This window comes from Leuciscus leuciscus (genome assembly GCF_965113295.1).
Source record: "Leuciscus leuciscus genome assembly, chromosome: 6".
In the NCBI taxonomy this organism is placed as follows: domain Eukaryota; kingdom Metazoa; phylum Chordata; class Actinopteri; order Cypriniformes; family Leuciscidae; genus Leuciscus; species Leuciscus leuciscus.
Window position 1 is genome coordinate 2,480,979 of NC_138730.1, and position 101,858 is coordinate 2,582,836.

The 101,858-nt window shown below is 40.6% G+C and overlaps 2 protein-coding genes and 1 long non-coding RNA gene across 4 annotated transcripts; all 3 read right to left on the reverse strand.

Annotated features, from left to right (window-relative positions):
- Nucleotides 1-18,227: 18,227 nt before the first annotated feature.
- igfbp1b (insulin-like growth factor binding protein 1b) lies at nt 18,228-20,406 on the reverse strand. Its single transcript, XM_082171917.1, has 4 exons — nt 19,993-20,406; nt 19,751-19,893; nt 18,939-19,067; nt 18,228-18,853 (listed from the first exon to the last, which is right to left on the reverse strand). The coding sequence occupies exons 1-4, from the start codon at nt 20,327-20,329 to the stop codon at nt 18,728-18,730; spliced, it is 735 nt and encodes a 244-aa protein (XP_082028043.1). The 5' UTR covers nt 20,330-20,406; the 3' UTR covers nt 18,228-18,727.
- Nucleotides 20,407-27,989: 7,583 nt separating this feature from the next.
- Nucleotides 27,990-29,068, reverse strand: LOC309500339. Of its 2 annotated transcripts, XR_014206553.1 has the most exons (5): nt 29,048-29,068; nt 28,575-28,763; nt 28,441-28,503; nt 28,194-28,341; nt 27,991-28,112 (listed from the first exon to the last, which is right to left on the reverse strand). It is a non-coding gene; the product is annotated as an uncharacterized lncRNA (long non-coding RNA). The 2 variants fall into 2 exon arrangements; XR_014206552.1 differs by having other exon boundaries at nt 27,990-28,341.
- A 13,500-nt stretch (nt 29,069-42,568) lies between these two features.
- Nucleotides 42,569-100,166, reverse strand: adcy1b (adenylate cyclase 1b). The gene is made up of 20 exons (XM_082174202.1): nt 99,461-100,166; nt 94,408-94,557; nt 94,203-94,321; nt 84,026-84,137; nt 64,286-64,413; nt 61,310-61,468; nt 61,070-61,211; nt 60,218-60,373; nt 57,699-57,893; nt 56,272-56,369; nt 53,882-53,966; nt 53,424-53,513; nt 53,032-53,291; nt 50,542-50,668; nt 48,510-48,626; nt 48,283-48,429; nt 48,090-48,188; nt 47,894-48,008; nt 46,976-47,100; nt 42,569-45,316 (listed from the first exon to the last, which is right to left on the reverse strand). Exons 1-20 carry the CDS (start codon nt 100,040-100,042, stop codon nt 44,978-44,980), a joined length of 3,345 nt encoding a protein of 1,114 aa, XP_082030328.1. The 5' UTR covers nt 100,043-100,166; the 3' UTR covers nt 42,569-44,977.
- Between the last annotated feature and the right edge of the window lie 1,692 nt (nt 100,167-101,858).

Genomic DNA, 101,858 nt, shown 5'->3' on the forward strand with positions numbered 1-101,858 from the left:
TGTATTATCAGATGTGTATTATCAGAGCCCGTCAAAATGAATGGGAGTCAATGGGGCTAGACGGCTAAATTTGTCTCTTTCACCCGATTGCCGTTGGAGTAGATTGTCAGCATTCTGACGTCATTGACATTTTGAAAGACTTTTTTAAATCAAATAAGTGACTCTAAAAAATCTAACACCCAGCAATGTGTAATTTCTTTGCATCTCCTTTCGAATACAACATTCAAATTACTAGACAAAAAATTATATCCTGAGAAAAGTGGATTTTGAGGGGTATACCGCCATTGACCTCCATTCATTCTGCACTCGTCCTGTGAGCGCCCTCATATGGAATCAGAGTGGAACTGCAACCAGTTCAGAAGCCGGAAGTGTAGTGAGAGTGAAACTTCTCGCCATATTAGACATTCTCTGTTATTATTCATCTAAAAAATTTAGTCCTATGTTTTTTGACCACTTGACACTCTCTGGCGTTTCTAAACTATACAAAGACAGTTGGTAAATCATTATAATAAAGGTTCAAATTAACTGATTTGTATAGCCTTCACATTTAAATTACACATAAGTTACAATAATGTTAAAATAATATTTTTTAATGACATAATTATGTTTTAATCACATAACAATGTAAAAAAAAAAAAAAAAAATGTAAATGAAAATGTCAACAAAAATGAAAAAAAAAAAAAACAATGAAAAAAAATAAACCTTAAAATGGTGTGTGGCGAGCAAGACGAGGCTGTGGGCCGTGAGAGAACGGCGTGAGGACGGTGGCGTGATTGATAATGAGCGACAGCTGCGTGCGCACCGGTCTCGTATCTCTCACGGAGGAGCGGAAGCATAAAAGGAGGATCGACCACAGTGCAGAAAGAGAGCCCAGGTATCAAACAGTCCTTGAAACTATGTTAAATCAACATTCTGCTGTCAACATTAAAGCATCATTTTTCTAAAAAAAAAAACATTCCAAATTTGTTTAAACTGTCTTTATATACCAATACATAATTAAAATGTAAGTACTCTGAAAAAGAAAATTTAAAAATCGAGTGACTGTAGACCTTTTAATCTGCAATAAACACAGCTCATTATTTCCATTCACTCCACCCCCTCCCTTCTGAGCTCCTTCCAAAGCCACGCCCCCAAAACACATGAACGCGCGACGCCAAACGCTCAGGCTGGAACAAGACGCATTTATTACCTGAGACGAGTGGAGAGGAAGGAGCGCAGTACATACAGTGACATCATGTCAGAATCACATGTAATAAAATACCTAACTTTATCACTATGAATATAAACAAATAAGATTTCTTTTAGTACTCACTATCAAGCTAGCATATCGATAATGGTAAAGTTTCATTCGGTAACGAGCTATATTTATAAGGCAAAACTAAAAACAGGTTGCATTGATACACGTTTTTCCATTACCATCAGTTACACTGTGATGAAGATGAATTTCGTGTAAGATTCATAACATATACGGTGTTTTGCATGTAAGAGTTTCCATGATGAAAACATTGTTGACTCTAATGAAGACTAACGTACACTCGAGGACAGGTCCGGGGTTGAGGGCGAAGCAGAGGAGGTCGTTCAAGAGCGCGGGCAGGGTCCGAGGAAGTAGTTTTTGCCTTGTTTGCCTTCGCTGACTGCATATGCAGGTGCTTTGAGCTGAATATTTCCGGGAACGGTGACATGTGATGAGTGCACGCAGGGCAGCGCGCGCAGTGGGGCTCGGGGCGGGCACGAGACATGAAGGCATCTGATTGGTTCTTTACATTCGCACCGAATGGCAGTGATTGGTCAGAGTTTTTACTGTCCTGCAGCTGCTACAGAGGTCTGATTTTTTTCATTCCTTTTTCTAAACACATAATGTATTGACTACTATCAGGATGGAAGGACCATTTCACCCAGTATAAAAAAAAGTGTTTCTGAACAGGATTACCTACCCTACCTTTAAGTCATTGAATCAACATCGAACTCTGATGTTGATTCTACATAATTTTGCACCCTGTTTTAATATTGAAACAACATTGAAATCCTGTCCATAGATCAACGGAATTTCAATGGTACTTCAATTATCAGGAATATTGAAACAATGTTAAAATTTCAACTAAACTATGGATCAACGTGATTCCAATGGAATTCCAATCATTATTTAAGGGCCCCTATTATGGATTTTTGAAAATGACCTTTCACGTAGTTCTAAGTGAATGAAAACATCCTGCAAAGTTTTAAATCTGAAAGTACACCGTATATAAAGTTATTGTCTTTCAAAAGTAAGAGTCGACTCTGAGTCAGTGAAATTAATCGTTTTTCAAACGAGTCCTTTTCATTGTGACGTCAAGACGAAACATTAGTATATCGCCCACCCACTTATAGCGCGCGCAGGGAAAACTTGAACCCCCTCAAACCTGCAGCTGATTCCTGTATGACACTGGAGAGCATCATGTCCAGAAGACGCTGTGCTCTATAATGTGAAGATAAAGCCAGGACGAGCATGTGGAGAATCAGTGGTTAAAGTTAATCTTTACCATGATACCACAGCAGTATAATCCTAAACTTTTGCGGTGTTCCCTTTATTTCACTGACGACTGCTTCTCAAATCTCGGAGTTCAATTCATGATTCGCAAACCGCTTGCTCTTGAAAGATGGTGTTCAAAATACTTAGTTTTGAGTTTTATATTGTGTAGGTCTCCTGCTAACTGGCTAACTCACGCTATCACTGTCTTACTGAAATACTTCTGCTAATCAGTTGTGGGCCACTATTAACTGTGTCTATTAAAGCTGATTGTCTGTCGTTCTCACTACTTTGAGGAAATATTTGTTTTACCAACGTTTATGTTACATCAGATCATTCACTCTAGAGCTCGGCTAATGTATACATAATTGCATACATGCACTGTTATTGATACAGTTTCCACATGTTCAACGCAATAAATTAGAAAAATACTCGGTAAATAAATTAGTACAAGTAAAATAATCGGTTTGTTGATGGACATGCACTTGTTAATGCTGATGGTGAGGAATTATAGCCTGGAAATCTAAAAGATTAATGGTCTGGCGTCGACTAATGAAGCTCGGCCAGCTCGAGGGGCGGCACCAAGCATGCATTTGAAAATCTCACTGCACGCAATTGGATAACACTACAACCAATCACAACAATAAACCCCATACGCTTAGCTACCAGCGGAGCTAAGTTAGTAAGACTCTTACCGTGTCCGGTCTGCAAAACAGCAAAAACGTCCTTCTTGCAAAGGAACGATTCGAGCGGCGTCTTCTGTTCCTGTTTTAGATAAAAAGCCAAGTCGAACTTGTTCATTGTAGCGGCCAAAGCCGTTTCAAAGAACTGGTGTTCATCCATAGCCATCTTGCAATGTTTACTAATGATTTCGACGTCATAGCGATGTCGTCATCTCGCCTCTGGCCCGCCTATATCAGATAACCCGCTGTGATTGGTGCAGCTCGCCTCTGGCCCACCTATATCAGATAACCCGATGTGATTGGTGCAGCTCAGATAGAGGGGCATATTTAATGAGCATCATTACTCAACACCAGAGTAACTCGCTGAGCAAATTCAACTTGTGCTCTCGCAAGAACTCTGGATTACCAGGGTAGAGGAATTACAGTTGCAACATCTCATATAATGTAAGTTACCTCAAACTGAGTAGTGTATCACTGAGAAACACTGAGTCCTGTTCGAGTCGTCCTTGCGATGGAAGTTCGGGTTGAATGACTAGATCTTTCAATGTTTCATCATCGGACTCGCGCGCATTGATATGGTCAAATCGACGTCATTGTTTGTTACTGTCTTTAGTTTACAGTGTAGGAAGCCTCAGGACACGCAGAGCTGACGTTGTTATGGCCATAGCTGTCAACCCTCCCGTTTTTTCCGGGTTTCTCACGTATTTTAGCTCTTTTCCCGCTGTCTTCCCGTTTTAGTATTTTCCCGTAAAATATCCCGTATTTTTACGCTCTGATTGTGTTAACTCAGAACACGCAACTATCTGTGTCTGTGAAGTGGCTTGCACTTGGGTTGCTAGACCTCCAGTAAAGCAGGTGGCAGTATACAGACAGTAGCTTAGGCTACTATCGAAGAAGAAGAAGACAGTCGCGGCAGCGGCGCGGGCGCGAGGAAGAGGGAAAAAGTATCGGGAAGTGAATTTCGAATGATCAAGGAGAGTAGAGTAGATGAGTGTGATGTCCGATGATGGATCAGGACGCCGACGGCCAAAATCACAGAATTAACCACCAATTCTTTGACTTCTTTCTCACTCTGTCTCCCAACATTAAGCTAAAACACGTTGTAGCAAATGAAAATGTGTAAGTAATGTTTACTTTGTTCATAAATAAAGCACTTTAAACATATCCATTGGTCTGTAATTCTTTAATATACAGGGTGGGCCATTTATATGGATACACCGTGGTGGCATGGGAGTGGTTGGTGATATTGAGGTCCTGTTTGTGGCACATTAGTATATGTCATGGTCACCACCCATCTTGAGGAGATTGCCCCCTCACATGTACTGGTGTGCCACAAACGGGACTTTGGTGTCACCAGCCATTCCCATGTTGTTGCGGTGTATCCATATAAATGGCCCACCCTGTATATTGTGTAGTTATAAACTCTTTAGACTGTTAATGATTAGTGCTTTTTTTTTTTAAAGTTTGTGGGTAAGAATCGTGTAAAAAAAAAATCCCTTATTTTGGGGATGGATTCCGGGAAATCTTCCTTATTTTCAATGTTCAATGTTGACAGCTATGGTTATGGCAATGGGAGTTTTTGTTTTTGACGCGTGCTGTATACGGTAGGCCAATCACAACAGACTGAGCTGTCTGGCCAATCAGAGCAGAGTAGCTCGCGGAAAGGAGGGATTTAGAGAGATTGATTCATCTGACGAGTCGTTTGAGAATCATTGAAAATGTGATGATGTGCTAATGTATATTATGAGAAAATGAAACAGTTTTTTTTTACCTTTGATGCATGTAAACATGTTGTAGGAGACTCCACAACAACATTAGGAAACCTTAAAATAGCATAATAGGGGCCCTTTAAGCCATAGAAAATGATTGCTAGGCATACGAAAAAGTAATGCCCTAAATTAAATAGCCTATAATGAATATCCTGCTTTATCTACAGCCAAGATGTTAAAAAGTGATGGAACATTTGAAAGCTTGTATGCCTATAGCCTAGCCTAAACCACTGACCACACCACACTATTTAAGGTAAAACAAATTCATTTTATTAGCCTCTTATTTCATTATTTGTCCACTTTTGCCTATTTACAGTTCATGGTCCTCTGACGTCTGAATGGTTTGTCGTCCAGTCCCTCCTGCCCGGTCTGGCGCATAGCGCAGCCACTTTAGCACAGCCTGGGCAAAAGTAAATTGGGTGACGGTGGCTGTCCCCATCTGCTATGTAAGAGCATCTAAAACAGAAAATACAAGCACAATGCAAAAAAATTGCCTTTAAGTTAAACAGAACACCCACATATTTGCACACTTGGAAACAAATTCAGTAGCCTAGGCCTAGGATTTTTCAATGATCGGATAAGGCAATTTGTCCAGTGTTGTAGGCTAGCCTATGATGTTTTCCCTACATTCAAAGCATTTTTTTAAATTGCCCAATATGTGCATGGGTTAATTCAAATTAAAGGGAGGCAAAAAGGATCAGCTTGCAGTGACACCTTTCATAAGGAAAATTTCCGAGGCCAAGTGACTCGAAAAAACGTTTTTTTCTGGCCGAGGGGTGGGGCGATAATGTCACGGTGACGGCAATGTAGACTAACAATGCAGCCTGGACTACAGCTGTTAACATAATGCTGACCTAGCGCTGGGTGGTATATGGTATTATGAGAACTCATAACCTTGTTATATACTGTAGGGAACTTTTTCCTTCTTCAAAGCAGAGACCAGGAGATGTTGGGATCGCGTTAAAACAGAAGTTATTCTTTATTGAGCGTTGCTGCAGTTCGTCCAACAATCTAAATCTAATACAGTATGCATTGTAGTTATATACATTCCAAGGGGGAGGGATTACATAGAAGCGGTGTCACATGCCTGTCCTGTCTTGTGTAGCACATGTGGTGTTTGTGTTCCTGTCTCTGTTTTGACCCCACCCTCCTTGTTATCTCATTATTGGTTTCATTTGTCCCACCTGTTCCCTCATTATCTGCCTGATTTGTCCCTTTTATAAGCTCCTTTGTGTTTGCAGTCTTTGTCGGATTGTTGTCTTGTATACGTCTCCTGTTCTCCTGCGACCCTTTGGTATGTTCGTTTTTGAAGTTTTTGTATTGTATTATGTTTTTCCCCCTTGTGGGTTTTTGTTTTACTTTGTTTCTTTTGTTAAATAAATCATTATTCTTTTGCATTTGAGTCCTCCCTTAGTTTTCTTTAGTTAACGTGACATAACGATCCGACCATGTCGAGGACTCAGCAAAGGGTTTCACGTCACCCACCAGCCCCCTCTGTCTCATGCCCCCAATACGAACATATTCTTCGTTTTCAGACACTAAGTTCCCTCCGCCAACAAGGGGCTGATTTGAGGAAGTTCGCAGCCGAATTCCTTAGAGCGGCAGAGGGATTACAACTGAATGAAGGGCCTCTTAAGGACCTTTTCTTTTATGCTCTCGACGAGCCCATGGACTGGTTACTCAGGAGGGCGTATGAAAGGAGTACCTTTGAGGCAATGGTGGAGGGTCTCGCTCGCTTGCAGGAGCGAGAGGCCAGGAAGATGGTCCCAGTTCCGGTGGTCCCAGTTCCGGCGGTCCCAGTTCCGGTGGTCCCGAAACGGAGGAGGAGAAGGAAGACTCCCTCCGTGACTGTTCCGGTGGCCTCAGTTCAGGTGGTCCGGTGTTCCCCGGTCCGGTGGTCCCAGTTCCGGTGGTCCCGAAACGGAGGAGGAGAAGGAAGACTCCCTCCGTGACTGTTCCGGTGGCCTCAGTTCCGGTGGTCCCCGTTCTGGTGGTCCCCAGTCCGGTGGTCCCAGTTCCGGTGGTCCCAGTTCCGGTGGTCCCGGGTTCGGTGGTCTCGACTCCGGTGGTCCCGGGTTGCTCGCCCTGCCGGCCCCGCCCAAGCGGCTCGCCCTGCCGGCCCCGCCCAAGCGGCTCGCCCTGCCGGCACCGCCCCAGCGACCGTTCACGTCACGTCTGCCGATCCAGAGACCGTTCACGTCACGTCTGCCGATCCAGAGACCGTTCACGTCACGTCTGCTGATCCAGTTCCGGTGCAATTAAAGCCGGTGCAATTAAAAACATTTCAAACACATTTTCATTATTAAAAATTCAATAATCCATATTCACCTTTCATATTTCACTTCCAAAATATTCAAACTGTTTTAAAATACAACCTATAATATTCAACAGGCAATTTTCGGTCCATTATTTCGCTTTGCAAATTCGCTTCGACAAATTCAGTGGTTCAAATTCGACAGTAAATTCAACATTGACATCCAGGAACTGCAGGAAAAGCAGTAGATTGCCGAGCATACTCTCCATCTGCTGTTAGTCGACCTCTCCAGCAGGAGGTGCAAAAGCGCGTGTTGTTGACGAAGACCAGAGCAACAGTTAGAACAAGTAGTTCATTCATAAAACTCATTTATAGCAATGCAAGTGTATTTGTGATTATGATGACGGCTGTTTTATGTTAAATTCAGTGTCTTCACGGTTACTTTTCCTGTTATTCTACTCCTGTCAGTATTCCTTATCTTGCTGTGGAATTATCTAATCACCCTGACAACCACTTTACTAACTATTTGCTATCTGGTCTCAAATACGTTTTTGACCCCAGACTAGAGTGCTTGCACTCCTCAAGCATTATTTGCAATAAGTACAGTCCTAATAGTATGCTTGTCCTCTCCGTGTCAATCTTCAAACAGTACATCCATGATTATTATACGTAGAATTCTACAAATGTATGTGTGCGTTTTGCACAAGGATACAGTGGGCTCAAGGGCTTGTTTCTTCCTTGCAAACTGGGGGTGGAGGTGTGGAAAGACACTGGAATTTGTGAAAATGTCAACTGTCTAAAGCCTTTCTTTAAAGTGAATTTCGTTTTGTATAAATTGTATCTTAATTTTAATCAATTTTTCATCAACCAATTGCCTGGATTTAATAAATAAGAAGCAAATAGGCTCTAACAGACAATATAATCATGGAGGCGCCGGCGCGGTCACTTGCATTGCACGTTAACGAGCGCATCTCATCCTAACTTAACGAAACTCAGTGTATGCCTCACACAGACATGAGAAATACATCAAATACACAAAGCTTGGAATGTCTTTAAACTAAATAATTCAAAACGAAAAAAGAAAAAGGCTCCTCTCTGATTATGTAATCCATGATTTGCATTTCTCTCTATAGGCGCGTTCACTACGGGGGTGGCGATCGTCAACTTCATCTTTGCAGCCGAGTCCACACTGTCAGAAAACACTAGTTTATTAATAAAAATTAATCCACGCGTCACCGGATTTACACATTTTTATCAAGATAGATTTATCTTGAAATAAAAACATTTTAGTACATAAATGTCTTACTATCACTTTTGATCAATGTAATGTGGTAGTGTATACTGTATGATTGAGATTCAGCATTATTTCTTGGTCAATAATTTTATACAATACTAATAATTTGTAAAATAAGGTATGACGTTCTTGCTTCCATTCAAGCAAGATGCTCTTTGAGTCTTTCTCAAATCATGCTGGAGATCAAGTTTTACGCAAACTTGTTGTGTGGAGTACGTGCGGCTCAGGTGCTGCTGCTGCTGCCATCAACACAATGCGCTTTGAGTATCGAGAAAAGTGCTATATAAATGTAACAACTTATTATTATTTTAAGTTTTTAAATCAACTTTTGGACGGTTGCCTCCGCCGAAGTCCATTAATACCTGACAATGGACACCTCGGGCATTAACCCGCTTATACCATGGTCACTTGCCAAATAACACATTTTTAAAACATTAGTTTATATTTTAATTAGTTTTACAATCGAAATCTAAAGTTTTTACAAACAATAACTTGGTTTCCCTGGTTACGCCTGACGGTTTATTTAGCAACCGGAGATATTTATAGTCCGCTCGATTTATAGTCCGTATAGATACTTTGACTGCCTGTTGCTATGGTTACTCACAGCTGATGTAGCCAGCGCATTTATTTATTAATTTCGAACGGTAAACAGTCAGTTTCACCAGAACTCCTTTACTAGGTGTCCTCTATCACTTTTTAATGGACACCCTGCAGCCAATCAGAATCGAGTATTCACCCAGGCCATGGTATAATAATACTTATTTTATTCAAATAATCTGATCTATTATTGACTTGTGTGGAATGGGAATCTTGTGATGTTAGAGAGCGCTGCCACCTAGAGCTGAAATAGCTTTTGTTACAATTAAAAAGATATCTGTCTGGGTTTAGCTTTGCAAAATGCATGGGTACTGAAAGCAAGTGTTCACTCACAGGATACAGAAGTGGAGAAGATGCCCAAATTTCTCGGCAAAGTACTCAAAATGAAATCTAAGGTTCGAGATGTCTTCAGAAGTCCACTGGGGGTATTTCTCCTTCAACTTCTCAACCACTTCATTCCAGTTGCGTCTATACACTGAAAAACATGTGAATCATCGACATTATGCCTGTACCTATGGACACTGACAGGGGATTCTAGACGTACTTCTGCTCTTTCTGCATTGGCTGCAAAACAGAAAGTGTTAGGCAAACTTCTAAATGTCTCATGTTTCAGAAATTGTGATAGGCCAACTCATACCATTAAACTTGTCCTCTTCCATTTTGGAGCGAGCATTCTGCCGATACATGTTTTCACAATTGGCCAAATTAGCTGCATGAAATTCTGCAAAAAGATTATCTTCTTCTTCTTCTTCTTCTTCTTCTTCTTCAGCTGCAATACACAGATCGAAAACATCAACGTACAAGTCATGAAATGCCATAGGCTATTCCTCCGGGCTGCAGTATCCTGCCCAAAACAGCAAAACCACACAAGTCCCCCAGCTTAAACAGAGGGATAGTTCATCCAAAATGAAAATTATCCCATGATATACTCACCCTCAAGCCATCCTAGGTGTATGACTTTCCTAGGCGTATGACTTTCCTAGGCTTATGACTTTCCTAGGCGTATGTCTTTCCTAGGCGTATGACTTTCCTAGGCGTATGACTTTCCTAGGCGTATGTCTTTCCTAGGCGTATGACTTTCCTAGGCGTATGACTTTCCTAGGCGTATGTCTTTCCTAGGCGTATGACTTTCCTAGGAAGGCTTGAGGGTGAGTAAATCATGGGTTAATTTTTATTTTTGGTGAACTAACGTTATACATTTAAATAATGTGCCATCCTACCTAGCTTGATTTAGCAAGTCAGTTTAAATCAAATAAACAAAATAAATATCTGTTACTCACTTCCTCAACAGTTCTGCTCTAGCTTTACACTAAACTGGTGTAGGCTAACCTTAACTGGCAACTGCAGGGCAGTTATTAAGTTATTAATTATTAAGCCTATGTTGGAGAGAGAGATGTTTATAATGTGACAATATGTCAGTCATTTTGTGATAACGAAAATATGACTAGGCCTAGACTACTTGTTCTGAGCAGGTGTTGTCAGTGAACAGGCTGTACAACTGTAGGCTAAGTTACAGACACTCATGAAAAACTGATGAGCTGGGAAACATTCTCTAACAGCAGTCAAGTTGTCACTGTTTGTGTCAAACAAGTTGTGAATTTGTTGTAACATTAAAACAGGAGATCATGACTTACTGTGTGCTCAGTAATGCTCGGAGCTCGGAGTGGTTTCCAGTCTGTGGGTGAACGAAACTTTCGGAAGACGTTGTCGCAGAATCAAGTGAACAATTCCAGCATAAGCTTTTTTTTTCCATTGGTTGTTGTGTTAAATCTTACCCAGATACAATAGTGCTATTTTCTGATTGGCTATTGTGTAGCCCCTTTCTTTTTTTTGATTGGCTGATAAGACGCACTTGATTCCTGCCGGTTCCATAGTGAGAGCGGCGCGGCGGTATATTAAATATATTTATAAATAGTTTTTCCGCGTGAGAAATACAATGTGTGGCGGGAGTGGGTGACAAAAGACTGAAAAGAGTGACTGTCACGCTCAATGCGTGACACTTGAGAGCCCTGCAACTGTAACGTTAACGTTGTCTGTTGAGATTAGCTATGATGATCAATTTCATGTAATTTACAAATAAGAACAACACGTTGGGAAAACCTGCCAGCTGAAAATAATGAATAAACATAAGAAATCTTTACAACACTTGGAAAAAAAAGTGACAACCAGCCCTGGTCTCCTCAAAAGGATTTTGAACTCAACTGTTAATTCAGTCACTGACCTTCTTTGAGCTTAGACTCGGGAAGATCGAATATGAAAGGCGGTCGAGCCAAAGGAATCGAAAACAATGAGCCCATTTCTAACTGTTTGTGGACAGTCTGTCATAAATGAAGTGTTGTTTGTTTGATTAGACAAAATGAAAGAGTGAAAGAAGACGATCAACGTGTCTGGAGTCGAATAACTGCTTGCGCAATTCAAATACGTGACCACTGCCCACGTGACGCGAAGGACGTTATATGTACGCATAGATTCGCCTTTGGGGTTCTAAGCATGCGTCAAAACCGCCGCCATCTTGGAACGGTGGTCTTGTCATAGGAAGTAGCTAGGTAACGCTGCTATCTCCGCCTGTAGGCTACTCGAATTCATGGATGATGCCGTTTTTTTGTGCTGCGTATGGATGTTCACACGAACGAAATCTAAAAACCAGACGGCAAGGGATTACATTTACTCTGTGGATGGTAATAGTCAAGTTGTTTTTTTATAAGTGTACATTTCTCTGCATGGAGGAAGAAAATGAACTGTGATTCTCGCACAGAAAATGAACTGTGGATGTGCGGTACTTTTTAGATATTATTTGAAATAACTTTGAAATTGGCTCAAGGGCTTGTTTCTTCCTTGCAAACTGGTGGTGGAGGTGTGGAAGGACACTGGAAATTGTGAAAATGTCAACTGTTTAAAGCCTTTCTTTAAAGTGAATTTCGTTTTGTATAAATTGTATCTTAATTTTAATAAATTTTTCATCAACCAATTGCCTGGATTTAATAAATAAGAAGCAAATAGGCTCTAACAGACAATATAATCATGGAGGCGCCGGCGCAGTCACTTGCATAATAACGCAGGTATATATGCTCCGCCTTTAGCCGTAATAGGCTTAATAATTAGACCCGAAGCAACCAATAATAGCCCGAAGCCAAACATCTACACTGCCACACTAACTTGTTTTGTTCAAACCACACTGAACGTCACCATCAGAGCCGTCGCATAGACTGTGCGAACTGTGCAACCGCACAGGGACCACGCCAATATGAGACCTCTCAATCCTGCTGGTTTTTTTTAGTTTTTTTTTATGTTTTTTTTTTTTCACCACTTTTTAAAACATCTCGCGGCACAAATGTAACAATTCTACAAATAAATAAAACATCTCCAGTTAACTGGCAGAGCATTCATTTCGTAAATTTTTTTTAAATAAGAGGCGATCTAGCGCTGAAATGTGTTTTTTAAATCAAGTGATCAAAGTGCTCGTTGCCGCTGCGATCAGTGGCGCGGATACTGTGTTTTCTCGTGTGGCTCGCGCACACGCCGCACTGTCTTCACTCGGACGCGCTATTTTAACATAATGCACACAAATGTGTCCCTGCTTGATATACAACCACTGATGAACATAATCGGTTTTGATGAGAAATAAAAAACTAACATTATACGAGAAAAATAAAACCATCCGAGAGCAGCTTTGAACCCAGAACCTCTGACTCACTTGGCGAAAGTTCTACCACTGGACCATGAAGATACATGTTGTTTAAGTAGGCGGAATCTCGATGAAAATTCTCGAGCTGACTTGATGTAAAGCCACTCGTCGTTGCACAGTTGATTTTTTTCCCTCTAAAATAAATAGCAAAAAGTCATAGCTGGGACTATGTGCATGATTATGCTGTATTATTCTACTTGATAAAAACGTATTGCAGCGAGATTATGCGTGCAATAGAACTAGAACAGCTACGTCCGTGTGACTGTTATTCATGCACAATTGAGCATCCACATCAAAGAGCAGGGCCTCGCATTTCAAGTTCACACAAGGCCTCGCACCCCACCTCTAACTCCCCCTCATTGTTCACTGTGTGAAGTGTGATTCAGTGAACATTAAAGCATCTGCTGATGTGGAGTGTTAACAGCCTCGTTATGACCCGGCGACTCCATCCTGCTCAAGAGGAAACTGAATTGGATTGTGTGACATTAACATCTAACCTATTGATCAAGCGGTACTGACTCGTGTAGAGGTGTGGACACACACACACACTGTTCTACAGACTTTTACACTGAAAGAATCTGCACAGACACAACAGCCTTTTTTCTCCGAAAGTCAGGAAGAGACGGATGAAGGAAGGAAGATTTCAGCCTAGATCACACAATAATGAACCTTGAGAGGCGTCATTTCCATCCTGATTATCATCTGAGTCTCAGTTAGGTAATTCCTGAGAACATTTAGCATCCTGACTAACTTTTTAATGCATGTGTGGTGGGACGTACAGAGTTTCATTTTTAATTAATTTAATGCTCGTGGGTAATGTAGTGTCCAATTATATTCCGCGAGGGAGCGTATAAAAAGGGATTCGAATGCACCGTGTGTGTGGTCACCGCCTGTGCGTCATTGCCGGGGACCGCCCGGTTTGTTTCATTCCTTCCGCTTGAGCATTATGGCGGATGGTTTGTTGCTGGGGGTTGTTAGTGGCGGCTATTCATATGCCCCTCCTGCATTCCTATGCTTTTGTTGGCATGGCGATAGTCTTCTGTGTGCGTGACTTGGATTTGCGACCCGCTATGAAATGAAGGAATAATCTGTTCTCGGATACCGGCGTTAAGTGAGGCCTGAGGGGCAACACTATTTGATGCTGCTGCTTTGTCGAACCTGGTTTCTCCTGGACAACTCTATGGAAGTAAAATAATGTCAAATGTTTTTGAAATAAAAAAGCCTGTTGAATTGCACTACTTGGAAAAAAAATAGGCATTGCATTAACCATGCTTGCATTTTAATGCATTGTATTTTTTTAGGGCTTGCATTTTTATGGGCTGAAATTTGACGTGGTTGAATATTTAAGCTGTGAACATTTCAAACACATTTTCATTATTAAAAATTCAATAATCCATATTCACCTTTCATATTTCTCTTCCAAAATATTCAAACTGTTTTAAAATACAACCTATAATATTCAACAGGCAATTTTCGGTCCATTTTATTTCGCTTTGCAAATTCGCTTCGACAAATTCAGTGGTTCAAATTCGACAGTAAATTCAACATTGACATCCAGGAACTGCAGGAAAAGCAGTAGATTGCCGAGCATACTCTCCATCTGCTGTTAGTCGACCTCACCAGCAGGGGGTGCAAAAGCGCGTGTTGTTGACGAAGACCAGAGCAACAGTTAGAACAAGTAGTTCATTCATAAAACTCATTTATAGCAATGCAAGTGTATTTGTGATTATTATGACGGCTGTTTTATGTTAAATTCAGTGTCTTCACGGTTACTTTTCCTGTTATTCTACTCCTGTCAGTATTCCTTATCTTGCTGTGGAATTATCTAATCACCCTGACAACCACTTTACTAACTATTTGCTATCTGGTCTCAAATACGTTTTTGACCCCAGACCCCAGCTTGCACTCCTCAAGCATTATTTGCAATAACCTACAAACCACACTCGCCAAACCTGCTACAGAAGTGAAATCATGCATAATAAACAGCAGGATGATTTTCAAGGTGAGCAGGATTCTCAAAAGTCTTGTGAACACGTCAACTATGTGTTATACGGCCTTATTTCAGTGACTTAAAAATTTTGTTTTTTCAATTACCACGCATAAACATTATTTTCTCAAAAAATAAAAACATGTAAATACATTTTGCTCACATATTATTGTTGCAGAGTTTGTGATGAATACAGTGTAATTAGACTTAAGACATTAATGTGTTTACAAGTAACTGAAAAAAGCAAAAAAAATTCAGGGCATATCAAAAATTCTCCAGGGCCCAAAAACACCCTCAGACCCCAGATGGTTAATAAACAAAAAAAAAAATCTGCGTCATTACACCATTTTAATCATCTAAATCCTGCTAACACAACACTTCAGTTCATTGTCTAGATGCCATAGATCATCATATAGCCTAATGTGTTTCCTACATTTTTTTGTTGGTGGAGCTTGGTACCTCTATTTCATATTCTACCTCATATTCAACCTGTATATGCTCCCAATGAGCCAAATAATGAGAAATAACCAAATTGCTTACCACAGCTATGCAGACGACACACAGCTGTACTTAGCCCTATCGCCTAACGATTACAGCCCCATTGACTCCCTGTGCCGATGCATTGACGAAGTCAACAGTTGGATGTGTCAAAACTTTCTTCAATTAAACAAAGACAAAACTGAAGTTATTGCGTTTGGAAACAAAGATGAAGTTCTCAAAGTGAACACATACCTTCACTCTAGGGGTAAAACAACTAAACATCAAGTCAGGAATCTTGGTGTGACACTAGAGTCAGAACTTAGTTTCAGTAGTCATGTCAAAGCAATAACTAAATCAGCATACTATCATCTGAAAAATATTGCAAGAATTAGATGCTTTGTTTCCAGACAAGACTTAGAGAAACTTGTGCATGCTTTCATCACCAGCAGGGTGGATTATTGTAATGGACTCCTCACTGGCCTTCCCAAAAAGACCATAAGACAGTTGCAGCTCATACAGAACGCTGCCGCTAGGATTCTGAGCAGAACCAGAAAATATGAACATATCACACCAGTCCTCAGGTCTTTACACTGGCTCCCAGTTAGATTTAGGATTGATTTCAAAGTATTATTACTGGTATATAAATCATTCAATGGCCTAGGACCTCAATACATTGCAGATATGCTCACTGAATATAAACCCAACAGATCACTCAGATCATTAGGATCATATCAGCTAGAAATACCAAGGGTTCACTCTAAGCATGGTGAGTCTGCTTTTAGCTATTATGCCAGCCGCAGCTGGAACCAGCTTCCAGAAGAGATCAGATGTGCTCCTACAGTGGTCACATTCAAATCCAGACTCAAAACACTTCTGTTTAGCTGTGCATTTACTGAATGAGCACTGTGCCGCTGTTCGTCCGACTGTTTGTACTGTACTGTATTTTACTCTATTTTTCTAAACTGTTTTAATTATTCTTATTTCTTTTAATTATTTTAATTTCTCCTATGTCAGCAGGGCATTTAGCCCGAAACTGTAAATGCCCACTCAGAAAGTGATAATGTGAAAGTGATTAATGTGGGTTTGAAAGTAGAACAGTATTTAAATGACGATATTAAAGTTTTCGTCTGAGAAAGAATGTGAACGCAGTGCTAAAGTGCTAAAGAAAGTGAAAAGAACGTGTGAGTAAATGAGGGAGAAAAGAAAGTTAAAGGAAAGTTGATAGATGGAAGTCGTAAGAAGATTGAAGGTTAAAAGAAGGTTGAAAGATTTAAGTCTTAAGGGAATCCTTTGAAAGAAAGATCTATAATAAATATTCTTTTTTTATTTTTTAAAAGTACTGTATTTTATTTTATTTTTCTAAACTGTTTTAATTATTCTTATTTCTTTTCATTATTTTAATTTCTTCTATGTAAAGCACTTTGAATTGCCATTGTGTATGAAATGTGCTATATAAATAAACTTGCCTTGCCTTGCCTTGCCTCTAGGGGGGTCGGGGGGCATGCCCCCCCAGAAGAAAATTTTGTACATTTTAAAGATAAATGCATTAATCTGGTGCACTTTGAGTCACCCGAATCCACTATTAAAAATAAATAATCCACCCGCAAACCGCCTATATTTAGATATCTGCATCTGATCATCACATTACAGTTATTCAAATTCTTAGTGTTAAGCATGATAATATGGTAACATATCACACTGAAGTAGGCTGATTTAAAATGAACATTTATTTAAAATAAAAGTTCTTCTTTTGGCAAAATTACATTTCCTTAATAGCCTAAACAGAGGCTTTACTCCCTTCAAGCTTAAATTGTCAATGTTTCATTACATCACTGTTTGAAAACACTCAGAATAATTTTTTGTACCTTTATAAAGGGCATTTTCCCCTAATTTTATTAAATGTATGCTCCATCTTTCATTTGAAATTCTTAAATTTGATAAATATATTCAATTAAAATAATTAGACACTAGGCTGTTACCAATACAATTAAATAATTAACATTGAACAATTATAACTGTATTAAATTAGATTATTTTAAATATTTTTGAATATACAAATAAGGAATGTTGAAAAGAATGATAGGATACTTTATGAAACTAGCGTTTTGTCATTCAACGTTGACATTTGCTTGAGAAGTTGAAGTCGTTCTCTATCTCCGTTGCTTCTAGCCACGGTGGTTAAAAATGGTACGGTCCACAATAGGGGTGTCTGAAATCGCTTTACATTAAAATGTTCATACAGTGAAAATAGGAGTTGACTTGTATTGTAACTTTATATTTTTTCACAATATCAGAAAAATTATCTGACCCCCCCAAAACTGATATTTCTGTCCCTTTGGGGGGTACTGGGTCTTCATTGGGGGGTATAGTACCCCCTGTAATTCGAACTATGTTCTCGTGGCTTTCGCTGAGGATCTGTGCTGATGGCTGAATGCTGCTAAATGATCAGTGTTGCTTTCAATCAGAATTGCAACTTCAGTTTCTACTCTAAAGCAGATTATCAATGTGTTCATATTTTTACTCACGTCTGACCTCGACGAACTGAAGAAATGAGACAAAGAAAATGTTGACCTCAAAGAAGGTGGAGCCTCAGAGCCACGCTCACCTATTACATCATCACCACAGACCAGTGATCGAAGGGGAACTTTGCATCAGTAAACTCTTCTGAACTCAAGAAACTCCAAATTAACTTAGTTTTGGCCTGGTTTTGTTCAAAATTACGTCACACGAGTTTGTTCTTTGATTTCACCTGAAGTAAATCGGGGTATTGCATATTTAATCAGATCATCTTGGCTTAAATTCAGAGTGGGAATGTTTATATTTTAAAAACTATTTGCAGGTAAATAAGGTTTTTTGTCCTGCATCTTAATAATCAGTGTTATTCAGATTATACAACAACAATAAACTATATAGAAATAACACTAAACATTCTCAGCCCAAAGTGTTTTTACAGAACGGTCCTGTGCAATCTGTACAATCTCTAACATTTTATTGAACGAAACTTTTGAGGAAATATACAGTATATTACATGTATATACAATAAAACAATAGTTTCAGAATAAATACAGCAGCACATTAAATATTCAGGGAGTCCATAAAGACGTTGTGTCTAATGTGAGGTAGACATCTGTTTTAAATACATAGTGAAATGAAATAAAACAATTAAAATGTAGCTTACATAACATAAACAGTCTTACGGGCTAAAGCGGTTTACAGACTACATGTTTACAGTGTCCAAACAAGATAATCCTGGATACTTGCTGTGCAAACATGGTTATAATGAATTAAACCATAGTGAACAAAGACTGAGGCAGAATTACAGACTTGTTATATGACCAACTTATAATACTAGTTAATATAAAACTAGGTAATAAATATTAAGACCATGTAAGAGCTATACATAAGAATAAATAGGTGTTGATATGGTATGGAAGGAAACATAAGTTAAGGGTACGGTCCTCTAGTGAAGGCTTCAGTGCATGAGCTCCTGATGACACTGGGAATCAGCCAATAAACCATCAGTGCCTGAGATTCTCTTTCCACTCCAGGACGACACACACCAGCAGTGTGGAGGCTGGCCGACGAGAGACGTGTCACACTGACAGAGAGAGAAAACAAGAGCACTTTAGGGCTAGCGTGCCTCTGTAGGGTCAGATGTCATTAGGATCGAGAAGAAAAGAAACCTGTTTGGCCTTGTAGAATCCGTGCTTATCACAGTTGGGGAGGTAAAAGCTTGTGAACTTCTCTCCTAACGTCTGCTGTGATTGTGCGATGACGTCCAGAGAGGCGTGAAGCTCAGTGTGACACGGACCCTAGACCAGTGAAAGAAGCATCACAGAAACATTCAACAGTAAACGGGGTGGCTCATCCAAAAATACAAGCTTGGCAACGACAGACCAAATCAGGCCTAAATGTAAGATTTGAGGATTTAAATTGCATGTGAAATTTCTACTTATTTGGATTACAAAGTTTTAACAAACTAATACAATTAATTTGATGAATATTTGTCCGTCATAAATGAAACGGGTAAGATTTCTGGTAACCAGGTTTATACATTTATCATCAATAAATCAAATTTGTTTCAATCTCATACATTTTAAATGACTAAATATGGCTTGGTCCACAGCTAGTCATATTTAATCCATGTTCATACCTTTTAACTGAATAATTTTGTTTAGTCAATGAAGAGAATGATCTGATTCAAAGCCATTTGAACAAATGCATTTTGAAAATATGATTACTTAATTTAAAAAAAAGATGCAAATTCTTACCCATTAAATTGTTTTATGACTAACAAATATGTAACATTTTATTAGTTGGTTTATGTTAAAATGGTGTAATCCAAGTGGATGGAAATTTTATATGCAATCAAATAAATATTTTGGTCGGAATGTTCTCTCAAATACAAAGCAATCTGTTTTAAATGTGTAGAAACTCAATGGCTTCAGCCAGTAAAACGGCTTGTAAATGTAATGGTTGGCGCTCGGTTCAGTACCTGTTGGATCAGTTTCTTTCGGATGGCGTTGACTTTGGCCTTGATGCTCTCCTGCGCCTCGGCCGCGTCCTGCGGGTCGAGTGGCCTGTTGAGTCCCAGCAGGTACTGCAGCGAGCCCTGGTCAGACGTGATGTCCGTGTCCTCTAGAAAGGCAATTTAGACACAAACATGAGTTGTTTCTCTCCAGTGAAAACTGACCTCTGGAAAGCAGATGTTCACTGATCACCTGTACTGAAACGTACCTTCCGTCTGCTCGTACTCTGTGCAGACGGCTTGGCCGCGGGTCAAAGCGTGGAGCGGCCGCGGGTCGCCGGGCCTCGGGACGCAACGCAAGCCAGTGCCGCAGTGAGCCGTGTAGACGCCACAGGAGTCTCCCCTCTTCAGCGCGCAGGACGAACAGCATCCACAGCCCGGCTCTCGCAGGACCTCGGGACAGTCCGGGGACACGGCGGGACAGGCGGCGAGCTGCTCCGGTGAGCATGGAGCGCAGCGGATGGGTTCAGGCCCGACCACGGGGGAAAGATCCGCCGGACGGACCAGGACACTCACCAACATTACAAACACACACGGACCTCTCATAGCAAAACAACAAGCTGTGTGCCGCACTGAAACTAATATCTGCTGCTGTGTGTGTCAGATCTGGTTCTCTGGGGATGTGCACCGTGTTTTTATGCTGTGACATGATGACCTAAGAGCGGTTAATCATTGACACACCTGTCATCTGTATTAATGCTGCTGTTTTTTTCAGCGCATAGGTTTACTCCGGTTGCGTAGATGTCAATATTTACTCCAGAACGAAGTGTGCTGAACCCATTCCTTCGCAATACGGATTGACACAATTTGTTTCCCGCTCCACCAATTACAGGCTCATTATGCTGCTGTTTACTATACATTACTCATATAACAGATTCAATCCACTACTTGCACAATAACACTTATGTGAGCATATCTCAAAGATGTGTTTTTGACCGACACACTTTGAGTTAGGTCACAAAAACAAGGTCATGAGGCCGTTGCATAACAGGACGGGTTACTATGAGCTCTTCAGCAATCATAACATGTTTGTCATGAGGCGCCGCACAGTAATTAACAGATCCTAGTGTAGTATTAGTCCAACTTTGGACACATCACAAGATCTCTTGCAGGAGGTCAACCAATAGGTCAAACTAGTTTGAAGACAACAGACAACATGGCTTGAACATTTGAGCTTATTCCAGTATATTCCAGTAAGCCTTAAAATGACGAGCACATGAGTTCAAGCGTTGTTTGTCAGGTTGATGTTCTTCAGGATCACTGTAGGCTCATGGGTGCCTATACGCACACACACACACACACCATGAGCAAATCATTTACATCCCACCCACACACACACGCACACACATTTCACCCATAGATTGTGCAAGAAGAACGAAAACAGTGGACCGGAGAAGGAAAATTAAACTTCTGCCTTCATCTTTTCTAACTAGCAAGAAAAATACCCAAAGAATGACAAATACAAACGATGAGCTCCATTCCCCCATTGTAAAGCAGGGCGTCTCTTTATTCGACGGTGAGCTCATGTGTCGTGGCCTCCTCGATGTCACGCATCAGATTCACCAGCCACTGCGGCAGATTCCCCTGCAGAAACACACCTCAGTTTGAGCACTTCCATGTTCTTCATGCTCAACAGAATCTGCAATATTCCCTCAATAGGATTTATGTTTTCACTTATTAATTGGCTGATTTCAGATATCTTAGATTACATCTCTCTGAAATACTTAATCTCATGGCAATTTGCTAATATTTTATGTTGTGCCTAAAGTAGGGCTGATGGTGCATGTCCAGCACAACTTCGGTTTCATGCCAACTATGGCAATTTAAATATCAAGGACATTTTGGTTTACCATGACCGTTTTAACCTGTTGCAGAAAGAAAGAAAGAAAGAAAGAAAGAAAGAAAGAAAGAAAGAAAGAAAGAAAGAAAGAAAGAAAGAAAGAAAGAAAGAAAGAAAGAAAGAAAGAAAGAAAGAAAGAAAGACACCTTAGACGTGTGTCGGGCCGGATGATCTGCGGGGTCACACGGTGACAGGCTCGTTGGGTCTTGAGCAGTCGGTGCAGTCGTCAGTCTTGTCTGCGCCTGCCGCTCTTTACCGGTCGGATGTTTGCGCTGAACTCCAGAGTCGAGCTCCAGAGACTCGTCCGGCTCCGCATGCTCTGAGATGGTGTGCAGGGAACTCATGATCTCCAGTGAGAAGCGACTGTCCTTAGATCATAACGAAGAAAAAAGAAAAAATGAATTTCCTGAAAATAATGTTTCCCAGCTAACAGGGAATGTTCTCAGAACTTTGTATAACGTTGTGGCAAGGTTCTCTCAATGTTATTAACAAACATTCTTCCCGTAAAATTGATAGAGTAATCTTTAGTAGCCTAATGTTCTCAAAACGTTAGCACAAAAACATTATTATACATGGTTCATGGAATGTTTTTTTCTCCTGAAACATTTTAGGTCCCGTAACATTTTTTTAAATGTCTGCGACATGATGAAATGGAACGTTTCCTTAACGTTCGGATAACTAAGAATAAAAAAATAAATGGATGTTTTGAACATTCAGAAATACCTTTTTCAGAATTGAATGGCAAAGTTAGCAAAAAGCTCTTGAAACATTTTTATCAGCTGGGATGACATAATCCTACATTATTATGTCACACATTTACATTTATGCATTTCTTCAGAACTTCAGAAACACAGAAAAGAACACATGAACTGCTATCATAGAGAATTGTGTGAGACTTGTATTATCAGATCATTTGAGCTTCATGCCTGGGCAATGTTAGTTCGCTTCAGATTGTGAAATGTCTTGTGGTGCAACTCTTCAAAAAGTCACTAATGATAATAAATCAAAACTTTTCTTGAAAATAAAATATTTTGAAAACACATGAAACTATCATGAACACAAACAATGCATAAATGAACTTGGCACAGTAAAAAGAAAATATTTTCCTATGTCGTCTTACAAGTCATTGACCCATTTGCTCTTTTAATCTTAGTTCTGTCTAGGAGAAGTGGAGAAATAACAGATAATATACAGAGAGACTTTTCTTTCCAACAGCAACAGTGCTTTAGCCTAACCTCAGTTTTACCATGGTAAAGCAGCATAAGCTTGTGATGTTTGTGAAAACGATTAACCCTGACATACACTTCTCAATTACTCTTACTGTAACTGTGTGTGATCCGCACAGATCCTCTGTGTCCCGTCGGTTACCGATCTCACCTGCCACAAACACACGGTTGAGCTCACCTGTGCAGGTTAACAAGCTATTCTCCAATGACAGAAGAAACTGCACAGTATTAAGGCCTGTTCACACCAACTATGATAAATGTAAAGATAACTGTATCGAAAACTATATTGGCGCCCATACCAGCAGACGATATCTTTCAGTTTATTCTAAGCACATGTCTGTTTATCACTTTAAATGCTGGCGCTCTTTAAAGAAGGATGGGTTCTGATTGGTTGTCATTGTTTTCATCGTTCATCAGCTGGATAAAATCTGAAAGTGATTGCAACAGTATCATTTCTCTGTGCCGTTATCCTTATAGCTGTGGTGTGAACTCTGCAATTCTTTAAAGTGTCATGAAACCCCCTGTTTTATCCATAGACTTTAAAAAATATGGACAAAGCGTCTGTGACGTCACCCATAGACTTTCTGAAGAACGGGTTTGAAGCCGTTTATGGGGGGTATGGGCGGCGCCATCTTGGAAAATCTTGGGAAACCCTAACCCCGCCCACCTTCTGACGCAGCGCGCGTCACTCAGCTCGCTCTGCTACTCCGGTTATCTCTGTGTATATTTTAGGCAACGAAATATGTTATAAAACACCATACTAACTCTTTTCGTTTTCATTTAAAGAAATCTTAAACATTATAGCCACACAAATGTGGTTCAGGCAACGCGTATTGATTATATTCACTGCACATAACGTTTGCCTATTTATCAGAATCAGAATCAGAATCAGAAAGAGCTTTATTGCCAAGTGTGCTTGCACCCACAAGGAATTTTTCTTGGTACTGAAGCTTCCAGTGCACATATACAAATACAAATACAAATACAACAAGAAACATAGTAATACAAATTCTAAGAATAAAATATATAAAAAAATAAAATAAAATAAGATAGTATAAAAAGTAAAAAAAAGGGGTCACAGTTGGGTTTAGTCTGAATAAACATTTACAGATTATGAACATATTTACAGTATTTTGAGAAGTATGAATAATATAAATATAAATATCACCTGAGTTAGAGAATATTACACTAGACAGTGGGAGTCTAGTGCATGTTACAGATTATGAACATATTTACAGTATTTTGAGTAGTATGAATAATATAAATATAAATATCAACAAAACGAAATATAAAACACAAACCTGCCTCTTTTCGTTTTAAATATAATATAAAAATATTAAACATTTTAATATGGTCCAGGCAATATGTGCATTTGTATTAAACAACAGATGTTGCAGTAAACAACATTACAGATCATCTTCGTTGTATTAAAATTTAAAATGACAAAACTCAACCCAGTCTCTTTTTGTTAAATTTCAGTTTTATCAATATTAGCTATTATAAAAGTATAAGTAAAAGGTAAAGTTACAATAAGCTATACAAATAAAGCAAACAATTCAGTCAAACATAAAAAGTCATGCGCTCGATCTAGTCTAACCATACAACGGTACAAGTTAAATATAGCTTATAAAGTTATGAAACTTCCCCTCAGCCAAAACGATTGCCCACGAGACCAAAAATCGCCCGTTAGATATAGACAAGACGAATTATATCTCATGTTTAACCACTACAGAGACGCCAGAGTCAGCGGCAAACCTCAAAACGTCTAGCCGATGAAAGGCTGCTCCAGGCGGGGTACATCGCGCTGAGCGCCCGGTCATCGCTGGATCTCACAACTGGATACAATTTTCATAAATCTTTATAAATAAACCACAGATTTGAGCTTTAAACAACTACATTCTCGCCTGAAAAACTCTTAAAACTACATTTCATGATACAGAAACAGTAGTATTATATGTCAACTGTATTAAAAAATGGCGCTTCTTATGTTGTCATTCTGCCTTTCAGCTGTCAATCAAGCTGTCAATCAAAGTTAACCACGCCCTTATTGTCATACATTTTATATCTAAATACTATCTAAACTAACGAGTTAGAAAAAAATTCACTACCCTCGCCGTTGTCAGGCACTCGGAACCTATCGAAAAATCCAATAAAAGTCCATGGGACCAACCTGTAAAAACATGATTTTATGCTGTGAAAACGGACATTTTAACATGGGGGCTATGGACATTTGCTCCCTTTTGGGACCTTCCCCTAGCGGATTTTCGATGTATTGCAGTTTTTCGCACTTCCGGGTAGGCTTCATTTTTCAGATCAGAATGTTGCCCCTTGGTTTTATCGTGGTCGTTCACATCTCAAAGCTGGAAAAGTCTGAGGAAATGTGCGTGTAAAGCTGTGGAAAAGTGGGAGTGAGGGCAGGAAAAGAGGAGACGACCCAGGGGGGAAAACAAATGACGGATTTGAGGACACCTTGATGTATTTTACAAATATAACCTTAAATAACACACTCACAAGAATGAGGGAGAAACGCGGAAGAACAATTAAAAGGTCTAATGATATACATTTACGAGCACTACAGTCACTGAACAAATGATGTGTCAGTTTGTTTAACAGAAAGAATAAAGGCATATTTTGTCCATTGTTCTTTGAATTGTTTATCTATATCATTGTGTTCTGTGTATCAAAATAATTCTTCGTGTCGTCGCGTTCATGATCATGCCTACGGCTGTATGTGTAAGTGTCCTTATATATTTCATTTGAAGAAGACATGTGCATACACGGTGCTGGTTCATCTTTAGAGCACTAGAGTAGCTATATGAAATATGAAACGCACTCGCTCCGGTCTGTATCTGATCCACGTGGTAAGCGTCATTAAACTCTTTACGGCTTCCGCGCAGAAACCACTCTCACGGCATGTTGTTTGAATTCTCCGCTGTGATGCGATGATCTCATGTGTAATCCAGCGCAGTGATTGGATTGAACGAGCTCTTTCTCATGAATAAATGCAGAGAGTAGCCTACCTCGGGGCCAGCGTGCCATTAGCCAGTCACACACTCCCAAGAGGCGCTTCTACATCACATTCCCTGACATTGCCTTGACTTTGCTTTTCAAACCAGAAAAACGAAATTGCACGGGAAAACGCAAAAAAAAAAAAAATTCACTCATTGATTAAATGTTTAAGTTTTCAGTGATGTGCAACCTGTACATCTGTTCATATCTCAAAAAATGTGTTTTGGGGTTACATGACCCTTTAATATTGAGAACGATTTTTAGAACTAGGGGAGAGCGGGGCACAACCTAACGCTTTTTGACTTTCTCAGTTGGTGTAAATCTACTTATGGTTCAGAGTATTTATTTTTCCCCACATTAATTTCCCACATGTCTAGTACAATTATGTGGTTTTGTTTTATTAATACAGTATATACTTTTTTCTTGATATACCCCGAAAGAATGGAAGTGAAATGTGACAACATGCCCCATAGGTGGGGTACATTGTAACATGTGTGGGGCACATTGAAACATAACATATGACAGCTTAAAATGTTATCCGGGGCCTGTTTCAGAAAGGAGGTTAAGTGAAAACTCTGAGTATGTTAACCCTGAAATGAGGGAAACTCTGAGTTTTCTGTTTCAGAATGGGAGGTATGTTAAACCTGAGAAAGCAGAGTAAGTCAAGCCCGTTTCTGAAAGAGAGGTAACTTATACTCAGAGTCAGTTACCATGGTAACTTACTCTGTGAACCTAACCTGGTCGGGAGCTGGGGGGTATTCCAGAAAGCAGGTTATGTGACATACCCGGGTAAGTTTAAGGGTAAGTTAGTGGATAACCTCAACTTTCGGTTCCAAAAACGGAGGTAACTTTCTGGGTATGTATGTAACCATAGGAACTTACTCTCTGAAGATAACCTGCTCGGTAGCAGGTTATGTTCCAGGGTTAGTTTGTTTCAGAAGGTTACTGAGCATGGCGTGCCCTTTTGAAGACGATCCAGTGGATGTGGAAGCACAGATGATACGAAATCTTTTCCGCCGTGAGAAGGTGATACAACTACGTATCAATGTGTTTTCGTATCCAAATGAATATTTGCGGGAGCGTTACCGTTTTTCAAAAGAATCGTTAATTTATTAAACGAAGATAATGGAGTTAAATATTTAACTCCATTTATTAAACTTTTTTTGCGACGGTGAGTTTTTTGTATACAATAGTCGATGCAGAGCATGTGGGAAAGGCAACTGTGTGTAGGGCTGTTCGTACAGTATGCATTGCACTCAAACGGTTCCTACACACTTTTGTGCAGTTCCCTGGCCATAAACCACTGAGGGTCATTAAAGAGGAATTCCACAGAGTGGCGGGTTTGTCCATTCTATGGTATTCTATGAAAGACCATTTTAGTTAGCACTATACTTAATCTATTCATACTGTATACAGTGACAGTCACAATCATTTTAAAAGTTTCTAATTATATAACTTTCAATTTCAGGGTTCCCAAATGTAATTGGGTGCCTTGATGGAACCCACATTCCCATTAAAGCTCCTTCAGTCAATGAAGGAGACTATGTTAATAGGAAGTCAATCCATAGCATCAATGTGCAGGTGACAATAGATTTTTTGGGTGCTAAATGTTTGGGTGTTTAAACCATTAAATCACCCTCATTACTGGTCCCCACTAACTAGGTAATATGTGATGCAACCCACCTCATCACTAATGTTGAAGCCAAATGGCCAGGGTCTGTACATGATGCCAGAATGTTTAGGGAGGCATCATTGTGCAACAAATTTTGCCTTACACAATGTTTTTTTTTATTTTAATTTTTTATGGTTTTTTTTATGCAATTATACACTTTAACTACCTTTATGACACTTCAATGGTTACTTGCTGGGGGACAGAGGGTACCCCTGTCTGCCCTATATGATGACACCCTACCCTGAACCTGAGCCTGGACCACAGGCACAATTCAACCTGGCCCACAGCAGAACATGGACCATAGGCATCCTGAAGGCAAGGTTTCAGTGCCTGCTTGAGCTCAGGGTCAACCCAGAAAGGTCATGTGACATCACAGCTGCTTGTGTTGTTCTTCACAACATTGCCACACTGAGAGGTGAGAGGGCCCCCCCACCCCCTTCTCTTGATGAAGATGGCCAAGAGGAACCCCCAGTGAACCCAGTAGACCAAAGAGATGGCAGGGTGGTACGAGACATGATTTGCCAAAATCACTTTAATTAAAACCAGTTAACAGTCAAGTGTTGTTCATGGTTTCTTTATTTCCTGTAACAAAAGACATTTGTATTTATTGCTTTAGATTTCATTCAACAAATGACAGATTAATGTTCACACACTGTTTCCCACCTTAAGCTGGTGCTCCAGCAATTCAAGTCTGGCCTTTTTTTAGGTTAAGCCTTTTCTCCTCCATTTGAAGCTGTATAAGGTCCATCTCCATGTCACTTTTTCTGATTTGCTTTTGAAGGTGGACCTTATACAGCTCTTTGGCAGGCAACTAGAAAGACAGAATAATTAAACATGACTGATAAAGTCTGTAATACAAACACAGACCAAATATTTAAATGAGGAAGGAGAACTGCAGAACATTTCTTACAATGCTAAGATTCTGTGTGGAGGTAGATGGACCCTCATCTGTATTCAAATCTCCTGCCATATTCTGTAAAATGACAATGACAATTTATTTATTCTCTTATGCAAAAAAGGGGGAATTCATTCTATGCATCATACCTCTAATGGGCCTCCCCACATTTTCTGTTTCTGTCACAGCAGAAGTGGTCTCTTCATTGTCATCCTACAGTGAAAATAAGGAAGGATGCTTGGTCTAGCAAACAGAAACCTAAAGACAATAATCACTTACAACTGTGACAGAGTGTGGTGTTGCAGGAGGATCCAATAATACAATGTGGCCATCAGCAACTGCAAGATAATTAAACCAATAAGATAATCATGCATATTCAATACTCAATGTATATTCTTAAACAAATACAACTAATAAAGAAGGACATTAGGAACATCTAAGAGTACTAGTAATAAGATTACAGTACACAGCATATGCAGTCAAAGCAGCATGCATACTGCACAAGTGAATCAATGACTGTAAAATGCATTCAAAATGCCTTTTTAAAATGGTGCTTTATTAAAACACTGACAAAAACAGTGAAAACATAAATAAATCATAAGTATTAATATGATACACCTACATTTTACTAAGCCACTTGTCTTTCTATTGGCTACATAGAAAACTAAATTAGGCTACATTAAATACTAAATTACATTGTTGGAGAATGTTTTTGTGTTTCAATTTGACTTAGCTCACACTTCTTCTGGCTCCAGAAGGATTACACCTGATAAAACAAGAGGCCAACATATTACTAGACAATTATGTGCATTACTACTGTAATATTAAGAAATGTATGGAGGCCAACAAGTAAATTCTTGTCTATTTTTACTACATGCCCCAAATAATTTTTTGCGTCACAATGAAAGAGGAAAATAGCCCATTTATAATTTATAAACTCGTGCATTTACTCTGTCCGTTATTTTTTGCCAAGCCAACTCTCTTTCTTTTGCTGATGCAGCAGTATTGCTTTTTATTTTTTTATTTTTTTATAATGGGCTTATAGTCTTCATAAGCAAGCATTAAAACCTCCAACTCAGTTTCACCTAAGTAGCCTATGTAGCTCGCTTTTTTTCTCCCTGGGTTTCCATGGTGACTCCTGAAATCGGCGATCCATTGAAAATGTCTTTATGTACTCACCGTGCGCGCGCATTAACTCTGGGTAACCAGTAGGAGGTTGATTAAACTAACTCTTCTCAGGTGTTTTGGAACCGAAATACTCATGGTATGCGGGTTTGGGGTAAATCAACCCAGAGGTTATGATTTACCAAATGGTAAGTTAACCAAGCTTTCTGGAATACCCCCCAGGTTTTCTTCGGTAAACCCAGAGTTTATTTTGGTCTCCTCCCCTTTTTTAAAGAGGAAGTGGTGTTTAAACACCTCATTCATTCTTTCATTACATTTTTATTAATAAAAATAATAAATAAAATATTGCTATTTTTACTGCTGTTTTTTAAATATTTTTTTATAAGATAAGTATAACTATATAACTCCTTAACTTGCAAATGAAAATACAGTAGTAGATTAGAGTTACATAATGTAGTTCTAAACAAATTCTACAGAATTAAACTGTGGCATTTACTGAAAATCACTGAACTGTGTTCATCTGTGCACCAGAAGTGGGGGGAAGGGGGTATAAGAATACCCATTTATACTTGGATATAAACTTATATTCTATAGGCTACTCCACATAAATATGTGAAAGAAATCTGAATGTGTAGATTGTGTGATGTGTAGACACATAATATTAACATTACCTCTCTGTGGCAGCAGAAACTCTTTATCCTCATTGTCATGTGAAGATGAGCATTTGGTTGAGTATAACTTTATAACACTATTTATCATCATTTCTGGTGTATTGAGTAGGCTACTTACAACTGCCTGGGGTTCTGTTGGGACAGGAGGCTCCATAAGACAGATATTACCATCAGAATCTGTTGGGACCAACAAAAAACCCAACCCAAAGTAAAATAAATGGAAATATCAAAAATAGCCTATATAAAAAATGACACATGTAAACCTCTTACATTTTATGAAGGCCCTTGGATCTTCGGGAGTGACTGGCTCTGAAGTCCGTCCAGGAATTCCCTCAGCCGTAAATGCTGCTGCACTGCTAGACACTGGATGCTATTTAGTTATTTATGTCAAATGTAAAGTCAGGTAGCCTACACCCATGATATGCTTAAGCCTTACCTAATTGAATTATGTTTTTATATTTCATTTTCAGCTGCTGCCATGTTCTTCTAATGCCTGCAGGATTGTACCTACATGAACATTAAAATTAGGTTGAATAACATACTGTTCTTTCACCTCTGATATTATAACAGTTGGGTAAGTTACTTGTATTACTAACTACAAATGACATCTTCAACAGTGTAATTAGATTAATGTAATAATGACAATCTTTAGAAAGCATTGGTCTACTTATTACTAATTACTAAATCCCATATCAACCTCAACCACTTGAACAATACAAGGAGAGACAAGAAACTGCACTTTTAATGCTTTCAAATAAACAATATACAATTGCATGAATTATTCTTGAATTGACCAAAGTGTGTAGAGAGAGAAGGTTACATTAAAAATATACCTTTTAAAAATGTATGTTAAATATACAGAATTGTTCTATAGTCTAATGCAATTACATCAGATTTTACTTTAAATTACAGAAGAATTAAGAGTAATCCCTTTAATTAAATTACAGTATTTAGATTACTTGGTAATTAATTACACCCAACACTGTATAACTAATTAAAATGTAAAGGTGAGAAACGTGCAGACCTCTTTTTGTCTGGCGCTGTTGCCATGGTGACTCATAATATCTGTGCTCCATTGATAATGGCTTTTTATAGTTGTGGTGCACGCGCTTAACTCAGAGTCAGTCAACTCAGAGTTGATTGAACTAACTCATTTCAGCTGTTCTGTAACCGAAAACTCAGAGTTTCCCATCTCAGGGTAAGTCAACTCAGAGTTCAAGTTTTAACTCAGAGTTGGTTGAACCTCCTTTCTGAAACAGGCCCCTGATCTAATAAAAAATATATACAAAACAAACTAAAATATTTTCTAAATAAAATACAATTAAAAAACGTTTTCATATAAAATAATGGCAATTTTTAATAATTAAATATATATATTTTTTTGAGTTTTGACTACGAACACATGAAAACACAGCTATACAACAGTTCAAAACAAATAAATAATTAGTCATTTCTGAACATTGACTCTCAGTCTTTATTCACCTTTTTCTCACGTTTTCCCAATAAAATTAATAAAAGTATAGAATATAATAGCATATTTCTAATAGGGGCTCATTGTAACGCAGTGTGACAACATGCCCCCGCCTACACAACTGGGGTTTAAACCCTGCTAGTGTTTTCTGCTAGTTAGCGAAGCATTAAATAACTATCTCAACTGTTAAATAACATCTTGGAGATTAAAATAATATCAGATTTGTCTTATTTTAAATAAACACAAAAAATAGAGATGAAAAATTAACTTAAGTAAGAAATTTACTTTTGCTATGGTTTAATAAATGTCTATGGATATCTTCCCAAAAAAATAATCATTTTGGCGGAATTTTTTTTTTCTATATAGTGTTGATATGGCAACTAGTAAATACACCAAGTTTCGTCATCCATGCATGTGCGGAAGTATTTAAAACAAGCTTGTTACAACTAGCCCCGCGTTAGGTTGTGCCCCGCGCTCCCCTATATCTTTATCGTTATCGTCCTTGGTGTGAACGGTTCTTTAGAATTATTTATTTTTTTGATACATGATAGATTCACAAACAGCCTTTTCCTCTGTTTAATTAAGTCAAGTCATCTTCATTTATAAAGCGCTTTTTGCAGATTGTTTCAAAGCAGCTTTACAGTGATAATAATAGGAAATTGATGGAACAGAGATTGTTTTGGCTTTACAGCAGCTCTAGAATAAAGTTATTGTCCAGTTTAAGTAAGTTTTTGATTTATTCATTTCCATTGTAAAAATAATTTGTTATTAACTTAGGGGCTGTTTTCAGCTGAAAATAGAAAACGTACTCGGTTACTAACGTAACCTCGGTTCTCTCTAGAAGAGGGAACGAGTACTGCGTTTTTGTAAAAACGCTACGGGAAAAGTCTCTTTTCACGAAATACTGAAGCAAAAAATTATCCTTAATTTTCATACATGTAAAGCGCGTTGCGGCAGTGCTTAGCTATGGCGAGACGGCTCGCTCGCTCATTGGCTGCTCTGCAGCAACTGCATAAGCCTATCGAGCGAGGCCTGAGGTGACGTCAGGCCAATGAGGACGCTTCGCGCCCTCCTAGCCATTTCCCGCCGAGATGGGTGTGGCTAGCCTCTATATAAGGAGCTCGAGAAGGCTGATTCACTTGATTTTCATCGCCGAAGCGAACCAGAGTGAACCGTATGCACGGCAGAGAACGCAGTACTCGTTCCCTCTTCTAGAGAGAACCGAGGTTACGTTAGTAACCGAGTACGTTCTCTTACGAGAGTCCTCTCGTACTGCGTTTTTGTAAAAACGCTACGGGAACCCCTTGTAAAGCGCCGTGCGTGCTGGGATAAAGACACCAATCACTGGAGCAAACCAGGTGTACAGTGCATAATCACCAGATAGACTCACAAAGAGTCTGATTACATAATTCCCCATATTGCAACGTCCACGGACGTAAAACATGACCTCACAGAGAGAGTCTAGAGACAAGAGGGGATTCCTCTGTCCTTATAAGGTTGCGTCAGCAGACGCGAATATGACATAGCATAGACAGGGTGGGGAAACCTGAGCTAAATGCGGGAAATGTGGGTCTTACACAATTCTGCCCATAAGACAGTCGGCAGCGCATTGCGCATGCGATTTCAGTGTTCTAGTTAGACAGCTGAATCGGCTACACCGATAGTAGCTTAGCCTGCAAGGCGGGAACCTCTAGGTTGTAAAACCTAATAAATGTAGACGGCGAGGCCCAGCCCGCCGCCGTACATATATCCTGTAGGGAAATCCCGCTGGACCAAGCCCACGAGGAGGCAACACCCCTCGTGGAGTGCGCTCTAACTCCCAACGGGCACTGGAGGCCCTTGGCAGTATAAGCCAGCGCTATGGCGTCAACTATCCATCTGGATAGGCTCTGTTTCGAAACAGCCATTCCCTTGGAACGTCCACTGAACGAGACAAAGAGCTGCTCAGTCTGTCTGAAGACAGCAGAGCGGGACACGTAAGCTCTTAAAGCCCTAATGGGGCAGAGAAAACTTGAGTCCCCTTCCTCACTTGATGAGGGCACCGGCAGGGCAGACAGGGAGATGACCTGAGCCCGAAATGGTGTGTTGAGGGATTTTGGCACATATCCATGCTTAGGTTTGAGTATGACTTTAGAGTCATTAGGTCCAAACTCTAAGCACGTTGGGCTCACAGAGAGCGCGTGCAGGTCGCCTATGCGCTTCACTGAAGCGAGAGCCATCAAAAACACTGTTTTGAAAGACAAATGCTTGAGGCTAATAGATTGGATAGGCTCGAAAGGGGCACCTTTCATGGCCGCCAAAACCGTAGAAAGGTCCCACATAGGAACTGAAGGAGGTCTGGGAGGATTTAGCCTCCTAGCTCCCCTGAGGAAGCGGATGACTAAATCGTTCCTTCCTAGAGACTGCCCCAGCGTTGTTCTGGAAAACGCTGTAATAGCCGCCACATAAACTTTGAGCGTGGAAGGGGATCTGCCCTTATCCAACAGCTCCTGTAGGAAGGAGAGAACCTCCGTCACCTCACAATTGAGAGGTGATACGCTCCGAGCTGTACACCAGCCGGAGAAAACCGACCACTTCGAGGCATAAAGCCGCCGAGTCGACGGCGCTCTGGCCTGAGTGATGGTGTTTATCACTCCCTCTGCGAGGTTAACGGATAACCGTTGAGCGCCCACACGTGAAGCGACCACAGCTCCGGGTGCGGATGCCAAATCGAGCCCCCGGCCTGCGAGAGGAGATCTCTCCTCAAAGGCACTGGCCATGGAGCGATGTCTGCTAGCTGCATCAGGACTGGGAACCATGCTTGGTTCTTCCAGAACGGTGCTACAAGCAGTATTGAGCATTTCGTTTCCTTGACCCGCTCTAACACCTGAGGCAGGAGGGAGACGGGGGGAAAAGCATAAAGCGGGCAGCGCGGCCATCCGTGGGACAGCGCGCTGTCGTTCTTGGAAAAGAACACGGGGCAATGAGCGTTTTCGCGGGACGCGAATAGGTCCACCTCCGCTCTGCCGAATCTCTCCCACAACAGCCGGGCTGTTTGTGGGTGTAGAGACCATTCGCCCAGGGGAATGTTGTTCCTGGACAGTCTGTCTGGGCCCACATTCTGGAGCCCAGGCACATGCACTGCTCTCAGCGAGCGCAAACTGTGCTGAGCCCATATTAGGAGGCGTTTCGCCAGCCTGTACAGGGATGTGGATTTCAGACCGCCCTGGCGATTTATATAGGACACCACGGCCGTGTTGTCCGAACGGACTACGACGTGTTGGTCCTTGATGTGGGGATAAAAGCGCGTTAGCGCGTTGTGCACTGCCAGCATTTCCAGGCAGTTGATGTGTTGGAGCTTTTCTCGTTTCGACCACAGGCCGAAAAACGGTCTGCCCTCGAGCAGCGCTCCCCATCCCGAGGTGGATGCGTCGGTCGACACCATCCTCACTCTCGAGGAAGTCCCCAGGCTTACACCTGATCGGTACCAGTCGTCTGCCAACCAAGGTGTCAGGGCTGTGACACAGCTCTGATCGACCTTGAGACGCAACCGGCCGGACACCCATGCTCTGCGCGGTACTCGCGCTTTCAACCAGAACTGCAGAGGGCGCATGCGGAGCAAGCCCAGCTGGAGGACCGTTGATGCTGAGGCCATGAGACCTAGCATCCTCTGAAACGTTTTGAGCGGGGTAGACGCGCCGCAGCGGAAAGATCTCGCCACGCGCTGAATGTGCAGCACGCGCTGTGGCGACAGCCGCGCTGTCATAGACTGTGAGTCCAGAATGGTACCCAGAAACGAAATCGTTTGACTGGGGTTCAGTGAACTCTTCGTCCAATTGACCGTGATACCAAGATTCTCGAGGTGGTCGAGTAAAATGGTTTTGTGCTCCACGAGCTGTGATCGTGATTGAGCTAGGATCAGCCAGTCGTCCAAATAGTTCAGCACTCGCATGCCTCTGAGTCTGAGAGGAGCGAGCGCCGCGTCCATGCATTTCGTAAATGTACGAGGTGCCAGGGACAAGCCGAACGGAAGGACTGTATACTGGTATATCTGACCCTCGAAGGCGAATCTCAAGTATCGCCTGTGACGTGACGCTATCTGTATTTGAAAATACGCGTCCTTCAGATCTATTGACATGAACCAGTCTCCTCGGCGAACCTGCGCGAGAATTTTCCTGGTCGTGAGCATTTTGAAACTGCGTTTCACTAATGCTTTGTTCAGCCGTCTTAGATCCAGTATGGGTCTGATACCACCGTCCTTTTTGGGGACTAGAAAGTATCTGCTGTATAGCCCCCCTTCGCTTTGAGCCAGGGGTACATGCTCTATCGCCCCTTTGCATATCAGTTTTGATATTTCGGCGCGAAGTAGGTGTGCTACTTCTAAATTCACCGTAGTCTCGACGCGCGCTGTGAAGCGGGGAGGGCGTCGACAAAACTGTAGCGAGAAGCCTCTTTTTATAATGCCTAGCACCCAGTCCGAAATCCCTGGAAGCGCTGCCCATGCTTCTGCATGGCTGGCTAAGGGCTGGATGCGAAGCGCGCTCTGTTCGCCGTGCGACAGAGGTGCTTCGAGGTGCGATAACATAGGCGTTATGCCTGTGGCATTCGAGGCGGGGGGCGCGCTTGATATAGCGGGCAGAGCGCTCGTCCTCGACCTTACTACAGTGCTTAACTGAGTGAGGGAGGTCTGAGCGAGCCCCGCGGGACTCATGTCTGCGAGTAAACGTGGGCGGGAAGCGGGCACATTTACTGCTTTGGCCGCGCTGCCTGTCTGAGCAGAGCGAGCGCGCACAGGTTTCGTTTTTACAGAGAGCCTGTGGTCTGTGAGACATAGTGTGTGTGGGCACTGGGGAGTGGGCACTTTCACTATATTGGAAGCGCAATCGACCTGAGTCGATTTTATGTGCGCGAGCCCTAAGTGTAGGGCTGTGCTTGTGTGTAGGGATGGGCACTGAGGAGTGGGCATCGACACTACATTTATAGCACCAACGGCCGTGGCCGGGACACCAGAAAATACACTCTTTTCGGGATATATCTGGGTAGCCGTGAAAACGGCTTTTGTGTGCAGGCGAGCGGGCAACTGTGCAGGCTTGCTTCTTGCAGAAAACGCTGGAACAGTCGCAAGTCTTGGGACTGAAACAGCGGTGCGCTTGGGTGAGAGACCGGCCGCAGCGGGGCTCACACACCTGCGCTTCCCTAGGAGTGCTAGGACTTCTTCGGGGCTTCCGGCTTCACCACAACCCTTGGTCGAGGCCCGCGCTGAGCAGGGCGTCGGCTGGTAGAGCGAGAGCGGGACCTAGAGCTGTGCTGCTGTCGCTGCTGTCGCTGCTGAGAAGGTGTGGCGGAAGGCGGGGGCTGATGCTGAGTGCTTCGCGGATTCTGTTTATCGCGATTCGCTGCAGAACCGGAGCGCTTCGGCAGGAAGTGCTTAAAGGCTTGGGACGCTTTCTGGGCCTCGGTAAATCTCTCCACGAACTCGGAGAGAGAAGAACCGAAAAGGCCAGCGGAAGACAGCGGGGCGTCGAGAAACGCGTTGCGCTCGGAATCAGCCATTTCCGTGAGCGTAAGCCATAGGTGCCTCTCAGCAACAGTGGCGGAAGCCATACATCTTCCCATGGCCTGTGCAGCAGACTTGGTAGCGCGGAGTGTTAGATCCGAAGCGCTCCTCAGATCCGCGATGCAGATAGCCTCCGGTCCCATCTCGTCCAGCTTACGGAGGAGATCACCTTGGAAAATCTGCAGTGTAGCCATGGTGTGTAGCGCTGACGCAGCCTGCCCAGCGGCGGAGAAGATTCGCGCGAGCAGCGTCGACGTCATGCGGCAGGCTTTAGAAGGCAACACCGGTTTAGTCCGCCGTCCAGCAGAGGGCGGGCAAAGGTGGGTCGCTATCGCCTGTTCCACCGGCGGAAGTGAAAGGTAGCCTCGGTCTTTCGCATTATCCAGGGAGGAAAATGCTGGCGACACAGACGAGCGCGTTCGCGCAGAGTAGGGCGCATTCCAAGCCTTCGCCACTTCTTCGTGAAGCTCAGGAAGAAAGGGGGCGGGCTTAGATTCCGGAGAAGTGCGCTCACCAGGGAGGAAGCTACCATCCAGCCGGGTACGAGAAGGGAGTTCCGGTGCAGACCACTCGAGGCCGAGGCTCGCCGCGGCCAGCGCGAGTACTCGCATGAGCTCCTTCTCTATGTTGGCTCTCGTAGTGGGCTTGCGGGCAGGAGGCGCGAGGTCCTCAGAGCTCGCCCAGTCCTCGCTGCCTGAAGCTAGCAGAGAGCAGGAATCCTTCTCTCTCGACGCGGCCTCAGAAATGACTTCCTCTGATGAAGCGGCGGCAGACTGCGGGCGCTGAGCATCAGGAAGTGAAACAGGAGAAGCCGGTGAAGCAGGCGGGCAAACCGGCGAGCTTGGTCGAGCTGGAGCGGGTTCCGGGGCCCGCTGCGAGCGGCGCTTCTTACGGCGCGGCAGCGCGGCGGGGAGTGCAGACTCTGAGAAGGATGCCAGGCGAGTCCGCAGAGTCACCATCGGCAAAAGGTCGCAGTGAGGGCAGCCGCCGTCAGCGAGCGCGAGTGCTGCATGGTTCTCACCCAAACAGGAAACGCAGATGACGTGTTGGTCTCCCTGGGCGAGTGGGGCTCGGCACGAGCCACATGAAGGCATCTTTAAAAAGACGCAGCTCTTTTAGGGGGTGAGTGTCGCGGCGGCGAACACACACACACACACACAAACAGAGTGGTAAAGGATATATAGCGCCGGAAAGCGCAGCAGGTACGGCTGTAGAAGGCGGCGTTGCCAGCAGCTTCGAGTGGCTCGTCCCGCTGAAATGCTTGCCTCAAACGACGCTTGCTTCCTCGTGATCCAGCGATGCGTGAGCTTCGCTGAAGAGATGAAAATCAAGTGAATCAGCCTTCTCGAGCTCCTTATATAGAGGCTAGCCACACCCATCTCGGCGGGAAATGGCTAGGAGGGCGCGAAGCGTCCTCATTGGCCTGACGTCACCTCAGGCCTCGCTCGATAGGCTTATGCAGTTGCTGCAGAGCAGCCAATGAGCGAGCGAGCCGTCTCGCCATAGCTAAGCACTGCCGCAACGCGCTTTACATGTATGAAAATTAAGGATAATTTTTTGCTTCAGTATTTCGTGAAAAGAGACTTTTCCCGTAGCGTTTTTACAAAAACGCAGTACGAGAGGACTCTCGTAAGAGAACTTTCATGCGTTCTGGCCGTTCATGGTGGCCTGAGAACTCAAACTTTGAAATAGGGTTCAAAGTGCAAGTTTTTGAAAACAAGTTTTGAAAACAATACCATTATCATCTCTGTGTAAATGTCAAAAACGTGAATCTGTGAAAACAGTGACGGCATGCACATATTACATGTTTAGTCTATAGGCATGTGCATTTGAATGCGTATGTGCACGGGCGCACAAAGTGACATTGCCAAATTACTTGTCTGGCCTGCATAATATAGCGTTTTTAGTCGTTTCCACGGATCCATGTGAACGGGAATCATTTTGATAACATTGTCAGATGTACAGGGGGAAAGGGAAGAGAAGGAGGCCGAGGAGGAAGAGTCTAGTTGACAATCTCTGCTGACACTTCAAGGCTTTTCGGTCGAAGTCCACAGTAGTCGATTGTCGAGTTCTCCACTGTTGCTTAGTTACCTATGATCACGCGCGTGAACTCGACAATCGACTACTGTGGACTTCGACCGAAAACAGGAAGTAACTACAGGTATGTGCGCTGGCTGAATTAACATCACTTTTATTCATATCTTTCACATCTACTGCAGTCAGATTCACCGCGTTCACTCTGAAGGAATCACTCACATTGGCTGTGCACTTGTAATGACACATCAAGGATGTTAAGAGGCTAAAAGCAGGTTTAAAACTTGCCCCATTTAAGTCAACAGGGTGCAAATTTTAAAAAGAGGATAACACGGTGTAGGCAACACCGATTTCTGTCGTTGTTCTCTGTACTGACAGCACTCCAAATTAAAAAAAAAATTAGCTCAATGTTAAAATTGACCGGAGTTCTCCTTTAAGCACCAACACTTCAAAAGAATTATAGTTGAAACTAGTCTAGACTTATAAGTAATACTGAAGATATTAGTACAACAAATGTACAGCAATTACCTCCCCCTTTTTCTTGTTTATAACTGTAATCTTGCGGGGTGGACTCATTTAAGGTATTGTAATCGTTTGGTTTTAGCCAGGTTTCTGTCAAACACAACACATCTAGGTTATGATCTGTAATCATATAATTTACAATAAGTGCTTTTGAAGAAAGGGATTGAATATTCAGCAACCCAAGCTTTATCATTTGTTAATCTGTATTATATGTATTTTTTTATTTGTTGAACATGAATTACATTTTTAAACTGAAATGGGTTTGAAAGTTTTTTGTATTCACTAATTCAGGGAACAGACACAGTCTCTATATGATGATATCTAGGTGAAAGAGTCTCTATGTGTTGGGACTTATCTGACTACTATGATGCGAGACAGCAGGCAGATGGTCGGTTTAGCCAGTCTGTCTGTTTTCTGACTTGGGTCCCAGTTTTTCAAGGTTGAACTCTAAAGCTAGGTTTATATTCGCCGTGATCGCACAAGCGTGAAGCTGTCCGCAGCAAAAATGACGTCACCGGCGGTCGTGCGCAAGGCCCCATTCCGCTTGGCGCTGAACGACTTAGAGGCGAATCTAGCCGAGCGTGTCTCATCACACCGGCACCCAGTTTGCACGTCTAAATTAGTTGCTTATATTTACAAAATGAGCATACAATAGCATAATAAGCCTTTTTAATGAACATAAAAGGTCCATGTTTAATAAAAATGTTCACAAAACTTAATGAAATATTTAGTGAAATTAGAAAATATTTAAGAAATTGTTCATTTAGTTGTGTACATACATGTTCTCATATCCATATATTTTGTTCTCAATGTCACAAGTAATAATCTCAGGGTTTACTGGATTTTACACATTTTTTTTGTAGTGTGGTATTGGTGGTGTACTAGAGTAAACATTGGCATGTGTAAACCTTTCTTCTTCTCACCGCTGAATTCCTGATGGTTTAGAGGACAATTTGTTTCAAAGAATAGTACAATGTTTCAAAGTCGTTTAAAAAAATAGTACAACGGCGAGCACGTCGAGTATAAATGCCTCGTCCGTTTGGGGAGGCTCGCGCTGCAGAGCCAGGCTAAAGTATAAACAAGGCTATGTGCCATATTACTAGAGAGAAGAGCAGCACCATCCCAGGAGGGATGAATACCATCTCTTTTCAACAGGTCAGGTCTGCCCCAAAAACTTTTCCAATTGTCTATGAACCCTATATTATTTTGCGGACACCACTTAGACAGCCAGCCATTGAGTGAGGACAATCTACTAAGTATATCATCACTCCTGCGAACAGGAAGGGGGCCAGAGCAAATTACAGTGTCTGACATCGTACTTGCGAGTTCAAGTCAAATATAATTTGTGCCGACGTGAATAATAATCTTAGAGAATTTACGATTAGCCTTAGCCAGCACTTTTAAATTTGCTCTGATGTCAGGCACTGTGGCTCCCGGCAAACATGTGACTATGGTGGCTGATGTCTCTATTTTCACGTTCCGTGTAATAGAATGGCCAATAATTAGGGCACATTCAACAGGATTCTCAGTGGATGTTTCACTGAGTGGGGAGAATCTATTTGAAGTTGTAGTCGGAACGGAAGAGCGGTGTTTTGTCCTGCGACTACAGCGTCTCACAGTCACCCAGTTTCCCTGCTGCACGGGCTCTACTACAGCCGGAACCGAAATATGTACAGAGTTCACTAAGCTAGTCGCATCCAGAGCAGTATCTAAAGCCCTTGCACTCTTACTCTCCTCAATTAAAGTTTGGATGCGTGTCTCTAGTTCTGAAATCTTCTCCGTCAGCCTGACTATCTCCCTGCATTTATCACATGCGAATTCAATTCAATTCAAGCTTTATTTGTCATTGCATAAATACAGTGTATTGACACAACGAAATTACAGGTGCAACTCCAGATCAGTGCTTTTAAAAGATAAATAATTAATCAAATAAAATGTTGAAGCCCTCAGTGCTGACAGAGAAGGCTATGCTATACATGTGGCAGGCAGTGTAAGTGACAATAACAGGAGATGACATGACTCACCGTGTTTTTTGACTGATCCTACTCACCACAGTTGTTTGATGGCGCAAGAGAAAAAAGACGGCAAGTACGGATACCAGGTTAACAGGCTAGGGCTAGCAAAATGTTTGCACGTTGTGCCAGCGATAACGAGCCAGCAATGTAAGGTTAATGTGACAGATAATATTAGATAATATCAGATATAGTGTGATGATTAAGTTATACTAAGCAATATAAACAGCAAGGAAAGATAGGGAATAGAGATTAAAACAAAGCTATATGGAGCAACAAACACAATCCACTCAGGCAAACAGGAATCCGCTGTGCAACAGTGAAAACTGTACGGTTTGTGCCAAATCTAATAATGCATCTAGAATCTAATTAAATATCTGCAACATCCCAGTGAATCCACTTACTGTGATCATGTCCTCATTATGAATGTGTACGGATGAGTCACAGTGACTTGAGTCAGAAGAAGAGCCCATCATCATACAAATAAAGGCCAGATAAATGTAAGGCATGTATGACATCGAGTATGAATTTATATGACAGCTGGAGTGTGTAAAGGGGTTTGAGCTGGTCATGCTTAAGTGAACTCAGACAACAAGGAAGAGAGGATACAAATGCAGATATATATGTTTATAATAATGACCAAAAGATATCAAACATGGAAAACAGAACTAAACAAACCATCACAGAAGGAGAAACACAGGGGAAACACGAGGGCTTATACACACGAGTAATAAGACTGACAAGACACACCAGCAAACAATCAAGGGGAAACAAAGCAAAACCACATACTAACAGACTACAACACAAAAGCACAAAGAACACAAACAGGAGATACATAACATGTCACGTCTCATGGCCATCAAACAGGAAAACACAGTCATTGTACTTCAATACTCTCTTTATTACAAAATCTTATATTGCTGAGGTTTACACTGTACAAAGGACAGTATATCATACATCGCTGTATTTACAAAATACACTTCTGTATATCAGAGCTAAAAGGCAAATGACTTCAACCACCGCAAGCATCAAATAAGGCAAGAATACTGTATCGACAGTACAGAGATGCATTTGAAAGAGCGATTCATACCCTGAAGAAAAGCGTCATGACTCAAAAACATCAGCATGAAAATAGACATTTGCCATAGAAATATTGACAGAATCATTGTTTCTCCTTCTTCAATGACTCACAAACAGTCTCATAAATGTACAGAATCTGAGAATGGGTTTTGTGCTTGTAAACACGCACCAGTCGACAGGGATCTATAGTGTGTGTGTGTGTGTGTGTGTGTGTGTGTGTGTGTGTGTGTGTGTGTGAGACAGCGCTCATCATGGACAGGTTGTTGACCTCCATGTCAACAGATGTTCACTGCACCCTCGTGTCCCCATAGACCTCTCTATCTGACCTCATTCCCATCAAAGCATCTGCCGCTCTCAGGTAAACACCACGGTAACAATCCGAATACTGTAGAAAACGTATAGTATCTAATAGCTTCAGTCTTTTAACAGAGCTGTTGACATTATTAAAGTGAATGCTGATGACAGAATCGTGTCCAATCATTAACACTTCAGATTAAGATTTCATAAAATTGGCACATATTCAGCATGTTGAGGTTTGTCCCTGCTAATCACACACTATATCACTGTTATACAGTGGGGTCCAAAGGTCTGACGATCTGGGACTCGAAATACAATTTAAACCTGGAGAGAAAAGGAAAGTTTTAAGTTTCTTTATTCAGAGCTGCTGAAAGACTGACGCATTCATCTTCATTTCTACACTGATAATAGAATTTGTAATGAAAACTAAAATTAAATAATAAAAAAAATGAAGTCTTTTCAATATAGCATCAGACTTTTTGGACCCAACTGTATGAATATAAATGTCATATTGTAGTTTATAGTGTTAGAACAGTCTGTCAGTGTGACTGCAGCCGATGATGATGATGATGATGATGAAGCTTTCTTTAGACTACTATTAAACTCCCTGATTTCTCTTGTTCTATAAACACGCACTGCTTTGAAACAATGCGTACTTTACATATAAACTCTCTGTATCCTGATGTAAGGCTTTGGAAGCATCAGAAATATTGGTATTGTATTATTATTAAATCAGAGTGCAGCTATAAATGTGTTATTAACATTGGAGAGCTCTGATTTGTATTCCTCCAGTGTTGTGCGCAGTATCAACCTTTAGAAAAATGTGAAGCATGTGATGAAGAGAAAATGAATAAAAAACAAAATCCAGTGCACTGTTTGTTTGGATGCAGAGCGTGTGCTTGTTCTATTGCCGTCTATCTCTTATAAATGTGTCTCATGCACACACTATCACATTCATTCAAATGCACTGGAGAGTTTCATACAAAATAATGCACAAACTCTAATTGTAAGAACATCTAGTATGTACAGTTCATATAAGATGTTGGCTTAGGATGCATAAAAAATGACGCCTTGCAAAAGATCACTTGAGGCTTTGAACGTTCCCGCAGCGCCACAGAATCCTTCATGTTTCAAAGACCATGGACATTCACAACCCATTTACTTCAATGACTTGAGTGGGAAAGAAATGCAGGACGGCACCTGAACGTATCCAGGAGGACGTGATGTGATGGTGAGAAGTCTTTAAAAGAGCGTGAAGTGAAGAATCATTCACAGCAAGGGCAGGAATGTGTAATGAAAAGGTAAATCAGTTTGTCAGATGAGAATCTTAACGCTTACTCAGTGAACAGGGAACGTTCTGGCGAGGTTCTCTCAGGGTTAACAACAAACGTTCTTCCAGTAACGTTTATAGAACATTCCTTCAAAGTTATCTGGTCTTTAATAACGTTCTCAAAACGCCAGCACAAATACATTATTTATACATCGTTCATGGAACGTTTTTTTACCTGAAACGGTTAGTTGGACGTCCGTCTAACGTTTTTTAAATGTTACTGCTTTTTTCAGAACGTTCAGAGAACAGTTAAAAGTAACGTTCCCATAATGTTTGCAAAATGATCAAATGGAACGACCCATTAACATTCGCATGACCACGAAAAAAAAGGAAAAAAAATGTTTTTAAAACATTTTAGAAAAAAATGGACATTTTGAACTATAAGGGAAATAACGTTAGCAAAACGTTCTCAGAATGTGTTATTGGGTATAAAGGGAAGACACCGCTGATTCTGTCCACCTGCAGACGTGGTTCCTACACCTCCTCCTCTTTGGTCTCCTCCTCTTCTCCGACTGAAGGCACATTGGAGCTGTGAGCGTGCGTCCCCGCAGTGCTGCCCATGCCGAGTCTGGCCGCGAAGCCCGAGGCCACGGACGAGTTGCTGTCCGCCTTGGTCTGCGTGCTGCTGCTGCGGGCGATGGCGTGGACCCTGCGCTCCAGGCCGCTGGTGTGATGGGGCGCTCTGATGCCGGCGTCCTGCGCTTTGCCCTCCAGGAAGTACGTGAGCATCTGACCTTTGCCCTTCACGCTGACATTGCCACGGCACACCAGATCGTAGTCGGTCTGAAGCTGGCGGTAGACGTCATCTGTCACCTGGAGGGGCATTTGTGTTCAAATCAATATACGTACATGCGTATTTATTTCTGCGTGCGTGTGTAAATATGTACAGTAAGTATGTTCCTCGTCCACAGTTATTTTGAATCAGAAAAATCAATTCAGGACCTTGAAGATGTTTGCAGTGACATTATTTAATATTATGACACAATAAGCAGTGCTAAAGGTAAGTCCCAATTTGTATATGTATGCACTATTCTATAATACCCTGGTAATCCAGAGTTCTGGCGAGAGCATTAGTTGAATTTGCTCAACGAGTTACTCTGGCGTCGAGTAATGATGCTCATTAAATATGCCCCTCGATCTGAGCTGCACCAATCACAGTGGGTTATCTGATATAGGCGGGCCAGAGGCGAGATGACGACAGCGCTGTGATGGCGAAGTCATTAGTAAACATTGCAAGATGGCTATGGATGAACACCAGTTGTTTGAAACGGCTTTGGCCGCTACAATGAACGAGTAAGACTTGGCTTTTTATCTAAAAGAGGAACAGAAGACGCCGGTCGAATCGTTCCTTTGCAAGGATGACGTTTGTGCTGTTTTGCCGACTGGATACGGTAAGAGTCTAATCTACCAGTTAGCTCCGCTGGTAGCTAAGCGTATGGGGTTTATTATTGTGATTGGTCGTAGTGTTATCCAATTGCGTGCAGTGAGATTTTCAAATGCACACTTGGTGCCGCCCCTCGAGCTGGCCGGTCTTCATTAGTCGATGCCAGACCATTAAAAGTACAAGTATAAATAGTGTGAGTAGTGTGTTCACACTGAAAATACCATAAAGAAAAAGTGCACTTTAAATACACGGATGATGCACTAAATTAACGAAAAAAACGAAGTGTGGAACGTCATGCACTCGACTGTCACAGCTTTAATAACGTAGCGGGGGGGCATCAGACTTTTTTGTAGTGATGGGAAGTTCGGATCATTTTACTGACTCTCGTTCATCAAAATTAACAAATCTTTATTCAAGTCTTTTGTTCATTTAAGTGGCTTTAAATGTTATACTTTTAACAGCCTAATTCCCTGAACACATGCACCTACACAACCTTGATCATATTTCGAATTAAGAAATCATTATAATGCAGCCAAAGATAATTCACAGGAAACATAAATAATTCCTCTACCTTCCGAGTCTTCGTTCATCTGTCACGTGACAGACGCAGTGACTAGTTTTTTTGATTCTCTGCCTGTTTTCTGGATTGCCCTTTGCCTGTGTTTTCTGCCCTACTGCTCATTTGGATTGTTTGCCCATTTCTGTGACCTTTTGCCTGTTGTGCGGATTACGATTCTGGATTGTCCCAATAAATCTGCCTTTGGATCTTCAACCCTAGCATTTTTTGCAGTGTACATGATTTGATAAAAAAATTTAAGTTTAAAATGACAAACTTTCCATTTTAGCCTGTACATTTTTTTTAAATAAAAGGGATGAGTAAAAATTATAAATTAACACATTTATCTTATTTAAAAAAAAAAAAAAAAAATTTCTGTATACAATTTTAAGGATCCTAAAAGTAGGCCTTACTTTCTTTATGCAAAATGTTTTTGTTTTTTACTTTAATTTTGACATGCGACCTGAATACCATATATTCCCCCATAAAGACATAAATCACATGCATCACCGTGTCTGGCACATACGAGTACCTGGATCTTCCCCGGGACCCCAGTGCTGTCCATTCGGCTGGCCACGTTCACTGTGTTCCCCCAGATGTCATACTGTGGCCGTCGAGCCCCGATCACCCCCGCTACCACTGGACCCACGTTAATACCTGCGCATTCAGAGATACAAACATCAGAACACATCCTCAACCGTGACTATATTAACTGACAAGTGACAACGGGGACATGAGGGCACTCGAACAAAGGATTGATAAATAAATAATGATAGATAATGTCCCAAAATATGATTCCAGAAATTAGGTTTTGATTTTGAGGTTGTTGTATTCGGTCATCGTCTTTAATAGTATTGTAGAAGAAGTAATAGTATAGTAAAACTTGAATTAAATATTTTCAATATTTTTATATAATTTAAATATGTAAAGAGTTAGTTTTTACAAATTAACATTCTGTCATCACTTTCTCATTTATGCAATCGCCAGATCCTTTTATCCAAAGCAACTTGTATTGCATTGAAGTTATACTGTACATTTGACATGTTTTACATGTATATCAGTTCATGATAGAAAATGTTATTCCAAACCTTGTTTATAAATGTTTAATGTTTAATTAACAGTGTTTGCTCACACAACTAAAGTCAGTGGTGTCCAGAACAGCAAAGCACAAACCACACTGACTGTCTCTGAACGGGAAATAAAGCACTGAAAGCTTTTTCAAAATATCGTTTGTGTTTCACTGCTAGAAAATAATGCAGGTTTGTACGTGCACAACATGATGGAGAGTAAATGATGAACTGAATCAATAATTTTTTTTTTTTTTTTTTCTCAAATATTTCAAAAAAGCTTCTAAAATATAATTCTTGCTTCTCTTCACAAATGGTAGGGAAGTGCAGATTTGGAGGAGGGACTGAGCCGAACACAGCAGTAAAGGTTGACCAAAGCTTACCCACTCTCAAGACAAAGTCATTATATGACTGATAGTTGATTTCATCAAGAACGTCAAACATTTCGATGGCATAGTCTGCTATGGTGCTCAAGTGGGCAGCACTGGATTTCTTTGCCTATGAAGGAGAAAACAAATGATGTTCACAGATGTTCTGTGGGTATTTCTGCATGTTTAAATATGCGTCTGGTTTAGTGACCTTGGTCCCGATGGTGGGCACCAGCCCCACCGCTGCCATGTATGTGCTGCCGATGGTCTTGATCTTCTCGATGTCCTTGTAGCACTCTTTGTCCATGAGCTGCAAAACAGGGGAAACAGGCCTTGAATAGATCAGGAGTGCCAGCATGATCACAGGAATGTTTGACGATGTCCTGTAAAAGTAGGAGAATGACCTCGTCGAAGTCAGCAATGATCTCGTTGAGCAGTCGCAGGCACTCCACGCCCATGTTGTTTCCATCCAGCTCGATGTAGAAGTCATTGAAGTTGGGAATGGAGGCAAACAGCACTCCCACCTGAGCATAGGACTGGTAGTAAAGATCCTGCCACACGAGAACCAGACAGTCAGCTCAGCGATCTCTTACACTAGTGTGCTCGTGACATTGATTTGAAGGCCTCTCACCATGTTTCTGGGGTTGGACAGAAGGAAGTGTTGTGCCACGTGAGCGGGCAGCAGGTTGAAGAGAATCCTCTTGTTGTCCAGTTTGACTTTCTCCATGCCGTCTCTCTCCTCCTCGGCCTGAACACACACACACACACACACGCACACACACACGTTCAGTGGGATAATCCCAGTGGACAGGGAACGTTCTGTCAAAGATATGAACAAACGTTCTTCCTGTAACATTAATAGAACATTCAAAGGTATCTGGTCTTTAATAATGTTCTCTAAATGTTCGCACAAAAACATTATTTATACATCATTCATGGAGCATTTTTGTTGGATGTTCTTCTAACATTTTTTAAATGTTACTTGTTTCAGATCGTTCAGAGAACACTATATTTACATGATGGGGGTTGAACTTCTGCGTTCCTGAGAAACGTTTCGTTCACTTTCAGGAGATAATATGAGGTGGGAGGAAAAACTACATCTCAGTGCTTTTGCAACTAAACACAAACATTCTTTACGAATCTTTTGTTGTGAATCAGTGGTTCAGAGCGCGTATTAAACTGCCAAAGGCACGTGATTCCAGTAAACGAGGCTTTGTTACGTCATAACTGTTTCCAAACGTTTGGAAATGTCAATGGTTCACCACTGGGGGGCGATGATCTCTGTGAACCCATGAATCATGCAGATTCACTGAGATTGAACAAGTGTCTGGGGGTTTTACCTGATCTCTGATCAGTTTTATACATTTGTACACATTTTAATGAGGTATTTGTATAATTAAAAGAAATAATAGTAGTTAATAGTCTCTGTTTAGCTGAGCCATCCATAAAACAAACAAAACAAGCCCTGAAAATTTATAAAATAATCTATATTATACAGACACTTAATATTTAATAGTATTAGATGACTAATTAATTGCATTTGAAAGGTTTTACTTTCAATTGAGATTTGCAATGGGTTTGTAAAAGTTGTTTTATGGATGTTTGGCCTGAGTTTTTCGTTGCATTTGCACTGTTCTGACCAGCGTGTGTCGCTTTGAACGCTTCGAAAAAGTGAATCATTTTGCAAAGCTTTGTTTCTCCAATCACTATCAGACATCAGTCCAAGGGAATCTATCAGAGCAAACGTGAAAACAGGCAAAAAGCCCAAATAATCCAAATAAGGGGAAAAGGCTTAAATCAAGTCCAATAAACATGTAAGGTCAAGCACAGGCCAAATAATAATCCAAAACTATCAGAGATGTTTGCGAGGCAAGACAAAACTTCGCTCTAAACTAGGTCACCAGTCATTAGCCTGATGCAATACAGGTGCGATGTCAAAACTCAGGGAAAGAGACCTCTGGTGGCGCTCAAGTAACCTTACAACTGCATGTTCACTAACTCTCATTAGAGTATTAGTAGACTGCTGTGCTGTTAGATTAGGGTTGATAAAAATGCAGTCTCGGTGTGGTTTTCAAAAAAAAATAAAAATTACATAAAGCCCAATGGGGGAAAAATGCTCTCAATGTTCTTTCATAGCATCTTTTATAAATATATATATTATATATATATATATATTTTATACAAAATTAAAACTTAGGGCCATTAATGTCAAAACTCAGAGTGGAATATCGAAATAAGGTGTTACCCACAATACTTTTGCTAAGAGAACTTATATAATTAAAAAAAATAAAAAATAATTGTCCATCACCATGTCCCTCCCTGATGTGTTCCTGCTGTGTTCCACAGAAGATAAGACAATTCTGTTACAGTTTTATCACAGCACCTTTTATAAATAAAACAGTGTTTAAAAAATGTAAACTTAGGGCCACTACACTAGCATAACTTCACTACTATTACCTCCTTTCTGTTGAAATGCTGCTTGTTCTGCTAAATTAATACATTTAAATAATGTAAAAATATGTATTCAAAAATCTTGATCTGTGATAGACATCGGCTCAGAAGGGATAGGACAGTGAGATTATGGTGTTGGTGTTGGCAGGGTTTCTCGCTCCTCTGAGTGTGTCAGCAGCTGATCCGAGCTCAGGCTGGGGTTCTCCACATACCCGCGTGGCCCAGAGGAAGTCGAGCCGGAGTTTGAGGTCCATCTGTCTGGAGTGAAGGGCCAGAGCGGTGGAGAAGAGCAGCAGGGACACCACGGGCTCCAGACCACGAACACTCAGCCAGCCCCAACTGCTCTCCAAAACACACATCAGCAGAGAGTCAACACACTGATCCAAACTGCAGAAAAGTGTTCAGATTTTAGATGAAACCGGTGTCGTGTAAACGGCCCCTGAGAGAACCTTCCCAGAATGTTGAAGTTCTGAGAACGCTCCATGTTAGCTGGGTAATGGGTCGTACATTCTGCTGTCCTGTTTTCGAGCGGACTTTAGTTTAGTTCAGTTTAACTTTGTTCATTCTGTTTGTCGCAGAGCGGACATTTGACACTTGTATCATCCATATCTCCCCGAAAATAGGAGATATGTCTCCTACAAAATATCCCAAGGCACTCACCTGGTTAAGCGTAAAAGGCCTTTAATAAATTGGGCTAATTAATTAAAGCATTGTTGGGAAGGCTGTGTCAAGCTGAAACACGTTTTTTAAATGGTTTAATCAATCATTTCAATCAAACATTTACTTATAGAGCACGTTTAAGACACAACCGAAGTTGACCAAAGTGCTTTACAAGGAATAAAAGAAACACAAAAATAAAACCAATATACTGTACATACATAAATACCATACAAGCCAAAAAGCACTCAATAGAATAGGTTGCCCATCATTATGAGCACTTAGGTTTTGGTTTAATTATTTAGCCAACTTTATTAAAGTTTTTGGTAACACTTTATTTTGATGGTCCCTTTTGAACATTCTGTTGACTATAAGTAACTTTGCAACTACATGTCAACTAACTCTCATTAGAGTATTAGTAGACTGTCTGCTTAATATCTACTAACTCTTTATTGTGATGGTCCTCCAACAGACACTCTACTGACTATAAGTAACTTTGCAAGTTCATGTCAACTTATTCTAACCCTAATCCTACCAGTCTACTACTCTACTAATACCCTAATGAGAGTTAGTAGACATGTAGGTGCAACGTTACTTATCGTCAACAGAATGTGTTAAAGGGACCATCAAAATAAAGTGAAACCGAGTTTTATTTTCATGTTTAACCAAAGTCCCTTTAAAGGGGTCATATAATGGTACATGCACTTTTACAAGTTGATTGTACTGAAATGTGTGTTGGCAGTGCCTGTACACAACCATCATATAATGATAAAAATCCATCCAGTGTTTTTTTTTAAAATCTCCTTATATGTTTTCCCCCCTCTCAAATCAAGCCGTTCGACCGTGTGACGTCACAAGATCAGACGCCCCTCCCACGATTGTTGATTGACAGCAGCGTTTCAACACAGACCCGCCCTCGCTCGCTCGTGAGCTGTCAATCATAGTCCGCACATCATTGTTGATACGCTGCTGGAGCACTGTCTATGAGCAGAATGGCGTCTAACACTTGTAGTGTTCTGTTCTTGGGTGTAATAAGGAACACAGCAGTAATTTTGATGTTCCTAAATCCGAACCGCTGAAGACGCAGTTCAAATTGATACGGTTGCACAGTGTCCTCAGAGACTCCCGCTGCCATTCTTCAAAATATACCCTCAACTGTTGTCAAGGCAACACTCCACGTGTGTTGTGTCAAAACGCCCACAGAACAGAGGGGCGGGGTTGAGCAAAGCTCATTATCATTTAAAGACACACGCACTTAAACGGCGTGCTGAAAACAGAGCTGTTTTTGACCAGGTAAAATTAGTGTTTTCTTACAATACTAATGAGAATTTTTTATTAAAGTGTATTACAAACTTTTCATTTAGACCCTAAAGAATCATATTAACTTGTACAAAAATGGCATTATATGACCCCTTTAAGACAAGTCATTTCACTCGGCGGCCATCTTTGAAACAAAAACTGTTCGCCAAGTTTACAATTAAATTTCATATTTGAAATCACCAATGAAATCTGACAAACATCTCATCAATTTTGTTTCTTCACGCTCAAATCATGACAGAAAACGAAATTTTTCAGCTGGATCACACACACACACACACACACACACACACACACACACACACACACACACACACACACACACACACACACACACACACACACACACACACACACACACACACACACACACACACACACACACACACACACACACACATATATTGAGTGTGTGCCCAGATGAGAGGATATCAGAAGTAGAGGGAAGGGGATGAGTACCAGACAGCAATATAGTGTCGGCCCAGATGCGGCCCACATCTGGTACCTGTGGATTCAACGCGTACCAGATGTGGGCCGGATCTGGGCCGACACTATATTGCTGTCTGAGTATATTTAAATATCACAATTGCCTGTTTTTTTAAAGACAATAAAGATTGATATTTAGATCTTCCCTGTCTCCATCGCTCGTTGCAACCATCACACGACACAGGGATCTATATAAAACCATGTTTTTGAGAGCTCAGTGCCCTGTATCAGCCGTCTCTCACCCTAAAGAGTGTCTCAGTCCGCTGAGCTCCAGAACGGTGATGTACAGCACCACCAGCAGCAGTAACAGGATCATTTTGGGCAGCCAGGACACTCGCAGGAACAGCGCCATGGTCAGCGTGCCCACTATGCAGGACAGGAAGGCGTACTGGGCGCCTTCACACGGGAGCTCGGCCATGGTGCGGTTCAGCCCTCCGGCCGGGTCAATGATCAACATGGAGCGCGTGGAGTTAGTGGGCCAAAGCCATGGCAAACAACTTACCTGAGGGAGAGAGAAAGAGAGAGAGAGAGAGAGAGAGAGAGAGAGAGAGAGAGAGAGAGAGAGAGAGACTGATGATACTACACATAGTGGGACTATTGGTGAGATGCTCAGAATGATTTTAAGGTGATTTACCACACTGGCCTGAGCCACAGCGTATATTAAGAGCACTATGAACACACATAGAACGGTCCGGATCTGTATGGTGAGGCACCCTGGAAAACACTGAGACAGGCAGACAGAGATTAGAGAAGACTTGCATGGTGGAAGATCAGTTGTCGAAATATGAACAAGTAAATCTACTTAATTCTATGGTCAAATATCTTCATCTGTGTTCTGAAGATGAACAGAAGTTCTTATGGGTTTATGAGTAAATTATGACAGAATTTAGGTTTAGTTTGGGTGAACTAACCCTTTAATGCAATTTTATATAGCAACCTTTACAAACTTTTACTGCAATGCTGCTAAGAAAATCTTAATATTTACACACATTTAAAAAAAAAAAATATATATATTTGAAAAGCTTATGCCAGTCTTGAACCTGAACATGAAACTAGTACGATATAGCTGGCCCGGGCGAGTGAGTTTCTTACCTGAACTCTCGTGATGTGCAGGTACATGATACACACGACTAGAAAACATATGCAGAAGACCAGCAACACCAGCACAACAGTCCCCCTGAGAGCCACAGACACAACAAAACATGAAAAATAATAATACTAGTCAATGCACAGAAGAACTGACAGTGTTATTTAGATCAAGTTCAGCACAGATACTTCTTCTAATGACACCAACCTCAGTTTACAGTCATTAGTTAAGTATTGTGAAACAGAGAAAAATGGTATCGTGATATTCCGACGCATATATGGTGATTTAAAGGGGAGCGTGCAAACCCTACTGTCTGAGTCTGATCACGTCATTACAGAGCTGCAAGAATACAATACAAACAACAGATCACATTAAAGTGCAGCTTAACATATTAATTATGACTAAAGTCTGTTTGTATTAAACATTACAAATATTGCATGTCAGATATTTATGGAATATAGTACATGCATGTCTGACATATTTTGATCACTGATTGGATCATTTTGCATGTGATGTCTCACACGATCAAAGAATATTTAGAAGTTGTGAAGAGTTTGACAATTTCACTGAGAATCATCAGTTTTGATCCTCAAGGCATGTGCGTTTAGTTATTGTGACAATTGTACTTACTATTTTTTTACACATGCCCCAAAACACATGCAATTTGCTTAAATAATGCATTCAAATCTGATGTGAACAAGAAACTAATTGTTCAGAGATCTGACTTACTGTTTAGAGAAAAAAACTGAGAATTGAGCCAAAGCCATTGGGTCTCATTCATGAAACATTCGTAAATATACGAGTAAATATGTGAGTGATTTGCGCGTAAAGAGACCTTCCCGAAAACTATTCTCCTGATTCACAAATACTTCGTAAACGTCAGATGTGATAGTGAAATGTGTGTGTGTGTGTGTTAATGAATTCCAATCAGTCGTAAATGGGACGCGCATGCACGCTCATTCTCAATTACCATAAATCCCGCCCATTAAATCCGACTGACAACTATATGAGCATCATATTATTATGACACCAAACGAAGGATTTCAACATGTCTTCTCAAAAGCGAATGAAAAAGAGAAATTTCTCAGATGCGGAAATTGAAGTTTTATTATCAGAAGTTCATTCAAAATGCCACATTTTATTTTCAAGCGTACATAGTGGCGTATCAGGTCCTAAAGAAAAGGAAGCTTGGCAGCATATATTACAGATGCAGTTAATGGAGTTTCATATGTTAATCGAACAGTCCCAGAAGTGAAAAGAAAATGGTTGGACATGAAGCTTGACTGCAACACTTGTGACTTGCGGACTTGTGTTCCGTTTGCAGATGCTATTACTGGCTCTCATAATAAAAGTAAAAAGAAAAACCGTATGTAATTACTATATATAATATTTTTATAACCAATCTCCAATCTCCAAAATGCTCCAAAATGCTGTGTAAATATGTACCCGATTAAGGTGAATTAAAATGCAGCCTTATTAATGAGCGGATGTTAAACGCACTATTTACGCGTGGCTGGGAGCAGGTGTAGATTTCTTTCGTACCAACTAACATTTGGAAAATACGAACATTTTACTGAATCCGAAAATTTACGCCAGAACCACTTTACACTAGCTTAGAAATCTAGACGCACCCTAGCGGCAGCAAAATGTATTTTGCAGCAAGGGCAGTCTAGCAACTCTCCATTGACTTTCGAGCTGCAAAAACCTAAATTGGGTCAGGCCAATCACGTCGTGTATAGAGTAGGCGGGGCGGGCTTAACATAATGACGACAGAGTTGCGACGGTTACCTGCCACTTGAAAACAAAGAATGACGGCTGCTGCTGGCGAACATCTTTTGAATCGGCTTTGTCCGCGACTCTGGAGGACTTGGAGTTAGGTTTTTCTTTGAGAAAAGAGCATAGAACGGCACTTAAGTCATTCTTAAAAAAAGGAAGATGTGTTCGTAGTTTTGCCGGCCAGATATGGCAAAAGTTGAATCTATCAACTAGCTCCGCTGTTGGGAAAACGCTCTGGTTGGTTGAAGCGCTGTCCTATTGCGTGCAGAGGGAATTTGAAAGACAGCCGTTTATCCCGCCCCTCGGATTGAGCCGTGTCTATGGTGAGTTGCCAGACCCAACATCTTGATGTAGGTCTGGCTTGCCAGGCTAACTTTACACACGATTTACACAAAAATTAGTTCTGCTCGTGTTTCATGAATGAGACCCATTGAGAGAAACTAATGTCTAAAACAATGCATACTCTAGATTGTCACTGTACGTGTAGCGCTGAGATTGGTTTTCACTGGAATAACAACCCTGTCAGCCTGAAGGGGGCGTCCTCATACTACTGACCATGGAGAGTATTTCTCTGTCACAACAATAACTCTGTGGCTGAGTGAAACCCTGCTGTACGTACTGTGGTATGATGAGAAGGTAGAGGACGCCGAACAGAGCAGCAAGGACGAGAGACAGAACGACGGCGCCGGTGAAGTACTCGTCATTCAGCTGATGATACTGAAGACACACATCACACTGTCAATGCCTTATTCACAGAGCACTTGCTTACACATGGTCAGAAACAGAAGATAAATGCTGAGCAGTTACAGCAACTCAAATTCACCAACCAAAATCCATGTTCATGGCTGAGTTTACACCATGTCCTAGCCAGACACAACACTGCGACGTGATTAAAAGGCTTATTTTTTTGAAAAGGCACAGTTTTTGTCTTAACCAGCCACAACAGTGATATGTGACGATTCTATTTTAGCAATGGTTTCTATTTCTGTAACTTCACGGCTGGCACAACAACATACAAAGTATGATAATGATAATCTCAGGTACTGATTATGTGCTTTATTTAATGTTAAAAGTGTCAAATGTGAGTTTGAATATAATTTATGGCCATACTGAAAGCGATAATGGATAATTCACCTCAGATCTTGAGAATAAATTAAAGGAAACAAGAACACTCAAAATGTGACAAGTGTATTCAAGAGTACTCTAAGACAAAGATGGTTTCGGTCTCTCAGTATGTATTTCTAATCATCATTTTTAATCACACACTCTTCTATTGCTGTGATTTGTGATTGATTACAGTGGACAGACAAACTCCTTGTTGTTGGAATCATATCGCTTCACGTCTGGTTTGGACACAGTGGTACGGTCACATTAGTGGGTTTTTTTTTGCGAAATGTCACTGGCAATAAAGGTCCATTGTCTATTTTCAATAGTGTAGCGATGTATGAAGCACAGCTCACACTAAAGTCACTTTCAAACCAAGCAGCTTTCTGTTGGTCAGTGCTGTGAATCCTCGACAACTTCAATCAGTTGTGAAGCCTGCTTTCACGAGTTCACATTAAATATAATTATATAACTAAATAGAGTAAAGGTTATGTGTACTGCCCAAGGGGAATTTTGGAATTTTGGCCCGAACCCAGAGTACCCCCCCATCCCAGGTTGGGATAGGAATAGTTAGAAGTGAGGAGATGGGGTGGTGGAGGGATGCTGGAAAACTGTTGTAGAGGTAAGTCTGCTGTATATATACCTCCTGATGCTAATTGAGTTGACTGGATGAGCTCCACCCATGTCAATTAGGTTAATTATCTGAATGTGCTCTTCCCGAACTTTGTTAATAAAAAAATATTTGGGAAATTTTCACCCTCACACAAAATTCCAGATTACATTTATTTCTATTGAAATAACTGGATTTCACCAGTAAAAATGTGTAACCGCATCCAACCGTGCGTCTGCAGCAGACTTCATTCAGTCCACTAGAACTGTTTAACCTTGGTACACGACACAATGACTGATGACATGTGTTAATGAAGTGTTTATGGCTCTCACCCGGTGCTCTCTTTCAGAGTCTCGGTACATGAGCGTGAGGTAGTTCAGGTCAGCCGTGTCGGACTCCGTCTGCCGGGCCTCGATCAGACGGCTGATGTAGCGGTTGACGCGTGTCCCCGGGCTGCTCTGCGCGGCGTTGGCCGCCGTCGACGTGCGGTTCCTTAGCTTCTCCGGTGCAGAGCGGAGAACCCTCCTCTGCCAACGGACGATCACATCATGAAGCTGTGAAGCCTTTATCAGACTGTCAGTCCAAATCTGATTTTTGTGCATATCCGATTGGAATCCAATCATATATATGTGGCAAAAAAAATCACATTTTGGGCCAGATTAACTAAACAGGGCAAATAAGCGTAATGATGGGATGGGAGAGGAAACTTCTGCGGGTGAATCTACTGACAAGGCGCAAATTAAAGAACACAGTCGCAGCAGCTCATTTCCATAATGACCAATGCAATCTAGAGCAGCTAGTGATCTACTAACAACACAGTCACAGCGAATTAAAAATAACGTGGCTTGGCAAATTATATATTCAGATAGCGTCTTCCTCTGGCATTCCAAATAAATGAAGACGAGTGGAGAAGATTCTCTCCCTTCAATCACACGCTGTCTGTTCCCTGTGGTTCCCCCTCCTACAACAACTATCACAGCATGTCAAGCTCTAAATGGGTCAACGCATGCTTTTTCTGGGCATTAGAAAATGATGCAAAAAATTACGCAAATACCAGTAAGTTGACTAGCGAGCGCAAACCTTGCATGATTCATACTCTCCTCCCATAAATTTTGCATCTGAAAGGGAATTTCCTACAAATGCAAATGAAATAAGGTCAGCCGCAAAAATAACTGTGTCCATGCCTTTTCATCGCTCATTTTTCACTGCATGTCTTTAGTAAATCCTGACAGTAGTTTTTTAATACCAAAAGAGGTGCTGCATTGACGCTTTTTGTTAGTAAATCTGGCCCTAAATACAATTTTTACAAATCCATTTCAACCTACATTCATATGTGGTTTGAAATCTTTTTCATATTCATTCCACATTAATGGGCATCCAATTCAGTCCTGACTGCTTTAGTCCGATTTTGCGTAGCTTATCTGCCAATTTATGACACCAAGTAAAATTTAAACATGACAGATGTTGTAGGAAACATGCTGAAAGGCATTGCAGAATGTCTCAGGTTATGACTGTAACCCTGGTTCCCTAAGAAGGGGAAATGGGACGCTATGGGGAATCCCTTCAGTGTGACCGGTGTCTGAACCAAAGATGCCAATCTATTGGTCAAAAGCAGTCTATGACATGAGCGGAGTGCCTGCGAGTATAAGAGGGTGCCTGCAAAATATGTCATCAACTCTTTTGTCTGAAGGAGACGTACAGGCAACCTGATGCATAGCAACGATATGCAGCGTCTCGTTCCCTTTCTCTGGGAACCAGGGTTACAGTCGTAACCTGAGACATTCCCTTTTGAAGTGGAACTTCGACACGCTATGGGGAACAAATACACAATCCACCATGCTGAGGAGGTGCCTGCTTTACTATGCTGAGTATGTAAACCATAGTAGCAATAAAATAACCTGATTCTACAGGTCAATCAGATTCAAGGCACGTCAACCCCCAGGCACAAAATTGCGAGCCACACAGTTCTTAGTGGAGCCACTCCCTAAGCTTTAATTTCTCTAATAGCAAGTCCATAGGGGAGAGATCTCAACCCTATCCATTTTGTCAAATGTTTGTATATAGTAGTTAAGGGATAGTTCAACTACAAAATAAAAATGCTGTCATCCTTAACTCACCCTCAATTTGTTCTAAACCTTTAAGAATTTCTTTCTTTTGCTGAACACAAAAGAAGATATTATGAAGAATGTCAGTAACCAAACAGTTGATGGGACCCACTGACTTCCCTAGTATATATCTTTTTTTCATTCTATGGAAGTCAATGGGGCCCTGGGTCTGTTTGGTTACCCGTATTCTTCAGAATATCTTCTCTTTCAGCAGGAGAAAGAAATTCATAAAGGGTTGGAACAACTTGAGGGCGAGTAAATGATGACAGAATTGTCATTTTTTAGTTGAACTACCGGTATCCTTTTAAAGACAATTCACACTGTATAAAATGGGTCCAGTTATGTTGTTGCGAGTGAAATAATACAATATACTGCTAGTCAGCCAGGTCTACACGTGCTGGTGTTGTTTTTGGTATAGGCATACCAACGCAATGTCATTATCATGTGCCACAGGACACACAAATCAGATCAGAACAGTTGTGATACACAGCGTGGACAGTCAATAATTTAGATCATATTCCAAATGTATGAACAAATAATGGGATTTGGACTGAAAGTGTGAACGTAGCTGGAGACTGACAGCAGCTGGGATGATCTGAACAGCTGTGTGATGTCCAGATCAAGACAACACACACCAGCTGCTTTACATCATTACCATCAGACACTGTTTGTCTTGGGAAAAAAATGCATTCATTTTACATTCATCACACACAAAGAGCAGTGTGTCCTCCTTTAAACAGACATACCTTGTCCCCGTCCTCACAGTTCATGACGTTGGAGAAGGGAATCTCAGCCTTGAACATCTTGCGGCAGTGCATGAGCTGCACTAGTAAGTAACACACAGTCTTGAACTTCATCTTTTTGGCAGGTTTGATGTCTGATAGGATCAGACCAGGAAAAATCTGAAAAAACACACACAAATAGTAGTGAGTAGATCCAATCCCATATTCACACGTTATATGAAAACGCTAATACATGTGATATGAAAATCAACAGATATAGGCCTCAGGTTAAGTCCATATGAAACGTGAGATAAATGTAATGCTACGCCTGGTGTAAAAAGTAAAAAAAAGTTTAAAGAAAGTTACAGAAGTAAATAGTTTTTTAAAAACTAAAATACATTTTTTTTATTAAAAAACTGAAAATAAGTTTAGCCAAGTTGTTTTTTTTCCAATTTTTTTTCATCATAAATATTAATTTTACACATAATGTCACCATAATATCACAAAACAGTGGCCAAATATGGAACCTTGAGTGTCAGACTTTTCTTACAAATATGTTTTGAAAGACTAGAAATGAGAAAAAGAAATTTGTAAAATTTTGGATATTTTGTAAAATATGAAACATGACTCCGCCTACAAGGGGGAGGAGCCTGCCAAAAGGTTTTTAAGTACCGTTTCCATGGTAACACAATTCCCAATTTTTAAAACGGGTTTCACAGGATGAATTTTTAGTGTTTCAGCGTTTGAATGATACCTAATTTATGAAGATTACTAAAATATGTGACGGGGAAAAAAGGCAATAGAAAAGCAGGACACTGATCGTTGTTTGTTGAGGATTGAGATCATATTCTGTGGTATGAATAAGCACACACACACCTTCCTGCGGTGAGATGGCACTATGAAGAAGGTCTCGATGTCGTGTTTGAGCAGGAACTCGTGTCTCTCGCGGCCGTTCCCTGGCTCCACCTCATAATCTCCATTCAGACACTCCAGTGTAGAGCGTGTGATGTGCACCTTCCTGCGAACCAATCACACGAGAGGACAACAGTCCTAAAACTATCCAAAGCAACACATCAGGCCTGACTCTGGGAGACGGGAGCTGGTTGAGATGCTCACCCCGGCAGTCCGCCAGCCTCCATCATGTTGGCCAGCGTCACGTCATTGGACCACACGTCGTACTGCCACTTCCTGAGGCCCAGCACGCCACAGAGCACGCGTCCCGTGTGCAGACCCACACGCATGTTCAGATCCACCTCCGTCGCCTCAGCCACCGACCTGACGGCACAATCACAGTCTTAATGACTCTGAGCTTTCATCTAGCCGTCATCTATAATCACCAGTTTGAAAAGCATAAAGTTGAAACCATGATTCAAATGAAATGTGGTTTAATCAGCCATTACTAAAACTATACTACCAGTCAAAAATAAATTAAGATTTGATATGTTTTTTGAAAGTTGTCTCTTATTCTCACCAAGGCTGGGTTAAATCGATCAAAAAAACAAAACAAAAATCTACGGCATAGTTCAAATGACTCTGTACGCAATTGGATAGTCCTTCAACCAATCAAACCAACGATCCGGGTGACGCACTTTGCAGCGGAAACTCCAGGCACGAAACGTGTCAACAAACGTGTCGGTTTGGAGCATTGATCAGCGCTTTGCAGAAGCAGGAATGGCATCCAGTGATTTCTGAAACATGAAAGTGAGTGGTACTTACACCCACTCGAGCGATTTGTTTGCTAAACTAAAGAAGCCATTGAGCATCGAGAGGTTAAAAGGAATTGGATTGGATTAAACCCGCCAATAGCACGTCAGGTGGATAAGCCAGTTTGTGATTGGTCCCCGCAGGTTTGTAACGGAAGCAGAGGAATGTACAGGTGTCCAGCCTGAGCTGCAGGGAGAGATCTAATCGGGCTGGGTTTATCCTGTCTTAGTGAAAACAGTAATATTGTGAAATATTATTAAATTATTTTTTATTAATTTAAAATAACTTGTTTTCCATGTAAACAATACATTTTAAAGAGCCCCTATTATGCTTTTTTGGATATTAATGTCACAGTAGGCAGAGATAAGATAGTGCAGGATCCATTTGCAGCAGTTATGATATATTAACAAACTGGTTCTCAGGATTCTTGGCTTTCAAAAACTATGTTACTCCATTTTTGATTCAATTATTACAGCCTTTGTGAGCAGAAGAAACTTTTTTGATTTGATTTATTAGACAGTAACAAAATGAAATGCATAACAAGTCATCACAGTGACATTATACATTAATCAGAACTGTCGAGGATAACACAAGAAAGTTACAAACTTATTTCCATTGTGGTCCTCGTTCTCTTTAACTTCTCTTTATATATATATATTGTTGTGTGTGTGTGTGTGTGTGTGTGTCTAACTGTTGACCAGCAGGTGGTGCTGTCGTCAAACTGATGGTTCAGACAGCAGACACTCACAGAAGCACACACTGTATAAAGGCTTGTGTGAAGCTGCAGAGATTCAGATCAGATCATTTTTGGCGCCTTGCCATCACATTAGTTGTGGGTTAGATGAGAATAGATCAGTATATCAGAACAGTTCTGAATAAGGTGTGCAAAGAGCAAAGCTAGAGGATAAAGTAACAACTCCTTCGGTCAAGGGATGTTTAATTTATTACAAGGCACTTCAAGTTTTCTAAAAAGCCTTTATTAAACCAGATTCTTCAGATAAGCTTTTTTTCTGTGTTTCAGAGAAGACAGAAAATCATACAGGTTTGAAATAACATGCGTAAGTTTCCAGCTGATGTTCATATTAAGTTATTTTTGAATGTTCAAAATGTCCAGTTTTTTAAATGTTTTAAAAAAGTTTTTTTCCTGGTTAAATGAACGTTTTCCATTTATCATTCTTCAAACATTAAAGGGATAGTTCACTTTGAAATTAATTTTTGGTATGTTTTAGCTTACCTCAAGGGCATCCAAGATGTAGGTGTCTTTTTTTCCGCAGTAGTTTCAATTTTGATATTTTTAGGTCAAACCGTTCTTGTCTGTCAGTCATATAATGCAGGTCTATGGTCACTGTCTCAAAGAGCATGCACAGAGTCCAAATTAAACAATTCCCCATCGTAAGTACACATTGATGGCCTAAGACACGAAACGAGCGGTTTGTGTGAGAAAACGAACAGTATTTATATCGTTTTTACCTCTAATACACAGCCATGTCCAAATTATCTGAGAGCGGTACTCTGAGAATTTGGACTCTGTGCATGCTCTTTGAGACAGTGACCATAGACCTGCATTATATGACTGACAGACAAGAACGGTTTGACCTAAAAATATCAAAATTGAAACTACTGCGGAAAAAAAGACACCTACATCTTGGATGCCCTTGAGGTAAGCTAAAACATACCAAAAATTAATTTCAAAGTGAACTATCCCTTTAAGGGAACATTTGAAAGTAGTAACATTCAATACTAAAAAAAGTAACATTTAAATACTGAAATGTTTCAGTTTTTTTTTTTTTTCATGAACAATGTATACTTTTGCTAATGTTTTGAGAATTTTATTAAAGACCAGTTAACTTTCTATTACTGTTACTGGAAGAACGTTTGTTCATAACTGTGAGAGAACCTTTCCAGAACGTTCCCTGTCAGCTGGTAATTGATGACCATTTTTGAGTTATGCGGCAAAAAAACTCAAATCGAAGCAGGTGCCGGTGTTCCCATGATGCTCATGTCATGTTGCTGAAGCTTTATTTCAGAAGCTCAGAGGGTTTCAGAGATCAGCCTCACGGCGCATCTGATGTGCTCGTCAAAACACACAAGGACAGTTTGATGTACAAAAAGCTCTTTGTCCTGCATGATCTGATGATGATAATGATGATGATGATGATATGAGCCAAATTTGATGAAGATTCAATCATCATAACTACGTTGCAGAAAATTCATAATCATAATTGAAACTGTACCAGTAAGATATGAGTAACTCTAAACAATCCTCTGGAGACTGACTGTGCGAGCAGGAGCACAGTGTGTTCTGAGCGCCGGGTGTTTGATTTATGGCCCTGCTGCCCTTGAACAGGAGGCTTCAGCACACACACACACACACACACACACACTCACGTGATGGTGTCGATCATGTCCAGGCCCATCTCCACGCAGCAGTGAGCGTGGTCAGTTTTGGGCTGAGTCAGTCCAGACACACAGTAGTAGCAGTCGCCCAGAATCTTGATGCGCCGGCAGTGGTTCTCCTGCAGATCAACACAGGGAAGCAGAACCGTGAGGCTGGAACTCAACATGGACCCGTTTCACAGCACTCGCCTCAGACAACATTACAAACGGATGACTTTACTGCGACTGATCTCAGGATAAATGTATATTCACTCTGACAGGGAACGTTCTCAGAGCTTTAGCTAACGTTCTGGCAAGGTTCTCTCAAAGTAACATTAATAAAACATTCATTCAAAGTTATCTGGTCTTTAACAATGCTCTCAAAATATCAGCACATAAACATCATTCATTGAGCATTGTTTCTGAAATGTTTCAGTTGGATGTTCATCTAACGTTTTTTTAATGTTTCTACTTGTTTCAGAACGTTCAGAGAACATTCAAAAGTAACGTTCCAATAATGTTTGAAGAATGATGAAGGTTCCCTTAACGATCATGGAGTGAGTCGAGTGGGTCGAGTGGGTCGAGTGAGTCGAGTGAGTCGAGTGGGTCGAGTGGGTCGAGTGAGTCGAGTGGGTCGAGTGGGTCGAGTGAGTCGAGTGAGTCGAGTGGGTCGAGTGGGTCGAGTGGGTCGAGTGAGTCGAGTGAGTCGAGTGAGTCGAGTGGGTCGAGTGGGTCGAGTGAGTCGAGTGGGTCGAGTGGGTCGAGTGAGTCGAGTGGGTCGAGTGGGTCGAGTGAGTCGAGTGGGTCGAGTGGGTCGAGTGGGTCGAGTGAGTCGAGTGGGTCGAGTGGGTCGAGTGGGTCGAGTGGGTCGAGTGGGTCGAGTGAGTCGAGTGGGTCGAGTGGGTCGAGTGAGTCGAGTGGGTCGAGTGGGTCGAGTGAGTCGAGTGGGTCGAGTGAGTCGAGTGGGTCGAGTGGGTCGAGTGGGCATCTGCGTCTGCTGGCACTCCAGTCCTGGGTTTCTTGTCCTGGGTTCATATTCTTGTCCACAGTTCCAGGTGACTGTGAATCAGTGAAGCTGTTTCTCTCATTCACACCATGTCTGGAGCTTGTTGATTATAACGGAAGTGTTCTAGCGCTGTTGTTTCTAACTCTAATTGTGTTTATTCGGTGTTACACATTAAAATCAAGTCCAAAATAAGTGTTTTTCACTTTGATTCTACAGCTCTATGTGTTCCCATTTTCAGACTCGCATTTTATATTAGGCTTATTATGACCGCCGCTAGCGTAGCTAGCGAAAGCGGTCATATAGGGATTGTCAAAGTTTTTTTTTTTTTTTTTTTTCGTCACCTTACTGAATTTTTCGTCAGCGATACCAGGGACACCGAAGCACCGGGGAACATGAAATTTGGTGGGCATGTAGCCCCACTAGACTTCTAAGGAAAAATTTCGTTTGGTCCCCGGGGGCCACTCCCCCCCCGCGCTGGGCCCCCCCAAACCCCCCAAAATGCAGTTTTTCCTAAATAACTACCTGAACCGTGGCACCGAGGATGAAGAAATTTTTATGGTATGTTGGTCTACTAGACTTTTACGGAAAAATTTCGTTTGGTCCCCGGGGGCCACTTCCCCCCCCTGCGCTGGGGCCCCCGTAAATTTTTCGTCAATGATACCAGGGACACCGAAACACCGGGGAACATGAAATTTGGTGGGCATGTAGCCCCACTACACTTCTACGGAAAAATTTCGTTTGGTCCCCAGGTAGCTACTAGTACACACACGCGCACACATGTACGCACACATACATACACGCACAGACACACACACACACACACACACACAGACACACACATACACAAACACACACACATACACACACACACACACACACACACAGACTGACATGCACATACTATTACTTTTTTTAGGTATATACATAAACACGCAATACAGCCAAATTACTCCACGTCATTTATTTTTGTGGAAAGCCAGTGCAGGCCTGAGCGGCGGTCATATTTTGTACCGCGATGCGGTACATCTAGTTACATATCTAAATGTTAAATCTAAATGTTAAATCTAAATGTTAAATCTAAATCTAAATGTTGAATCTAAATGTTAAATCTAAATCTAAATGTTGAATCTAAATCTAAATCTAAATGTTGAATCTAAATGTTAAATCTAAATCTAAATGTTGAATCTAAATCTAAATCTAAATGTTGAATCTAAATGTTAAATCTAAATCTAAATGTTGAATCTAAATCTAAATCTAAATGTTGAATCTATATGTTTCGGGTGAAACAAAATATTTAACTAATATGCAAATTTAGATTTGATAAATGATAAACATTTAGATTCAACATTTAGATTTAGATTTAACATTTAGATTCAACATTTAGATTTAGATTTAACATTTAGATTTAGCATTTAGATTTAACATTTAACATTTAGGTGTAACATTTAATATTTAGATTTAACTATTTAAAATATCTCTAAGTTGACAAATATTGTTGTAAATGTGCTAAAAAGTGGCCGTCAAAAATTCATACCAGTTTTTTAAACGTTGTTTGAAGCTAAATGTGACAAAATGTTGCTGTTATTTTCAGCGTGAGCCGCTTTACAAACGGCGCCCCATAGCCGTCTTTATAGTTACATAAAAAAACAATAGTAATGTAGAATGTAGTTATTGAGGTGTAATGTAAAGCACTCGTGCTGCTACTGAGGATACGGGAGAGTTCAGGACAGGTTTGCTGGGATGGGAAGGTTTAAGGGTGGGCTCCAGTGTAATGGAATTACAGAAATGAAATCACAGCTGTAATTACATGAAGGTATTTTTAAATATAAGTACAATTGCTGTGTCCCAACTCACCAGCTCACATGCGGTATGGAAATTTAACAATGAGACAGAAGAATAAATTAATATGAATAATTAACGGAGCGAATAAGATTACCGGCCAAAAACAGAGTACATTGAAGGAGTGTTAAAGATGCCAGTGTTAAAGATAATTTTCTGTCCAGTAAATCTGAACAATAAAGTCAAACAAACAAACAAACAATACTATCCGTCCAAAATGGTATTCGTAAATTAGAATAAGAGCGTCCCAAATCGTTGTGTGTTGAAATGAGAATCCCAAAGATACCCGGATGGTCTATTTTTCCAATTAGAATCCGAAGTCCAGATCCCAGATCCCTGAACACACTAACGGCTAATATTACCCACAACCCATTGTGCGTTGGACGAGGATTCGATTAGAACTACAAACGCAATTTTTTTTTTTAACTACCAACATGGCAGATGTGTGAGAACAATGGTGAAGTAGAGAGATTTAGACAAAGGGGTTTGAGTGATTAATAATCAGTATCTAACCTGATGAAGATATATTGATTCAGTGTTATCCACATTATATTTCATCTGCAGCAGCATTATGAACTTTTGTAATGATACGTGTGGTCATTAACTTTTAAATGCATCATTATGCAAATTGCAAACACACGAGGAGAGTCTCTGCATGAAAGACCCGCGACTGCAGATCAACGTGTGCAACATTTCTCTCCGAAGCGGTAGGAAGGTAACGTGGAGGATTTTAACGGTGACGATGATTGACAGGTCAGTAAACAGTGACAGGTTGCACGTAACTAAACAACAGAGCTGTCCGTTAAAGTAGTTTGTCCCAAAGCTTGCCTACTCTTCTGCTTCACACTCAAAAGTATGTACTTTTTCTTCACAAAAGCTGTACATACTTTTAGGGCGTAGTATAAGTAGGCGAATTGGGATGCAGCAAATGTGAAATCATATTCACAAATCAGTGCTAGTTTAACAATCACAACCTCTAAAATGTAAATCAAATGGAGGAAAACACCTAGAAACAGCTTAACAACTACAGTGATTCAAACCACGAAGCAAAGCAACCGTATAGGCTGTGTCCTTCTATGACTGACACACACGTCTCTGAGGACACAGACCTACACCTGCCACTCAACTAGTACAGACACACACACGAGGATCAGTAACACACAACATGCCGTGTGTGTTGCATGTATAGTGACTCTGTCAAGCAGGAACTGGATCCCTAGTTTGCCGGATTAACATGTTTCATTGCACACCCTCCACACAGTGGGAAAAATATCACATCTTTATTAGCTTTCATCTTCCTCAGATCAGACCAATGTACCGAGACATTTCAAATCACACCAAACAGAAATGTGAAGGTCACTGCATGGATGAATAAACTAAGTGACAGTGCAAAAAGATTTCAAATATTGCTTATCCACAGTTTTACAGACAGAAAAACAGTTTAAAAAAACGTATTGTTAAAAAAAACAGAAAGTGTGTTCAGGTCGAATGTTCTGCAGGAACAAGTTACTGTCACTTAACAGCGTGTAAACGTGAGAGACGTCTTACATTATATGTTATAACCTCTTTACAGTAACTTCTCTCATATAACAGTAGGAGGAACGGATCGAGGCAGCAGGTTTATCTGCTAAACAAAACCTGATCATTCACAAGGAAATGTACGGAAGCCCTGAACTGCAAGGTGAAGAAGATAAAAATTATCTTAAACATAAAGAGACTTTAACATAAAGAGACGGACAGTGTTATTAACAGACCAAACACAGTAAAAATCATACTAATAAAGTATACTATGTACAAAAAAATCTGATGAGCCCAGAATATAAACTCAGCGCGTTTAATTACACGTCAAGCATTGCCGAATAACCTCAAATAAGATCAACTCAGAAAAGACGTCAATAAATGCACGCGTCACCTGTACATCTTCTTTGATTATGATCACTAATACAAAATAAAACATTTTATGCACAAAAAAAATCTCTCTATTTGTACAAATTGCTGCACATTCATTCAATTCTGAATTTTGCACACATAAGTTGAAAGCAATTTGTTTGTGCATAGTAAAACATATCTGCAACATTTATCAAGTTCACGGATAATTGTGCGTGCATTTATTAATCATTCCGATACTAAAATCATAATAAAGTATACTACAAAAAATCAGATGAGTCCAGAATATGAACACAACGCGTTTAATTTCACGTTTAGCATTTTCCTCCCATAGAAAACCATTATAAGAACGCTAATGTGGCTTAATGCATATTAGAATGTCCTCTTATTATGTCGAAATAACGAGATATTATGTCGAAATAATGAGTTATTTATGTCGAAATAACGAGATATTATGTTGAAATAACAACTTATGTCAAAATAACGAGATATTATGTACAAATAACGAGATATTTATGTCGAAATAACGAGATATTATGTAGAAATAACGAGATATTATGTAGAAATAACGAGATATTTATGTAGAAATACCGAGATATTTATGTAGAAATAAAGAGATATTATGTTGAAATAACGACTTATGTCGAAATAACGACTTGTGCCAAAATAACGAGATATTTATGTCGAAATAATGAGATATTATGTTGAAATAACGAGATATTATATAGAAATAACGAGATATTATATAGAAATTACGACTTATGTCGAAATAACGACTTATTATCTCAAAATAATGAGATGTTTTTTTGTTTTTTTTGTTTTTTTTTACCTTGCGGTTCAGGGCTTCCGTAGAAATGAAACTGCAAACATATACACAACATAGACAATAACCGACAGTGAACAGATCAAACTCAGGAGTATAAATGCATGGGATAATGATCAACTCAATGAGACACAGGTCCAGTAACCAAGGAAACAAATGAGAACATGATGAGGCTTCGTCCGAAATCGCATACTTCCCTACTATATAGTAGGCGAAAAACAAAATGTGGCAAAAGAAGTGTCTGAATTCACAGTACTCATAAAAGAGTCAGCAAACAGTACCCCGATGAGCTTCTTCTTCCGGTGAGATTCTGAAGTGTGCATCTGATGGATACTTTACTATCCCATGAGAGGAGTTATGAATGACAGTGAAGCGATGCAACTGTCAACCCAAGACAGTGAAGCAACTGGTCACATCATAATGGTGGATGTTGTACATCCAGATTACATTCATACTACATAGACCACACTTGCTTACAGGTCGTGAAGTAATTACTTTCTCAAACTTAGTGCTTACTCAAGAGAGTATGTGATTTCAGACGCAGCCCTAGAAACCATGAGCACAAAGGAGACAGGAACATGTCTACAGGTATTAAACAATCTGTCACCGCACTTGACAGGGCGAGCCATGCTAAACTGCACTCTTGTGTATTTGTTTGAAAGCTTGTGCACTCTAAAGTGTCTGTGACTGTATAAAGAGTGTTATCAAGTTAATGAGGCGAGCACTGTTGAGTTTATGATGGGTTTTTACATTCTCACGCTGTCCCTCTTCTGGAGCGGAGTTTCATAAATCAGGGTTTAGAAAGATAATAACCCACAGTGTGAAAATCCCAGTAATGGCAGGATTCAGGTTTTTTTCATCTTTCACGTCACTACCTCTGTAATGACTATTTACATATTTGTTTCTGGAGAAACAGAACATTTCAAAGCATTTGTCCTTCAAGACGGGTGGTTTTCAAACCCCTGGTTATGTTCCCAACATACTATCCTAACCTGGGTTTCAACAAGACCAAATATGGTGGGAAAATTATAAATAAGATGATGAATTAAAACATGTAATGTGCTTTTGAATAGCGTGATAAGTGATAAATGATAATAATGAAATACAATAATAATGTAAATGTCTCAGTAGAGCATTATTTGTTTGTTCAGTTCATTTCAATGTTGGTTCTTTTACGGAAAAACATGGAACGCCAGAAATGCTGTAAAGTAAGCGTGTTCATAAAATGTGATCAGTGACTGTTTTGATATGTAAAGACTCATGTACAGCCAGAAATGGCAAAAATGGTTTATCAGTAAATCAAGTCAGTGACTAAATGGTTAACTTCACACTGTTAGCTTAATAGCTATATCAACTGTTATTTAAATTGGGATTAAATCAATTAAAAACAATTAAAGAACACTCCCTTTATAATTGCTGGAGCTGTCAATAACTTTAAGTTGTAATTTGAGCTCTTCACTTTCACCAAAACTACCGTTATAATCAATGAAACTGTGTTCACTGCTCAGCGAATCTCTTATTTCCACTGTGTTAGATGTAAGAGTTGCACTGGTGAGATCATTACAGGTGTGCTCAACAGCTGCAATCAGAAGATGTTAGCCAATCACAGAAGTGGGCATTTACATTAAAGTCTTAAAGGAGACACGCATAGGGCCAATATAAGGGTAGAAAATGGTAATTTATGTCTAAATGATGACAGTTTGTTACTGTAGAAAAATTCTATCAACATTATAAGTGCACCTCAGGAAACACATTTCCTCCTGAGCACATGAGGGAACGACCCTCTCTGAACCCGGAGGACTTCATGATCCAGCACTTTGTCTCACGCTCACGCTTAACATGTATTTCTTCTCTTCTCATCTAGATAATCCTCCACTGAGGAGCATGACACACTGAATATCTCTGCGTCCTGCGTGTACAGTAAGACAGCGGATAAATGCAAAGCCACGGATCAATATGTGTCAGCAGTGTAACGGATGAGACCTGCTTACTAGATTGATTTCTTGATGTCTCCAGCTAACAGGGAACGTTCTCCGCGCTTTAGCTAACGTTCTGAAAAGCTTCTCTCAAAGTTATGAACAATCATACTAGCAGTAACGTTAATAGAACATTCATTCAACAGTATCCGGTCTTTAATACTGTTCTCAAAATGTCAGCACAGAAACATTATTTATGAATTATACAGCATTCATTGAGCATTTTTTTCCTGAAATTGTTAGTTGGACGTTTGTCTAACGTTTTTTAAATGTATCTGCTTGTTTCGGAACGTTCAAAGAACATTCAAAAGTAACATTGATAATAACATCTTTTAGATTAAAAAGTTTGTCGAGACAAACTTTAAGTTGGCTTGAGAAAGCCGGACCAGATAGTTTGAAGAAGTTTGAAGAAGTTTTAAAAGCTTTAAGTTTAAAGTAGTATGAAGTTTAAAGTTTGATAAAGATAGATAGATAGATAGATAGATAGATAGATAGATAGATAGATAGATAGATAGATAGATAGATAGATTGATTAGAAATAGTAGATAGATAATTATGGTTGCTATGCGGTTGCTAGGGTACTCAGGATGGTTGTTATGCGGTTGCTAAGGTACTCAGGGTGGTTGCTATGAGGTTGATAGGGTACTCTGGGTGGTTGCCAGGGTGTTGCTATGTGTTTGCTAGGGTGTTCGGGGTGGTTGCTAAGGTACTTGGGGTGGTTCCTAGGGTGTTGCTATGCGGTTGCTAAGGTACTCAGGGTGGTTGATATGCTGTTGCTAGGGTGTTCTGTGTGGTTGCTAGGGTACTCTGGGTGGTTGCTATGCTGTTTCTATGGTACTCTGGGTGGTTGCTAGGGTGTTGCTATGTGGTTGCTAAGGTACTCAGGGTGGTTGCTATGCTGTTGCTAGGGTGTTATGTGTAGTAGCTAGGTGGTTGCTATGGTGTTCGGGGGTTGCTATGCGGTAGCTAGGGTACTCTGGGTGGTTGCTAGAGTGTTGCTATGCGGATGCTAGGATACTCTGGGTGGTTGCGATAGATAGATAGATAGATAGATAGATAGATAGATAGATAGATAGATAGATAGATAGATAGATAGATAGATAGATAGATAGATAGATAGATAGATAGATAGATAGATAGAGTACGAAAGAAAGAATGATAGATTAGTTAGAAAGAAAGAAAGAAAGAAAGAAAGATAGATTAGTAAGAAAGAAAGAAAGAAAGAAAGAAAGAAAGAAAGAAAGAAAGAAAGAAAGAAAGAAAGAAAGAAAGAAAGAAAGAAAATGTAGAAAGACAGAAAGAAAGATTTGTTAGAAAGAAAGAAAGAAAGTAAACCTCACAATCATGTTTGAAGAATGATGAAATGTAATGTTCACTTAACGATCATGTAACCAAGAAACTGGACGTTTTTCAGGTTTCGAGAACCGTCAGAAATAATGTTTTCATACTTGAACAGGGACGAGGCTTGAGCAGAGTATTCCTGACAGACCGCTGACCTACATGACTCCGCACATTGGCCTGATCATATAATCATGTCTTCAAAAGAGAATTTCCTTCAGTCATTTAGACCAATAAAGGCTGATTATCTAACCTGGCAGCCGGAGCCAAAGAAAACAAATCTCAAGTGTGGCTCTTTCACAGTTAGGGTTCATTTCTCTCAGATGCGTCTCAAAGGGAAAGTGGAGCGAGTCGAACACTGAAGCTCGAGCGCACACAGAGTGTTTAGGTGAAACACAAGCGTAAGAGTCTGTGAATCTGCCATGGAAACAGGAGAGCATAAAAAGCACAGTAAGATTAAAGTATATCACCGTCATCACAGACACCGCATACATTTGCATGATTCAGACGAGAGCCCTTCAGGAGCCAAAGCGCTTCAACTGAGCGTCTGTTCTTTAGCCTTCAGGAGAGAGAGATTATTAGATTGCACACGGACAAATCTGTGTCAATTTAGCCTCTTAATTTAAATCTAAATGAGGAGAAATGAGAGCGAAATAAAGCAGTAAGCCGCGTGAGGCTGTGAACAGAGCCGCTCAGAATACACTGCATACACAGAACACCAATGCCCTACAGGTGTTGACACTCACACTGCTTCTTATTTATGAGTAAAATAAGCTCTTCAGTTAACATTACTTTCACGTTTGTCTCTGACGTTTTTACTACGCCATGATTTTCCTGCTTGGCAGCTGCTGGTTTTAGGAGCATGATATGACTGCGAAATGCAACAACTGATTTGACTGCAGCAGCAATATGACAAAATACACCAATGTCACTCAACTGAAGCGGAAATGTATTAAAGATGACGTATTATGTCCTTTTTCACAGTCTTGATTTTGTTTTGGGCTCTGCTGGAATAGGGTTTCATGCTTGAATGTTCAAAAAACACATTATTTTCCACATATTTGACATTATTGCAGCTCCTCTCACAGATAACACATTTAGGTAATATAAACGTTGTGGGAACAGGGTTTTGAAATGTTCTTAAAATGTTTTTCTTGTTATGATTAGAATGTAATTTATAGGTTACCAGACCATTTCTTGAAATGTATAAATGAACTTGAACTTTTATTTCTAATATTTTAAGAAAGTTAAAATGTCCAGTTTTTTTTAAGTTTTAACTACGTTTTTTCTTGGTTATGCAAAAATCCTGGTGGAAACCCTGTGTGTACGTGTGTGAAATGATCCAGGTTTTCATGTAAACGTCTGGGCGGCGAGCACGCAATTACAGTTGATGAGACACAAATTGATCGAAAACAGTATCATAATCTCCAGAGGATCAACAAATGCACATGGAATCCAGAAATATATGCAACAGATCCATACATGCACACATCAGTTCACAAATGCAGGCAACAAATCCGCATGCATTCAGTTCACAAATACAGTTTCTTTGCTTTCAATCCAAAAGTCCACAGAAGTATTTGTAATTTAATAAATGCACAAATAAATACTGAGGCGTTTGTGTTGGTCTTCTTCCTCGAGATGTCAGTCTGAAGTCCCAAGAAAGCATCATTTAGTTGACACCCACATATGATGAATCTCTTGCAAAGGATTAGCTTCCTAAAATAAAGACCATTTATAAAGTGTGCGAAAAATAGTAAATGTGATTTTACGAAGATAACATGAATGAAAATAATTGCCATTTTTATGTTGTCATTGTACTAAAATATTATGTGGAAAATATCAATACTAATTAAAAATAATGATTAATAATTAAAATAATTCATATAGCGCCATTCATAATGAATATTGGTCCAAGCAAGTTTTTTCTCCCCCTAAAATGATGTGTGGATCTCCTAGAACTCTCTTCAAAACTGTCAATTAAAGTGTAATGTCCCTATATATAATAGAGATTTTTATAACCCCACCAAAACATAGGGTCCCACCCGGTGAATCTCTGCCATGTTCACCACTGAGTCTGCTGATATACAAGACCAAGAGCATCACACATTCTTGTTCTGTACCTAATCTTCCCAGTTACTCTCCCCACAATCTACTGCTGCTGTTATATGAATATCATCATCATTTTCATCATTTTCAAGCACCTTCACTCCAGCACTGAACTGTATTACAGAGCAGAACAACCTCAGCGGGAAGGAGTACAAGCCTTCACAGGTGATTGAGTCTTCTCTATGGGTCATACAGGAGTCGTAAAAGCCTGTGTGAATAAACTACAGTATTGTAAACTCATTTGGACTCCAGTTACTGGCATAGCATGACCAATCAGGAAAACATTTACATCTTTATAAATAGTCTACTCACAGGCCTTGTGCATACTAACTAAACCAGTCTAATGAAACTTATCCTCACTGTATAATCCCAAATCATCATCATCATCATTAAACCATAACTGATCCCGGGTCAGCTACAGTCACAGCTACTTTCCTGTAACGGCAAGCCAGTGAGCCTGCACGTCACACCACGTAAACACTTAATTGGATCAAACTGAACCTCCTGAAGTGGTTTTGCTCAAGGAAAACCATTCCACTCCACAATCCTCTTACATCTCTTGTTATTACTGGCATCTTTTCCATCACTTCTATATAGACTCGGTTAATCTAACAGCTTGAAAATACAATACTTAACCCTACAGTAATAGAAACAGTCCCTCTCCTGTCAAAATTGTGTTCGATCAGCACTCTTCTTTCACAGAACATTCAGCTTTAAAAGTGGAGAATCAGGAGATCTGTCTGCAAATGAAACTCTGAAATCATTCAGAGTTTGAAATTGCCTAAATAGTCAAACTAGACCTGTCCACTGCCATCAACAGAGGGAATACTCAGATCCTGCTGCCTGTCACGGGACCTGCACTTCACTGGCACGAGCAGGTCCGTCAAGGTGTCCCGAGGAGGAGGGTAAACACTGGAGTGCCTCAGGGTTCGGTGCTTGGTCCGCTGCTATTGTCCATATAAACATCTCCTGGTTCGTCATGGAAACACATTGTGGTTCTTATAAGTGTCTTGACACCTTAATAAAAATAAATAGCTTCTGCTTTTCATCATTTGTAAGTGTGTGTTTTTCTCACTTTAGATAAAAGCATCTGTTTAAGATACACTCAGCTAATCTTTCCTCATTAAAAAAGTTTTACACTTTGACACTTCATATTTAGACTAAATAGCACAGTGGCACAGTTTCTTTACAGTTTACATAAAATGAATTCTGAAGTGTCATGAAACACTAAAACACATTTTAAAATGTTAATAAATATGTATTGCACTTGATGAAAGTCAATGATAGCACACAATGTATTAATTGCAAGATGTTCAATATCACGGCTGTGATGTATATGTTTTATATTTGACCTGACTATCAACACGTACATGTCTAGGGTACCTCTCGACATTATTCATGAGTAGGTGTGGCTATTTCCCTTTCACATTTTCAGAACTGTGGTGAGGATGAAGGATTTCATGACAAATCAATATATATTTTTATACTCTTTAAACAACATAAACAAAACAAGCAATCCGAACAATATAATGACAAACACAATCACACAGTTCAAACACAGCATAAGAACAGAGTCTAGAGCAATCGTGTGGACCAGCATGTGTGTGATCCAACAGACAGTCCAACAGAAGGAGCATGAGTGGATCGAATGAAATGTGCGAACAAACTGACCATGTAACGAAAGAATTCACACCACAGAACGAGATTCATGCTGCAACATCGAGCACAGACGTGCTGAAGATTTTTTAAGCTGGACAGAAAACATGTTGGTGTAATCCTTGGATTAAAGGATTTCACAGGCACATGTGAATGTAAGTAATTGTGCCTAGATTACATTGAGATACATCTACATGTTTATTTGCGTAGAGACACATGGCCTTCACATTAAAGCACCTTTACCTTCCCTAACTGAGACAGACAGGGAGAGATTTAACCGGTGGGGGTGTGAGTGCAGGAGACTCAAAACAACTTTGCTTTAACCTTTCCATGCTGAAAATGCTCACGCAGTGATTCACTGGCTGATGTGTCAAATATTCACCTAAAATGTAACTAAATAGCAATAAAAAACATCAAGTTGGAAAATACCTGACATTCCAATAGTCCGTACTATATTTTAATAAACAATCACGCTATTCAATGCTGTCTTGGTTCTGTGTGTTTGGATCCTCGCTTCCCTCTACACCACACCTGACAATTTGGTCAAGAAACATACAAGAGAACTAAAAGTGAGCAAGTGTCGTTCCTCAGTGATCGACGGCCAAAACCAGGGAGTCTTCTTGACTCATATAAGTCACATGGTAACAGCCACATGACACTACTACAACACCAATGTCTACAATCAAAATACAAAAGAATACATTCAACCACATTTACATAAGTGCAATAAAACAATATCATATTAAAGGGGTCATATAATGGTACATGCACTTTTACAAGTTGATTGTACTGAAATGTGTGTTGGCAGTGCCTGTACACAACCATCATAAAATGATAAAAATGCATCCAGTGTTTTTTTTTTTTATCTTCTTATATGTTTTCCCCTGTCTCAAATCAAGCCGTTCGACCGTGTGACGTCACAAAATCGACGCCCCTCCCACGATTGTTGATTGACAGCAGCGTTTCAACACAGATCCGCCCTCGCTCGTGAGCGAGCTGTCAATCATAGTCCGCACATCATTGTTGATACGCTGCTGGAGCACTGTCTATGAGCAGAATGGCGTCTAAGCGATTGTGGTGTTCTGTTCTTGGGTGTAATAACGAACACAGCAGTCATCTTGATGTTCATAAATCCGAACCGCTGAAGACGCAGTGGCGCAGACGCAGAGTTTTGTTTTCGAAGGGAATATTCCCCACGATCAACGTCAATGCTCTCATGTTTGCGCGAATCATTTCACACCAGACTGCTTTACAAACGAGAACATTGAAAAAGGTATTAGCTCCTGTCTGAGTATGTGTTGTTTATGTGCCTAATGACTGTCATAGTCTCACAGACTGATTATGTTTTAAACAGATTAGTCAAATGTTAGTGCTTCAGCCCTGACAGTTGTACCTAACAACACTGCATAGATAATGTTACGCATCACGGACAAGCCTACATTTACCAGAAAAAAGTTTTTCATGACCATTAGCTGTAACATCGATCTGTCAATGAACTAACGTATACATCAGTGAACACATAGCGTTCGTATCTCACTACTCTACCCTGCCAGTACACACAAAGATAGATCAAAGTGACATTACGTTAACCAACCATTCAGAAACGTCCTGTTTTCCGACTTGATACGAAAATTTCGCTCGGTTTCAAATTGATACGGTTGCACAGTGTCCTCAGAGACTCCCGCTGCCATTCTTCAAAATATACCCTCAACTGTTGTCAAGGCAACACTCCACCTGTGTGGGCCCACAGAACAGAGGGGCGGGTTGAGCAAAGCTCATTATCATTTAAAGACACACGCACTTAAACGGCTTGCTGAAAACAGAGCTGTTTTTGACCAGGGGCCTGTACCATGAAGGTAGCTGAACAAACTCGGGGTTACAGGATTAGTTTTGAGTTGACAAAACCAAACCGATGCAATCAGGCTTTATTGGTACCATGATGCAGCTCATCAACTTTCTCTGTCAACTCAGGCTTTGATCCTCAAGCTATGATTACTCCACGCTCGCGTGCACATAAAGAGTGACGTCGACACTGAACAACCAATCGCGGGTAGAGCGAGAGCGTTATATTTTTCCGCGGAGGAGCAAGAGATAATCATTCAGAATTACGATGAATTTAAATATGTATTTCAAGCTCGAAACAATACGGTCTCTGCTGCCAAAGCAAGAGAAGACTGTTGGAGAAAGATTGCTGATTGTTAATGTGTAAGTTAAACAAATACGTTCTATATTTATGTAAAATTATGTATGTATGTGTAGCCTATATGTGTAATATAGCCTATAGCCTATTTTTATAATATATAAAAAATGATACATGCACATTTTTTATATATTATAAAAATAGGCTATAGGCTATATTACACATAGGCTACACATACATAGATACATAATTTTACATAAATATAGAACGTATTTGTACTACTAAGAAAGCTAGGGAATCCTATCATAAGATTAACAGAATAATAATAAAGATTTAAAATAATTCTTAACATGTATTATATTGTATAGTACATTTGTGCAATTTGCTTTTTGAAAAAAATTTAATAAAATGTGTTCATGTGATGTCACCCTATCAATATATCTTACCGGCAATTTTATAAAAGCCCTCTTTTATGGACATGGCCGATAAATGTCCGGGGAACACTTTTAATGAAACTATTCATGTACTCCTGCAGAGCGAGGACCACCTTACGAATGGTTCGACAAACCGTGTTTTCCCCTATAGCTTCTGTGCGTAACCCACCGTGCAGGAATGTACCACTTGCAACAAAAAAAACGCAACGCAATATTTGCGGTACAGTAAGTGCATGAATTCGACGTGTTAAATTCTTTATGTGCGGCTCAAGAAGTTCGCAAAGATAAGACATTCCTTCCGCGGAAAATCTGTATCTTTCATACAAGTAACTATCAGGAAAGGCAATGGGATTTTGTCTGGCTAAAAACTCTCTCTACGAAGTGCTCGTCAAACAATTTGCGCTGAGATGTCACAGGATTTGGAAGAAAAGGTGAAGTCATTGCAACAGACACTGGGAATAAGTTACGTCACCTATATGTTTCTTTGCTCTCAGCTGATTGGTCAAACTTCAGTCTGAGATCTTGAATCCAGAACATAACCCGCCCCGGAGCAGGTTAGCCGTGTAGCGTAAGATACCATGGCAATGAACACCGATTAAAGCCAAGCTACTTTCATAGTACCTAAAACCCAGGGTTGGCGGAAACTAAACTGAAACATAGCTGGCTAGCCACCTAAACCGGCTTCATGGTATAGGCCCCAGGTAAAATGAGTGTTTTCTTACAATACTAATGAGAATTTTGAATTAAAGTATATTACAAACTTTTAATTTAGACCCTAAAGAATCATATTAGCTTGTACAAAAATGGCATTATATGACCCCTTTAAGATTTTTCTTGCTTTAAAAAAGAATAATTATTCTTTTTACAGTAATAATGATATAAATCAGTGGGGGAATTTCTAGGTGTGTGTGTGTGGGTGTGTGTGTGTGTGTGTGTGTGTGTGTGTGTGTGTGTGTGTGTGTGTGTGTGTGTGTGTGTGTGTGTGTGTGTGTGTGTGTGTGTGTGTGTGTGTGTGTGTGTGTGTGTGTGTGTGTGTGTGTGTGTGTGTGTGTGTATAAATAAAACAACCACCATCAGTTGCCAATTTTCCACTCCACAAACTGACACAAACATCATTATAGCAAAAACACACATTCACCCCTCCTTCTCTCTGCTCTCCAGACTCATCCTTTCCAATCACCCTGCTACCTGTCCGCTTGATCAAATCCCCACTCACCTCCTTCAGGCCATTTATTCTTCAGTTGTACCTGCACTCACTCATATTATCAACACCTCTCTTCACACTGGTATCTTTCCCACAGCATTTAAGAGGCTCTGATAACCCCACTGCTTAAGAAACCCACTCTAAACCCTTCTTCCATTCATTGCTAAAAACACTTTTCTTACAAAACAATCTCCTGGACATCAACCAGTCTGGCTTTAGAAACTTCACTCAACTGAGACTGACCTGCTCTCAGTTATTGAGGCTCTGAGAAGAACAGCTTCCTAATCCTCAGTTCTCATCCTGCTGGCTCTGCTGCGTTTGACACCGTTAACCACCAGATCCTCCTGTCAATCCTCAAGATGAAGGTCATCTCAGGAACCACACTTACCTCTCAGTAGGTCCTTTAGGGTGCCGTGGAGAGGTGAGGTGTCTGGAGTGCCTCAGGGCTCAGTGCTGGGACTGCTTCTCTTCGCCATCTACATGTCACCACTAGGATCTGTGATTCAGAAACATGTTTTTTCCTATCACTGCTACGCTGATGACACACAACTCTACCTATCATTCCAGCCTGATAATCCGATGGTACCGCTCACATCTCAGCCTGCCTGACAGACATTTCTTGCTGGATGAAGAACCATCACCTTCAACTCAACCTTGCGAAGACAGAGCTGCTTCCGGTCTCAGCCGACCCAACACTTCAGCTCAACTTCTCCATTCAGCTAGGCTCGTCAAACTTACTACTCCAGACCTATGTGTCCTCCAGAAACGTGTGTTCTGCAAGTGAACAACATGCCATCATCTCAAAGAGGCTCACTGACCTTCACCTGGACTGATCCCTGCCGGTGGACTGACCTGCCCAACTCAACCAAGCACTAAACTCAACCAGTCTTTAGCCATTTTCAAGAAACTGCTGAAGACGCATTTTTTTCGTCAACACTTGACACATTAATACTCAAAGTTACTATTCTATATTTATATTAAAAAAAAAAAGTCTAACTGGACTAACTGGGACTGGTCACAGGACATATTGTTGGTCATCTATTATCACCTATTGTTGATGTGACGATTTCAACCTTTGTGCCCCTGTCTTGTGCGTTCCTGGACTTTTAAGTTATTACCTGTCTTGCTCCATGTTTTGTAGACCTTTATAGGTTTTCTTGTTGATTAGTTCCTGATTGTTCCCAGGTGTGTCTTGTTTGCCAATCTCCCCTTGAGTATATATATACCCAAGTGTTTCAGTCTTGGTTTGTCGGTTGTTGTCTTTGCATGTTGTGTTCCACGTTCCACGTTCCACCTTTGTTTTCATTTTCAATAAATATTGCTGCAACTGGATTCATACCTCTCTTCGTCCCTGCGAAATATGTCTATAAAGTTTTTATTTAGTTTTAGTTATTTTAGTACTTCACCTTAAACTAAATCAAAATGAGAAATGCTGCCTTGGCAACTACCTGAAATAAAATAAGTTTAAGTTTTTTTTCTATTTTATTTTATGTTTTTAGTTTTAGTTAACAATAATAACCCTGTTTAGAGCTCTTTCACTTGTACACAGTCCATACAATAAATCTAAGTTTACAGAATTGTTTAATAAAGATGAAATCACATTATCCTCAGTAAGACAGGTCAGTAATTACTGTTATGTGCGCAGTTATGTTTATTAGCATAGCAATGCAGTGTGGGGAAGAGCCTTTCAGAGCAAAGATATTTCTAACCAAGTTCATCCATGCGTAGAGACTGAAGAATGAGAGTGACTGGAAAACTAGGAGAAAGCTATCTACTTCCTTACTGCAACCAATGAAGCGTCACATTTTAATGTCTGAATTTTAATGTCTGAATGTCTGAAATTTTTTTATTTCTGTATTTTATCCTATTATTACTGTGAATATTTGAATGTTTCTCACCAACCCATACAGATCCTGTGTGCTTTAAAAAAGGGATTTGTGAAGCTCTTTCACACACACAGACACACATGACATCAGCTCTTGACTCTCAGATCACACAAGTTTGATCAAACTCCTCAGGGAACAGCCTGTCATGATCACACCGCTTCTGTCATTTTCAGAAGCACATAACTCTTTGATTATGCAGACCTGTCTTCCTGATGCTGTTGCTTGAAATCATAAAAAAATATCTTTGATAAAAAGAAGAAAACAAAGAAAAAGAAAAAGGAGGGCAGTTGTGGTTTGGTTAGAGAGTTGGACTTGCAACCCAAAGGTTGTGGGTTCGAGTCTCAGTAGCAAGACACCAAACCCACAATCACTCCCCGGGCGCCGCAGCACTAACTGCCACTGGACAGGGTGTGTGTTCACGGTGTGTGTGTGTTCAATACTTAGGAGTGCGGGAAAAAATCGATCCATATACAGTATGAATCGCAATTCTATCTTCTACCGATCTGCATCGATTCACAAATTTCAATTTCGTTAATCACAATGGACACACGACGGACACACAGCTGAAGTACCAGCACAGATGCCGACTCTCACATGCTTACGAATTCAGTTCTCTTTCACAGCTACACACACACAATTGTGTCAAAATGCACATCATGTGGACTTCAGAGTATTCAGTGTAAACAGTCTGTTCTGTCTTACGCAAACGAAAACAAATGGGAGAACATCGGATGTGTAACAGATCTGTGCATTCATTCTTAAAGGGACAGCAGCCTCATGAACTGTTGCCATCCAATTTATTAATGTTAATTCATACAGTGAAGGCTATACAGTGTTTTATTTTAACATTTGATTATTGTTAACATTTGACATGTTAAATAAACCTACGCTACTGTACCCAAAACAATATTTAATTTGTCTATTTTGTTCTATTGTCACCTATTGTTTGTAATTTGCTTCTTTGTTCCTATTTTAATATCAAAAGTTAAATAAAAATGCCTGCCTTGCTTTATTACAGAAGACTGTGTGTAATGATTGTAGTCAGCTTAAAGGGCATTTGTTTTATAATATTGGGTCGACTAAATTAATTTCAAGGTTAGCATGTAATTCATTAGGATTGTTCTTCTTCTAGATTTATTAAACTGTCTACTGCAGTCAAATAAGAAAAGTAACACAAAAAAGTAAACTACAATCAAATCTATGCACATATCGAATCGAAATTTGATTCAAAATCGAGAATCGTGACCTCAAGTATCGATGTGAATTGATTCACGCGATATCAAAAGATTCCCACCCCTCTGCAATTCTCACTGCCGTGTGTGTGTGTGTGTGTGTGTGTGCACTTGGATGGGTGAAATGCAGAGCATGGGACACCGTACTTGGCTACACATCACTTTCTCACTTTCATAGCAACAGGAGTGAGCCAATGAGAGGAGAGAGCAGGAGAGACTCACCGTGGCCAGCTCGTCGAACTTCCCGAAGAGCTCGTTGAGCAGTTTGACCAGCTCCTGTGCGGTGCACTGCGACGCCAGACTCGTGAAGCCCACGATATCCGCAAACAAGATGCTGGAGGAACAGAGAGCAGGGGAAAGGGTTTTAGACGTGTCTTTTGTTGTCACTTTACATCAAAAGGATCTCAATAAGGAAGAAAAAATGCATAATAATAATAGTAATATGTTTGTTTATATTTCCGTGGCAGTGGTGAGCAGTTTAATATGGGTGTCACAATTTTATTGAATGTTTCAGATTAAATTATTCAGTGTAAGATGACAACTGTCAGAGAATATCATCTGTAGTCTGAGCTCCGGCACAGAGGCGCTGGCCTGTATCTGTCTGTTCACCTTCATTGTAATAATGAATGTACAGAGACGAGTCCGCTGGGGTTAATCTAGCAAAGGCCGAGCTGAAGCCCTGAACGTTCTTTGTGATGAAAATAAATCTGTCCGTGCTCAAGTTCATAAGACATGAGTGGAAGCGTTCTGCTTTCTCTCACAGAGGTGCAACTTCTCTGTCGTCAAAGGCAATGAGATTTTATACGCATACATAAGGCTATTTCTAAATGTATCATCTATAAGCATAATATAAAGTAAAAAGACACATAAATCTGTCTATTTTTACACGTTTAGGGTTGGCATTGATCTCTTGCATAATGAGCATCTGTCATTTTTGCTTTGATCCTCTACATTTCAGTGGTGTGTTTATAATTGTAATTTGGCAGGCAGAGTGTTCATTTTTAAAAAGATGGTTGGACGAAATCTTCTGTCACTCCTGCAGTGAGTCCAGACGAGCGAGAGCTCAAGGTGTAAGTGGAGAACCAGGCGACCTATAGATTACAAATGGAGCACAACAACAACCCCTGTGTGTGTGTGTGTGTGTGTGTGTGTGTGTGTGTGTGTGTGTGTGTGTGTGTGTGTGTGTGTGTGTGTGTGTGTGTGTGTGTGTGTGTGTGTGTGTGTGTGTGTGTGTGTGTGTGTGTGTGTGTGTGTGAACTAATGATTGTCTCCTGCATATACAGCAAATAGCCTATTAAAGACTGGAACATCCCTCATCAAATGTGTCATATGACCACCATGACTAGTTTTTGTAAAGCTCATACATTTCTGTAACTGTGTTCTCACTTGAAGGGGACCTCTACTAGAACAGGTTTTCCTGCTTGAATGTTGATTATTTTCCTCATATTCTCCATTGTTGCGGCTCCTCTCTTCCCAGTCTGTCAGTAACGCTCTGTTTACTTCCTGTCTCTATGAAGCCCCTCCTTCTGAAAAGCACATTGTGCTCTGATTGGTCGGCTGGTGAAGTGTGTTGTGATTGGTCGAGCGCTTTGAGTGTGTTTGGGAAATGTCCCGCCCCTTACCATAACCACCAGTTTAACACACTACTAACTAACTCAACCAGGCCCCGCCCCTTTATTCTGCCTATGAATTATTATAATGAGGAATATCGTGTTCGTTCCCGGAAGAAACTCAAGACTACAATGGAGGCGTTTCAGGAGTTCAGAAACACTGACACTGATATAGAGAAGAAGCTTTTTCACTCTCAAACAGCAACATTACACACTAAAGACAGATGAACATGGAGAAAAGCAGAACAGATGCTTTTTAAACTATATCTGTTTATTGATATTTCTTCAGTATTATTCACAATTCTAAGCTTTCACTCAAATAAAATGTCTCCTACTGACTGAATCATTTATTTTCTGTTGTTTTCCACGAATATGTTCCAGCATTCAGCACTCACTTCCCCATCCAATCAACAACCCATGATAAAACCAGTTCCTGCACTACGTGTTTCCTGTTTGAAAAGCCGTTTCACGTAGAAATCTATCACAGTACAGGAGTGAAGCCGATCACCACCTCTGTTTCAATCTCCCTCCACATATTTTCTTTCTTGTTTTATGCATAAACTCTGTAAACAAGACGTCTTATGTGCATGTCTTTGTTCATCTCAAGCAAATGTATCTTGAATTAAGATATTCAGCTATTCAGAATTTAGATATTTAGATATTTGTACTGTTAAACAAGTTAAAAATAAACAAGTCAGAAATACCAAAAGCAAGAACATTTTTCCAGGGCAGTAAACAGTTGATGAAATATGAGTCAGATCTGAAGCTCACACCACAGTAACTGAGATAAAGGCTTCAGTCTCTCTGGTTCTCATGAGAGTGTTAATAAACCAGGTCTGATGACGGTTTGGCCACCTGTCATTTGACTGCCTCCCGCTGTCATAGTGATATGATGAAGATGACGATGATACACACACACACACACACACACACACACCTTGACGGTCCAGAAACACATGAACACTGACGTCCAGCTCCATCTGAGCTGTGAAGCGACACACACACGAGAGCGAGGCGTTCGAGGCGTCCCGCGGAGTGTGTGCGGAGGCGCAGGAACACTGAGCCACTCATAATGCCGCTCTGTCAGATCACAGATGCCTCCGTAACACTGGTGCCATAAATTCAGTTTGCTGCGAGTATCTTAATGCGCGTCCATCTGTGACAGAGTTCATGCTGTTGACGAGCAATCAGAGGAGCATGAGTGACAGAATCTTTCAATCAATGAAGATAATGAGTGACAGATCAGGACAGAGACGAGCACGAGTTACACATCATTTAATCAGCCTAATGAGTAATGACACATGATGAACTGAAGACTACTGTTACTAAGTGGTTGCTAGGGTGTTCTTAGTGATTGTGGTTGCTGGGACATTATGGGCAGTAATTATTGGTGTGTCTTATCACTTGGTGTAAAATTTAAATTGTCTGAAAAAATGCATGCCTTGTAAGCGGTTGACCAATCACAACAGACTGACCAATCAGAACAGAGTAGACCAATCACAACAGACTTGGCCATCTGACCAATAAGAGCAGAGTAGACCAATCACAACATAACACTGGGTCATCTGACCAATCAGAGCAGAGTAGACCGATCACAACAGACTGGGCCATCTGACCAATCAGAGCAGAGTAGACCAATCACAACATAACACTGGATCATCTGACCAATCAGAGCAGAGTAGACCAATCACAACAGACTGGGTCATCTGACCAATCAGAGCAGAGTAGACCAATCACAACATAACACTGGATCATCTGACCAATCAGAGCAGAGTAGACCAATCACAACAGACTGGGCCATCTGACCAATCAGAGCAGAGTAGACCAATCACAACAGACTGAGCCATCTGACCAATCAGAGCAGAGTAGACCAATCACAACAGACTGGGCCATCTGACCAATCAGAGCAGAGTAGACCAATCACAACAGACTGGATCATCTGACCAATCAGAGCAGAGTAGACCAATCACAACAGACTGGGCCATCTGACCAATCAGAGCAGAGTAGACTCTCAGAAAGGTAAAGAGCTGATGCTGCGATGTATATTATAAGAAAATGAGTGTTTTAGACCTTGGATGCATGTAAACCTGTTGTAGGAGACGCAAAAACAACATTTGCAATCTTTAAAATAGCATAGCAGGGGCACTTTAAAGTGCTTGAGTTCTGTGAGTTATTTGATCTGGAAGTTCAAAGTCAAACTGCCTTCTCTGTGCTTCCTCTCACTGAAACATGAATCACCTTTTTACAGTAAAAGTTTAAATATTGAAATATATACATATGCATATCACTGTTAGAAATACTGGAAAATATTTGCCATTAATATTTCAGTGATGTCATTCAGAGTCAACAGGGCAGGAGGAGGAATGGCGCATATTCCCTCCCTCTGATCTGGACAGAAATACTCTTGAGCATGAGCAGATCTCTGTCAGTGTGTGTGTGTGTGTGTGTGTGTGTGTGTGTGTCTTTAAGCACTGCCAGCGTTACGCAACAGTCTTTAGTGTCCGTTGCAGCAAATCCCTGCAGAGGTTTAATCTGCAGACCAGCGAAGTGTCTCAGAAACACCGCAGGACACACGGAGCTGAAGGACCTTCACTGATCACGGGATCCTGTTCTCCACGAGAACCGACACTTACAGTCATTCCCCCTATAGTGAACACTGACTGAAGATCAGCAGAGAAACTCATGACATTTTCATTAAAGATTATGACAAACATGCATGTATTTGTTTAGAAGAATGTCATTCACAATGAGACTGAACATGCGCTGTAGTAAAGTGAAGAGTAGAGGACGACCACTAGCGATAACTAGGGTGGAAAAATGGGTTTTGAAAACTTTCCATTCAATAAAAAAATTAAAATAAATAAATAAATATATATATATATATATATATATATATATATATATATATATATATATATATATATATGGATGAAGACTTCAGATGCAAAAGCCTTTAAGTGCCATCTGAAATTTTCTTCTAGAATGATCATTTTTATCAAGCTTGTATGTTTATGTTCAGTTATTTCACTTTAATGGCATTGAAAATTACCTATTAATTGTCATTAAAGTGAAATTACTGAACCTAAATATACAAGCTTGATAAAAATGATCATTCTAGAAGAAAATTTCAGATGGCACTTAAAGGCTTTTGCATCTGAAGTCTTCATCCATATATATACTGTAACGAATGGTCTTAATCAAAATGACCTAGACATCAGAAACCTTCCCCCTCTCCCCTGTTGTCATTGGCCCTAAAACCAGTTCTCTTCAAAGGCTGTTTTCACCTCGGCTCCACTGAACGATCTCAGCAAGAGACTGTGTCTACAAGCCTCAAACACAGCACAGGAGACACTAGCCATTTGGTTAAAGGTGCCATGTGTAAAAATTGAGGTAAAAATATCCAAAAAATGAGCTACACGCATCAAAAGAATGAGAAGAAATAAGGGCGATGATGTCATTAAAAAAATGTCAAGTTATAGTGCTGCAGAGATATCAACCTTAATTAGCATTAGCATTACTAGCCACGGCCCGACAAGTGTCGTAATACCAGTTTCGGCCATGGGAGGCGGTATGCGGGCAACATAACCACCAGCCAACCTGCAATACACGAATAACTCGCACGGCTTGTGGGCGTACTTGAACCTGATGTCAATCGTGTGGAAAGTACAGCCCACTACTTCATTTCAATTCAGGGAAGAGAGCGGAAGGATGGCTGAAGCCCTTGGCAAGAGACCCCTACCACCACCACCCGCTGCAGGGAAAAAAACGCGCTCTGAAGCACAAATCAAATCAGATAAGAAAAGGACCGCTCGTCACAGTCCGGGCTCGAAAGCGCGAGGGACGGCGAGCGAACTGCAGCGCATAGCCCTGTTTTACAACGTTCAGCACCCATTCTGACACGCCCGGGATCGCTTCCCATGCTTTCGCACGCATAGCTAGGGGCAGAATGGTCTCCGTGTTCTGACCGCCGCACTGCGCGGGTTCGAGAAACTGAAACGGAGGTATCAACGCGGCGCGCGCGCCCTCGTTGTCTGAATATTGCTGCTCGCTGACGACAGCAGCCGGCTGTTTCACATTCAATGACTCGGTCGCTAAGGACGGAGAACAATTTGTGGCGCGAACAGGTCATTTGTAGCCTACTGTATCTTTCAACAGTGTTCGTGTTTTTTTTACTATAGTAGAGATGATCGGTTCACGTGCGCTGTCTGATGTTGACCAATGATGTTGACAGAATGCTGTCTGTCAAATTAATTTAATTCAAACAATGTGTATATACAACTCAAAATGTAATATGAACAAAACGAATATGAACATATTCACTGGTAAAGGTGAAGGGGAGTAGCTTGAAGATGTCATGTTTCAAAATCACTTGACATCACCCAACGTTCCTCTGGAGGCAAAACGTCCACTATTAGGCTTCGGCTATGGCTCTAGGGTTGTTGTGAAGGTAGGGGCGGAGCATAGAGACTATGCCGTTTCTCGTCTGTTACTCTAGAGTAGACCAATTCACTTTATGGAGGTATACTGCCCCCATCTGGTGTGGAATGTGGAGTATGACTTGATTTTTTTGCCAGACAATCCACATGGCACCTTTAAAACCCCCTGAGGTCTATGGTATCGCCGGCGATACCAGCTCGCTTTTTTTTTGTCAATGTAAAAGAAACTCATAAATACTCTGTTGACTTTGATTTTCCATAGGAGTTTCATACATCAATCGATTCTGTTAAATGTGTATTATTTTTGTGTATACTCACAATAAAAACAAAGTGTTGTGCTTTTTGCCAAATAAAGAAAAATAAACACGAAGCGAGTTCTGCCTTCTCTCTGCCAGTGAAGTCCATTCTGAAACGCGTCCGAAAATGAACAATAACTGAGCGAATACTCAGTCAAACAGGCATACAAAGACACAGGCATGAAGCTTGAATTTTCTTCTTTTAAATGAAGTAATTTATATAAAAAAACAAATATTCTAATCTTGTGAAATCTGTATTAAAAGAGAGCGATTCCAGTCGAGCTCATCTCATCTCATTACGTTATAATCGGCCCCGCCCACGGAGAGCGCGCGCTATTCAAACGCAAATGACTGAGACGATCCCATACAAACTGTGAACGCCCCCATATCAGCTCGAGAAAACACATCAAGTTTATTCAGATAAGTGTAGTTGTCTACACTGTCTCGCAGCGCTGTGAGGAATAATAATAATGGAAAACTTACCTCAGAAGTGCTGGTATTTCGAGGAGCAACGGATGGAATAATGTAGTAAGTTTTTTTTTTCATTCTCAAGTAAATCGCGTTTCTGTGTGAATGAATGAACGGCAGAGATGCGCTGTTTACCACAACTCGCAAAAAGACGGTTTAAATTTGAATTGCGTTTCTGTGTGTGAATAAATGATCTGCTTTTAGCAAACTATATTGCTATACTGAGTAAAATCGATTGAAATATGTTGAAATAAAATGTAGTTTGTATAAGCAACGTATTAAACTGCAAATTAACATTTATATTCCTTATAATAAAAACGAAAGACCTATGTTACAGACATATGAAAGACAACATTTCGTTGATTAGTTTTGGATAGATTACACATTTTTACTGTAAAATATCTGCCACCTCAAATAAGCTTTTGTTTGCCAATTTTTGCTAATATGTTAAATATAGTATGTTTTGTCAATGTAGGCTATATTCGAAGTTTGAAATATGTATGATAAAATGTATACTTTAGTTTTTACAAAGAAAGATTACACTTCAATTGTTGTTGTAATTGTAACCTTTTTAATAAAAATATATATATATTTACAAGGTAGATGTAAACAAATTTTAAAAGGTAAATATAAGCATTTTCTTTAAATAATTTTTATTGTGTTTTATTATTGACAAATTTGGGGAGAGGATACATATTCCAAAACTGAAAATACAGTATGAGAATTAACTGCACAATTAATAGACATGTTTTCCTTGGATATTATACAATTTGCAAGCAAAATTTGTAAAAAAAAAAAAAATTGACATGCTTCCAACTGTGAACCAATTTGGTAGAATATATATATATATATATATATATATATATATATATATACTGTATATATATTGCTCTTGCATTCTTTCTTGTGGCTATAGGTGACACACCTGAATGAATGGCTCATTAAGTATGCGGGCCCCATTGTCTCCTGAGGTGTGAACCACTACATATGCATGATGCTGTTGAATGGTTGACGCCCCTTGCGCATATTGCCTTTACAAACAAAAAGTGTTTTACAAGATTTAAATCAATGTATTGTGTTATGTGAATGATAAGGGCAGGATGATTTTCACATCATTTTGAAGAAAAAATTCTAGGCAAAGACATCAATTAGTCAAAAGTCTTATTGACACATATTTAGTATGTGTTTTGTGGCCTTATTTCAGAAACTTTAGTTTTTAGTTTTTTCAATAACCATGCATAAACATTATTCTCTCAAAAATACAAACATGTACATACATGTTGCTCACATATTATGGTAGCCCTGTTTGTGCTAAATAGAGTGTAATTATACCTTTGCCATTAATATGTTTATAAGCAACTGAAAAAAGCACAAATGTCAGGGCATGTCAGAACATCTCAAGGACCCCAAAAACCCCTCAGACCTCAGAGGGTTAAAGACTATAGAGACAAACTCCAATACACAAAGGACATTTACTCCATTCTTACCCACAAACTTTTCCCAAATGTTTATAGTATTTCTCCTGTGTGTTATGCATGTCCCTATGTTTTATTAGCCTAGTTATGATTCTTTAGTTATGTTAGAGTAACTTCCAATGTTGATATCCAAAGATGATGTATCACTGCTTTTGTCTTCAAATCCCCTCTTTCTTAGTATCAAAATAATCCCCTTTTGATTTTATAATCAGTGGTGTACAACATGTTTTGATAAATTGCATCATAAATATTTGTACCATACTTTTGTGTAAAGACTGCACAAATTCTCCATGCCAGCATGAACATGCAAATGGAGATGAGATGGAACAAAGACTTTCTCCCGGTCTTCTTAAGCCCCTTTCACACAGAGATTCCGGAAAATACACGGATAAAGTGACCCGGGATTTGACCCGGGTTCGTTTGATTTTGGTTCATTCACACTGCCAGTGATTTTCCGGAATCAGAGAGTGCGTTCACACACAACCCGTAAAAATGCCGTAAAGACACGTGACATCGATGTGACTTGTAATCTCAGCAGCGTCTTAAGTTTGCCGTTTCACAGCTGGAGAACGAGCCCGGCTTCAGCGTCATCACTACGACACGGCATTATTACGGCTTTTGTTCACACAGCGCGCGTTCCGGGACTGAACACGGCAATGTTACTAGGTCCCGACCCGGCATCGATCCCGGCATAAATCCCGGGTCGAGTTTGCGTTCACACAGAAGGCGCTCTGGCAATTTACCGGCAATTTGCCGGGTTCAAAGCGCTGTGTGAAAGGGGCTTTAGATTGGTCACCTCAACAAATGGGTGTGAACTGATAGGACCTTTAAGAGTATCTGATTAGGTCAGATCTTTGCTCAATCTCTTTGAGACAACATTCTCCTGTCTCCTTCCGGCAACTTCATCGTCAAGTTAACTTCTTTGGATTCAACGTGGACCACCCCAAGAACCCAAACGAACGCTTCAGCGCACTCCTGGTGAAATCATCAAGAATCTCCTGCATCTGGACATGTTCAGCAACCGAAGTCAATGCAAGTACTCGTTCACAGCCTTTAGATACGTTCCTAAGTTATTGTGCCCCTTCAAGGTGACCCTGATTCTCTGATCGAAGGTTGTGGTTAACTGATTGTAATCTTGCCATTCTCTTTTCTTCTCTCTCTCTTTCTTCACTTTTCTTTCTTGATTTTGTATACAATCTTTGCTTAGTTTAGTTGTGTGTGTGTGTGTGTGTGTAGCCTACCCTAGTTTCATTTATTAAACCATTATATCAATGCTTTATTGTCTCTGTGTTTGCCACATATCGAAGTCACTTAAACATCTTGATCTAGCGATCCCTATGCTATTACCCTGCTAGTGCTTTATTTACTTTAGTTGGAAAAGGTTATTCTTTCTTGGCCAGGAAGATAATATATTTCCTAGAATTAATAATTGATTATGCTTTCTGTTCATTGGATGAGCTGATCAAATAATTGTACTGTTAATTCTGCTACAGTCAATTCTAAAAAAGAACTAAAATATTTACCATTAATTATAATCCGTTAAAATTAATTATAAATATAAATATATATTTTAAATTGTAACTCGTTACATACAAATATATAATAAAAAATTCACAATAATGACTAAACCATGAGAATGCATTGTTATTATTGAATCAAATTAATAAAAAATAGTACATTGTTTATTTTACTGCCAAATGTACAATGTACTGTACAAGAAAGGGCTAATGAAGTCAATTATAGTCTTTTTGTAATGTAATTTTAGAACAGCACTATATATTTCATATTATCCACGTGAGCTCATGTTTCAGGTGAATGTGTGTTCATGTAGTTTAAGGTTTTATCCCTGCAGCCACAGAGAAACACAGAGGAGAAACTATAACAAACTATCAGCCACTGATCTTTGCTGATGGAACCATTAGTAAACTAATAAAGCAACTATCAGCACTGTAAAATCAATGTGTCAGTCAAACCGAATTCATGCTGACTCAAGGTCCATCAGTCAGTCAAGGGTGTAAACAAAGAAAACAAAGTCTCAAGCTGATAAATCAAGTCGTTATCAACTTGACGTCAGTAACCTTTACATTTACTCAAACCATCTCAGTCCGCGTTACCTGACGTTGTCGTGCCGCTGGATGTAAATCTTGTGGAAGATCCTCTCGGGTGGTTTGAGGAAGTCCTCCTTCATCTCCATGGCCACGTTCCTGGGCAGAAGACTCATCAACAGACGCTCCTGCATGAGTGGACGTTCACATGACAAATCAAGAACAAAACAGCACAAGCATCTCTGAAGAATCAAGGAATCACATGAAGTTTGACCTGCTTCTCGTTCTCGTCCTCCATGCGCAGTCGCTCCTCGATGCAGTTCCGGGCCTGGAGAAAGGCTTTCCGCTGCGCTCGCTCCGTCAGGATGCGTACGAACAGACCGGACAGATTCACACTGGTGAAGAGCAGTGTGTTCGCCACCAGCTGCCAACAGACAGACCAGATCAATCATTACAAGAAGTGCTGACACGACACAAGCTTCAATATGAGAGCTTTAAAGAGAAACTATTCTGCTTTTCTCCATCTTCATCTGTGTTTAGTGTGTAATGTTGCTGTTTGAGCATGAAGAAGCTCTGAGTTCTTCTCTATATCAGTGTCAGTGTTCCTGAACTCCTGAAACGCCTCCATTGTAATCTTGAGTTTCTTCCGGGAACGAACACGTCACAATATTCCTCATTATAATAATTAATATGCAGAATAAAGGGGCGGGGCCTGGTTGAGTTAGTTAGTAGTGTGTTAAACTGGCGGTTATGGTAAGGGGCGGGACATTTCCCAAACACACCGAAACGCTCGACCAATCACAACACACTGCTCCAGCTGACCAATCAGAGCGCAGTGTGCTTTTCAGAAGGAGGGGCTTCATAGAGACAGGAAGTAAACAGAGCGTTACTGACAGACTGGGAAGAGAGGAGCCGCAACAATGGAAAATATGTGGAAAATAATCAACATTCAAGCAGGAAAACCTGTTCTATTAGAGCCTGAAAACAACAAGACTTTGTAAAAGTGCACTAGAACAATTTGTGTCAGTGGAGCAATGTGAACAACAGCATTAAGTGTGGTTGTAGTTTCGTTTGGACGTGTTTGTCCTCATCAGTGCGGTCAGTGCTGGTTTTCTGTTCATATTCAGGTCGTAGAGTTAAGGGACATGAGTCTATCTCCTCTTTATTGGATTAGATTCGTCAGAGGACACACGCACAGCACCTTTATTTAGCCGGCCTTACTCTGCACAAGCACATGCTGAAAACTCAGTGATTTACACACAGACCAACATGAGTAAGAGGTTCAGTGGGGTTCTATATAAAACTCTAGGGTTCTTGACCCAGTTTTAAAGAACCTTCTTTGCCACAAAGCTTCTATATAAGGAGAAATGTCTTAAATGATTGCAAAATACTTATGTTATTTCAATGTTTTCTACTGATGAAGTATATTTACACGCTGTTTAATTCATAAAATGTAATTAAAGATTTAAACAAAATTGATTAATTAAAACTAAATTCACGGTTCAATATAGAAGCTTTTCTGCTGAGAGTGTGTGACTCTTACAGTATAAAGTGCAGCATGTTTCTCTCTTTTTTCTAAAGTCATCAGGATGAGGCCAGAAACATTCGTCACACAAGGGCGCAAATACAGACATGAAGACTCAGCAACACACTAAATGCACAGTCCCACATACTGAATCTGTGTTTAAAGAAAATTATGAAAACTACCCATTAACAATGATTTTTGCAAAGCTCAAATGTTAAGGGGTTGATAGAGTAATTATACCAGATGTGTTATTGTTCCAGTATTGTTCATGTAAACATGTCAACTAGCTTTAACTAAGTTGCTCAGCATGACTCTTTTGACCATCATTATGTAGTTGTAGTTATGTATCTGAGAGAGGAAAGTGTATCCGCACAAGGAGACAGTGTGAGTTCATGTCTACTAGAGTCTCTCGTGGCAGCACTGAGAATCTAAAGGTGTATCAGTAAAATTTACCTGGCATAAAATGTCTGTTGTCTACTGTCACTAGAGTAGTGTATGAACTCACACAGAGTAGCTTTCTGTCACTCAGTACAGTGAGTTCACATCTGCTTGTTGAAATCTTTGGCCCTCACACAAGATTCACTCCTCAATGCATGCCTTACATTATGAACTGTGCACTAAAACTTTTCAGTAAGCGACTGCCCATGAAACGCTTGTTTCAGGCCTACAGGGACATGAAACATTCATGTGAGTGACACTCTGTTCACATGTTTTTCCACTGCACTGCTTTTCCATAAACAAGTAAACAAGAGCTAGACTGACGTGTTTGACTGTTGTTCTCGCGTCTCGCATCTTTTGCAGTGTCTCGCACATGACACGGCAATCTAAAAACGAAAAGAAGTTCAACTTTAAAAACGTGTCTGTGGACCTTGCTTGATTTTCCTTGCACTGACTTGCGTCTCACATTTTTAACCACAAAAAAAAAAAAACACTTTCAGGGTGTCGTGGAGGGGTGAGGTGTCTACGACCCAACATCTAGCTACTGGAGTGCCTCAGGGCTCAGTGCTGGGTCCGCTTCTCTTCTCCATCTACATGACATCACTAGGATCTGTGATAGAGAAACATGTTTTTTCCCATCACTGCTACACTGATGACACACATCTCTACCTCTCATTCCAGCCTGAGGATTAGTTGGTAGATGCTCGTATCTCAGCCTGCCTGACAGACATTTACTGCTGGATGAAGAACCATCACCTTCAACACATCCTTATAAAGATAGAACTGCTTGCGTACTCGGCCATCCCAACACTTCAGCACAACTTCTCCATTCAGTCAAGTCAAGTTAAGTCACCTTTATTTATATAGCGCTTTTTACAATTCAGATTGTTTCAAAGCAGCTTTATAGTGAAAACAGGAAAATAATGCAACAAAGTTTGTTTCTGCTGTACAGCAGATCTAGAAGAAAATAGCGTCACAGTCCAGCTTAAGTTCACTGATGGTTCATTTTTGTTGTAAAAAGTTATTCATTTAGTTCATTTATATATATATATAGCCGCTTTGGAGAAAACAGTGATGTCATTGTCCAGCTTAGTTCAGTTCTCATATAATGGTGTCAATGCAGGCAGATCAATAATATTGATGAATATTAAATCTCCATTCAGCTAGGCTTATCAACCATAACTCCAGGACAGACAGGACAGACAGGAACCTTGGAGTTGTGATTGACGATCAGTTGAACCTCACAGACCACATTGCTAGAACTGCCTGGTCCTGCAGATTTGCCTTATACAACATTAGGAAGATCAGGCCCTTCCTTTTGGAGCTACACATCTCCTTGTCCAAGCTCTTGTTCTATTCAGACTGGACTACTGTAATGCCCTCTTGGCAGGCCTTCTAACATACACTCCAACAAGCACAACAGTGGTGCCAACCATTCCTGACATGATTCCCATGCATTATTTTAGTGATATGTCTGTATGCGTCAGTCCCGCAGGAGACCAGCGCTGATCACTAACCCTAACTTCACAGTCACATCTACAGACGTCTGTGGATCCGGTATGGATCATCTGAAGCCTCATTGCCCATTTCTGTGCTAAAATAGCTTTCAGAAGTGTGTCTGGTCTCTGTTCAGAGCCGTCCTACTTCGAGCCGCTCGTCCTCTGGGTGAATCTGGACCCAACTAACATAGTTTCTGAGAACTACACTGCTAAACACTGAACTTTTGATTACACCTTGAATAGTCATGTTTCAATTGCACTAATCATAATTACAGTTAGGGTCCCTTTGTGACAACAATGTGCAATATCTTTACTCAAACTGTCAAGTTTCTGTATTGTAGTGTGTTACATTTATGGTGTCTTAATTATTGTTGTTGTGTTGTCATGTGTGGATGCACAGCAAGGTTTGCTAATTAATTTCATTGTATAATACATTCATGAATTGAATTTAATTGAATTAAATGAATGTTCCATTTGTCCCAAAAGATAAAATCCACGATATTGTTTCTGACTTTCCATAAGAGGACAGAAATATGAAGAGATTGATTACGTTGATCAGAAGAGAGAAACATGTCAAACAGCCAGGCAGTTTAATGTCTTCAATTATTGCAAAATGCTTTTATGTTTATGTTATTTCAATATATGTTATATGTTTTCTACTGATGAAGTATGTTAATGAGCTGTTTAATTCATAACATTTAATTAAAAATGTAAACAAAATTAATGAATTAAAAGTAAATCTATAAAATGATCTCATGATGGGACCCCTAAGGTTCTGTAGCCTATATGAAGCGCCTGACACAACCCTTTATGGTTCGATACTGAAGCTTTTCTGCTGAGAGTGTGTGACTCTTACAGTATAAAGTGCAGCATGTTTCTCTCTTTTTTCTAAAGTCATCAGGATGAGGCCAGAAACATTCGTCACACAAGTACGCAAATACCGACATGAAGACTCTGCAACACACTAAATGCACAGTCCCACATACTGAATCTGTTCTCATCTGAAAACAAAACGATAAAAACGACCCATTAACCAAGAGTAGCATTAACTAGTTTACTGTAATAATGCAGTAGATGTAACACAAAGTATAGTGTCATAAACATACATACATTTGTTAAATAGATTTGTGATGTTAATAACCGGAAACGCGTAATCACAGTCTTTACCTCCACGTTCTTTCAATCAAAATCAACAGATATTATTAAAGTGTCAACCTTTCAGAAAAGTGAATGATATTGATTCTGTTTAAAATCTATCTGTACAATGGCAGCTAATTTGAGATAATCAGTTAATATATTTCAATTTAGTAAACTCAGAGATTAAGTTAGTAGAACTTCTGATTCAGATTTTCCCACTATAAACAAGTCATTTTGAAGATTGCTGGAGTGCATTTACAATTAAATACTATTTCAGTCTTTCTCCTCTAAAATGTCACGTGTAATGGCATATGTGCCTTTTCTTCCTAATTAACCTATTGGTGAAATTTAGCAATTTACTGAGTGAAAATATTTCCCTCCTCGAGCATGCACTTAACTTGAGGAACAGAGTAAGCAGTAAATCACACAGCTTGATTGCGTGGCAGGAGTGTTTGAAACATCCGAACAAACAGATTGACGCAGAGCTTCTCAAACATAATCTTGATTATGCGTGATGATCAAATAGATGAGCTTTAGAAAAGCCTGTTGATCAGTCAGCTTATGTATTGTATTTCCCTGCATTGTATAGCAATTATTGCGTTTAACATGGAAAACGAATCGGAACGGTATCTTTGGTGCCGGTGTCTGAGCGCGCGCGCTCGCTGTCCAGTGCTGAACTCATGAACTATAATACGCGTGCGTGTGTGTGAGAAGAAGCAGAGGCTCACCGCTCTCCACAGGCGTTGCGTCTTCATCGTCACCGACGCGGCCGCGACGACCGTGTGCGACACGGACACCAGCAGCCCGAAGAGCAGCGCGAGCAGCGTCCGCACGGGCAGCAACGCGTACGCCACGAACGTCAGCAGCAGCAGCGGCCACACGCCCTGCTCCGGACCCGCGGCGCCCGACGCCCCCGACGCGTGCGGGAACGGGCAGCACAGCAGCGCGAAGGTGAGGCTGAAGAACAGGCTCAGGTGCGCGATCTGCTGCAGCTGGGGCACCTGCAGGTACTTGACGTTGCTGACGATGAAGAGCGCGATGAAGACGACGCAGTGCACGGGGTAGGAGCCCTTGGCGACGCTGAGGCCGGCGCCGGACAGCAGCAGCTCCAGCAGACTGAGCCCGGAGGACAGCAGGAGGAGCACGCACAGCGCCTTCAGCGTGGACGCCTGCTCCTGCTTCAGGTTGTAGTTGTGGAAGAGCGACTCGAGCTCTTTGCAGTCGAACTCGTCCTCGCACGCGATGACCCCGGGCGGGCAGTGGCTCCTCCGGCGCCGGGTCTTGACTTTCTGGAACGGCAATTCGTCCATGGCGCGAGGGCCATTCACGCGCCGGAGAGACGCGCGATCCGCAGGTGGTGCAGAGGCATGTCTGGCGGGAGAGACGGAGCTGGTTCGCTCGAGAGAGAGAGAGAGAGAGAGAGAGAGAGAGAGAGAGAGAGAGAGAGAGAGAGAGAGAGAGAGAGAGAGAGAGAGGGGGGGAGAGAGGGAGAGACTGGCCTCGAGCTCGCGCGGCTCAGACTGGATCACGCCTGCGCAACGCGAGCCGCGATAATTCTGCTGATTGACAAGAGCGCGGATCTCCGAGGAGCAGCGCGAGCGAGCGAGGCACACACGACCCACACACGGTGATCAATACACGGGCTGCAAGTTGATGTTTTTACAGGGGGAAAAAAAAGAAAAGAAAAAAAGGAAGCTGGAAAACAAGAAAAATGTAAACATATCTACAGAACAACATGTAAAATGTTACATTTGAAAGGCCATGTTTCTATTAAAATTTGTTTCAGATCTTTAAACGTATTCTGACATCCATAATAATAACACTGATGAAGAGAAAGTCATGATGAATCGAAGTTCATCACAAGCAGTAGAGATGCACACTGTGTGTCACACACACACACACACACACACACACGCACACGCACACGCACACGCACACGCACACACACGCACACACACACTCTCTCTCTCTCTCTCTCTCACTGTAAAAAAAATGACATCCCCAAGTCAAACATTTCTAGTGACTGATAACATCTAAATTTTTCAATTAGTCTGACATATTATTTCTCATTGAGCCAATGTTAACAGACTATTGCAACAAGAATTGCACTTGGGCCAATAAAAAAATGTAGATATGACCGGTCACTAGAAAATTTTGACTTGGAGAGGTTAGATTTTTTTTACAGTGCTCTCAACACAAAACAAGACACTAAACTAATGCAGTAAACATTCATTTCACAACATGAGATAGAACATAAAAGCCTAATGTATATAATTGATAACAAAAACTAATAAGAAACATTATTAAAAATGAAAAACCATCTAATGGCCGGTGCTTGACCCCACACAGACTGTTTTACTTAAAATGTGCGTTCCTGATGTTTCACTCATCATAACCATTTTGGTAAATTGTAGTTCAGAATCTGCACATCCTTGATAAATCTGGCATGGATCATTTGAATATGAATAATACAGGCCAATCTCTAACTTACCCTTTCTGGCAAAAAAAAAAAATTAAGAAAGTAGTAGCCTCTCAAATACGATCCTACTTAACAGTAACTGGTGTTTTTCAACTTTTTCAGTCTGGATTTCGCCAATCACAAAGTACTGAAATGGCTCTTATTCGTGTGGTTGAGGATATCCTTGGATTCTGGGTTTATAAACATCCTAATTCTCCTCGATCTAAGATCAGCGTTTGATACTATCTGTCATGATGTCCTCGTTTCCCGTCTTCCTGATATCAGAATCAGTTGTTCTGCTCTTTCCTGGTTCATGTCTTATCTCACTAAAAAACACTGGGTTTTCAACCGAAGGGCTGGGTAAATATAGGACAGAAAACATCATTTTACCCATGCAGCAAATTGGGTTGATTCATTTTAGTACTAGATTTTTTTTTACTTCATACATTAATGAATGTTTATGGATTAACTTAATCCTCTACATAAAATATAAATACTTCACACAACCACTGGTTTGCATTGTAATTCCTTTTTCTTTTTTTTCTTCTTTTTTTTTTTACAGTATAGCATATTTAATATAGTTTTGAATACATATTGCCTACATTTAAGCTCGTTTAACAAATCTTAAAAGTACAAATCACATCACACCTCTGTATGTTGCTGTGCAC

What these genes read in the sequence shown, in the direction of transcription:
- igfbp1b (XM_082171917.1), bottom strand. Translation starts at nt 20,329, where the DNA reads ATGAGAGGTCCGTGTGTGTTTGTAATGTTGGTGAGTGTCCTGGTCCGT. An exon ending in AGAGTACGAGCAGACGGAAG is followed by an intron (nt 19,894 to 19,992) that starts GTACGTTTCAGT and finishes TTGCCTTTCTAG; the next exon opens with AGGACACGGACATCACGTCT. An exon ending in GAAAGAAACTGATCCAACAG is followed by an intron (nt 19,068 to 19,750) that starts GTACTGAACCGA and finishes TCACTGGTCTAG; the next exon opens with GGTCCGTGTCACACTGAGCT.
- adcy1b (XM_082174202.1), bottom strand. Translation starts at nt 100,042, where the DNA reads ATGGACGAATTGCCGTTCCAGAAAGTCAAGACCCGGCGCCGGAGGAGC. An exon ending in AGGACGAGAACGAGAAGCAG is followed by an intron (nt 94,322 to 94,407) that starts GTCAAACTTCAT and finishes CCACTCATGCAG; the next exon opens with GAGCGTCTGTTGATGAGTCT. An exon ending in ACTCTGAAAGAGAGCACCGG is followed by an intron (nt 56,370 to 57,698) that starts GTGAGAGCCATA and finishes GTGTGTCTTCAG; the next exon opens with TATCATCAGCTGAATGACGA.